Source organism: Xenopus tropicalis, chromosome 1 (assembly GCF_000004195.4).
Source record: "Xenopus tropicalis strain Nigerian chromosome 1, UCB_Xtro_10.0, whole genome shotgun sequence".
NCBI lineage: Eukaryota > Metazoa > Chordata > Amphibia > Anura > Pipidae > Xenopus > Xenopus tropicalis.
Genome location: NC_030677.2, coordinates 103,250,806 through 103,378,381, shown reverse-complemented (window position 1 = coordinate 103,378,381; position 127,576 = coordinate 103,250,806). Strand labels below are relative to the sequence as shown.

General features: G+C 40.0%; 4 protein-coding genes across 10 annotated transcripts in view; 2 read left to right on the top strand and 2 right to left on the bottom strand.

The window, feature by feature from the left end:
* The window catches only part of lsm4 (LSM4 homolog, U6 small nuclear RNA and mRNA degradation associated), a 15,474-nt gene extending 3,334 nt beyond the window's left edge, over window positions 1-12,140 (bottom strand). Inside the window, 3 exon segments of one of the 2 annotated variants that reach the window (NM_204040.1) lie at window positions 7,619-7,717; window positions 8,773-8,814; window positions 12,112-12,140. In NM_204040.1, the coding sequence (NP_989371.1) occupies window positions 7,619-7,717; window positions 8,773-8,814; window positions 12,112-12,114 (144 nt within the window). In that variant the 5' untranslated portion in view covers window positions 12,115-12,140. 2 annotated transcript variants of the gene reach the window in all.
* A 17,745-nt stretch (window positions 12,141-29,885) lies between these two features.
* Window positions 29,886-109,057, bottom strand: b4galt1l (beta-1,4-galactosyltransferase 1-like). 4 transcript variants are annotated; one of them, XM_031905129.1, is made up of 8 exons: window positions 108,868-109,056; window positions 56,238-56,276; window positions 48,266-48,382; window positions 44,932-45,164; window positions 38,225-38,412; window positions 36,768-36,890; window positions 30,818-30,922; window positions 29,886-30,066 (listed from the first exon to the last, which is right to left on the bottom strand). In XM_031905129.1, the coding sequence occupies exons 1-8, from the start codon at window positions 108,869-108,871 to the stop codon at window positions 29,892-29,894; spliced, it is 984 nt and encodes a 327-aa protein (XP_031760989.1). In that variant the 5' UTR covers window positions 108,872-109,056; the 3' UTR covers window positions 29,886-29,891. The 4 variants fall into 4 exon arrangements, with proteins under 4 accessions (XP_031760989.1, XP_002937991.3, XP_031760994.1 ...); XM_002937945.4 differs by lacking the exon at window positions 108,868-109,056 and adding an exon at window positions 66,158-66,361; XM_031905134.1 differs by lacking the exon at window positions 48,266-48,382 and having other exon boundaries at window positions 108,868-109,057.
* Window positions 86,736-90,724, top strand: pex11g (peroxisomal biogenesis factor 11 gamma). Its single transcript, NM_001079302.1, is given in 4 exon segments — window positions 86,736-86,953; window positions 87,200-87,388; window positions 87,860-88,516; window positions 89,175-90,724. Coding segments are annotated over 3 exon segments (450 nt in total). The 5' UTR covers window positions 86,736-86,884; the 3' UTR covers window positions 88,052-88,516; window positions 89,175-90,724.
* An 8,386-nt stretch (window positions 109,058-117,443) lies between the features above and the next one.
* Window positions 117,444-124,208, top strand: enc1.2 (ectodermal-neural cortex (with BTB-like domain), gene 2). Of its 3 annotated transcripts, none has more exons than XM_012960352.3 (4): window positions 117,444-117,541; window positions 118,224-118,305; window positions 120,549-122,346; window positions 123,492-124,208. In XM_012960352.3, the coding sequence occupies exon 3, from the start codon at window positions 120,562-120,564 to the stop codon at window positions 122,326-122,328; it is 1,767 nt and encodes a 588-aa protein (XP_012815806.1). In that variant the 5' UTR covers window positions 117,444-117,541; window positions 118,224-118,305; window positions 120,549-120,561; the 3' UTR covers window positions 122,329-122,346; window positions 123,492-124,208. The 3 variants fall into 3 exon arrangements, with proteins under 3 accessions (XP_012815806.1, XP_012815807.1, NP_001008029.1); XM_012960353.3 differs by lacking the exon at window positions 117,444-117,541 and adding an exon at window positions 117,564-117,649; NM_001008028.2 differs by lacking the exon at window positions 117,444-117,541 and having other exon boundaries at window positions 118,222-118,305; window positions 123,492-124,205.
* The last annotated feature ends 3,368 nt before the right edge of the window (window positions 124,209-127,576 follow it).

Here is a 127,576-nt window from a genome sequence, read left to right as displayed (position 1 = left end):
ATTAAAACTATTATTTAAAGGAACAGTAACACCAAAAAATCAAAGTGTATAAAAGGAACTACAGTATAATGTACGGTTGCCCTGCACTGGTGCAACTGGTGTATTTGCTTTAGAAACATTACTATAGTTTAGTAAATGAAGCTGCTGTGTAGCCATGGGGGCAGCCATTTAAAAGAGAAAAGGCACAGGTTGCATAGCCGATAACAGATAAGATCTGTACAATACAATGGTGTTTTATCTGTTATCTGCTATGTAACCTGTGCCTTTTCTCCTTTTTCCAGCTTGAATGGCTGCCCCCATGGCTACACAGCAGCTTTTTATATAAACTTTAGAAGTGTTTCTGAAGCAAATGTGCAAATTTTACCAGTGCAGGGCAACAGTGCATTGTATTATGATTACTTAAAAACATTTTTATTTATTTTTTGGTGTTACTGTTCCTTTAATACTGGGTGCTAGACCCTATGGTACCACTTGTATTTCTCAGCAGACCCATGAGCTGTCTTATATCATCTCTCTTTTAGTATTAAAACATATCTGCTCCGAGGTCTCTCTTTGTTCATGTTACCTTTGTGTCTGGCTTTGTCACATACTAGGCCAGCACTATCACCTTTTCAATGCACTGGTCATTTTACTATTGAAATGATGTCATGCAAAGAAGTCAAGACAACTCCCGACCACATATCGCTTAGACCTCCAGTCAAACAGCCCTCTACTAGGCTATTCTGAGAGCTATGGAGGTATAAGTACAAACCTGAATCATCACAGAAATCTGATATATATGGTATAAGCATACAGATATATTTTGTTAAAGGAGAAGGGAAGGCTAATAAAGAGTTAACCTCGAGCTGCAGGCATACCTTCAAACAGGAAGAAAACACACTGAGCTGTGTAAAGAAAGTTCCCATAATGCCTCGTTCCTGCACAGACACCCAGACCAAATGTACATGCTCAGTTAGTTAGACTATGGGGTTGAATCACTAAAGGTCGATAAGCTTTATTGCATGCTTTTTTTTGCGTTCAAATTGATGCTATAAATAGTAATTTTGCATGCATTAAATCGCGGGCTACTGCAATGCGTTAATTCGCACGTAGAAATAATACTAACGCATGATTCACAAACACATAGGAAGAGTTAAACGCGCTAAATATCACATTAGTCTGGGCAAAGATTAACATCTACTTGGGGCAGTATTTAAAGAAAATTGTGGTTGGTGAGCTTTTGGCAACACAACATGGACTTTGCAGTGGGATTTTTTGAAGTATGTGTTGGCTCTAGAGTGATGCAGCCTCCAGTTTTCAGGGAAATGGTCATTTTCAGAAAAGTAGTTTTACGAATGTAATGGTTACGTGCGTTAAATTGTGCGCTAATATAGCAAGCGCCAAAATATATTGCGCACATCAGGAATAAATGCACGCACGGAAAATAACGCAAGAAAACCGCTCATCGCGACTTAAATAATGCAAACAGCGTCGCGTCTAAATTAACGCAAGTATCCTTTTAGTGAATCGTGCATTACGTCACAAAAAATAATAAGTGCTATAAGCGCACTTTAGTGAATCAACTCCTATGAGTAGGACTTTCTTATTAACACTTTTAGCACCAGAGAACATAGTCAATAGTGCCTGCATATAAAGATCATAGTGGTGATTCTGTTAACTCTTGGAACCTCTATTTGCAAACTACATAAAATGACAGAAAATTGTGGATACATTACTGATACACAGGTGCTTGCAACTGTATGCGTTCCTTACAAATTGTGGCACGCATTAAAGAGATACTGATACAGGTATAGGACCTGTTATCCAGAATGCTGGGGACCTAGGCTATTCCGGATAAGGGGTCTTTCCGTAATTTGGATCGTCATACCTTAAGTCTACTAAAAAATCAATAAAACATTAAACCCAATAGGATTTTTTTGCATCCAGTAAGGGTTTTTTTTATATCTTGGGATCAGTTACAAGGTACTGTGTTTATTATTACAGAGAAAAAGAAAATCCGTTTTAAAATTCTGAATTATTTCATTAAAATAGAGGCTATGGGGGCAGGCTTTCCATAATTTGGAGCTTTCTGGATAACTGGTTTCTGGATAAGGGATCCCATACCTGTACCAGAAATTTAACTTATTACATCTGTAATAAATTGTCTTTACATGAGTCAGCTTCCAGCTGATTGGCTCAGATCCACATTCCTAAGGGGGGGAGTGAGTTCTTAGCATTCTTGAGGGAGGGGGGGAGCAGCAGAGAGCAGGAAGCAGAAAGCTGCGTGTCTCTGGCAGAGGAAAACAGACACAACAAATCTTTTCACAGAGAACTCAGTGCAGCTTTTCTGTGAGTGCTTATGGCTGTATTTACATAGACCTTTCTGATAAAGCTTACTTAGTTTTTACCTTTCCTTCTCCTTTAAGGCAAATATTCCAGAACTGTTGGGCTGCGGATGGCAAGCAAGGCAGGCAGTTCCGTAGCAGGGACCTGCCTGGGTCAGTGTTATGTGTTGACCCGCGACGATGGGGAGCAGACTTAAGGCCACTTTGACTCAGATACAGGGAAAAAAATGTGTTTACTGTACATTCGTAAACCAGCATTGATTTCTTTCTAACCTTGTTATGCTATTGGAGGGCCTAAGTAGACGTTGGACCTTGGAATCCAAGAACAGCATTTATTTTGCGAACCCACTAAAAACACAAAGAAACTCAACTCTATATTTTTCTATATATGTACAAGACGAGAGTCCAAGAAGAGAGTCTTTCTCTCCGTGACATTAGCAGTATTACAGAAACAGCTGGGGTGCAAACGGTTGCCATTCTAAGACCTTGGGGCAGGTTTACTAAAACTCAAATTTATCTCGTTTTATTTATTTTGAAACAACAAATAACCTCATTGCGGGTTTGTAAATGCGAGGGCATTTACAAACCCCATAGTGTTGCCTAAAATATGGTTATTTTCCATGATAGCATATCGCTTCAGTGGCCACATTTATACATTTGGATAAGTCACACTATTAATAATATCCATTACAACAAGAGGGCCATTTACTAACAGTCAGATTTTTTTTTTTTTTTAATTATATTTTTTAGTGCTAAAAGTCATGGAGTTTTTTGTTTTTTTTTCGAGATTTACTATGTGTCCAAACAGGTGTAAATAAGAATCTGGCATTTTACCACCTAAAAGTTGCAGAGATTGTGTAGAAGTCAATGGCAGATGTCCCTTCCCTCACCTTGAAAGATCGTCCTTTTGCCTCGAAACTTTTAAAGATTCTTGATGCTGGTTTTTGTGACAATTCAAAAAAATTTGAGTTTTCAGGGCGTCAATTTGAAAACTTTTTCCTGCACTGACCTTTTTAGTTAAGTTTTTTTTTGTAAATGTCAGACATTCATGGAAGTGAGTTTAGTCAAACTTTTTGAAATAAAAAAAGTGACATTTTTAGCGTGACCATGAATATACATGAAAATATTCCTAAGAACCACAAATAGTCAATTTTTATTAAAGAAAGAAATGTTGCCAGAAAACACTTGGCAAGTAAAAGTCAATGGGAATTTATTGTTTTTATGTATTTTTCCAGTTTATTAAAAAGTTTTTGAGCCTCATTAAAAGTATTTGTGTGTGGGAATATTCTGTTGTGTTTTTTTTTTCAAAGTTGCAGAGGTGTCAGAGTTATTTTTTTCCTGTCCACTTTTTTTCCCCCACAAACTTGAATTTTGATAAATCTGCCCTTAAAAGTTTTTAGCTCAAAAGACGGATACTGAGTACAGGTATGGGATCCCTTATCTGGAAACCCGTTATCCAGAAAGTTCCGAATTACAGGAAAGCCATCTCCCATAGACTCCATTATAAGCAAATAATTCTAATTTTTAAAAATGATTTCCTTTTTCTCTATAATAATAAAACAGCACTTAGTATTTGATCCCAACTAAGATATTTATTGGAGGTAAAACAATCATATTGGGTTTATTCAATTCTTAAATGATTTTCAGCAGACTTAAGGTATGGAGATCCAACTTACAAAAAAAACAAAAATAAAAGATCCCTTATCCGGAAAACCCCAGGTCCCGAGCATTCTGGATAACAGGTCTCTGCATACATTTTATCTTACAGATAAACTTACTCTGCCACCTAGTGGCCAACTGTAAATGGAACATGCTTTTGAATAATACACATACACATGAGAAAACAACATTCAAGAAACAAGAAAGTGTATTTAATAAAATACTCACAGTAGGCAGAACTAAGCAAACTAATGTTGCACACATAACTACATCCAACAAAGCACAAAAATACCCGTCTTACAGTATCAATAACATTCCACTCATACTATTATGCTTGCCCTCCCTGTGGGTTTTCTCTGCATTGTAAAATTGTACTGCATATTCATGTAGTGCTTTATAAAAAAAAAAAAAGTTATACTTAGATACTAACCTTTTCAAAATAGGATAAAAAGCTTATTCAAAATGTGTCAGTACCATTGCCTGAGAGCTTCTGTCTATCCCACATCGCCAACACTATCTTAGCCTGCATCTACTTCATTCTGGACCCCTTTAGCACAATGTTAGCAGCGGTGTCCAGGTCAGCAAATAAACAACTTACTGACCTTCATGTAGCTCCTAACATCCACTGCTCTAGCTCACCAAACTTGAGAACCTTTTTCTGCAGAACTGTGCTTAATAGAGAGGGTAATGTATGTTGGCATATTTCTACTGTATCCTTCTATACAGGCAGCCAATCCTACTGCAGACATACCTACACAAATCAAATCACTTTTCGGATGAATGCACCTTCAGAATTCCTGACAGCCAGACAACATCTTAAGTAAGCCATACATCAACATAAGAGATTAACACTATGATGAAACCTAGAGAAAGCAGCAAAGTATTTTCTCTATTAGTGGAACTAGAGGTATGAATCTATTATCTGGAATGCTTGAGACCTGAGGTTATCCCGGTGTTTTTTTTTGCATAATTTGGATCACCATAAAAATCTATTAAAACACATTTAAACAGTAATAAATCTAACAGGATTGTTTTACCAACAACACAGCAATGACAGTATGACAGCAATTCCTCTATACCAAGTTAATGCTTTGTTCTTTATTCTTTACAATCAAGTGTACAGAGCACTCCCAAAGGAAACAGAAACAAACATGCTGAACAATACAAAATAATAGAAAAGAAAGAGTGCACAGTAGCAGGATTAGGGGCTGCAATATGTAATAAAATAATGGGGACAGTGTGTCACAAAATGATGGTGCACCTTGTGCTTGTTTACTCCTGAAGTTGCCATTCCAACCATGTAAAAAGAATTGTGCTTATTGAACATTTGGCTCCGAAGTGGTTGTGGACATTGTTTTTCCCGGTACATTATGTCCCTCTATTTTTTTAAAAAATGTTAGCTGCCTGATCTGAGATCATCAGTTTAGTAAATCCTTTAGTCTGCAAAGTAAATTTATTGTAGCATTTATAATATGAAATACTGTAGGGAATTCCCATGTGGAGATGTATCTACTGCATGTCACATGATTGAAAATATGAATTATGGGATATGAAATATTGGGAGTAGAGTTGCACAGATAGGTTTTCCACAGGCTGCTTCCCCTAGCCTTGCTCAGTCCAAGGTTTAAAATCACTCTTATACACAGAGAATGGCCATCTTGAACTGCAAGAGTACCTATTTTAGGCTGCTAAAACATGTTTTTCAGCCAGCAGGGAAGTACCAAAACATGCCTGTGCAGCGAGTCATTTAGGTAAATTAGTTCAGCTAATAGGAGAATATTCACCGTGTGCCACAGGTATAATGTTTAGGCGAAACAATTCCAAGTAACACCGAGACTCAAAAATTAAAAAGTGACTATGCGACAACAGGCCCACTTAACAGATCACTCAATATAACTAAACATCGGGTACACTAGTTAAAACAATGGGTCAAAATATGTCCCAAAAATATGCAGAGCTGGAACCCACCTGAAAAAGGCTTAAGCTGCAAGAGAGAAATCTCACAAAGACTTACATTTCCAAAACAAAATGTCAATGCTGGCTTTGTTATCCAGTTAATAAAAATTGGACAAGGGTCTCAATACTTTTGCAAGGCACTGTGCTGACCTTATTCAGAGACAAATTTACATTTGGTTAGTATAATGTATCCAAGAACAGATTGTAGCAATTTGCTTGTGATTGTGTTTTAACATGTGCCAAAAGTATTTGTTTCATCTTCTCTGAGAGTATTTCGCCAGCTGTCTGTGCTGCACTTTTACATTTCAAATTTACAGATCAGTTCAGTTAAAGGAATGGGACTATCACAAGCTTGCAGATATCATTCCAACTTTTCCGTAACAAAATATCCTTCAAAACAACACATGCATTTCTACTAAATTCTTTCAGTGTTTCAGTTTTTGGGAAAGGGAAAGTAAACCCTCAGAATTTTTACTTTGCCCATCTGTTTCACAGTTCCTTCACTGAATCACCAATTCAAGACAAAATGAAGATCAATGCCACAGGCTATGGAAAAGAACAAATAACAGAACCTAGTACAATATTGTTAACACCTGGGTGTTGCAAAACAATTCTGTGTGCGTCCAGAACCATGGAAATATACATACACAGATTTACCTGTGTGTTAAGTGCTATATTCCTTTCTCCAAGCATAACATGATACAAAACAAGATGCTGTAATGCTTTCTTCAAAAAAAACACATTCAGCATGCGGCTTCTCCACTCTCATGTGGGATTAGCAATGTATAAGATTCCTGATTTCAAAACAGCATGTGGTTTACAAGTGCAAGTATTAGGTGATTTTATGTATTATAGAATATTAATGCTCCCTTTAAATAAAAATTAATAATTACTACAGATTAGTTATGCAGGCATAGGATCTATTATATTAAATGCTTGTCGAACTTGGGGTTTTCAGGAAAAGGTTTGCACTATTAAAAATGTGACTTATTTTGAAGAAAGCACAACATTTTTTTTTTTTTTTTAAATACCTGAAGTTTCTTTTATTTGGGCTTCTGGGGATAGTAAAGGCATGTATAAAGTAGGGACTGGTAGCATTTTATTTACAAAACATATAAAAGATGGCTGAAAACATTGCAATCAATTAATATTTCAGCTGGCAGAGGAATGCCCATTGGCCACCACATGCTTCACCCCTGACACTTTCTTGCACATTTTTCAGAGGATTGCACTGCATCTAACTAAGCCAAGAACTGCACTTGGGACATGGAAGTCAGACACAGGAGTGATCAGGAGAGAGCAATTTTGAAGAACAGGAAAAGACAATTGCTAATTACACAAATGGTGCACTGCACTAAGGGGAATAAGTAATAGTGGCACTTTGCTATTTTACTTGCATATATTGATATAAAAGTAGGTACTGCAACTAAATGACAGGCAAATTTAGGAAACCAAACCCTGTAAGTAGTACTGAATCTTGTAAGCCAAACAAGCAATCTAAGCTGTACTAAGAGGATGGTGATTGGAAGTGCAACATATACCACTGTTGAAAAAAAATAGAAAAGTAGTCTCAATCAGTGGTGCTGATTAACCCAGTGTAAGTTGTAGTTTTTATTTATTATTATTATAGTGGACACCTTGCTATCAAAGAAAGTTCTCCCAAGTTAAATAAAACATACCCGTGAAGTACAAATAACTTCTCTTAGATTGATGTTCATCCAGTTGTCACAGCTCACTAAATGACCGTTGTATGTTTCACCATTCTTTAATTCCACCAACTGAAAATCGAAAAAGCAGTGTCAAATGAGTAATTAATCACACAATCACATTAAGTATAAAATTGAACCAGGATGTAATTGGTTTCACTTTAACAACAATCGTGGTACACCAAAAGCATGATACATATTAGCCTATCATATTTCTTATAACGGTGTAAAGTGTGTTTGTGTATGTGCATGTATACACACATACACATCTGAATAATACTCAAACTGATAGGTGATTCAACAGATTTATTTTATAGTTTTATAGTATTTAAGGTGTAATACTCTTTCTGTAAGCCCTAAAAGAAGATAAACTGAGGCATATGTATCCCTGCTTTATTTTATATATATATATATATATATATATATATATATATATATATATATATATATATATATATATATACACACACACACACACCTCACGAAAATTGTAAAACTCAAATCTATTTAGTCAAATCCGCTCAGTTAAGTGAAAATCAAATAAGACTGTCTGGATGAGAGGTGTCTCCTCAACTGAAAGCATGTGCATGTCCCAAGCAATTATTAAATTAAAAGACACCAACATTTGCAAACTTCAAATTGGCTGACTCCATCAGATGACTGTGATTGTTAGATTTTCTTGTTTCGTGTTGGCTGTATCTATGGTTGGTTGGGATTTAATCCCAATAATCCCAAATCTAATTGGTACATTCTTTAGCAAGATAAAAGCACATATTTTTTTCACCGATTCCTGTCAAAGTCATTTACGTTTTACACTGCAGTGTACCTGCATTTGGGACCCACTGCCATATAAAATAAAACAGCCGCTTAGTGAAAAAACATCTCTGTTGTACTTAGTAACGATGTTTCATATGGTGTGGCAGATATAACAATTTTTGTTCCTTCACGTGGTGACTGTTTAGTTAAGGATCTGTGCTCTTTCCTGCAATAACTAGAAATGTACTATGAAAAGAAGAATGCAAAGTGTTTTAAATTAAAGTATGTCTCTTACATGCAAAGAAAATGTACATAATATAGTTCCATAATAAAGGTACTTGGCAAAATTCAGTTACAACCCATTAACTTACCATTGGGTGATTCTGAGCAGTTTTTAACAATGATAACGGCAACTGAAAAACAAAGAGTATTCAGTAAACATTGTAGCCCACATATAAAAGTGCATTGTATCTTTTTTGTTGCTTTTGTTTTTAGAAACATATTTACATATTTTAGTAACACAGCATTTTCTGGTGTTTGTCAGATGACGTACAGTGGCAGAAATGATTCTCCACATATCATATCTTTTTCAGAAGCAGTCTCCTTAGACTTCAATGGAAATACATAATCATTTGTAACAGCGCAGATAAAATTAAGACTCTGGAATATCCAAAGTAATAAACAATGGCAGCTACCAGAGTACTGTGTTTTAGATGGTCAATGCAACCATCTATTGTCTGTTCAGCATTAAGAGGCTTTCCGGCTCCATCCAGACACAGCAGAAAATAAAACTCCTGCCTTTGGAGTACACTACTGCGTTGCTTTTCTCTGTATTTTCTTTTTTAGACAATATATATCCATTTTTTTGCCATTTGAATAACAGCCTCATTAAATAAATAAGGAAAAATAAAACACTTCATTCCCACTGATTGTTTAGAGCAAGGCTGTCAGACTGAAAGCCAAAAGAACAAATGTGGAGCTTTTTTTAGGGCCCTCCACAAGGACAATATCTCCTTCAATTTGTTTCATTGTTTCATCTTTTTTTTTACCCTGCTGTTGCAGAGGGGCCTACGAGTGTAGGCAGTCCAGCGGAGCCATAACTAATGAGCAATTTCAATATATCTTGATAGAATAGGTCAATTTACCAGTGTTTTGGACCCAAGTGTGTGAGGCCTGTAGAAAATAACCCATTTACATAGGTTTCAAAACTCTGTACTTACTAAAGTCATTAAAGTGAGACCTTAGGATTAACTTTAACTCAGGCATATACAACTGGATTCTAATACAAGCTACACCTTGCCACAGATTGTTTCTTTTTTTAATTTTTTTTATGCAAAAAATGATATTCTAATGCTTGAAACAAAAACATATGTGGATGCTAAGAATCAAAAAGCTTTTTTGAAATCAAACTGCAAGGTAAAAATAAGGGGGGGATGAAAGGAATAATAATAATAATACGACCTGTAATAATAAAATAAAGCTTTACATTAAATCTGTTGTAGTTGCCAGGGTCAAGGATCCCAACAACTTGACAGTATTTGTATCTTCAGACTGAAAAAAGCCAAAAAGGAAGAGCCCCTGGCCAGGTCCAGCTATAACATGCCTAATGCCAATGCAACAGTTAACTTCCCCTTTGAAACAAGCCCACCAATAAGGAGCATTTAATTATTTATGATGCTACTCCAATTTCTGCCTATCTTGTTTATTACACACTTGCAATATAAGAGGTTTTAAGCAACATATTTATACTGTCAATTTTGCTATCTGTGGTGTGCTGGATGGCACATTATTAAAGATGCAGAACTTATTTTATTTCAATAATGATGTGTCCTTTTAAATAATATAATATATAATAAATAATACTATAATAATAATAATAATAAGCATCCTTGTTGACCTTAATTACATAAAAGCTATTACCATACAGTAGAATTTATGCCAAAATTTCACACTTCAATAGTAAGCATATGAAACAAAATTAAAACCAGTGTAGTGCTTATCTTATTATTATACTAACTACTGAACTTTCTAACCAAGTTTAATACAGATGCATGACTTTTTGCACAATTTTTTAATTTGGGACTTTGCATTCACTTATTATGTTTAAAATGTAATCTGTTTTTACCCAATAATGAACAATGCCCCATGATGTAAGTTAAAAAAGTAAGATTGCTAAGACCTTTCAAAAAGAAAATCTAAATGATATGCTGTGTCACTAACTCTTTATAAATGCATACTTTCAGAGCACATGATGGACATTGCCAAGGGAAAACTATACCCCCAAACAATGCAGGTCTCTAAAATAATATTTTACAAAAAGCAGATCATAGTTAAAGCACTGCTTCATCAAAATACACAATTTTCATAAAAATATACTTTTGTAGCAGTATGTGACCATGGATAATTCTAAGTTAAAAAAAAAGTCATTTTAATTACTAAGGGCCACCCCCTGTTATGAAATGATTCACAGTGCACACAAACACACATATATGTTAGGGTACATGAGCCAATTAATGGGGACAGTTCTGACTTTTACTCCCACATTTCTTCCTGTTACAGGTAGAGCTGCATTATTAAATAACAATTAGTAAGATTGAGAAAGAAAACCTAAGATGTATCTCACTGAAAGGTCCTGAAATACCATACAATAATTAAACACATTATTCAGTGAAAAACACAACCATTTATTGGCTCAGAATTTAAATACAAAATTCAAAAAACATAACATAAAACATACTATACCAAATGGAAGGTACATCCCATGCTACCTGGCACCCTTTCTCCTTCCTAACGCGTTTCGCACACTAAGTGCTTCATCAGAGGAATGCCCATGTCACTTCCCTTTTTATACCCAAAACTTTTAATTTGCACATTTTTCAGGGTTACCATTAAGGCCCTGTAACAAGCATATATCATACATTACTATATCAAAAGCTTTTTCGGGGTTACCATTAAAGCCCTGTAATAAGCACATACTATATCAAAGCTTCAAATATACATCTTACAGGGCCTCCCAAAGAAAAACCGCCCGCCCTGTACTAAGCACAAATTATACAAGTTAATCAAAAAAGTGAAATCTAAAACTTATAATTAAATGTGAAAAGATATGAATAATATCTTAATACACACTAGAGCTGCATTATTCCCTGACGTGATCTCTGAGGGAGCACACAGCCCATCACTAAATGGTGGCTCAATGTGGAAAAGGCCAATATTAACCAATATATATTCCAATTTGGTAACATTCTTTAATAGGTTCCTTTTTAGTAAATAATGTATCTGTTGGTTAAGTACTCAGTCAGGGGGTATAGTTTGCCTATAATATATGTAAAATATTTAATTCTCAGACCAGTATCCAAAAATCCCCCTTCACTGATTATATGAGCCAATCAATTATCTAAAGAAAACATGTTGCACAAGAGGTCCTTCCACCAGCTTCTCCCTAACCCAGACAAATAAAGCTGCAGAGCTCGCCCGCAACGGGACCCTGATAGAACTAAAAAAAACCCGAGACGATTCTGTGTAACAATGAGTTAACAGGACAGGCGGGAACATACATGCCGGCTAGGAGTGACAGAGAAACTAGTAAGACTAAATGGTTATAACATGCCCAAATTGTAAGCACACAAATCAAGTATATCGCCATTTCTAGCTATAAGAACAACGCAGGCGAATGTAGTCAAACCCCGTGTCCCACCCAGGTAACTCGCCATGTTTCGCTCTGTACCGCGCTCCCTCACGGTCACTTCCGCCCGTTGCTCAGACAACAAGCGCAGAGACTGTTGGGCAAAGGAAGCCTTTGGTGACACCTTCCTGTACCAATAGTATCGGGCTAGTCCTATCCACCAATGGTGGTGTCGAATAAACAGGCCATGTGATCATAAGGCGCTGCCATCGTGGTTAAGGGAAAGAGGAGTTCTGTAGTTTCTGCTTATAGGGAACTGACGTAGAAAAACAAACATTTATTTGGTGCAGAGGGGATTATATAGTATTCTAAAATTAGTATGACTAAGCGAACAAAGGGAAGTGTGGTTTCTGGTAGTTGTGGAAGGGTAGTCTGCTATTCATTATATCTAGTCACAGCGCGCTAAAGGACATGTCAACCCCCCAAAAATGTTTTGCCTAATAAAAGAAAACAATTCTAAGCAACTTTCCAATATCAATTTATTAAAGATTATTAGTGCTTTAAAAGTTATTTGTAAATGTAATGTAATGCTATAGAAAGCAGCATTTGCTGAACTCCTGGTTGTTACATTTTAAACAATGTTGCAAGTGCCAGGCTCCTCCAGCAAGTCAGGTCTGTAAAATCTGCTGGTGTTTGTTACATTGTTTCAAACACCAGACCCCTCAGGGTAGAGAATAAAAAGGACAAGCAGACACTGCTTTTAATAGCTGGTATATATATACAAATAACTCAAAAACCATTACAAATATGTAATGAATGTATATTGCAAAGTTGCTTAGAATTAAGTTTTCTTTTATTAGGAAAAAGATTATTTTTGGGTTTGACATATATTTGAAAAATATTAATCCTGTTTATTAAAATCACTTACTTGATGCCCTGGGAAAGTGCTCCTATTAGCTGAAAACTGCACTGGACCAGGGTATTTCTGAAGAAGCTCTTTTGGTGCAATCTTCTCTTCTGCCTTCATTTCTTTGGGCGCGTTAGGGCGAAAAAGCTCAGTTTTTCACTTTACTGCTTATATGCCTGCCTGGACTGGAACAAAGAAGTCAAACAATATGGTGAAGAGCAGCTTCTTTAGAAATACCCTAAGCCAGTGCAATTTTGTAGGGAACAGGAGGACCAGCCTGGGGTATCAGGCAAGCAATTAGATTTAATGTGGGTTGCTAATAATCTATGGAAAAAGAAATTCACATTCCAACTAGGGATGTCATCTTTTCATTTAGCTAAATCCGGAAGGTAGGCAGGGCGGGTGACATCAGGGGGGTTGTAGGTGATGTCGTAGAGTCGTTAGTGCTTTAAGGGGGTGTAGCTATGACCTGGAGATCACTAATTGGCCGATCATTTGGGGCTTAGAATTTAGGCTAGTGCCACATGGGGATAATTCTCGGCCTTTGGAAAAATGCAGTCTGAGAATCAGCCCCTATGCTGGCACCAGCCTACTACCTTGCCTGCACCAAGAAGCATTATCTTCATCTTGGTGCAGGCAGACATGGCAGTTATCGGCTGTGAAATGCCGATATCTGCCACTTTTGCCTGCACCAGGTGCAGGCAAGGTAGCATGCTGGTGCCAACATGGGAGTGTATTCCTGTACTGATAAAGGGGTAGATCAGTTTATGATGTAGACTATCATTGTGGCTATCATTTTGTGTGTGTGTGTGTGTGGTTTTTAAGTTATTTAGCTATTTGTTAAACAACCTAAAATGTCACTTTATAGCAACCTGCCAGTGTGCAACTGGTAGTTTAACATGGAGGGCATATATAACAGCGTTTTTCAACCGCTGTTCCGCGGCACACTAGTGTGCCGCAAGATGTTGCCTGGTGTGCCGTAGGTGCGGTCCCCTCTGGGACACCTTCCACTTCCTGGCTCCCTGATGCCCGGAAATCGTCACTGCCTGTGACGTCATCTGGCATCGGATCCAGGAGGGCGGAGCAACCAGAGAGGAGAGGCAGCACTATCCTGCCCTGGCACAACCCGACCGGGGGGAGCAACTGCCCAGGTCCTGCCCCGACAGACCAGATCCACCAGGGGCCAGGCCCATGCACAGCCGCCCTACTCCCCACCGGAGGACAATCCCGGGACACCCCTGGATGCCGCACCCCAAGACAGCCTGACATGTAAGAAAACAATTAATAATAATATATATACTGTATATATAATATAACATTTTTATGTGTATAAAAAAAAAAATCAGTGGGGGGGTGGGTTTGTGGAGAAAATTTTTCACTATTTTGTTTACTTAATATTTCATAATAAAGTAATTATAAAATACTTTCTTTGTGTTTATTTGATTCCTATTCAAGAGAATTACTTTATATATAGTCAATATAGGCACAGAGTTAAATTTTTTAACATTTTCTAATGGTGGTGTGCCTCGTGATTTTTTTCATGAAACAAGTGTGCCTTTGCCCAAAAAAGGTTGAAAAACACTGGTATATAGAACCATGCATTATACCACTGAAGGTGGTTTTCCCCTTCAGCTGCAAGTTCCACGGGTGGAACTTTCAACTTAAGTGGGAAACCGCTGCTGGAATATAGCTGGCAAAGGGGAGGACGCCCGGTGGAATTGCAGCTGGCAGAGGGGGGAAACTGCTAATGAACTGTGGCTGGCAGAAGGAGGGAGCCACTGGTGGAACTGCAGTCTGCACAAGAGGGTAGTTGCTGGTGGAACTGCGGCTGGCAGAAAGGAGCCGCTGGTGGAATCGTGGCTGGCAAAAGGAGGGAGCCGCTGGTGGAACTGCAGCTGGCAGAAGGGAGCCGCTGGTGGAACTGCGGCTGGCACAAGGGGGAGCCACTGGTGGAACTGCGGCTGGCACAAGGGGGGAGCCACTGGTGGAACTGCGGCTGGCATAGGGGGGAGCCGCTGGTGGAACTGCATCTAGCAGAAAGAGGGAGCTGCATCTAGCAGAAGGGGGGAGCCATGGGTGTAACTATAGCAGAAGGGAGCCGTTGGTAAAACTACGGCTGGCAGAAGGGAGCCGCTGGTGGAACTGCAGTAGGCAGAAGGAGGTATCCACTGGTGGAACTGCAGCTGACAGAAGAAGGGAGCAGCTGGTGGAACTGCAGCAGGCAGAATCACATAGCCGCTGGCGGAACTGAGGCTGGCAGAGGGAGGTAACCGGTGGTGGAACTGCAGCTGGCAGAGGGAGGCAGCCACTGGTGGAAATGCGGCAGAAGGAGGGAGCTGCTGGTGGAACTGTGGCTGGCAGAGGGAGGTAGCCATTGGTGGAAATGCGGCTGGCAGAGGGAGGTAGCTGCTGGTGGAGCTGCAGCAGAAGTAGGGAGCTGCTGGTGGAACTGTGGCTGACAAAGGGAGGTAGCCATTGGTGGAACTGCGGCTGGTAGAGGGAGGTAGCCAGTGGTGGAACTGTGGCTGGCAGAGTGAGGTAGCCTTGTTTAAAAAACAAATTTGGCTTTTACTTTGGGCAAGGGAGCTCTACTAAGAGCTACAGTAGTAGCCTTTCCTTGCTCTTTAAAGGAACAGTAACACCAAAAAATTCAAGTGTATAAAAGAAATTACAATATAAGGTACTGCTGCCCTGCATTGGTACAACTGGTGTGTTTGCCTCAGAAACACTACTATAGTTTATATAAAGAATGCAGCTGTGTAGCCATGGGAGCAGCCATTCAAAGGAGAAAAGGCACAGTCAGGCACTTAGCAGATAACAGATAAAACACTATTGTATTCTACACAGAGCTTATCCGTTATCTGTGCCTTTTCTCCTTTTTTCCAGCTTGAATGGCTGCCCCCGGGGCTACACCAGCTTATTATATATAAACTATAGTAGAGTTACTGTAGCAAGCACACAACTTTTACCAGTGCAGGGCAACAGTACATTATATTTCATTTACTTTAAAACTCCTTAATTTTTTGGTGTTACTGTTCCTTTAAGGCAGTGCTGTCCAACTTCTGTTGTACCGAGGGCCGGAATTTTTTCGACCTGCGTGGTGGAGGGCCGATAATGGAAGCCAGTTTTGACCACTCCCCTTTTTGAAACTGCACCCACTTGAAACCACACCCATGTTATCACATGACCATACCCATATTAATGGTTGTAGTACAGCAAAAACCTGCCATACTCTGCCTGCCTGTGTGCCATACTTGGCCTGTGTGTGCCATACTTGGCCTGTGTGTGCCATACTCTGCCTGCCCTACCCTGCCTGTGTGTTCCATACTCTGCCTTCCCTACCCTGCCTGCGTGTGCCATACTTTCACTGTGTTTGCCATTCTTGGCTGGTTTGTGCCATACTCTGCCTGTGTGTGCCATACTCTGCCTGTGTGTGCCATTCTCTGCCTTCCCTACCCTGCCTGTGTGTGCCATGCTCTGCCTGTTTGTGCCATACTCTGCCTTCCCTACCCTGCCTGTGTGTGCCATACTCTGCCTTCCCTACCCTGCCTGAGTGTGCCATACTTTCACTGTGTTTGCCATTCTTGGCTGGTTTGTGCCATACTTGGCCTGTGTGTGCTATACTCTGCCTGTGTGTGCCATACTCTGCCTTCCCTACCCTGCCTGTGAATGGCAGTGGGTTTGGGGTGAATGGCAGTGAGTTTGGGGTGAATGGCAGTGGGAATGGGGTGAGTGGCAGTGGGAATGGGGTGAATGGCAGTGGGAATGGGGTGAGTGGCAGTGGGAATGGGGTAAATGAGAGGGGGGAGAGGGGGGTACATGGGGGGGCTGGTGGAACAGGGGGCAATGTATCTTACAGTGATGCTGTTACTAATAGTGATACCAGGGATGGGGCAGCAGACAGGATTGTGCGGGGGGCAGAGAGGGCTTTGTTGCCCCAGACTGAGGTGGCAGAGCCGGGCAAGAGGAGGAACGTAGTGAAGATTAAGTGGGTGCAGGGGAGAGAGGGGTTCCCGGGCAGGAGATACGTAGCCAGGAGGCTGATCAAGGAGTCCCTGGGTTTCACCCCAGATGATGTTTATGCCCTAGTCACTGTCACTGATACGGAGTTTGACTTGAGCTTTAAGTTGCCCCAGGGGCTGGATGAATTTTGGAAGGGGTATGAGAGAGAGAGGGGCTCGGACGTGTGGAACGGTTTTGAGGTTATTCCGGTTTCAAAGCCGGAGGTTAAAAATGTGACAATTATTTTTAAAAGCGAGTCCATAAATGAGGAGGATGTGATGTTTTGGCTAAAGCGGCAGTGCCAGGTACTCTCCCCTTTACAGAGAATCTATGATGAAGAGGATTTTTGGATAGGGGGGTGGAAGGTCCAGGTGAGACTGCACTCTCATCTCCATGTGCAGAAACATCTCCCCAACTCTCTGTTTCTAGGGAAGGACAGGGGGGTGTGTTTCTATGTGGGCCAGCCCCGGGTCTGCTTTAAATGCGGCTCCAATAGGCATCTGGCCGGCAAATGTACCGTACAGAAATGTGCCTTTTGTGGGGAGGTGGGACACCCAAGCAAGGACTGTGTCACCATTAGGTGCAATCTCTGCCTGAAACTGGGCCACGCACACCGGGATTGCCCCGACGCCTGGCATAACGTCCAGAAACAGTGCCCAAACCTGCTGGCGGAACTGAGGGAGGGTATGGGGGCGAGGAGGGACCGGAGACTCAGGCAGCAGCGCAAAGGGAGACTGAGGGAGGAACAGATTTGGGGAACGGAGGAAGTACTTCTGGGGAAGGGGTGGAGCTCACTGAGAGGGAGGAGCAAGGGGCGGAGAAACAGGATTGGCGGGTGGTTGGTGGAAACTCAAAGAAAGTAAATAAGAGAAAGGCTGTGCCCAAAGAGATGGCGGTAGAAACAGAAAACAGATTTGATTTGTTAGGGAAATCCTGGGCTGCAGTTATGGAGGAGGAAGAGGAGGTTTCGGTGAGACTGGGAAAGGAAAGGGAGGAGGAAGAGGAGGTTTCGGTGAGACTGGGAAAGGAAAGGGAGGAGGAAGAGGAGGTTTCGGTGAGACTGGGAAAGGAAAGGGAGGAGGAAGAGGAGGTTTCGGTGAGACTGGGAAAGGAAAGGGAGGAGGAAGAGGAGGTTTCGGTGAGACTGGGAAAGGAAAGGGAGGAGGAAGAGGAGGTTTCGGTGAGACTGGGAAAGGAAAGGGAGGAGGAAGAGGAGGTTTCGGTGAGACTGGGAAAGGAAAGGGAGGAGGAAGAGGAGGTTTCGGTGAGACTGGGAAAGGAAAGGGAGGAGGAGGAGGTTTCGGTGAGACTGGGAAAGGAAAGAGAGGAGGAAGAGGAGGTTTCGGTGAGACTAGGAAAGGAAAGGGAGGAGGAAGAGGAGGTTTCGGTGAGACTGGGAAAGGAAAGGGAGGAGGAAGAGGAGGTTTCGGTGAGACTGGGAAAGGAAAGGGAGGAGGAAGAGGAGGTTTCGGTGAGACTGGGAAAGGAAAGGGAGGAGGAAAGGAAGGAAAAAAGGAAAAGTGTTTTCAGTGAAGAGGTTTCAAGAGGGAGGAAAAATAAAAAGAAAGGCCAAAACCAAGAGGATGAGTGGGGGTCTCTGGGGGAGGATGGAATTGTGGAGGGACCAGAGGAAGTAGCAGGAGCCCCAAGTTTCCAGGTCAAAAGAACCGGTGAGGAGCAAGTAAATGGCAAATGTAAAAATCAAAAGACTTGAGATGGATTTTAAGAGAACAAGTGAAATGAGTAACTAAATGTAAATGGAACTCTGTGCTAAATGTAACCGTTTCTTTCTGATTTTAAAGCTTTTTGTGTTTGTTTAATGTTATTGTAATGTGAAGTTATTTTGCCTTTTGTAATGTTTTTATCCAATAAAATCCCTACCCTGCCTGTGTGTGCCATACTCTGCCTTCCCTACCCTGCCTGTGTGTGCCATACTCTGCCTTCCCTACCCTGCCTGTGTGTGCCATACTCTGTCTGTGTGTGCCATACTCTGCCTTCCCTACCCTGCCTGTGTGTGCCATACTCTGCTTGCCCTATGATGCCTGTGTGTATGACACACACAGGCAGCCTACAGTGACACAATGCTGGCACTGCTCCTACAGTCTGCACAATAACTATATATTAAAAAAAACTTTTTAATTGCAGTACCACCTCAGTATATGTTCTTTTTGTAGTGTGCAGGGATTATTTGTGGGTTTCTACTGCTCCTGAGGTGTGAACAGGGGAACAATGTGGGTGATTACAGCCTGAGCCTGAGGTGTGAACACTGCAGGGGGTGAACAATGCAGAAACTAAAAGGTGTGAAAAACACAGGGGATTACATATTTAAACAATACAGCCTGATTACAGCCTGAATCTGAGGTGAGAACCATGCAGGGGGGAAGTTAATCACAGTACTGATACCATTTAAAGCTTACACAAGAGTAAGCCATTAAAGCAGCCAGACAGGTGGGGGGCCACACAGAGGGGGCCCGCGGGCCGCCAGTTGGACAGCACTGCTTTAAGGCTTTCTTCAGATGAAGTCTGTCTTTTATCTCCTTCTTCTCCTGTTTCAACTTAGAAGCACTCTTCCTGGACAAGTCTAATGAGAGCACAGTTTTAGTCAATCACAGCTTTGTCTATGCTCTGTGGACTTCATATTTAATCTTTTTCCTGATGGCACACAGGTAGGGGTCAGCCACTTGGTCACGTGATGGGCACAATGAGCCCTAGAAAAATGCAGCAAATAGTTGACGCCATTAAGGTTGTAAGTGGTTTTTATTAAACCACAGTCATTATAATGAAAGTGACAGTTTACTATCATAGAGAGAAATAGCAAAGCTGCAGGTATTTATTACTACTTTTTGGAAAGTAGTAGTCAGCACCAAGCCTTGTGATTAGTTAGAAGTAGTGCAGGTTCCCCAATGGCCACTTTCCATCGGCATATCCTGGTACAGAAGAACAGGAACAGTACCTCTTGTCTTTGTAGATTAAAATGCCTTTATTGCAACATTTTTTGGGGCAAACAATAGCAGCAACGTTTCAGGTCACATAAGACCTTTTATCAAGCTGATAAAAGGTCTTATGTGACCTGAAACGTTGCTGCTATTGTTGTTTGCCCCAAAAAATGTTGCAATAAAGGCATTTTAATCTACAAAGACAAGAGGTGCTGTTCCTGTTCTTCTGTACCAGGTATTTATTACTACTAAAGGTGCTGTTCTATTGATCACTATAGTATAGACAATTATTTTATACAGATTGTGTGTGCACATAATCAGTCCCAAGTTTCATGTCATAATTACATGGCTACACCTATTATTTACTAATCGGACTGTAGATAAGCACATCATTAAGAGCCAATATCAGCTAACTGTTGCAGTATTACATCTAGGAGGAGACTGAATATTGGAACATAATTTTATTATATTATTATTATATATATCTGATATTACTTTTATATATGTGTTTATTTTCTCCCTCACCCATGAGCAATTGCAGGCCCGGATTTGAAGGTGGGGCCCCTCTAGGCCTGTACTTGCTCACAAGCCCCTGCTACTCTCTACTTATTGTTGCCATCCGCATGCACCCCACACTTCATACCCTTCCAGCATTACCAGGGACTAGGGTTGCAACTTGGTTGGTATTTCACCACCCTAGTTGGTAAAATACCAGCCAAGGCCTGACCAGTATTACAAGTTTACCAGCAATAGGGGCTTTCTTAGTGTTCTAATTCATTTAATTTTATTTACTGTCTGCAATTCAATTTTTTTAATTGTTCATCGAACTAGGAAGGGGTCTACAAGATTTTCTACCTACAACGGACTTTCTTTAACTTCACTTGAAAAGGGACACAGCCAAGATCCTTTGGGCGTATAGTATATATAGTATATACACTGCACAATAAAATAGCAGTTCACTTAATACTTTAGGTTACTGACTGATCCCGTAAATATGAATATGAATATGGTGCTGATCTGAGTTTGAAAAAGATAAAGAGTTGTGAAGTTTTTTTTACTAAACATTAGCTCTGCTGATTTTTTTTAAAATGATTTAAATGCTCAATTGTGCTGTATAACAATATAACAATACTTTCTATTTCTTGTACAGTAGCTAAGTAACTGAATGGAATTGCACAGACTAATATAGGTATGGTATCCCGCAAACCTGTTATCCAGAAAGTTCCAAATTACATGAAGGTCATCTCCAACAGACTCCATTTTAATCAAATAATTTAAAAATGTTTACAATTATTTCCTTTTTATCTGTAATAAAACAGTACTTGTGCCTCCGATGGAAAATCAAGCCTGCCCAATCGAGATCTGGCCAATTTTTTACCTTTTTGTAACTAAGAGCTTGTATAGCGGGTCCTGTTGGTAGCATTGTGAAAGATAACCACAAGATGGGGTAATATACACTATACTACAAGTTCATTGTGTAATTCAGCTTGTTACATAAAGAGGTGGTTCACCTTAAGGTTAACTTTTAGTATGTTATAGAATGGCCTTTTCAATTGGTCTTCATTTTTTATTTTTAATAGTTTTTGAATTATTAGCCTTCCTTTTCTGATTCTGCCCAGGTTTCAAATGGGGTCACTGACCCCAGCAGACAAAAGACTTGCTCTGTAAGGCTACAATGTTATTATCATAGTTACTTTTTATTAATCGTCTTTCTATTTAGACCCTCCTCTATTCATTTTCCTGTCTCTCTTTCAAACCACTGCCTGGTTGCTAGGTTAAATTGGACCATAGCAACCAGATAGCTCCTGAAATGCCAAACTGGACAGCTGCTGAACAAAAATCTAAATAACTCAAAAACCACGAATAATAAAAAATTTAAACCAGTTGCAAATTGTCTTAGAATAACTCTCTCTAAATTACAGGCAATGAAGGAAATCGCTGGTGGAATGGCCTACATATTGGTTTGTTTCTTCAAAGTCACGTGAAGTTGCCTGTTTGGAAAAACAAAGCAATGCTTTGACCTTTCCACCGACAATTTTTTTGCAGGTGGAATTGCTTTTTTCGCCCGCAGAACCATAAGTTTATCATGGGAGGCTAATTTCCCTGTGGGGTATCAGCCTAACTGTTGCTGTTAATCTTAAAGTAGAAGGAAATTAATTTTGCCATTTTACAGCCACAATAATGCTAGAACACTATATTTATTGTACCAAATGTTTTACCTACCTGTAACTAGTATTAATAAATCTAAAGCAACTGGACTTGTAAAGTAATCATTGAAGACGTTTCACTACTCATCCGAGCAGCTTCTTCATTTCAACTGACTGGTATGGGAAGTCCTCAGCATATATACTCTTCAACTTATCCAATCACAATGGCACTTTGTAACTCTTCAGAATGGTGACATCTGAAACTCACAGAGGTGTGAATGCTGTGGAGTTACTTTGAAAGGATTACCAAAGTATCATGCAACTCATCGAAACAGGTGTTAGAGTTGTTAGAGTTGCATGAATGGATGTGTGAAGAGTTCTGAAACTGCTGGTGTACAGATGTTAGAACAGTATTGTATGTAGCAGACAGATGGTGTCGAAGGTCCTCACCAACAAGTCTAGTTGCTTTAGATTTATTTATACTAGATATACCATGACCTGGATGAAAGAAAATATTCATAGTCACTTTACCTACCTGAGTAAACAGCCCTAGAAGCTCCCGCTGTTTGTTTAAAACAGCAGCTGCCATTTTAGCTTGGTCTTAGTAGCTTCCATGCTGCAGCTCTAGTTGCTGGTAGCTCAGATTACACAGCACAATTGGGAGGGGGAGCGAGTTGAGATGGGATGGGGAGCAGGAGAAGGGAGGGGGAGAGAGCTTTGCAGACTTGTGCCCATGCCCTGAAGGATTGACATCCTGTGGTTTTTTTTGACAGAGGACTCAGCGCAGCTTTTCTTTGAGTGTTATGGCTGTATTTACATAGACCTTTCTGATAAAGCTTATTTATTTTTTTAGTTTTTACCTTTCCTTCTCCTTAATAAAGATGTTATGGTGGAACATCAGTAAGGGTAAGATTTGATATATCAATATTTTCATACATCTTTAACCTTTTTAAAAGCAAAGTGGACCTTAACTGATGTTGGACAAGGGGTATTAAAGGAAATAACTGAGAATAACAAAAAGTAAATATATCACCTTTTCTCTGTCAGTCTTTCTCATTCAGCTGTGTTTTAAAACATTACATAAAGAAGTCTGCAAACTCTCCGTAGACCAAATCATTAGTTCTGGGACAAGTGTTCTGTGATGTATCTAAAACTAAATCAGTAGTGTCTGTGCTCAGTATAAATAAGGTCCTGTTAAAATGTGTATGACATACGTCCAACCTTTGCTATGCAATGGGGTGACATTATGCCAAACTGAACTAATTGCGTTGGAATAACAGTGTTTCTGACAATTTAGCTTTTTTCTGAATATGAAGCTAATAATTTAAACTTCTAAAATAGTAAACCAGTAAACCAGTTTGTTCTCATTTTAAAGGAATAACTTTGGTGTGTCTGTTTCCCTTTCTTGCTATTGTTTATACAAAAGCCAGCTCTATGTTATAGCTCCCATCATTTACAGCTACAGTGAGGTGATCCCAATGGTAACCAATCAAAATAGCAACCATTTGGAAGTTTTAGGCTAATATCAGACCAGGCGTATGGCGTATATTTTCGGCAAGCTGAAAAACGATTGCCGTAAATACCACCATATGCCTCCTACCTACGTTGAATGAAAAGTGTATGTAGAACTAGCCAGACCAGGAATGACTTGACGTAGTTGGCCAGCTTGAAGTATATTGCAATATATGGACAAACAATCCCTGTTTTGTTTAAAGATGAGGGTATTTTTGGTATTTGTATGCACAAAATAGATTAATGCCCTAAATATATTGATATGGGTGCAGAGGCTTTAATGTCTTGAATTTTACAGTCACACCCTTGTTGCACCCCTGCCTAATATGCTGTAAGTAAAGTACAGCTTTCCTTTTGAGGTATATATGTAAATATACAAAAGATTGTTGCCAGGCAACCACACATGGATAGAATAGAAAGTGCAGGTAAAGTGGACAAAAGAGAAATTGTATTTAGAGAGAGAGACGGAGTATAACAAATGTATCAGCTTAGTGTATGTCATATACGCACACACTAAGCTGGTATATTTGTTATACTTTGTCTCTCTCTAAATACAGTTTCTCTTTTGTCCACTTTATCTGCACTTTCTATTCTATGCATATGTTCTATGCTATGTTTTGTTGCCTGGAAACTATCTTTTGGCACCGCTTTAGGGTTAAAAGCATTTGTTTGTACACGGTGTTGGTATCCCTGACGAAAGTTTCACTAAGGGACTAAAACGTTGGATTAAATAAACCTAAGAAATGTCTTTTCCAACTCTTTGCGTATGAAAACTCCTGTAAGTGCCATCATTTGCCTAACTATACTATGAACTCTGCATTAGCACCCAGGTATTGGATTTGCTTATGGAGTGCTGCTTACTCGCTGCTTGTAAATATATATATATATATATTTTGTCACACTGTATTAGCATCACTTGTTAGGGAAGACAAAGACAGTAGTTATGAATTGTTTTCATACCTTTTCTTGGCTTTCACCAGTGGCATCTAATGCAATCCTTGTTTCCTATGTGGATAACGTACAAGACAAATAAGTAACTTAAAGGAACAGTAACACCAAAAAAATGAAAGAGCTTTAAAGTAATAAAAATATAATGTACTGTTGCCTTGCACTGGTAAAACTGCTGCATTTGCTACAGTAACACTAGTATAATTTATATAATAAGCTGCTGTGTAGCCATGGGGGCAGCCATTCAAGCTGGAAAAAAGGAGAAAAGGCACAGGTTACATTGCAGATAACAGATAAGTTCTGTAGAATATAATAGTGTTTTATCAGTTATCTGCTATGTGCCTGTGCCTTTTCTCCTTTGAATGGCTGCCTCCATGGCTACATAGCAGCTTATTTATATAAATTATAGTAGACTTTCTAAAGTAAAAACACAACTTTTACCAGTGCAGGGCAGCAGCACATTATATTTTAGTTACTTTTATACATTTTCATTTTTTGGTGTTACTGTTCCTCTAATCAAGTTTGTTCAATTCAATGTTAAGCGGAATGTGATAAAGTGATTAAGTGATGAAATATCTACTACAGATGGACTCGCCCCATCCCCATGATGAACAAGTAATTACTTCTTAAGAGAATAATAGATTCTTTTATTTACAGTTTACATAAGACAAAACAAATGAAAAACAGTAAATAATACACAAAAGAAAAGAAACAAATCAGAAAGATTCATATATCTTATAAAAGTAGCACTCAGTCCCAACTCTTGGCTCATTTATATGCCTCCATTGCTATTGCAGCAACAGGGAGACTGTAGATATACATATACAGAGAGAGAGAGGGAGAGCTCTTGTCTATCATAAAATATAAATCAAAAATACACTAGGACACCCAGCAAACTCTGATCATATATTGAAAAGGCCTAGCTAATGAAGTTAGTCTTCCCATAGTCTCCCTATTAATTCTAGGCTGGAAGAAGTAGAGAAACAACTAGATCACGGCAAGCAGAGTATGGCACACACAGGCATCCTAGGGCAGGCAGAGTATGGCACACACAGACAGCACAGGGCATGTAGAGTATGGCACACACAGGCAGGGCAGGGCAGAGCATGGCACACACAGGCAGCATACAGCATGCAGAGTATGACACACACAGCAGCATAGGGCAGACAGAATATGGCACACACAGCAGCATAGGGCAGGCAGAGTATGGCTGAGTATGAGATTTTGAATATAGCCAGCACAAACCGGACTGGGACAAACAAATATCAGAAATAGAAACTTGCCAAAACAGTAACAAGTTGAGTCATGAATCTGACTCCATTGCTGGAGTAAACCAGGTAGTATAAATTCCCAACAATTTATTTTAATGTGCTTGTTCTATTTGGCACTGGGTAGGGTATTGAGAAAAGCTGTTGCACATGGGAAGGGAAGACAGAGAGACAAGCAATGTGAGGTGAACCGGGGGTTTAAATTAACTTTCTACCCTGCAATCTGGCTTCTGCTGTATCTGGTACCAAGACATCACTTCATAAACCACAAGCCTTTTTGTCAATTATAGTTTTTTTTAACCCTGCATAACATCACTCTAAGATATATAACTATATATCCCATATGTTATATTAATATAAAGGACAGGAAACTTGTCATTTGAGAACACATACATTTAAATGGAATAGTATTAGACTTTGTTGGTATGTTGGAGCCCATGTAGTTACTGGGGCTTTTTCTAGCACCCATTTACATTTTAACAATGCAGAGGTCTTCTTAGTTGATGTTTGCAGACATATCCATGTCCACTCACAAGCTTCTGTTCTCCAATGAAAACAAACTTACCTTTTCCTTATCTAAAAGTTCATTAGCTTTAACCACACTGACTTCTGCTGCCTAATGTTGCATTATCTTCTATCCACAATAACTCCTAAATCATTCTTGATTTATCAGTTCCCAGCACAATTGTCTTTGGTGTATAAATTGCATACATGTTGTATTTTTTCCAAAATACATACTTTGCATTTATCAGTGCTGAACCTCATTTGCTATTTGGTGGTCTGGGCTATTTAAGCTATTTTTTTGCAAACTGTAGTATAATTAGCAAACACACTGACAATAATTACAATGCCAACATAAAGGTCATTTATGAATGAACTAACCCTGAGGAAATCCACTAATAACACTAGTCGAAGTTTCATAACATTGCATGTATCACCAATTTTTAATAAAGTAATCAGTAGCCTTTTGTGCGGTACTGTATCAAATGCTTTATCACTGCCACCCCAGTGTCAAAGTATCTTCTTGGCTGAGAATCAGTTCTTTAAATAATAGCACTACATAAACAATTCACTAATCTCTTGGCTCAATGCCAAATATCATATAACCATGGAAGATTAGTAGTGGTCTAGCAGTCACAGAACTAAGCTACATTAGTATCCTGGTGACCTGTGTTTGCTTTTAAATTATCTAATTTCGTCATGTGCCAACTTGTACCTATATTGAAACTGTATTTGGTCTATTGAAAACAAAAGCCTTCCTTGATTGGCACTCTTAGTTGATTTGGGTTGAAAAAGGAAAAAAACTCATCAGGGTCAGTCCCTCCAAATTACCCCCAGTGTATATTTATACCTTTACAGACCTATCGATACACTATTGATACAGATAAAAATATATATACATATAGATATATATAATAGATCCCAATAGCCTTGAATATAGTTTGCCCAATAAGTAATTCAAGCCACTCTTAAAGGCATTAAGGGAATCTGCAATCACAATATAACCTGGCAAGACATTCCACATCCTCACTGCCCTCACCGTGTATAAGAACCATTAAATGTAAGTTCAGTTTCTCAAGTATAAAGGGGTGACCTCTGGTTCTGTGTAAAAAAAGATCCTCCGCTACCTGTACCCTCTAATGTACTTGTAGAAGAATAATCATATCACCTCACAGAGAAGATAACTTCAACCATGACCATCTTTTCTCATGGTTTAATTGTTTCATTCATTAAAAAGTAAAAAAACTAAATTATTTTCACTTCTCAATGTTCACTTTTGTAGATGCTGGGACTTATTTATAAACACTGGGCAAATTTGCACATGGGCAGTAACCCATAGAAATTGCAAAACACAAAAGTACGACGGCCATAACTAAATCAAATGACTCACCAGTGGCTGGAGAGGCTCAGGTGCACCGCCCTAAGGGAAGGGAGCCGATCGAACCTTATATATGTAGGGCAAGCATTCAATAAGCAATCTTACAAAACAGGCATGTAAAAACCAAGTAGACTTTATAGATTTTAGATTTTTATGTGCAGACAAAGGTAGGCTTACATATTTCATGTTATACAATGGGCTTAGTAGCCCATAGCAACCAATAAGGGCTGTGGCACACGGAGAGATAAGTCGGCCGCTACAAATCTCCCTTGTCGCGGGCGACAATCGCCGCCACAATTTCCCGAAATCGCATACGTTTCCTATCAAGGCAACTTCCGTGATTTCGGGAAATTGCTGTGCCGCGTATGCCATCCCACAGGCGATTTTAGTTTTCGCCAGTGGGATGGCATTTCGGGGAGATTAGTTGCCCGCGAAAATGGAGATTTGTTCGGGCGACTAATCTTCCCGTGTGCCGCAGCCCTTAGTGTGTAACCTTTTTTGGTCTGCTGCAGGCAGAACAATGAAAGTAAACATGTGATTGGTTGCCATGTCTTGTGTCTAGAGTTTCACAGCTTTTTATCCATAGAAAAAAATGACCCTTCTTGTAAAACACTTTTATTTAAAAAACATAGTTAAACAGTTCATGAGGTGGAAAAAAAGATAAAATGTATTTTTACAAATAGAAAAACCAAGTAGTTTCAAAAGGTAAAGAAAAGCTTTAAAGTATCAGATATAATAATTAGGAGCCTGGAAAAGTTTGCTGGATTACTGTAAAATAAAACCATTTGGGTAATAGAGGCTGTCAGGACTAGAGGTTCTGTTAGCCCCATGGAAAAAAAAATTGGCATCAGAATAACTAACAGAAAAGTGGATGATAGGAAGTAGTCTAGGCAACTTCAGAATTTAGCCTTTTATGGTACAATGGTTTGCTAGCACCAATGACACTCTACAATGAAATGATGGTGCTCCACTTGTAGTCACATAAACAGTCTGGTATTATTGTTAACACATATTTATAAAGTGCAATTGGGTATTTATACTAAATACATTTTAATTTTAAAATTTCTATGCATTTAAATTGAGTGGGTAAGTAAGGATTTGGGTAAAAATTGCTGACAGCATCTAAAAGGCCTGTTATTGCAAGTGAGTTGACATGTTTGTATGAAGAAAATACCTCCAAAGATCCCCCATTTTTCTGGTAATTACCCATTTCTGGTAATGCCTACAACATGCATGCTCTAAGCAATTTGAGTTGATACAAGTGTGTTTTGTATTATTAATAATCTATGTATGTACTGTAGACTATCATACTATAGTAGTATACTAGTTATAAAATCATGCTTTTTTATCTAATAGTGCTTTAGCAGATACAAAGTTCACATTCTTACAGGAATTTCTCAGATCATCGCTGCCAAAATAATGCCTTCTAGTATTCAGATAAGGAACAATGGCACTACTACAGACTGACTCTGATTGGTTGTTAAGTCTCTAATGTTAACAATTACAGCTGGCACTGTAGTTTGTGAGCTTATATGCAAAAGCCACATTGTGTTGCCTGGATCGTGTAAATGAGGCATCTATGTTGATGAGGAGATCCAGTTAACTGCCTTCATATTGGAACTCGGGCCGGATTTGTTAAACCGTCGACCCAAGGCCTCCCCCACTTACATACAGAGCAGTGTGGAGAGGGCGCACTGAAGTTTTCTGCGCGTCTGGTCCCCATTGCTCCTTATGTGAAGAAAGTTTCAGTGCGAAGTTTGTGTTGCCTTAGGCCCGAGCCTTTGTGGCCTTGCCACATTAACTTGCAGATGATCCTTGACTGTCCGCTGATATAATGATTAAGATCATTAAGTTCTATCCATACAATCCAGTCACTGGAGATACAATGATGCTAATGAACAACATTTTCTAAGAATGCAGTTTTAATTTGCATTAATAATGTTAATAAATAGATAATTAAATTATTTACCCCTAATATTCTGTAGAGCAGTGATCTCCAATCAGTGGTTCGTGAGCAACATATTGCTCCCCAAACCCTTGGATGTTGCTCCCAGTGGCCTCAAAGCAGGTGCTTATTTTTGAATTCCTGGATTGGAGGCAAGTTTTGGTTGCATAAAAAACAGTTGTACCTCCCAACATAGCCTTATTTAGGCTGCCAGTCCACATAGGAGCTACCAAATAGGCAATAACATCCCTTATTTGGCACCCCAGGAACATTTTTCATGCTTGTGTTGCTCTCCATCTTTTTTTTACATTTGAGTGTGGCTCACAGGTTAAAAAGGTTGAGGATCCCTTCTGTAGAGGAAGCATCTTCTCCGTTCCCAATATCAACTGTGATTTTGGTATAAAGTTTATGACTGGTTATACTGATGATGGTGTAAATCAGGGAATTCAGTCCATCCTTATGTAGACGTTCATGGGCTTTTTTTATGAGATGAAAGCTGGGCAAAAAAAAGAACAGAATTAAAAAATGACAAAAGGTTCCAGAAATGGACTAGGTTTTAAAAAGGTGTGCAAAATACAGTGAGCCATGCTGCAGTGAGATGCAGCTTGGTTTACAAAAACATTTCAGTGCAGCAGCAGTATCAGGGGCGGGCCAACCGGGCGCCCTAGGCAACCTGGTTGGCCACCTTGCCCCTGCACCACCCCCGCCGCGCAGTTCGGTCAAGCGCATGGGGGGGCCATTGTCCCCACCACATAATGACAAGCAGTGGGGGCAATGAGAAGGAGCACGGGCTAGGGGTAGGCAGGAGAGGTTCCTGCCTGGCACCCCCCAATTGTGCCCGAGGCAGGTGCCTCTTTTGCCTACCCCTACCCTTAGTTCCAGCCCTGAGCAGTAAGATTAACAGAGCCATGCATGCAAATATTGTAAATTCCTGCCAAATAAACATGATCATAATCATGTTCTTCCTAAAGAGCAGGCTTTTTTCTTAACCCTGTTTACTGATTGATAGTCACCTAGTGATGCCAGTCTGTTCAGGAGTGACTGCTATCTCCACCATACTTTGGAATTTTTTTGCATTGCCAGAAACATAACTCTCAATGTTTATTTCCAATTTTTTTTTAAAAAAAAGCAAAATATTACGAAACTGATACTAACTGATTGTTGCTAATTACTTACATATCATTAAAAATTCTCTAACCTATTTTCTCAACCGTCAAGGAAATCAATATAAAATGAGTTAACGGTACCTCTTTCCTGTACTTTCATTACCAGGATCTCTTTTATGAGAAATCATTTTGGATCTGGCAATTGTTTGGTCCGGTCGTTCAACCTTCATTCCCATAGCCACCACTCTGGCAGGAAGAGAGAAAACAGTTCAGTGACTAAACACCCTTGATTGTTGATATTGTGCTACACTGTAGCAGCTACAGCAACAAAAATTTTGGAATCACCATGTTACACAAAGAGCATAAATGTAAAAACCAGACACCAGGACATAGTGTTAATGGTTAACAATCATTTATTGCATAATTATTTGGAAGGGTGTTAGTATAGGGCTGTCATGCCCATGGGTCACAGACACCCATCAGGTTTATTTTATGGCCTCCCAGTCAGTCCATGGGCTCCAACCTATCCACATTTTTGAAAAGCAATAATATTTCAATATGTTTTCCAACAGATAACTGAACCAAGATTTTTTTAAAAAAAAAAAATGTTATTAACTACTTTCTTAGCCAACAATATAACATTGTTTGGTCACATCTGCCAGAAAAAAAAGATGGAGAAAATACTTAACCATGCATTCCCAGGTACAAGTAAAGGAATGCTGATCAAGTGTTCTCTTTATGTATTTTAAAGGGTAAATGCAAATTGGTTTTCTCTTTTTATTCCCCATAGATCTGCAATCAGTCCTGGGCTGACTTACATTCATCCTGTTACAGTTTGCCAGCAGCATTGTGCACTTGATTTGTGTTTTATGTCAGTCAGCGTAAAAAAAAAATATATTTTTAATAATAATAAGCAAACTATGTAATTTTGGCTGCACGTAAATGTTTGCAAAACTGCAAAAAAATGTAATGAAACTGATGACACTGGGGTTAAGGGGTTTTTAACAAACACATTACATTGTCCTTCCTTGTTAGAGCTAAGCTTCATGGGAGACTTTGATCAGATTTTGTGGGTTAGAGTATATCTACACTTTACACTTCAGAGTATCATATCTCCTACATGATCTTGGGGAAAAGGAAAAAATATGAATGCCAGGAAACTTCTTAGTTTGATTCCCAATATGCATACATTTTAAATTTACTAATGTAAAATACCTGGGGCTGGTGCAATAGGGCCTCTAAAGATAATGTGTAAGGTCCAATATGAATGTTTGTTTAAAGTTATATTGAGCTCTTTTCCTGAACAGAGCCATTTATTTTGGATTTCAGCATTCAGTAGTGATGAGCAAAACTTTTCACCACGCATGAATTCGCTGCTAAATTCTGCATTTTGCCGTTGCTGATTTTTTCGCAAAACAGCCGCAAAAATTCGCCAAGTAAAAACTTTGCAGAGTGCGGAAAAAGTCATGGTCACACCAAAGAAGTTGTGCGGTAGCAGTGTTTCGCGGGAAAGATTCGCTCACCACTAGCATTCAGCTCTGGCCTCATCTGTTCAAAACACTTTTAGGATCACATACAAACCACTGGTGTTATACATTAAAATGGTGTACATAGCTTATAAAAATACTCTACGCAACCATACAGTGTTGCTCCATCTCCCCTCATCTTTGGACAGCAACAGAACATTTAGCCCTACTAATTGGAAATAACTAAGATATGTTAGGCTCCTTTAAAGAATATAAAAGCCGTAATAAAATGAAAGTAAAATGGTAACTTCAATGGTATTAAGCTATTATAAACCACTAATATAATACATTTTTGTAAGCACCACCTGCTGGCAAGTGTTTGCATTGTACAGTCCAGGAAAACAGAGAAGTGTTCTAATGTCCGGAAAGTCATGAGAAATGTCATCTAAGGTTTCTGATTTATTATATGAGTTGTTTAGAAACAGCTAAAAGCTTTGGAATGAAAATATGAATGTAAATTTCCAAGGTTTACATATCTTTAAACCAGATTTTCAATTCAGATTATACACTCAAAACAAGCCCAACCAGCTGTCCTAATCTATTTTTCTAAGTTTTAGAGCACTTCTTCCAGATTTCTGAACTGTACAAGTAACAATTAAGTAGGATTTTTTCTGTGATTTTAACTTATAGGGTTATAAGGTTTAAGATGAAGCTTCAATAGGAGATGATTAGTGACTGGAATGGATGGGTTAGTGTATTTAAATTACACTTTTTCCATATGCAAGGGGTGTTACCCTCTGGCAGGAAAAGACAAAATACACGTACACACACGTGTGTTCACAATTTATTTTGGGTGTAACGTCTTTGGAATTATGCCTAGAAAAAATTAACCTATGTGTCACTTTAGAAATCATCTATTATTTGTATATTATTGGCTCTGACTTTTGCAAGAGGCATTACATACACAATAGTCAATATAACCACAGTTGCTAGTCATTTTTTACATTGTTGAATGCAATCATGTACCAGGCAGCAACACTAGCAAGTGTAAATTAAAGACCTGTGAGGATAATGGACCCTGCAGATGCTATTGTTCACCAGCAGCCTTTTGGGGCCCAAACACATATAGGAGGGAATGAATTAGCATAATGGCAAGCCACCTCCTGACCAAGCGGTAGCTTCAGGGTTCCCTTTGCACCCTGTGTCAATCACCGCATCTTAGTTGCACTAAAAGAATAGGGAGAATATGTCACTTGCATGCAGAATGGATAAGATTATTATTAATTTGGTGCAATTGTGCCTGCTTAGCAACGAAACACGTGCACAGTTGTGTCTATTTTGCCAAATCAGGCACTAATATGGTAGAAGCAGGGCAATTGCACCAACCATTTGCGTCCACGAAGATGCAAGAATTCTTGGGAAAATGGTGCATTGTTGAAAAAAACATGGTAATTCCGCTTGCACTTTGCTCACTGCATTTTGAACGTAAATGAGCACATATGTCTACAAAAGAATTAATAAAAGAGGAGAGTTCTCTAAATACAGAATTACAGCTGCACAATGCTTTATTGCTGACTATCAAACACACAGCATGTTTCAGGCATTACATGCACTTTCTCAAGTGTCATACAAAACACTTGAAGGGGTATATTTATCATGCTGTGTAAAACATTACCAATTATGTTACTCAGAGAAGCCAATAAGATGCTTTGCTCTTGTTTTCTAACTGTTGAAATCTAATTGCTAATTGGTTGCCCTGGGCAACATCACCGGTAATACTTCACTCCACTTTTTACACAGCATGATAAATATACTTTGGTGTTTGGTAACCAGTAATAAAGAATTTTGCAGCAGTAATTCTGCATTTAGAGCAGTGCTGTCCAACTGGCGGCCCGCGGGCCGCATGACCCCCCTCTGTGTGGCCCCCCACCTGTCTGGCTGCTTTGATGGCTTACCTTTGAGTAAGCATTAAATGGTATCAGTAATGAGATTAACTGGCCCCCTGCATGGTTCTCACCTCAGATTCAGGCTGTAATCCCACTGTATTGTTTAAATATGTAATCCCCTGTGTTTTTCACACCTTTTAATACCTGCATGGTTCACCCCCTGCAGTGTTCACACCTTAGGCTCAGGCTGTAATCACTCCCATTGTTCACTTCTTCACACCTCAGACATAGGTACTGTAGGCAGAGTATGGCACATACAGCCAGCATAGGGCAGGTAGAGTATGGCACACACAGGCAGCATAGGTCAGGGAGGGTATGGCACACACAGGAAGGGTAGGGCAGGCAGAGTATGGCACACACAGTCAGGGTAGGGCAGGCAGAGTATGGTACACAGAGGCAGCATAGAGAAGGCAGAGTATGGCACACATAGGCAGGGTAGGACAGGCAGAGTATGGCACACACAGACAGCATAGGACAGGCAGAGTGCTGCCTGTGTGTGCCATACTCTGCTTGCCCTATGCTGCTTGTGGGAGGTGAACCTGGCAGGGGTTTGTTGTGGGAGTTTGTTAGCAGTTGGAAATAGCCATTAAATGGTCCCTAAGGTGTGTAATTATGTACTGGGGGTTGCTCTGCTATCCACAGGGGAGGAGGAGGCATATGGAATGATGGTTGATATCCCCACAGTAAGGACCAAGCATTTGGGATTTTGCTGTGTTACCACCATTGTGATAAAATAGGTGTGGTTTGAAGTGGGTGTGGCTTCAAAAAGGGGAGTGGAAAACTGGCTTCCATTAGCGGCCCTCCACCATGTATGCTAGAGAAATTCCGGCCCTCGGCACCATAGAAGTTGGACAGCACTGATTTAGAGGGTTCTCCTCTTTTAATGATTTTTTTTCTGGTTACATTGTCAGACCTATAGGAAGTCTGTGAAAATTGATGCACTTTTTATATCTTTTTTTGCCTGAGCAGAGTGCTGGAATCTCTACAACCAGAGCCCTTATGTCACCCTATAATCTAATATGCCTCTTTCTCTATTTCATTGCATTTTTTTATTGTAAATACTTGAACCTTTATTGCACACTTTTATTATATTTAATATTTGTATTTTTTTTTTGTCTATGTAAAGTTGGGAGGAACACGGGTCAAAAAAAAATTTCATTACAGTAATGATGCTTCATTGTTATTTGTATATGACAATAAACTTGAAACTTGAGGGTATTTACTAAGCAAAGCATAGTCTTGTCTTCAAAAAATGTTCACTTTTCATTTTATATATGCATAGGCGGATTTTCCATAAGGCTAGGGGAGGCTAAGCCTCCCCAAACCTGCTTGGCACATTAAAAAAAAAACAAAACAAAAAAATAAACCTTACTCTGTTTCTGCACTGTCCTGGAAATCTGTTTCTGCAAGCCCGTTTTGCTGTGCTCCGATTGGATCTTTCTTCTTGTGGATTCTCCAATCAGAGCACAGCTTTCTTGACAGACAGTAAAATTGACCAATCAGAGCACAGATGCACACAGGGATCAGAGATTTTGCAAACTGGAAGCAGTACAGAAATGAAGACTGAAAAGAAGAATCTGCAGCTGTAACTTTACCTAAGAACCAACTCTCAACTTTTGCTGCAGTTTTCATCCCACAGGTTCTATACAGTTCTAAAGAATCACTAGCTGACATTAAATTGTTTTTTTGCGTGACCTGACATCTATAATAATTTATAATCTATCACCTACCCTAACAGATGGAGGGCAAGATAACTCTTTCCCTCTGAAAAAGCTCATTGTGTGTTTATATATTTGTTGTTGTTTTTTGCACTTACTATTTTTTTTTTATTTTTGTCATTGTAAGTTACAGTGGAGCCAATGTTGTGTATCTGTGCCAGTGTTATAGTGCCAGGGCCTGAATATCTGCCGTCCGTACCCACTGTGTTTCACTTTATATAATGTGCTGGTTTTGTAAGTATGGACTGCGTCTCACTGCATATAATGTGCCTGGGGAGTCAGTACCCACTGCCTTTCTTGCTATAAAACTAACATAAACACATCTAAAGGTGCGGTTCAGTTTTAAGTTAACCTTTAGTATGTTATAAAATGGCCTAATCCTAGCAACTTTGCAATTGGTCTTCCTAATTAATTTTTTTGAATAATTTGCCTTTCTCTTCTGCCTCTCTCAAAATGGGGGCCAAAAAATATTGCTCTGTGAGGCTACAATTGTATTATTATTATAATTTTGTATTACTTATTTTTCCAAGTAGGCCCCTTAACTATTCATATTCCCATCTCTTGTTTAAACCACTACCTGGTTGCTAGGGTAAATAAGACCCTAGCAACCAGATAGCTGCTGAAATACCAAATGGAGAGCTGCTGCTGAACAAAAAGCTAAATAACTGAAAAACCATTACAAATAAACGTGAATTCAAATGTTTGCAGATCCCCTAACAGAAGTGCACGTATGAATACTTTTACATCCTAAACATTTTAGGGTAAAAAAAAGCACCCCCACTCGCACTTTTGTACAGTATCCCTGGGAGTCAGTGGGAACGGCAAGAGGTAGTTGGGAGGTTAATTTTTTACGCCAGCAGCGAATCCACTAAGTCTCACATTAGCAGTAGTTCAATCTGTGTATGGGCCATCTTTAGCCTCCCCAAACAAAAAAGTCACCCTCCTATGTATATATGCATACCTTTGAAACAGTTCATCATCTTCTCCTCCCCAACCCCAGAACACATTTGAGAATCCATTTACTTTGATAAATTGTTCCTTTGTAAATGCCACAATTCCTCCAAAGATGTCATTATAGGGTAATCTAAAAGACAAGATGCACATTAAATTTACTAAGGTGCTGGTACTCAGTTTCTTACAAGTTCAGCATTTAAAATAACAGTTCAGTGTAAAAATGAAACGGGTAAATGAATAGACTGCGCAAAATGAAAAATATTTCTAATATAGTTAGTTAGGCAAAAATGTAATCTATTAAGGCTGCAGTGAGCAGATGTCTAACATACTAACCAGAACTCTGCTTCCTGCTTTCAGGTCTCTAACCTCTTAGTTGGGGGGGCACATGGGACATAACTGTTCAGTTAGTTTGCCAGCACGCAGGTCAGATTCAAATGTAAACTGACTGAACAATTATGGCCCATATGGCCCCCCTTAAGTCACTGAGTGGCTACTGACTGCTAACAGCTTAGGCTGAAAGCAGGAAGTAGAGTTCTGGCCATTATATTAGACATCTGCCCACTGCAGCCCTTATAGATGACATTTTTGTCTAACTAACTATATTGAAAACATTTTTTATTTGGCACAGTCTATCTATTTTGCCCATTTTCATACTGAACTATTCCTTTAAGTAAATTGCAACTTAGCCTTTGAGTGTGAACCCTGAATATTACCTGCTTTTAGATTGTAAGCTCTTGTGAGTAGGGCCCTATGACGGCATTATTGTTCGGTAACCCTTGTTTGTTCAATTAATATTTTAAATGAATATAAAGCCTTGCATAACTTGTTGGCAGTATATAAAATATGATAATGATGGTCTTTATGCCAACATTTTTCCACATACCATACCAAACGTACAGTATTAATACAGGTATGGGACCTGTTATCCAGAATGCTCAGGACCTGGGGTTTCCTGGATAAGTGATCTTTCCGAAGTAAAAAACGAAATAAATACAGTAACCCTCCAGTAAGGATTAATGATGTCTTAGTTGGGGTTAAGTACAAGGTACTGTTTTGTTATTACAAAGAAAAAGGAAATCATTTTCCATAATTTGGGAGCTTTCTGGTTAACAGGTTTCTGGAAAACTGAACCTATACCTGTATCATATAAATATACAGTATATTTTCATCAGTATCCAGGGTAGCAAATAGGGCCATAACTAGGGGTTGACATAAGAGGCTAGGGCACACACATGGTGGTGGGGAGGGTGCCCAGATGGCTTGGCCCGCCTCTGGTAGCAAACAGACCCAAATTAAACTACTGTTCAGTCTGGTCTCCTTTTAAATAGCTTACAGTTTGGGAAGCTCTGCCTTTAAATAAAATGCAGTTTATTATGTAGAGGCTAAATACACATTTTCATTCCATACCACCATGAGCCACAGGGCTTCCCATATATTGATGTAGTTAATTGATGTAGCACATACTTAAAGTTGAACTTGTCCACAGAATTTGCCATATGCCTGGGATTGTCAGAGCACCTGAAGAGATTTCTCCCATCCATGGGGATAATGTCCACATCAGTGAAGATAAAACAGGTATAATTATAGTCTTTTATTGCTACTGAGTAACCCACATTCATCAGCTTGGCTCGGTTGAACAATGTATCTTCTGTCTGCAGGGAAAAATATAAGAAAAGTAGAAGTTAGGATTCTCAAACAGAAAAACATTATACGATATATACACGACCACTAAACACAAACTGGACACATTCTACTTTTTTATTGAGTTCTATTAGAACTAGAAATTACCATAATACCAGAGACTTTACTCGATCATAATGGAGTGCCTAAATAAAGTTGTGTTTGTTTCCTTTTCTTCAACAGAACTTGAATTAGGCAAAATGGCGTATGAATTTTAACATTGGGAGGTGGTATTTTCCCCCAGAAAAAAGTAGAGGAAAGCTTTCTGACAGTATTGAGGATGCTGAAAAATACATGAAATGACAACATTTCACCAAATTTTTGCCAAATGCATTGCAGTCAATGGGTGTATGGTTCTCACACCAAATCAAGTCAATGGGCTTTACTTCTTGTGTTTTTTCCCACAAGAAGCAAAATGCCTTTTTTTGACCCAGCGAAACAAAATGCATACGAAATTCTAGTGCAGGTTTACGAAAACGTTGGCACACATAAAAATGAAAATTTTGTCACAAATCGGTATTCGTTTCGCAAATAAATCCGCCAATGGCAAAATGCAGAAATTTGCTGCTTATCCATGCCTGGCCAATTATTTGGCCCATCACTTATTTAAAATTTAAAAATGACTTCAGTTTATTCTATTCAAGAAAAGCTGTAGATAATATCAGAAACATTTCCTGAATATTTTTCAAAGAGACAAAATCAGATTAAAGCCTACAACAGCAGCTAATGTTCCACAGACATGCCTTGGCTTTCACTGGAAATTCTGAGGTTCTGAAATGATGACATATGTTGCGTAAGACTGCGGCTAAAAGTGCATGCCATTAGCACAGAGATTTTGAATAATGTTACTAAATAGATTTGGACACACCTCATAATACCAAATGATTCATTATATATACACCCACACCTACATAGGCACTCCCCACAAAACAGCAGCACTGACTTCAAATTCTGGACATAATAAGGACACAATTATGATACTAGAAGTGACTGACCTTGTAGGCCAGCAATTCATGTGACATCTATATATTCAGGGCAAACTATTCAGGGCATAGTAAGTATGTGCCAGTTTTCCTAGGTGACAGTTTTATTGCTCTAAAAAATTTCCTAATTTTGTATTTATTCATCGCCATCTATTTGTATAGCGTCAGCAATTTTTTCAGCACTTAACATTAATTTAAAGTGGCGTAACTAGATGTTACAAGCCCAACAGCAAATTTATTTTGGGGCACCTATAGTTGACCTATTTTATCAAGATATATTGAAATTGCTCTATAATTAGGGCCTTATTTGGCCCCCTATACTCCTGGGCCCCCCTGCAACCACAGGGTCTGTTACGCCCCTGTAAGGAACAGAGTAGGTCTTACAATAATTTAACAAAAAAAGGGTTACAGAGTAAGAATAGGATCAGAGGGCTTCACTTGCAAGAGCTTACAATCTAAATGGTTCGGGTACATATGAAAAATAAGAAATATACTGCATAAAGAAAGTTGATATCTGATTAGTCAAGATGCAATGAATAGGTTTCCCTAAATTAGGAGAGTGGTAACTTTTAATATATTATTTTTTTATAGTTTTTGAATTATTTGACTTTAACTTATACATCTGTCCAGCTATAATATGGGGGTCACTGACCCCGACAGCCAAAAACAATTACAATTTTATTATTATTGTTACTTATTATTTGTTACTCTCCTATTCAAATTCCAGTCATTTAAACCGCTGCCTGGTTGCTAAGGCAAACAATACCCTAGCGACTAGATAGCTGCTGAAATTCCAAACTGGAGAGCTTTTAAACAAAATCTAAATTACTGAAAAACCACAAAAAAAATAAAAAGTGAAGACTAATTGCAAATCGTTTCAAATTATCACTGTCTACATCTTTCGCTGTCTACATCCCACTAAAAATTGATTTAAAGGAGAACTACCCTAGGTCCTGAGCATTCTGGATAAAAGGTCCTATATCTGTACATATTTATAAAAACAAAAAAGGCTCTTGCACAAAAAAGGATTTTATTCAGACATTGACATTTCAGCCCTCACAGGGCTCTTTATTTATTATCTTGATTAAAAAGGCACACTACTGCCATTTGTTGGTATTGAGGTTTAAGGTGGCTTGTAACCAACACTGGTAAAATGATGAGGTTTCAGGCAAATAGACAGCATAACCAAGCTTCCCACTCTGAAAACCCCATGTCAATAGTTTCTCCTTTGCCACTATGTGGAACTATGGAATGGCACAATCTGATAAGACAGGGTGGGGGCATACAATTTTGGCATAAACAAATGGTAGATGTAAGCTTGGCACCTATAAACGTCTCTAGGAGTATGTTTTGTCCTTTGCCATAATATTCTTAAGAGAAGTTCTCCATTGCTATGGAATGGTGGTGGTTTTGTCCTTCAGTTGAACTGAAGAAGCTGCTCGGATGAGTAGTGAAACGTCTTCAATGATTACTAAACAAGTCCAGTTGCTTCAAATTTATTTATACTAGATATACCATGACCTGGATGAATGAAAATCTTCATAGACTTACTATTTAGTAGTGATGAGCGAATTTTCTTCGCCAGGCATGGATTCGCTGTGAAAAAATTACTGCAATAAAAATTTGCTGAGTGAGGAAAAAGTTGCATTAAAAAAAGTAGCGGCCGCAACAAAAAAAAAGTTGCAGTCACAGCAAAAAAGTCAAGCGCTAGCTAAATTTTTTGCAGTTTTGCCAATTTTTCTGCAGTTTTGCTCATTTTACGGCAAAGCCAAACAGGACACATTCACTCATCACTACTATTGAGAACCTTCCCATTGTTCTGCTGATCGGCTGCTGGGGGGGGAAGGGAGTGGGGTGATATCACTCCAACTTGCAGCAGTAAAGTGTGACTGAAGTTTATCAGAGCACAAGTCACATGGTTGTGGCACCCTGGGAAATGAAGAATATGACTAGCCCCATGTTTAATGCATTTTCTGGGGCCAGAAGCTTCTCTTTTAACTTGTTTATATGACCCTGCTTGTCTGTGTAGCGCTGGGTGGGCAGCAATGACAGCAGGGGTTGTGACGCAGCAGAATTATGTGTTTAATGGACCCCAGGGGTGAGATTTTCTGATGGGCCCTGATCCCAGTCCAACACTGTGTGTACTTTATGCGTTGGGATGTGGTCAAATGCAACAAAACTTCTCAGGGATCATTCTCTCATCCAAGGCCATAAACAGGTACTTTTAGTTAAAAAGCAAATGTGGAGCCCCTGTATAGTATCACCCTGCATAACCCAGGGCACCATCTAATATGTTATTTCATGTTACCACAAATAATGAATTTAGACATGGAATGCAACAAAATGTTACATGCTGAGTTTAATTCTCTACGATCCATTTACGGGCAAAAATTACATGTCTGCCCATTTGTCCAATCAGATTACTCCATTCCATTGTATAGCAAAACTATTGAGCAGTTTAAGCACAAAACATGTTCCTTTTATGGGTGCTGAGTTTGACTATGCAATTTGTGTACCCCCAAATCACACACCTGCCATTTGACCAATTACTTCCAATCACTACATACTGTAACCTGGAGAACTAGTTAGCAGTGCATTGTGAAAAAGGACAAAACCACCACCATTCCATAGCAATGGAGAACTTCTCTTAAGAATATTATGGCAAAGGACAAAACATACTCCTAGAGACGTTTATAGGTGCCAAGCTTACATCTACCATTTGTTTATGCCAAAATTGTATGCCCCCACCCTGTCTTATCAGATTGTGCCATTCCATAGTTCCACATAGTGGCAAAGGAGAAACTATTGACATGGGGTTTTCAGAGTGGGAAGCTTGGTTATGCTGTCTATTTGCCTGAAACCTCATCATTTTACCAGTGTTGGTTACAAGCCACCTTAAACCTCAATACCAACAAATGGCAGTAGTGTGCCTTTTTAATCAAGATAATAAATACATAGTTACATAGTTACATAGTTACATAGGGTTGAAAAAAGACCAGTGTCCATCAAGTTCAACCCATCCAAGTAAACCCAGCACACCTAACCCACACCTACCAATCTATACACTCACATACATAAACTATAAATACAACCACTAGTACTAACTGTAGATATTAGTATCACAATAGCCTTGGATATTCTGATTGATCAAGAACTCATCCAGGCCCCTCTTAAAGGCATTAACAGAATCTGCCATTACCACATCACTAGGAAGGGCATTCCATAACCTCACTGCCCTCACCGTGAAAAACCACCTACGCTGCTTCAAATGGAAGCTCCGTTCCTCTAATCTAAAGGGGTGACCTCTGGTGCGTTGATTGTTTTTATGGGAAAAAAGAACATCCCCCAACTGCTTATAATCCCCTCTAATGTACTTGTACAGAGTAATCATGTCCCCTCGCAAGCGCCTCTTTTCCAGAGAAAACAACCCCAACCTCGACAGTCTAACCTCATAGTTTAAATCTTCCATCCCCTTAACCAGTTTAGTTGCACGTCTCTGCACTCTCTCCAGCTCATTAATATCCTTCTTAAGGACTGGAGCCCAAAACTGCACTGCATACTCAAGGTGAGGCCTTACCAGGGACCTATAAAGGGGCAAAATTATGTTCTCATCCCTTGAGTCAATGCCCTTTTTTATACAAGACAGCACTTTATTTGCTTTAGTAGCCACAGAATGACACTGCCTGGAATTAGACAACTTGTTATCAACAAAAACCCCTAGATCCTTCTCCATTAAGGAAACCCCCAACACACTACCATTCAGTAGATAGTTTGCGTTTATATTATTTCTACCAAAGTGCATAACTTTGCACTTATCAACATTGAACCTCATTTTCCAGTTTGCTGCCCAGTTATCTAATTTTGTCAAATCGCTCTGCAAAGCGGCAGCATCCTGCATGGAACTTATAGTTTTGCACAATTTAGTGTCATCAGCAAAAATAGAAACAATACTGTCTATGCCCACCTCCAGGTCATTAATAAACAAGTTAAACAGCAAAGGCCCAAGGACTGACCCCTGCGGTACTCCACTAACCACACTGGTCCAATTAGAAAATGTTCCATTTACAACCACTCTTTGTACTCTATCCTTCAGCCAGTTCTCTATCCAATTACAAATATTATGTTCTAGGCCAATATTCCTTAATTTGATCATTAACCTTCTGTGAGGTACTGTATCAAACGCTTTAGCAAAGTCCAAGTAGATGACATCAACTGCCATTCCAGCATCAAGGTTCCTACTCACCTCCTCATAAAAGGCAACTAAATTAGTCTGGCAAGATCTGTTACGCATAAAACCATGCTGGCACAAACTAATAGTATTGTGAACTGCAATGTATTCAAGTACCCTATCCCTTATTACCCCTTCCAAAAGTTTTCCTACTACTGATGTCAGACTAACAGGCCTATAGTTTTCAGGCTGAGAACGGGATCCCTTTTTAAATAACGGCACCACATTAGCAATTAGCCCTGTGAGGGCTGAAATGTCAATGTCTGAATAAAACCCTTTTTTGTGCAACAGCCTTTTTTGTTTTTATAAATATGTACAGATATAGGACCTTTTATCCAGAATGCTCAGGACCTAGGGTGTTTCAAATAATAATTATAATAATAATTATCTTTCTATAATTTGGATCTCTACTGAAAAATCATTTAAACATGAAATCAACCCAATGGGATTGGTTTGCCTCCAATAAGGATTAATTATATCTTATTTTGGATCAAGTACAAAGTACAGCTATGGGACCTGTTATCCAGAATGCTTGGGACCTGGGGTTTTCTGGATAAGGGATCTTTTTGTAATTTGTATCTCCATAACTTAAGTCTGCTAAAAATCATTTAAATGTTGAATAAACCCAATGGGCTTGTCTTGCCCCCAATAAGGATTAATTATATCTTACTTGGGATCAAGTACAAAGTACTGTTTTATAATTACAGAGAAAAAGGAAATCATTTTTAAAAACTAGAATTATCTACTTATAATGGAGTCTATGAGAGATGGCCTTTCTGTAATTTGGAACTTTCTGGATAATGGGTTTCTGGATAAGGGATCCCATACCTGTACTTTTTTTCATATTTACAGAGAAATAGAAAATCATTTTTAAAAATATGAATTATTTGCTTATAATGGAGTCTATGGGAGATGGCCTTTCTATAATTCCCGAACTTCCTGGATAATGTAATGGGTTTCTGTATAACGAATCTCATGCTTGTATATACATTTAGTGAGAATTTTGTTTTGCAAGTGACTCTCCTATTTGGTACTATACAAATATTAGACCTTAATAGAGATGTGACCTTTCTCTTGTGTTGCTGGTGTGGAACTACTACATCTTGCCTGGTCCTCTTTTTCAGCCCCACATTTATATTTAAATAGTGATTACTTTTATAGAACTGTTAAACTAGCCAGATGATCACAGGGTATAGATATTATTGCCTTGTGCATTCAAAATTTAACAAAATTTAATGCTAGGCGCCTTATCATATGATTTATATATTTTAGCTTGTTACCTGTTCAACCACATATACACCATAATCTGCCTGCTGCTGCTGTAGGAATGGGTGCATGTAGTACAGCCAGGTCCTGAGATGAGATTCTCGATTACGGAATGGGATTATAATGGCAATCTTCTGCAGAGCTGTACAGTACTTGGGCCTGCTGTGTCCTCCGGGTTGTAAATTTGGATTTTGGGAAATGATCTTCAGGAGGGACATATTATACGCAAACTTAATATCCAATGGACCTGTTAAAGTACAAAATACAGTATACAAAATACAGTAAAGCAACGCTCATTCATTTTTGGGGCATATGCTTTGGAAGGGCACAGTGCTTCTGCTGAGCTTTAACACCTCATGGGCAAATAATTGTTTAAAGACGTTAAACATTATGATGAATTCCTCACTATAGCTAATTGCTCCCCCCTCTGCACATATCTTAGGCCACACAGACAGGTATCTAAAAATATAAGATATTAGATTGATGGTTTGCCTTAAAATGGATAGCAAACTTCCTAGTCCCTGTAATTGTTTTAGGGTAGATGTAAATGCTGTGTGTCCTGTGGCAGACACCAGTGATTTTTATGGAATACCCCAAAATCCAGTGGCCGAGTTTCCAATTTTGGAACCCAAATTGGGTTTTCTTCCCTGCATTACATAAAACTATTGAAAAAGTTCAATTAAAAAATTGCCAAGGATAGGACATACTGTAACATAGTAAAATTTGACTTGTGGTTAGATTGTTTTGTATAAACGTATGACATTTTATAATTGATGTAATTTGCAATCCAACAGGGGTTAAAGGTATAATCATAATTACGAAACACAGATACCTCAGCTTGCTTGTTGTCAGATTAAAGAGTGACTGTATCATGTTTCATTTTTAATAAGCCCTTAACTAGGTTCTTACCTAACTGAGCCCTTAGCAAACTGACAAGGATTAGCTGCATCTAAATTTGAAGCACTGTATATAATGTAAAAGGTCTAGTACACATATATTAGTGCACTGCAGAAATTGCCAAAAGTGTCTGAATGGGCACCTGTAACTGTGTTCTGCTGGGACAGGGGCATTACACAAGAGTCACCTCCTATCTTTATAATGAGTGTAAAGCTCTGTGTAACTTGCTGGCTCTTTATAAATAGATTAAGATGATTCTCTGTCAACCTCCTCAGGTTACATTATAAAAAGGTTTATTGTTCTAGTTTTAAAGAGACAGTGAAAATATAGGAAAGTAATTTATTGGCAAGTAACGGATAGTGTACGCCAATATTACAGGTGATGTTGCCCATAGCATCCAACCAGATGTTTGCTTTTGTTTTCTAACTTATAGGTGACCATTCAAATCTAATTACTATGGGCAACATCACCAGCGTAAGCTACAGAAACAGAATGAAGAATGACAGAATTTCAAAAAGGAGACTGTAGAAGAGGAACTTTGATCTACAAAAATAAAGCCCATATTTCTGTAACTGTAGGACCACTTAAAACACAAGAAATTAGCAAAATTTAGCCTGTACACTTTGCACATTGGGACTGAACCAGCCGAGACAGCATATGAACAGTAAAAACCATGGCATCTATAAATAAAAATCCCTTATGTATGTTATATTTTGTCTCTCTGATCTAAAGTTACCCGATTCATGCTAGAAAGACAGAATTGATTGTACTTTATTTAAATACAATCAGTTTGCAATCAGGGTAGCCCAGAAATTTGTACTTATTAGAACTATACCCGATTTTCCACATAAACCATTCAAAAGTGATCTGAAAAAGTTTATCATGGAGTAATAAGCTGTCATTTTGTCATTTCGTTCCTTCTGTTTTGATCATGGACAGTTGAAAGCTACCTGTTTGAAGCTCTTTGTAATCTGTCCTGGTTACACCATTAAACACTGTACTGTAAATATTTTCAGTTAAAAAACCCCCAATAAACAGTTAATTAGAATCAGGGGTCAGAATGACCCTTTATGTTGCCTAAGCCACTTTTCATGTGACACCACTCCAAACTGTTGTAATGACTCATGAAAATCATTTTTCACTGATAGGGATGCTTTTGTAAGAAATTGTTACTTGATGTTTCAAAACCTGACCAACCTGACCTGACTGTACCTTCTCAGCCTGTCAGTTATAGTGTCTAATGCTAATTACATAGTTACACAGGGTTGAAAAAAAACCAGAGTCCATCAAGTTCAACCCTTCCAAGTAAACCCAGCACACACCAATCTATACACTTACATACATAAACTATATATACAACCAGTAATACTAACTGTAGATTTTAGTATCACAATAGCCTTGGATGCTATGCTTGTTCAAGAACTCATCCAGACTAGAGATGTAGCGAACTGTTCGCCGGCGAACTAATTCGTGCGAACATCGGGTGTTCGCAAGTCCGCAAATTCGCGAACTTTTGGCGATGTTCGCCATTTTGGGTTCGCCGCGGTTTTTTTTGCGCCTCGTTTTTTCCGCCGCGTTTTTTCGCTTCGGTTTTTCGCCTTTGCGTATACATAGGAATAGCTTGCGGGTTTTTTTTGGCGGGTTTTTTTGGCGTTATTTTTTGGCGTTTTTTTTGGCGTTTTTTTTACAAAGTATTTTTCAGATAAATTTTTGCCCTTGATCCCCCTCCTGCATGCCACTGTCCAGGTCGTGGCACCCTTTAAACAACTTTAAAATCAGTTTTCTGGCCAGAAATGGCTTTTCTAGGTTTTAAAGTTCGCCTTCCCATTGAAGTCTATGGGGTTCGCAAAGTTCGCGAATATTCGCGAGTTTTGCCGAAAGTCCGCGAACGGGTCCGCGAACATGTTTGGAGATGTTCGCTACATCCCTAATCCAGACACCTCTTAAAAGCATTAACAGAATCTGTCATTACAACATTACTAGGAAGTAACAACCTCACTGTCCTCACTGTGAAAAACCACCTACACTGCTTCCTCTAATCTAAAGGGGTGGCCTCTGGTGCGTTGATCGTTTTTATGGGAAAAAAGAACATCCCCCAACTGCCTATAATCCCCTCTAATGTACTTGTACAGAGTAATCATGTCCCCTCACAAGCGCCTCTTTTCCAGAGAAAACAACCCCAACCTCGACAGTCTCACCTCATAGCTTAAATCTTCCATCCCCTTTACCAGTTTAGTTGGCTAATGGACTGCTGCTGTACAAATATGGCATCCCCGTCATAGAGGAACATTGGTTGAGAGGTAATGTAAAAGCATTGGGCTAATACTTTTAGGGCAAAATTATAAAGAGAATGAAAATATATATGTGCCATTATGCATGATAAACATACAGAAACCAGTTTTTAATTTATAATCTGCATTTTACTGCATTGAAGCTATTTCTTTCACTTACCTAAATCAGGTGGAATCTCTGGACATTTTGGTAAGTTTTCATCCTGATCTAAGGAAACCCTCTTTCTTAATTTATTCATGAGACGAAATAATTCATTTTTGCATTTGATTGCCTCAGCTGAAAAGGAAGAACTTTTAATCAGTATCAAAAAGGTTTGTTATACAGGGTATAGGAACTAATAGCTGGAATGTTTGCCTGGGGATTTCTGGGGAGTTTTTTTTTCTGTAATTCGGATCGCCATACGTAAAGTCTACTAGTAACATTTAAAGGAGAAGGAAAGTCATTTTGGCACATTAGTGCCACCTAAAACGCTATATTTATTCTGCAGAAAACATTATCATACCTGAGTAAAGAGCCCTATAAGCTTTCTCTGTTTGTTTAAGATTGCATCTGACATTTTAGCTTGGTCTTCATAGCTTCCTGCTTGCAGCTTAGCAGCTATAGCTCAGATTACACATTCCTAAGGGAGGGGGGAGTGAGTTTTATGAATTCTAATGGAGGGAGCAAGAGAGATGAGAGAGCTGTGCAGACTCTGGCCCCCGAAATAAAGGAGGAAGCCTAACACAGAAGAACATGTTTACAAAAAAGGAGACTCAGTGCAGCATTACTGTAAGTGCTTATGGCTGTATTTACATAAACCTTTCTGATAAAGCTTACTTAGTTTTTACCTTTCTTTCTCCTTTAAAAGTAAATAAACCCAAAAGGATTGTTTTGTCACCAATATGGTTTTATGCAACTTAGTTAGGATCAAGTACAAGGTTCTGTTTTTTTATTACAAAGAAAAAAAATGAAAAAAATGTAATTATTTGCTTAAAATAGATTCTATGAAAAAGGACATTCCTGTATTTCTGAGCTTTCTTTAGAAGAGATCCATACCTCTATTTGATTTAAATTATGGTCCATTGTTAGTCTTTCAGCACTAGCAACATTGCCCCATAATAACCTTTTTTTCTCATATGAGAAAAACCTCCTTACCAGCACATAAATCATCATGTTTGTAAATGATTTAAGTTCCAGTCAAACAGCAGCCACATACAGGTGAACAAAAAAATCAAGAAAATCATGAGACCAATGCAATAAAAAGTCCAGTGTTTGCACTAGTAACACACTGCTCCCAGATGTCTATTTTTATATGGAAGTTGATTGGTACCTTCAGGTTATGAGAACAAGTGCAAACTTTGAGACTTTTATTACATTAACCCTTCAGATAGTATACACTTCTAGGGACAGACCTAACAAGAAAGACATTTGTGTGGCATGAAAGTCTATTTAACTACCCAGTGTACCTATGTCCAGCGCTATACATCAATTAGAGGATGATTCCAAACCTCTTACCAAGGCCAACAATAATGCTGCAAGTGATTGTCTTCCTTGATTTCTCATTAAATATGGCTACACTGGGTAACCTAGGGGCCTGTGTGGTCCCTGCAAAAAGAGCTGCATAACATGTTGACTCTATATTAAACAAGTGAAAGACGTGAAGGATGGGGAATTCTTAGGCAGGGCAGAAATCTTGGCTTATTTGTATGAGATTGCACAACAATGTACTTAATAAAGTAATGCACTAAACAGTGCATAAAGCAAATATGTTTGCATAAAGCTGATGATATTTGAGTCTCTGTACACATTTTATACTGTAACTTTGCAATACACTGTAGTGTAACAATACATTTTATGGCATAAAGTAATGTTAGAAAAGAACATTAATCCAGTAACTATATAAAAAACATTTCTTCTAATCCAATTTGTTTTTTAAAGGGGTTGTTCACCTTTGAGTTAACTTTTAGTATGACGTAGAGAGTGCTATTCTGAGACAATTTGCGATTGGTATTCATTTTTTATTATTGGTAGTTTTCTAATTATCTTGCTTTTTTGTTCCGCAGCTTTCCAGTTTGGAATTTCAGCAGTTATTTGGTTACTTGGGTCCAATTTACCTTAGTAACCAGGGAGTGGTTTGAGAGAGTGACTGATATATGAATAGTAGAGGGACAGAATAGAAAGATAAGTAATAAAAAATAACAATAAGATTGTAGCCTCACAGAGCAATAGTTTTTGGCTACTGGGGTCAGTGACCCCCATTTGAAAGCTGGAAAGGGGTAGAAAAAGAAGGCAAATAATTTGAAAATTTTAAAAATAATGAAGACCAATTGAAAAGTTGCTTAGAAATGGCCATTCTATGACATGTTAAAAGTTAACTTAAAGGTGAACCACCCCTTTAAAATGGTGAATGCATATAGAAGGTAGTGTGAAATCTAGAATTTATTTTACAACTAATTGCATCACTTTTTTATTCATACATGGTCCCAGGCTTAAATGAAGGTAGTTTGTTGCTGCACGGCTTCATATTTAGAACGCACCGAATCCACTATTTTGGGATTTGGTCGAACCCCGAATCCTTCATGAAAGATCCTGGCGAATACTGAACCAAATCCTAATTTGCATATGCAAATCAAGCTATTGAGGGGTTAAAAAGATCCACATTCGTGTTTATGTGACAAAAAGTCACATGATTTTAAGGATTTGGATTCAGTTTAGCCAGGACCATGGATTTACCCAAATCCAGCTGAATAAGGCTGAATCTTGGCAGAATCCCGAACGGCATCCCTATTTCATATTTCGCCATGTTTCAAAGTACTAGTGTGCCCTCATCTACAGTCCCAGCTGCCACTCACTCCATCCCTCAATGGTTTGTCTGGTGGTCTCCAACTTCCCTCCAACTTCTGCCTACCCCTACCTAACTAGGGGTAGGCAGAAGAGGCAGCTGCCTAGGGCGGGTGGGGGGTGCCAGGCAGGAGCCTCTCCTGTCTACCTCTAGTCTGCGATCTGTTTCGCGTCGCTTCTTATCGCTGCCCCCCCATCTGCGCATACGTGCCAAAATACACAGAAGGGTGCGCGATACAGGTGCAGGGGCGAGGTGGCCGACCGGGTTGCCTAGGGTGCCTAGTCGGCTCGGCCCGCCACTGCCCCCAGCATCTGTATCCTGTGCCCTCCCTCTGAGGTTTCCATATAAAGGATTTGGATCTTTGTACCATAAGTCTACTAAAAAATAAACATTAAATATCTTAGTTGGGATCAAGTCCAAGGATCAAGTTCAAGGTACATTTTTATTTCAAAATTTGCGGACTTTGGCAGCAAATCCATGCCTGCCCTCATATGGGATGATTTGGTCATAACATTTCCAACAAAAGTACATTGCAACAGCTTTGTGTTTCTCAACAACTCTATTATCTTTTAAAAAAAATTCCGAACCATTACTATGTCTGCACCTAGTCATCATGTATAAAACCAGACTCAAGATAGACCGCACTTCTCGCTGTTTTTTGGAAAAACAGGCACTCACTGAGCAAATCTTCAGGCAGAATTCTTGGTTAAAAAGTAGCTTTATTAGAGTACCACAGAGAGTAAGGCTGTACTCTAATAAAGCTACTTTTTAACCAAGGATTCTGCCTGAAGATTTTCTTAGTGAGTACCTGCTCTTCCAAAAATGGTGATATTAGTTCCCCTAGCTGAAAGCTCAGGGCCGTGCACCTGAGCCTCCTCCTCCCTGTGGTAAGTTGTTGGACATATTTTATCTTGCATAGATCGCACTTCTGTAGAAATCCAATCAACTTAGTCAGCATACAAGTTTCTGTATGTGCCAGGGGAACAAGGCCATTAATACAAAGAACTAGGAGAAAGCTGGCACTGGTGAACAGGCAGAACAGGTATAAGCCCAATAATGTGGAATCAGAAAGCTTTAACAAATATGCAGTTACAGTTCAGGCACAGGTCAGATCAGGAATTGATCATATAGTTAGGAACAGATCCGCAGTCATAGAATGGTCAGTTCTAAGCAACTTTTCAATTGGGCTTTATTATTTATTTTTTAAAGTTTTTGAATTATTTGCAGCCTTCTTTTGACTCTTTCAGCAATCAAATAGGGGTCGCTGACCCCAGCAGCCAAAAAACGAATGCTCTGTTAGGCTACAATTTTATTGTTACTGTTAGTCAGGAGCAAGGAACCAGCCAGGGGCTCAGGTACAAGGACCCCGGCAGGGACTCAGGTACAAGTAATGAGGCAGGGCCGCCAGTTGGACAGCACTGCCATACACTATAAGATCCGCTCGCTTGGCGATGTCGCCAAGCGAGCGGATCTTCACCCGATATCCCCACCTACGGGTGGGCGATATCGGGTAGAAAGTAACTTAAAAAAAAAATAATCCAATCGTTTGGCCCTGGGGCCAAACGATCGGATTACATTTGTGGCTATGGGGCAGTCGGTTCGGGGACCGTATCAACGAGCCGATGCGGTCCCCGATCCGACCAGATTTTCTAACCTGGCCGATCGAGATCTGGCCAATTTCAGGCCAGATATCGGTCGGCCAGGCCGCTCTGTTCTGCCCATACACAGGCCGATTAGCTGCCGAACTTCTTTCAGGTAACCTATTGTTTCTCCTACTTTCATGTAACTGGAGGAGTGCTAAGCCAGACTTGAATTTCTTACTATTGAGTGCTATTCTGATATCAACTGGGAGCTGCTATCTTGCTACCTTTACACTGTTCTGCTGATTGTCTGCTGGGAGGGGGTTGATATCACTCCAACTTGCTGCTCAGCAGTAAAGTGTGACTGAAGTTTATCAGAACACAAGTCACATGGCTGCGGCACCCTGGGAAATAAAGAATATGGCTAGCCCCATGTGAAATTTCAAAATTAATCTGTGCTTTTGAAAAACAGATTCAATGCAGCATTCTGCTGGAGAAGCTCTATTAACTAATGTGTTTTTTTAAACCATACCAATATTTCCACAAATGTAGAAGGTACTATATACTGGCCCCAGCATGGCAAAAACAAATCAAGCACAGCAACAACTTTCTTAATGTTGTTTCACTTCAGAGAACTTTGTTAGTATGTAACAGAAATTCATTAAAACCATTTTTTATATAGAATTTGTCAGTGGTTAAATTATTCAACCTTTATTTAGGGTAGCTTGTTACCTTGAGACACTAGTGATGGAAGACTCTCCTGTAAACCAATTCAACTTTATTTGCGTGACTTCAATACAGCACACAGTTTTGGCACTCTTCTCCTTCATAAGCTTTCCCTCAACTTCTCACTACCAAAATGGCTGCTCTATTTCCTGTTCCTCTTTCCTTTATTCACTTCTATCTCACACAACTTTATTATTTCACCTTAGAACATACTGCCACCTAGTGGCTAAAATAATTTGTATTAACTATTAACATTTCACATCCTTACAAGCTTTACACCCTCTTTCCCCTGAACCATTTCCATTTAAAGAAATTGGTGACTAGTAATTTGCTTGTGTTATTTTGAATCCAATTGCACAATATGTGCTGCAGTAAATTAATGAATAAATATTATTGTGTGTTAATTGAACACTGCCACGACTAGACTTTCAGCAACTTATTAAGCTGATAAACTCATAATGGAAAAATAATTAGTCATGCTATCCAGTGCCATAAAACCAATAAATACAGTTTTAAATACACTATTAATTACTAATAGCTTACTAAAAATGTCAATACTATTTTATAAGAACTAATTCCCTATGATTTTTTACTATTCACCAATACAGCTAAAAATCTGAATCTGACAATTCACCAGCTAAAACTTGACGAGACCATGTAGAAGTAAATGGCAGAGGTCCCTTCCCTGGAGGATACTTCTATTGCTTTGAAACTTTAAAGGAGAAGGAAAGTAATTTTTTCATTTTACACCAATAGATTTGCCACATTAGTGCCAACTAGAAGAGTATATTTATACTGCAGAAAACTTTATCATACCTGAGTAACAGCTTTCTCTGATTACAGCTGCCATTTTAGCTTGCTGTTCATAGCTTTCTGTTTGCAGTCTAGCCATTATAGCTCAGATGACACATTGCTAAGGGTGGGGGGAGTGAGTTTTATGAATTTTTATGGGAGTAGGGAACAGAAGAGGGGAGAGAGGAGAGAGCTGCACAGACTCTGGCCCCAGGAATGAAGGATTTTTCTGAGAGAGCAAGTCAGATACCCTAAGAACATGTTTACAAAAAAGGAGACAGGAAATCCTGTGTTTCTTTTGATAGAGAACTATTAGCGTTTTTGTGAGTGCTTATGGCTGTATTTATATTGACCTTCCTGATAAAGCTTACTTGGTTTTTACCTTTGCTTTTCCTTTAAAGGTTTCGAAAAAATCTGAATTTTCATGACTTTTCTGCTACTTTTCCCACACAGGTTTTTTTCAGTTTAGACTGTTTAGTAAATGTAAGACATTTGTGGAAAAGAGTTTATTTAAATTTTAAAATTAAAAAAAAAATTAGAATTGGTAAAGGCTTAGTAAATCTGCCTGTTACAGGCAGGTTTACTAAAGCTCTAACATTTCTAACAATTTTTTTCATTGTAAAATTCGAATAAATTCGTTTCCACGAATGTCTTACATTTGCTAAAAAATCTGAAATTTACTAAAAAATCTGAAATGAAAAAGTCCTCGCAGGTCGCAAAAAAAGTCACAAAAAATCAGAATTTTTTGACTTGTTGCATGAACACTTTGACTCATTGACTTGATCTCAGGAAGTTTTAGCTGGCAAATTGTCAGATTCGGAATTTTAGTTGTTTGGATACATACACGTAGTAAATCTCAGAAAAGTTGCAACTTTTTTCCTGCGACTTTTAATGCTAAAAATCCGAATCGGCAAAAAAAAATAAAAATCTGACAGTTAGTAAATGGCCCCGTAAATAAATGAACGTTTTAGTGTTATGAAATATTTGCCAGTACACCTAATTCTGAATATAGTCAGTTATCTGCTAAAAACTAATATGTCAGCACCATGATTGCACAAACCCCTAGATTGTTGGCATTTCATATTACACATATAACTGTGTATAAAAATGATTTTGATGCCGAAACTTCTATAATATTTTGATTTACAGATCTCCTCAAGTGAATGTTTACTTAACTTTGGAGCCAAAACCAGCATAAAAAACTGGGTGTTCCTGATTTGTTCCTTTCTTTTTATAAGGCCTCGGATTAGTCACCTAGTAAAATAGCAACTCTCACCAACTTTAATATATGGGTGTAGATGAAAGCCTCTAATTAGCAGTAACCCTTTCCTACTACAAACCATACCTGGTAAACTTCTAATACCCTCAGGTTTACAGCCCCAGCCACTGGCAACATGAAAAGAGAACCGTTTATGTACCATTTGGTTGTTAATAGACCTACATACTATTATGTTAGATGTTGAAATTTACAATACATGCAAATTAAACAGTTTGTTTTGTTATTTACTAGACGTCAGCAAATGTCAGAGACTCAGCCACACATTATGAAGTATAGAACCAACTTTGAATAAGATTTGGCAATACAATTACCCCCAGGAAGATGGAATGAAACATACAAAGCAAGAAGGAGCTCCACTTTGAAAGTAGCCATAAAAGAACTTTCCCTCCACACATTAACCTGCTCGTATATAACACATTAAAGGGCAAATGTAACGTTACTGGGACCATAATACAAATCTGGTGGGACAGTCCCACTACCCAAATTTACTAGAAACGAGTACATGCTCTCATACAGGAATTATTCCCCATTTGCACCTTTAGAAACCTTCCCAAAATAGACATTGAGTATAAATCTGCAAACGCGGAGGCAGATTTGATCAAAATTAAAATTTTCAAAGTTTAAAAAAAAACACAGCAAAATCACCTACTGCCAAACCTTAAATCTCAAAAACCTGAATTGAAAAAAAGCTGGAATTTTGAAATTACAGCTGGCCTTGACTTCTACATGAACTGGCCAGCTTTGAGATGCTGAATTTTTTCAGTCAAACTTTTAAATTTTTTCACTTAATTAGTCTGATATTTAAAGTATATTTGATTTGATATTTGGTGTCAGACTATTATGAGCAATTAAGTGAATTATACCTATAGCTCACACTATATACCTACTGCCAGTATACATACTCTGAATAAGATAAAATAACTTTATGCTTACCCGGATGACAATCTGGATTAGTTCGATAGAATATGGACTCTGTGGATAAATCACATATAAACAGCTTTAGCTAACATGTAATGATAATATAAAAATACTTAATTCTATATCTAAATTGTTTCGGTGTATTGAACTGGTAGGTGGGTTTTTTCCTTTTACCCCTTAGTCTTTTTCCTGTACTAACATACCTAGTAGGCACACTGGTAATTTGAAACCAAATAATGAATTCAACATTTGAGCATAGAACATAATACATATGGTGGTGTATAGAATATATAGCATTGATCATTATTTGTGTGAACATTCTCTGGTCTTTGTCAAACCTGGACTTATGACAAAAAACATGTACCTGTATAACCCTTGGGATAACAATATTTTGCTAATGTGCAATTTAAAAGAGTCTATTTGGGAAGCTAAATGAATTCAGAATACTATCTCAACTGGCAAAGGAATGAAAGCTTGGCAGAGTTGTTGTTAGCTTACCATTGGAATGTTTTCCTTTGTCACCTTTTGTACATATAGTTTTATTGCAGTTTAATATTGGATAATATTTAATATTTCCTGGACAAAGAAAGTTAATTCAACCCATCAGCTGCCAGAGGATTTTAATAGGAATATTATTTTAAAAAATCTGTGCTGAATGAAAGTGTAGCCTTAAATGGTCACTAGCATTAAAACAAAGCTGCAAAGTGTAAAAAAGCAGTATGCTGTAAATCAGGTTTATTGTACATATAAGCACTATGCAAGTACAACAGAATATACTGAGAGAAATGCCCATATAACCATTAGCTTTAGTTTGGTTTTGTTTGTTTTACTTAAGGATAGACAACGCAGCCTTTTAGTGTTATGGTAACAATGTTATGCACATACAGTGCAAAATGTCAATATGTATAACTGCACTTCTATTCATGTGTTTACGAAATGATGTTACAGAGAAAAAGTATAAATCTATCACTCGGTTCTCCCAGCATTATTATATTGTACATTGGGATAAAATCTGTCTTTATAAATCTATACTGAATTTCCCTTTACTTATTTTAATCATTGTAAAGAACTACTAACACCATACATATTTGTAAGTAACAGTCAATAATTTTTGGGAGCAGCAGTCATATTTTACATAACCACTGTTTATTTGCACTTACCAGCACCAGTGCAAATGTATGTCTTGTAGTGCTGTTGGCTTTTGACCTGTATCCCCTCCCCCCCAAGGCTAAACAGTAGTTTATTTAGACAAATTACTAGACCTTTAAATTGCACTGAACTACAGTATGCCTTGTAGAACTTTTAGAAGCCTATTTATCATAATTCAAATTTGCGAAGTTTTGAAACTCGTATTGAGGTAAACATTAAATTTCTAACATTGATAAATCAGCCACTTAAACTTCATTTACTTTTTTCCTTAGGCTAAAAAACTAAGAAGTAGCAAAACATAGCATGCGCCTTGTTGTACATGCTACGAGAAAAGGCAACTACTTACAAACAATATGAAATGGTTATTATTCATACCGTAATGCTAATCAAGCATAATTTCTCACAGCGACACAATATTTTGATTTTTTTTTGTTTACATTATAATATCCATTGACTTTTTGATCAGACTTCCCGTATTTGTGGCGATTACATGTTGCACCAGCACTTTTTTGGGCAATAATTATAAGTCATTGTCCACTACAACTTATGTCACACTTCTTTGAGGTCATTTGTATGAGACCTGTGGCAAATCACACAAGGTACCAGAAATCTGCTCAAAGTTTCTGCACTATCTAAAGAAATCAAAGTAATAGCTGTATTCCCCACAATTAACAGTTGGTTCTATTTCTCTTTTGAACTGGTTGATGATATTTTATTTCTAAGGGGGTTGTTCACCTTTTTGTTACTTTTAGTATGTTATAGAATGTCCTGTTCCTAGCAACTCTGCAATTAGTCTTCATTTTATATTTTTATGAATTATTTAACTTCCTATTCTGGCCTTCTTTTATTCATATTCCTGTCTCTTATTCAAACCACTTCCTGGTTGCTAGGGTAAATAACAACCAGATAGCCAAAAGTGGAGAGCTGCTGAACAAAAACATAAATAACTGAATATTAGAATATTAAAAGAGAACTACACCCCCCCCCAGCTATAAAAGCTCCCTTAACTGGCCTGCCTTGACCCGCCCGCTCACCTCTCCCTAACTGAATAATAATAAATAACTGAATATTAGAATATTAAAGGAGAACTACACCCCCCCAGCTATAAAAGCTCCCTTAACTGGCCTGCCTTGACCCGCCCCCTCACCTCTCCCTTATGGGGTCTGCGAGGTCCCTTTCACTTCCTTGAAGATCCAAAAAATGTCTGTTTTTGTGTGACAACTGGAAAATTTTGAGTTTTCACAGCAACGGTTTGAAAAAGTTGCAGATTTTCTCGCACAGACTTTTAATATCTGATTTTTTTTAGTAAATGTCAGGCATTTGAGGAAATGAGTTTAGTCAAATTTTAAGATTAAAAAAAAATTAGAAATGATTGAGTTTTAGTAAATCTGCCCCTAATTGTAGATAATCCAAATGCCAACAATTTAATTTTGTAATATTGTAAGGTTTAAATGGGAGCAAACAATCACTCCCTGCTCTAAGTAATTCTTGCAGTAACAATATCTGTTTACAAGTTCGGACTGGGGCGTGCAGGGCCTACCATGGCTGCCACCCCAGGGGCCCTCGCACACTCCAGGTGCCCATGACATGGACCCCCGAGGACCCACGCCACCTGCCCAACACCCCTCCCCCCCAGCACATGTACATTATACTTATACTCAGGAGGGATTGGGTCTAGGTCCTGTTTACATACCAACAGCTGATAGAACTACAGTTGGACAAAAGATGGTAAAAACTTAAGCCGTAGATAGTCTACTCCATGACTGTGGATTCATTTTAATCTGTTTCAGTGTTCCCAGACTAAAAAAGCTGATGAAAAAACAGTTTTCTAACATTATTATCATTTATTTATAATAAACATGAACGTAGCACATTACAGAGGTTATTTAACATTCACTTCATTCCTTGTTGCTTTTTTCCAGTGTGTTATTTTTCTTGTTGTTATAACAGATAATGTTTATGATAACTGCATGGCCTTAACATAATTTTACAGAGTTAGTAAACCTGTTCTAGACTTATGACCAACATTTATTTCTTCTTATTTATATGGCGCCGACACATTTATGCGCCACTTTACAGAGATTATTCATCATTCTCTGCCCCAGTGCAGCCAATATTATAAGGTCCCTGTCACATTTACACACCAAAGGGCCAAGTTTAGGTTTAGGTTGGACCCAGCCAAACCTGTGTTGGTTTGGAGAAAGGCAGGATTAGCAAGGGACCCCCTGTAGTTAATGATTGCAATAGAAAGGTGTTATGTAGATGGATTCTTGCAACTGAGTGAGCTGAACTCTACAGATTGTGCCAGATTTTTATTCTGGTGCAAAGCAACACTTGCTATGAGTACAGGTATAGGTAATAAGTAAGTCGTCTCTAGGGGGCCCTAGTTCTCCAGCAGCTACACCTATGGTAAATGAGCTTATGTAGCTTATATTTAATATTACCGAAACTATGTTGTAGAAATTGTGGTGAAAAGGATAAAGAAGTGCTGTTGTATATGCACACCATGAAAAGCAAGCTGGTATGCAAAAGACAAGTTGCTTCAGAATCTTCTAGTTCCTGCATGTCAGCCCATCCTTTGTAATGACAGAGCAGTAACACAATGTTAAAATAATAACTTTAAGAACAAACACACAACAGTTGTGTGCAGGTTTACCTTACGCCATATAAAGAAAGGGTATCATATAAAGACCCATACTCATGAGTTGTCTTTTTCCTGCGGTGCGTTCCTCTGCGTTCCACCACAGGGAAGCACAGAAAGGAGCACATCCTGTTCTTCCTCACACACAGGTGCATGTAAGCATCAAACTCAGGCACAACATTCTGTGTTCCACCTGCGTTCGGTGCTTACACACACCTGTGTGAGTATGAACGCATTAGGAAAAATAGGGCGCGTTTGTTTCTGCGCTTCCCCTTGTTGGAACGCACTACAGGTAAGCACTCATGAGTATGAGCCTCTAAAGCATCTTAATGGGATGGTTTGTGTAGCAGATCAGTGGCCAAAGTCCACTGATCTGATTGACTGGATATGGGACTGATGAAATGATTTCTTAAATGGGGCCCCATTCTGTCAAAGGCTAGTGATCTTACATTATTGTTTCCACATAAACAAGCTGAGGCTTATTTACTCATTCTCAAGGTTGAGAAAAAAACTGCCATAAAACACATGCAATTTTTTCCCACAGTCTCAAACATTACCTTATTTCAGAAGAAAAGTTGCATGCCAGCAAAAATCACATTGTTCCATTCATTGTCTATGAGGCTGAAAATCTTAAATAATTTAATTTATGGGGAAAATAAATAAAGTTGCTTGAAATCTTTGGAAACAATTTCCATTGACTTCTATGAACCTCACCAGCTTTTACTTGCTATGTTTTGTCAAGTAATTTTTCCTGATTATTCAAGGTTTCACAAAATGCTTGCGTAAATATTGTCTTTTGCGTTTTTAACTCAAAATGAGAAAATTATTTATTAAATATGCCCCTTCATGTCTTCCCATTTTTAGCACTATAATGGCTTCTGTTTCTGGTTATGACAATTTCTGGCACCCCCCAGTGACTTCCTTGTACCTTGTACCCTTGGCTGGTGCCCCTGTTAGGAGAAAACTGCACCAGCCCGGGGAACCTGTAGCGAGTGCTTCCTTCTTCCGTGTTTCTGCCGGCAAAATCCCTGGGCCAGCGCATGTGCATTAGAGTGAAAAGCCGACTTCTTTGTTAAAGTTTGGCTTCTCACTCTACTGCGCATGCGCAAATGGGAAGCAGGAAGAGGTTGCTGCAGGTACCCTGGGCTGGTGCGGTTTTCTCCGTACAGGGGCGATTAAATTCACTTGGGGGTGCCTAACATTTTGGCACCCCCAAGTGACTTAGCCTTTCCTTCTCCTCATAGGAAAAACAAACGCTGAGCTCTGTAAAGAAAGTTCCCATAATGCCTTGCTCCTGCACAGAGACCAAGACCCGTGTGCATGCTCAATTAGTAACACTATGAGGAAGCTTCCTGCTGATTCGCTCCCCCCTCCCTCAGGGGGAGGGGGAAGTGAGTTCTTAGCATTCTTGAGGAAGGGGGTGCAGGAGAGGGGAGAGAGGAGAGAGCTGCATTTCTCTAGTACAGGAAAACAAGGACAACAAATCTTTTGACAGAGAGTGCAGCATTTCTGTGAGTGCTTATGGCTGTATTTACATTTACCTTTCTGATAAAGCTTACTTAGTTTTTACCTTTCCTTCTCCTTTAATGTTAATATTCCAAATCACTAAGGACTGGGTGTTGACTACATTCTGTTTGTAAGATACTTAGATATGTTGTTGTAGCCAGTGCCATTGGCATTTGCAATTAGTGCTTATTATATGCATTTCTAGAAGTTTGTTAATCCTGGGCATTGCATCAAACTGTATCTTAGCAAAATGTAATCTGATAAGCCTTTTATTAGTGGCATACCTGCAAGATAAATTTGTCTTATGTATTAGTCTTAAGGGTGGGGAGTGGTTTTGTAATTTAATGTGTCCTCAACCTCAACTTGCATCATACTTTATTTCCTGCTATTTTATACAGTGTGCCCCAAGTTTTAATTTTTTGGCTCTTAAAATTTTATACTGACAATGTGATTTAGAAGTATCTGTATGTAAATAAATCTATCATTTAGCAGCCTGAATTTTGAATGAAAGATTGTAGAAATGAATCCAAACAAAGCTATGCTGTGAGCTATAGAACCAGGCTGGGGTTGGAGGAATTGAAAAGTTTGACTTAGTTACAGTCATGAAATTGTCTCACATTGGTTCAAATAATTCATATGTTTGTATTATCATAAGCTAATTTTGGTTTGTTGGAGCTAAATACAAATTACATCTTTGTGCTTTGAACATCACAGTTAGTAGTTATACTAAAATTGATTTGACATCACAAGTATGATACATTTGTCGGCTTTGGTGGATATATTTTTTAGAAGGGTTTTTTATGGAAAGCTGCACCCTTCAAAATAACACTCTAAACTTTGTTCCTGTTGCTGTATCTCAGCTTAGCACAAGCGCACTGACTTCTTTCCTTTTCCCCACAGGCGATTATTCCCAACAGCAGTTCTGGTTTTTCAAGCTCCTTTCTCACTTCCTTGAGATTCAGCACCTCATGAATCACCAAAAACACCAGTACATGCTTTTCCAGTGTCCGTAATCACAGACACTGTTGTTCTTCAAATTTTCTATTTCATAGATCACTTATTCTCGTATAAATATATATATCCACATGAAAGAATGGAGCACTCATGGGTGAAAAAGTTCATTAGTTCATTAGTTTGTCAACATGTTGGTTCTGCTAAGAGGACCTTTCTCAAGACATGTTAGCAAGACCGAAACATTAACAAACAAATAAAAATGTCCCATGATGAGTGCTCCACATTTTTATGTGGATATTCATTTCTCTTGGATGCACCTGGGCCATTTTCCCCTATACTGAGGGTGCCTTACAACAATTTGTTTTATATATATATATATATATATATATATATAAGTATATAAGTATAAGTATATATATACTTAGGGGCACATTTACTAACCCACGAACGGGCCGAATGCGTCCGATTGCGTTTTTTCGTAATGATCGGTAATTTTGCGATTTTTTTCGGCGTCTTTACGATTTTTGCGTAAAAACGTGAGTTTTTCGGCGTCCTTACGATTTTTGCGTAAAAACGCGAGTTTTTCGTAGCCATTACGAAAGTTGCGCAAAGTCGCGATTTTTTCGTAGCGTTAAAACTTGCGCGAAACGTCGCGCCTTTTAGGTTTTAACGCTATGAAAAAGGCGCGACTTTGCACGCAAGTGTTAACGCTACGAAAAAAAATCGTGACTTTGCGCACCTTTCGTAAAGACGCCGAAAAACTCGCGTTTTTACGCAAAAATCGTAAAGACGCCGAAAAAATCGCGTTTTTACTCAAAAATCGCAAAAAATACGAAAAAGTCGCAAAATGTTCGTTTCCAAACGGAATTTTTCCAATTCGGATTCGAAATCGTGTCTTAGTAAATCAGCCCCTTAGAGTTAGTGACTGGCGTGTGAATGCACTTTCTTGCTTTAGATATCTTACAGTTATGGACATTTATTATATAAACATCTCCTTATAAAATATAAATGCATCAACTGTTTAAAAGACTTCATAGAATATCTGAATGATCATTTGTTAATTTCACTTTCTAAAATTGCTACATATAACATATGCATAATAAGCAAATAAGCACAAAATATATTACTGCTTATTGTGTCACACTTGTTACACATTCCTAGACATCTCTTTTATTTTATATCCTCAGCCTTTTCACACCATCCATCACAACTGAGATCTCCTGACTTAAAGGAATACTGTCATTGGAAACATGTTTTTTTCAAAACACATCAGGGCAAACAGATTGTTTTAGATTTAATTTTGAAATTTTACATGTATTTTTTTAGTTGTAATATTGGTGTGTAGGCAGCCATCTCAGTGCATTGTGCATTGTTCCTGAGTCAGAGCTGTCAGAAGGAGCCAGCGCTACACATTAGAAGGTATCCTATTCAGGTATCCTATTGTTTCTCCTACCCCCATGTAACTGGAGGAGTCCCAAGCTGAATTTATTACTATTGAGTGCTATTCTGATACCTACTGGGAGCTGCTATCTTGCTCCCTTCCCATTGTTCTGCTGATCGGCTGCTGGGGGAGAAAGGGAGGGGGTGATATCACTCCAACTTGCAGCTCAGCAGTAAAGTGTGACTGAAGTTTATTAGAGCACAAGTCACATGGCTGTAGCACCCTGGGAAAAAGAAATATAGCTAGCCACATGTGGAATTTTAAAAATGGATTTATATGCTGGATTCTGCTAGAGAAGTTCTATTAACTGATGCGTTTTTAAAAAAAACATGTTTCCCATGACAGTATTCCTTTAAGTCAGGAGACCTCAGTTTTGATGGATGATGTTAAAAGGCAGAGGATCTGAAATAAAGGATATGTCTAGGAATGTGTAACATTGTACACATGGCAAAAGTGTGACACAATAAACAGTAATATATTTTTCCCATGACAGATATATATTGGACTGGATTGAACTGTTTTGCAGTAACAAAAATGTAGGTATTTTAATGGATCAGTATCTGATAATATCAATGCTAGTGAGCATATCTTGTGTGCCATACACAGACATTGTCCATAATAGGCAGATTATCATAAATACATGACAGACATGCATACTTACTGGAGAAGCTCTATAAATAAGCTTTCATACAGTAAATCAGGGGTCCCCAGCCTTTCTTACTTGTGAGCCACGCGCAAATATAAAAAGTGTTGGTGAGCAACACAAGAATAAAGAAAGTTTTTGGGAATGCCAAATAGGGAGTGTGGTTGGTGATTTGTTAGCCCCATGTGAACTGCTAGCCTAAAGAAGGCTGTGCTTGAAGTGAAACTGTGTCTCCGTGCTTCCAAAACTTGCCTCCAAGCCGGAGATTTAAAAAATAAGCACCTACTTTAAGGCCACTGGGAGCAACATCAGAGGGTGGTGAGCATTATGTTACTCACAAGCCACTGGTTGGGGATCACTGCAGTACATGAATTAAAAATGTACATTTTTGTAATTGCAACTAAAAGCACTATTTGAATATCTGTTTCTGTTCTTGCCCTTGAAACAGTGTTGCAAAAGTCCCCTCTATGTTTGTTTGAGCTGGCTTCTATGACATTGTTTTGGGAGTAAGAATCAGGTATGCAGAGAATATAAATAGGCAGGGTGAGACTGCTTTCAATAACAATTACATTTACAAATGCATTTAGAAGGATTAAAGACAGAAAAGCTGTTTGTGAAACATTTTCTTTAGTTATTCAAAAACTGTTTCAGGACAAGTTTGTAAAAGCTATGTGTGTAAATTTATATATACACCCACCAATGTTTCAGTTGAAACCCTCAGAAGTTAAGGATGTTAAGATGTTGATAAATGTAAAATTATATCACGTTTAAATGTGTATATGTATATATGGGATATACTGTACATATATACTGGATCTCTGATTTTTTTTTAGCAAAAAAATCTAACTTTTTACACATTATTTCTTTTTTCTCTATAGTAATAAAACAGTATTTGAGGCTAAATTAGCTTTATAAATACAAATGTATTGTAAATTGGGTTTGGTCATCCAAATTAAGGATTAAAAAACAGGTCCCAAGAATTCTGGTTAAATGATCATTACTAATAGGGGCACGGCTGTATTAAATAAAGAGATGAGTGAAACATAACATGTCATGGAGTCAGGAAGGATTTGTTCCCCCTCTGAGGCAAACTGGAGAGGTTTCAGAAAGGATTTTGTACCTTCCACTGGGTCAACTAGCAGTTAGGCACGTTTTATATAGACATAAGAGTTGGAACTTGATGGATGAGCACCTTTTTTAACCTATGTTACAATTTTACTACATAACATGGCATAGTATAGGGATGATATAGTATTGTTTGTATAAACCAGTGGATACTAAAATGCCAGTCTCTCTTACAGACAAACATTCAAATGAAGAGAATTCTGACAGGTTATTTCATCTGTATACAGTCATCTGTGAATTTTATGTTCATTAATAGAATAACCATGAACACCAAAACAATAGACTGACGCTATTTTCATACTCATTTTGTAAGGCTATGATTTTTTTTCATACTGATTCATATACAAAACTCTATTCAACTCTCCCGAACAAAAGTGTAGGTAACAAAGATTATACATGTTAACATTTCTATGCCAGAACAAATATTAAGCATTTTTTAATGGTATTTTAGACTATGAAAAATTGAGCTTACTTACGTCTATGTTGAAGCTTGGAATTGAATTTAGCTAAATAGAGTTCTTGAAAAATATCTGATTTCAGGCAAAAATAGGTAAAACCAAACGTAAATGTGGCAGCCAAAATTAAAAACATTGTCTTTATGGAGGAAAGCATCTTTAAATAGCAGCGTCCCAAGATCTTCCACTGAAGAGTGCTCCTAATAAGTCCTGAAAGGTGCACTTGTGAGGCAGCCTTAGGTGTATTTTCAGAGAAAACCACACCCTTCTCTGTCTTCCTATTGCACATTACCTGTGCTGCCAGTTTTCCAAAACAGGTATTTAACTGAGCACATTCTCTGATACACCAAATCATCAGTCTTTTAGGAACTCAAAAAGTTCTATGTTTTGCATTGCATTTAGAATAAATACTGTATACTACACATACTTGTATACACATACATACATTTTATATTCTTTCTTGGGGCAAAAAGCAACCATATGTACTCTGTGCTGTTTGGACCCCAAATGTTTCTTTTTTGCAAGGTGAGTGAGTAACCTTATGTCACTGGTGCTCAATACTCATGTTCAGCAGTGAATGTACTGGTACATTAAGGAGCAGATTTATCAAAATGTGAGATTAGAGGTCACCACATAAAAACTCACCTACTTTCTACTCATTTTTAGAGACGTATTTATAAATAGGTAATAAATGCACTTCTAAAAATCCCATAGGAGTGAATGGAAAGTAGGTGAATTTTTCTGTGGTGACCTTTAATCTCACATTTTGATAAATCTGCCCCTAAGGGTTAATCCAGTGCACTTTTTGCCATGTCTGGGGTTAATGTAGGGGAGAAGATGAAACTTCTTGCAGATAGTGCCCTGACTGCAAGGCAGCAGTGCTGCAAACTGAGCCACCATGCTGCCCACATTTGCCCCATATGTTGTTAAGATGGCACTGCTGGACTATGTCAGTTACCCAACAAGTCAGCAAAGCTGTTCAGAAACCTATCCCAGACCAGTGAACTAAGAGTATGTAGTCATAGGGTTCTATTGTCAGGCTCAGACATGTTTGCGCGGCAGGGGGGGGGGGGGGGGGATAGGGGGCGCCCCATGTAGAAATCCAGCGCTGTCTATTGTGGGAACTAGAAACACCACCTCTGCCATACAATTTGGGTGGTAAGTCAAAGGATATGTGGAACCATCATTAAAGTCTCGTGTTCTCTCCTTTGCAGGTCTGAAATCCCTCAGGCAGTGGTGTAACTAGGATTTGTGGGCCCCCCCTGCAGAGGAACTTTCAGAGGCCCCCACCATTTATATTAACATGGTGCATGATGTGAGGCATGCAGCAGTGACCTGGAAGCAGGAGCGGCAGCACAGCAGCAGGAGCTTGTAGATCCCGCTGGCAGTGGGGCCCTTCCGAACTTGGGACCCCCCTGCATTGTGGGGTCTGTGGGGGCCTTATTTACGCCACTGCCCTCAGGTGGAACAACAAAGAGCAAAATAAATTTGACAAAGGTTGAAAAGGAACTATTTTTGGCCACATGTATAACCCAGAGCACTGCTTGGTTTTGACACAGTTTTGTGGTATTCCAAAAAGTGGGAAAGGCAGGGGATCAGGATTAAAGATATCCCTCAGCTCCATCTATTTATGGTGTCAACTATCTTATCTATTATCTTATCTATTTTATTCTATTTTATATTATTATTTGGCATATATGGAGCAGGCTGACTCTCAGAGCATTCTGGGGGGCAGCATCTGTAATACAGGTGGGGTGAGGAGTGCTTGAAAAGAAAGGCGGTTATAGGGGATTTAATTATTAGAAAGGTGGAAAGGGTAATCTATCACAAGGACCCTACATGCCGAACTGTCTGCTGCTTCCCTGCTACTAGGGTTCGGCATGTGGTGGAACGAGTGGACAGATTATTGGGAGGGGCTGGGGAAGACCCAGTGGTCATGGTACCCATCAGGTACACATCAGGCCAAGCCGACCGGGCGCCCTAGGCAACCCAATCGGCCAACTCCGCCCACCTCCCCGCCCCCCCGAATGGCGCATGCGCGCCAAAGCACAGGAGGAGGTGCAATTCGACCGGTCATTGCCTCCACCGCTAATGATAAGCGGTGGAGGCAATGACAAAGTAGAACTAGGGGTAGGCAGGAGAGGCTAGAGAGAATGTCTAGAGGGTTGAAGGAGATTATAAACTAGGCATGAGGGGAAGACAGGTTAGATAAAGTAGTGGGCATTATAAGGGGAAATGGGGGAGGAGACTTGCTTGGGGCTCCTGATAATGACAGGGAGTATTAAACCAGTATTAAATGTATGTTTACAAACGCAAGACTGGTAAAAAGGGAAAGCTGGAGGTGCTGGAGAAGAAATATGAAAGAAAGATGTGATTGGTGTTGCTGAAAAATGTAGGGGTATGCTATAGACCCCCTAATTTAAGTGAAGAGGTTCAGCTCCTGTTGCCAAAAGAAAAGGCTGTTAGTTTGGGGAAAGTAATAATAATGGGGGATTTGAATTACCCTAATATTGACTGGAGCAACTTGTTGCATGACAACTTTTTATCACAGGTTATTGAGGAGCTAAACAAAAACCATGCTTTACTGGAAAAGGCTGTGTTCTCTAATGACCCAGAACGTATAGCAAATGTGTAAGTGGTTGAACCCCTGTGATATAGTGACCATAATGTTATCTCATCTGGTGCAAAAAACATATATACACTGGGGAAATAAAGACTCTAAATTTCAGAAAAGCAAATTTTTCTTCTTCAGAGCAAAGATGGAATTAAGTTTTCTGCTAAAAAAAACATAACTAAATGGTTGTAATTTAAAATAATATTAAATTATTACTGCTCTGAATGTATTCCCTTAAGAATTAAATGTAAAAGTATTAAGAACCACCCTATGTGGCTTTTATGGAAAAAAAGAAAAGCATTTAAGAAATAAAAGTCACAGGGGACAGTAGCTGCGTTTAATGAATATAAACACTATAACAAGTGTTGTAAAACAGCAATCCAGAAGGCAAAGATAGAAAATGAGAAGCGCATTGTGACAGAGGCTAAGGGGCACATTTACTAACCCACGAACGGGCCGAATGCGTCCGATTGCGTTTTTTTCGTAATGATCGGTATTTTGTGATTTTTTCGGAAAATTTACGCGACTTTTTCGTTACTAATACGATTTGTGCGAAAAAACGCGAGTTTTTCGTAGCCATTCCGAAAGTTGCGCAAAATCTGGCGATTTTTCGTAGCGTTAAAACTTGCGCAAAAAATTGCGATTTTTCGTAGCGTTAAAACTTGCGTGAAACGGCGCACCTTTTGGGCCTGGTTCACTAAAGGGTGATAAAACGTGCGCTATTTTTATTGTGCGCTAAAATTTTTACCGCGTCTTAATTTTGGCGATTTTTCGCACGATTCACTATAAGCATACTCGCGCTTTTTTACGCGCGGTAAATAGCGCGGTATTTTCCGCATGCAGGCTATTTATCACATACGCTAATTGTAACAATCGGCAGCATAAAAATGGCGACATTTTTCCCTGGGAGAGCACAGAGTGCTAGAGAGGTGCTGTATAAAAGTTTATTTGCAAAAAACCCCCCCAAAAATTATAAAAATCTAAGTAAGAAAAAAAAAGAAGTGCTAGAGATAATAAAATGGGGGGGGGGTGGCATTTAAGAATATTTAGCCAAATACTTAGGGGTCTGTTTGCTAAAGTGGCTTAAATTAAGTGGGAGATTTTACACACAGAATAAATGGCAAATATGTTAAGGGCACTTTATTAAATTGCAATTATTCTGGCAACAAAAAATTGGATTGGCAGTTATCCCACTCGCCAGAAAATACGCTACATACTAATTAGCGCAAGTTTTACTATTCAGCAAAATGGGCTAAAGGCAAAATTGATGCCAGAATATTTGCAAACATTTAACCCATATAGCATATTGATGCTGTTACTGATAAATGTAAGAGTGTAGGAGAAACTACATGAAAGTATAGAATACCATATCAAGGAAGGCAAAATAATTAGACATTACCCAGTTCAAAAGTAGAAAAATAAAAACTTTAATTACAACAATAAACTTTTTTAAAAGACTATAAAAAAAAAACAAAAAAAACTTAGGGCTTGCTGCCCTTGAGTTCCCTCATGTCCTGCTGCAGCTCGGCCACCTGGGCCTTCAGAGTTTTTAGGTCCTCCTGCATTGACCGAAGTGTGGGGTCAGTCCTCCCAGGTGTTGTTTGGGTCCCCACATCTTCGGTCTGGCGTGATGGACCCTCGTCAGCAGGAGGACCTGGTGCCCAGCGCTTGGCCTGGGGAGAGTGTTGGGCCTGGGGGGAGAACTCAAGGGCCGGGGGGGAAACTGGGGGAGAAATCAAGGGGGGGAGTGTCTGGGGCCTCGGGGGACCCTGGGGCCTCGGGGGCCTCTTCAGCCTCGGGGGCCTGGCAGTCTGCTGGGTCCTCGGGGGCCTGGATGGCTGCTGGGGCCTGTGGGGCCTGGATGGGTCTTGGGGCCTCTGCTCGGGCCTCGGGGGCCATTTGTTGGGCCTCGGGGGCCTCTGCTCGGGCCTCGGGGGCCGCAGGTCGGGCCTCGGGGGCCATTTGTTGGGCCTCGGGGGCCTCTGCTCGGGCCTCGGGGGCCGCAGGTCGGGCCGCTGGGGCCATTTGTTGGGCCTCGGGGGCCGCAGGTCGGGCCGCTGGGGCCGGTAGAGGCTGGAGGGCCTGGGGTTGGGCCTGGGGAGGAGGCGCCAGCTGAAGTTCTGTAAAATAATATTGCAAGATGTTATTTTGTGTAATATATTATATATATATATACATTCATACACCATCATAAATAACGGGGCCCCTCACAACAACATTTTTTGGGCCCCCCCTTCTCCCACGCCCCCAATGGCCCCTCCCCCTGTGAACCCTCACATCAATACAAAGGACACAGAGACATTGTTAGCCAGGGCCCCCTAAAACATTTGTGGTCCTTCCCCAAATGACTCATACTATGGGCCGCTCCCTGCTGCTTCCCCCCTGCTTTAAACTTATTTATGCATATGTATTTGAAAATAGATGTGTATATATATATATTTATATATATATATAGAATAGGAAGTGCTGGGAAGCTGCACACCATAATGAACAATAACACCTGGGTGCCTGTGGCAAAACAAAATCTAGAAAGGCATGGGGTGACAGCACACACAGGATTTTGACAAGGAGTCACAAAGATGTGAAATAATATTTAGAGGTTTATTGTGAGCAACGTTTCAGTTCCTCACTGGCATTATGGTTGGACGTGATGGACGTATGTCTTTTTTCAACCCAACTTACTATGTTACTATGTTACTTTCATCATCCCTGACATTTCTTATATTTGTACCTTTAGTTCAAATTACTTGCTAAATCTTTTACTGAACGTATACTGTAAAAGCATAATAAAGTACAATAATTACCTTCTCTAATTTCAGCGACCAGTTCTGGGCTCCTGCGCTTAAGGTCGGACCACAGCCGCCGGAGCTGGTGGGGGCCCACATCAAGGGCAAACCCGGCGAGCAAACCCTCTCTTAGCTCGGCCAGGATTGCCCTCTTCCTCTCGTGGACCCCTAAGTCCCCCGGCGGTGGGTGGTCATATCCTGCACGCAGGAGCATGCTGATAATATAGCGCCTCTCCCCTGGTAGCAAGTCAGAAACCCCAGGCATCTCCTCTCAGTTTGGCTCAATGACACAAAATGGCCCCAAGTCGCACATGTCACAAGATTACAAAATCGCCACAAAATGTCTGCAATTCGCGAGATTACAAAATCGCGGAAAAAAAATATCGCCAAAATATACATAGTAATGTATTTTGCGCGAAAAAAATATTCGCCGCTACAGTACAGTATATTTTGGCGACAACATATTCACCGCTATAGTACTGTATATTAGTAGCGAAATTCCATACATGCCAAGACTTTAGTAAAATTGAGTAAAAAGACACATACTTGAATAAATAACACTGTAAGCCCATATTTTATTGCAAAAAACTCATTTACTGTACTTTTGTATAATTTTTCGCCTGCCTGTAGTAGGTGTTAATTTTTGCATAGCCGAATGCGATATTTAGTGCGCAAAAGATATAGTGAATCATGCGATAGTATTCTTTTCAGTGCGGAAATTAACGCATGCGCTAAAACTTGTGCGAGAAATAACCATGCGAAAATGGCGATTTTTCGCACGCGATAATTGCGCTACTTTCGGAATGGCTACGAAAAACTTGCGTTTTTTCGTGCAAATCGTATTGGTAACGAAAAAGCCGCGACAATTTCCGAAAAGTCGTAAAGACGCCGAAAAAATCGCAAAAAATACGAAAAAGTCGCAAAATGTTCGTTTTCCAATCGGAAGTTTTCCAATTCGGATTCGAATTCGTGTCTTAGTAAATCAGCCCCTAAGACTAACCCCAAAAAGTTTTTTAAGTAAATTAATGAATAGAGGGTAGTTAATGGTATATTCTCTACTTGGAGTAAGGAACTTAGTGGGGTCCCTCAGGGTTCTGAATTGGGTCCACTTTTATTTGTCTTGTTCATTAATGACTTTGGGGAGGGTATTATTAGTTATGTATAAAAATGCTGCAGCCAAATGTATTCCCTCCAGCATGTGGTATCCTTGCAGCAGGATCTTGACAAACTGCCAATCTGGGCAATTAAGTGGCAGATGAGATTTAATGTGGATAAATATAAGGTCATGCACCTGGAATGTAAAATTATGCAAGCCCCGTATACCCTGAATCGGACTGTACTAGGCAAATCCATAATGAAAAAGGATCTTGGAATCCTCAAAGATAATAAACTTGTCTGTAGCAAGCAATGCCAGTCAGCAACTGCAAGGGAAAACAAGGTTTTGTTTTGTATTAAAGGAGACATTGGATAAATGGAAAAAAACTAATTTTGTAGGCAATTGTGAATAATATATGGTACTGGTTTTACATTGGTCTAAAATTGAATACAGTCTGTAAAAATGGCCCCTTTATTGGAGCTCCCTATAGGTCCAATCAGGTCTCTGTCCATGTTTCAAATGAAGGGTGGGCGTGTCCTAACAGTTCCTGCCAGAATCACAGCAGGAGGGGATAGCCAATCACAGCCTTGCACTCACACAAGCAAAGATAGGCTTCAGTTCCCTATCAGGTCAGCCTAGTTGCTGATTGGTTCCTATCCTACAGTGCAGTGTACTGAGTGCCTTTGGCTCCCCTGCACATCCAGAGAATTCAGCCAGTGGGAAGTGAAATGGATGGGCGGGACTAGTGGGGTTTTTGTGGAATTTCTCAATAAATCAGTCCGAAACAAAACTTTTTTAAGCACAATCCTTCTATATTTAGAGGAGTATAATTCACTAGAACATTCTTAATTTTTATATGATATGTTGACAATGTACCTAAAGCTGAGGTGGACTGATCTACAATTTTTATTTGCATGTTTCTTTCATAAACAGTTATGGATCATATTGCAATGCTGGTTTATGAATAGTGAGCAAAGTTGTCTCAGTGCTGACTTATCAGAGGGCAAATTTACCCAGAGTTAATAAATGAGCCGTACTGTATTTGATACCTCGTACAAAAGGCACCAACAAAGGCAATAAAGTAGTGAGGCTTATTTATAAACACTGGGCAAAGTTGCACCCCTGGCAGTAACACCTAGCATACAATCAGTGATTAGCTTTTTTCCGTCAGCTGCAAATTAAACAAGGCAGCCATCTTTAAAAAGGTATTCTCCCTTCCTTTCCCTCCTTGCTTCATACTGCACATGTGTTTCATTCCCCCCCTTTGACAGATCCGCTTCTGATTGGCTGGTGGGCCTGTGTAGCTCAGAACAGGAGACAGGATCAAGTTACACACATGTGCATTGCTACTGAAGGCAGCCTACAGGAAGAGGAGAGAGATTCAGTGATGTCACTGGAGTCTTCACACTGCTGTAGGCTGCCAGCACCATATCTCAGAGAAGCAAGCAGGGATCTGGGAATTTAGATATGCAGTAAGTACTTAAAAAGAATGCCTTTAGACTTACTTTTAATTTATATTAACCTTTCATTGTCCTTTAAAGAGAGTGAGTGAGTTTTCCCTACGGAGGGATTCAGGGATAGAGTTCCAGAGGTAAGGAGCAGCGAGATAGAAAGGTTTAAGAACGAGAGAGCGCAGTGGGTGTGGATGGTGTAAAAAGACGGAGGCTCTGAGAGGAGCGGAGGAGATGACCAGGAACATGCAGGGAGACCAGTGAAGAAATGTAGTGAGGAGCAGAGGAGTAAAGGGCTTTGAATGTTAGCAGAAGGATTTTGTATGCTATACTTTGCTTATCAGGCAGCCATGCTAGAGAGCTTAAGTGAGGCGGAACAGGTTCCCTTTTAGGAGAGAGCAGGAGGATCCTGGCAGCAGAGTTTAAGATTAATTGCAGGGGGTATGGTAAATCATTAGCATAAAGTGTCTGCTATATAGGTAAGGACTATAATTTTTTCAGAAGCCATACTATAGCAACACAAACATTTTCTATTGTAGCACAGTTTGTTTTTTTTCTGGGTTAGCAACATTCTGTTCCTCCCTATTGTCGTAACACAGCTTTTAGTCAGCATTCATTTGGACTGTGTGATGTTTTGTAAACTCAAGGGTAGCAAGGATGGGGATGAAAGGACATATTTTATCAGCCATTTACCTTATTCTGCCTTATTTATTTCAGAGACTGTGCATTTCTTTTTGGATCATTCCTAGCTACAGTTGGCATTGGCTTCATGAATTTTTTCTGTGGATGGAAAGTTAAATTCAGATCTGAGACCCTATTGAACAAGAGTGCTTCTGCAATGTCACATATGCTCACTACAGAAATACTATGGCCCTGAGCAGTTTGATAGCCTGGAGTAGAAAGATGATATTCTGGGGGCAACTTAGGTGTTATCACACATAATACAGCAGGTGTGAATAACATTCACTTTTTCAATTAAAGCATACCTCCCAACATTGCAAAAATGCAAAGAGGCACAAAGAGAAATGCTGCGCGTAGCAGAAAAATTATTGACCATGCCCATTTTTGCGATCATATCCCTCAATACCACTCCCATTTTACAAAATTTGCAGGTTATTTAAAGTTTGAACACAGTTCTGGGAGATTTGGGATACAATTTTATGTGTTATTACAGTTTTGCTAAAAAGGTAAAATTGCCTTTTAAAGGAGAAGGAAAGGTAAGTAAGCTTTATCAGAAAGGTCTATGTAAATACAGCCATAAGCACTGACAGAAACGCTGCACTGAGTTCTCTATCAAAAGAAACACAGGATTTCTTGTCTCCTTTTTTGTAAAAATTATGTTTAGGTGAGGTAAAATGGCAGCTGTTGTCTTAAGCAAACGGAGAAAGCTTCTAGAGCCGTTTACTCAGGTATGGTAATGCATTCTGCATTCTAGGTGGCACTAATATGGCAAATCTATTGGCAGTAAAATTGAAAAATTACTTTCCTTCTGTCACGGTCGGCACCCTAAACCAGAACAGATGCCAAGTTCCCTGGTCTCGGCTCGGCTTCACCAGTAGTGTGACTGCCTTTGGCTTCGGGAGGAGCCCTCAGCTACTCAGATGCCACCTGGACTTAACGAGAGGAACAAGGCGAGGAGTTCTGGCAAGCAAAGGGGCACGACTGTTGTAAAAGTCAGTTAGGACGAAGATCACGGTACAATAGGATTAGGCAAGTTCGTAGTCAGGCAACCAAGGCCAGAACAGCTAATGTGCCCCCCAGGAACCTGAGAAAGTTAGGTTCCACAAATCCCTAATGAGGCATCATAAAAATTTGATGAAAAAGTTGTACACACTGTATGTCGACTTGTGTGTGGCCACTAACGCCTACAATGCCAGTCAGGCACGCCAAGCTGCACATGAGTCAGCCATGTTAAGCCTCAAACAGGCCAGTCAGGCACGCTAAGCTGCACACGAGGCTGCCATGTTAAGCCTCCAACAGGCGTGTCAGGCACGCCAAGCTGCACATGAGGCTGCCATGTTAAGCCTCCAACAGGCGTGTCAGGCACGCCAAGCTGCACATGAGGCTGCCATGTTAAGCCTCCAACAGGCGTGTCAGGCACGCCAAACTGCACACGAGGCTGCCATGTTAAGCCTGCAAGAGGAGCGGTTAGAACTACAACGACAAAAAGTAGCATTGTTGGCTAGGCAAAATACGCTCCTAGAGCAACAAATTGCCTTGCAAGAAAAGGCACTAAAGGCAATTGAGCCAACATGCTCTACCAGTAGAGCTAGTGGGGAGAGCACAGCTACCCACTAGGCAGCTTCGTAAAAGAAAATAAATGTGCCACATTAGGGATCTGTGGAACCTATCTTTTCTTAGGCCTATGTTGTTTGAAAATATTTCTTTCTGTTCTTTATATTTGTGTTGCGGGTGGGGGAATCACCTGCTCAAACCATTAATTTAGGAAGTGGGTTCCCTGTAAATAAAACCTTTTTTTTTTGGAGAAGTTGTTTGGTATTTCTTGTTTATGGCATTAAAGATTGTAGGTACTTACAGGAAAAGTAATTGGTAATGATTTGTCCCCGGACTTCATTCCCTCTGGCATCCACACCTTGGACAGGATCTTGGGGATGTATGGGGTCACCCAGGTCCTCAGCCACATCGCCTGGTAAGCCATGCCGGTTCACCAGATTGTGCAGTACAGCACACGCAGCCACAGTTTGGCCAACTTTAGAGGGGCTGTACATGAGGCTGCCTCCTGATTTATCCAGGCAGCGGAACTGGCTTTTAAGGACCCCAAATGTCCTCTCAATCACAGGCCACGCTCTCACATGTGCTTCATTAAAAGCACACCTAGAGCACGGGTAGCCAGCATCTCCTCAAATAAAATAAGATGTAATAAGATGCTGCAAACAAATAAGCTGATTCCAGTCTCCCTCTGTCAAAACATGGCCCTTTTGCAACAGATGTGACAGTGTGAGACTGATAGGTGACACTACAAGTAGCTGCTTTGACTCTCCCAGTGGCACTTTTCAAATTGCAAAACAAGCTTATGGCAGGCAGGGACTGGTTTGACAGTGGGAGACAGAAAGCAAATGTGGGCAAGTTGTGCTAGACATGACACAAATACTTACCTAACAGCCACCCGTGAGGCATTTGTCCTGTCTCGAAAGAATGGTAAAGTGCGGACTGCCTTAGGATGTAAGCATCGTGAGAGGAGCCAGGGAACCCAGACACAATGCTCAGGATGTTCATCTGTGCATCACACACCACTTGCACATTGAGTGGTAGCTCTTACGGTTTCTAAATATGTGCTCCCTGTCTTGGGGGGGTTTAACACCACATGGGTGCAATCAATTGCAAAAAAGCGAGGCTGCATGACTCTGGAAGGCTCAGGGACTTGATGTTCCTCCTCCAAATCAAGCAAAGACCCCATTGCAAACTCCATTTTAGCTCAAAAATGAAAAATGTGCTCTGCCCAACGCCTCCACCAATTAGGCGCTAAAATACGCACACATTCGCGCGCTAATTAACGCATTTAACGCTTTAGGTGCTTTTGTGAATCATGCATTAGTAGTCTTTTCATTCGCTAATTACCGCATTGCGGTAAAAATAACGCATGCGGTTGCGCGCTAATTAACGCATGCGATATGCGACTTAACGCATGCTATAATACTTTAGCGAATCGCGCGTTTTTTCACGTCAATTTTAACGCAAAAAAGCATGCGCTAAGCGTTATCGCACTTTAGTGAGTCAACCCTTATATATATTAGGTAGTTCAGGAACCTACTAAAAAAGATGCTGTATTGATTCTCGTAGTCACTAATACAGAATTTTTTCTAGTATTGGTAAGCATTAGGGAACAGTGATTATGACACGGCCTCCCCTTGACAGACATCTCTGCAAGGAGTAACTAAGATACTGCATTTTAGATGTGCAAACTTTGTCAGTATAAGGACATCTCTGCAATATATTAACTGGGAAAGGCCTTTACAAGATGAAACATAAAAGGAAGATAGAATGTCTTTAAAATGCTACTCAATAGAGAAATTATCATGGTTAGGATGAGAAGAGCTGTAAGGAGCCGAAGAGCCAGTACTATACAAATTGTGGTGCACTGTTCATAGTACAAAATAAAATATTTATTCTGACATGTATGCCTTGTCAGGATTACCACTGCACTGAAGATTATATTTGTTAGTATTTTGGTATATGGCTTCCATAAAGATTAGCCATATGCTGCTTGCATTTTAGTATCTCTGCCTACTTTACTTACTGGTTACTCTTCTGTGACAGAGTGCATGAATGGATGCCCTCACATCCTCTGGAAGGATGCAAATCTTTCTCCCAATATGCCCACCCAATTTGATCATTTGGTCCTTAGGGTATAAGGACCACATCAATGACCTTATGCAGTCTACAATCCAATGGAAAAATCAAATGTGCCTCATTCACACCTGATTCACACCTTTTTTGTTCAGATATCGGTCAGAAGGGCCATTGGGGGGTCCCCTTATACAGTGTCGGACTGGCCCACCAGGATACAAGGAAAACTCCTGGTGGGCCCAGGTGTAAGTGGGCCCTCCTGCTCCTGACCATTTGGCTTGTTTCATGGTCATTCCCTCTTTGTGAATGGGAAGAAAGAGGAGAAATAGATGGAAGAATAGATGCTAGCATGTAAATAAAAGAGACTGGGAGAATAAAGAATATGGGTGATGAAAGGAGGAAAAATAGTTTGGAAAGTGGGCCTAGGTTCTAAGGTTCTCTAATTATATACCCCCAAAGCACATCTTCTTCAGTGTAAACATTACCAACTTTGCCAGTCTTTTTTATATGACTGAGAGGATCCTACATTACATCCTATATTCTACATTACTGAAAGTATCCATTTTTGATGATAGATAGACCGGTTCAACATATATAATTTTATATATATATATGCACACACTGTAATAAAAAAAACTTCTATCCCCTCAGAATGGGTTGCCACTTACTATTTTGTTTAATATTTTGAGACAGTTTGCAATTGGTTGTCATTTTTTATAATTTTTAGTTTTTTTAATGATTTAACTTTTTGTTCAGCAGCTCTCTAGTTTAGAGTTTAAGCAGCTATCTGGTTGCTAAGGTCCAAATTACCTTAGTAACCAAGATTTGGTTTGAATGAGAGACTGGTTTATGAATAGGAGAGGGACCGAATAGAAAAATAATTTATAAAAAGTAACAATAACAATAAGTTTCACAGAGCAACAGTTTTGACTGCTAGGGTCAGTGACCCCCATTTGAAAGCTGGTAAGAGTCAGAAGAAGACATCAAATAATTTAAAAGCAATTAAAAATAAGTAATGAAGAACAATTGAAACATTGCTTAGAATTGACTATTGTATAACATACTAAAATTTAACTTGAATCACCCCTTTAAGCAAAAAATTACAGTACAATACCAATTTAGTATTGATATCATACAATTAATAATCATTAAAGTGATATTCTCTGTACATGCTGAGCATATAAGTGTTAAAGCAAGTTTAGTCCTGTAAAGAACAAATATTGCCTACACTGCTCTAAATCAACTTACCAACTAGAATGGAACCGGTTTTCCAGCACTTATTTTTCAGATGAATTTATTGGAAAGTTGGTTTACCACAATACATTGGACAGAAAAGACTCAGTAAATACATAACTTAATGTATTATGGAAGCAGTACATTCTTCAAGAGGAGTGTGCACATTCTTTTAACAGTTTGTAGACTTAGCACATCATGTAAAATGTAACTGCAATGAACCAAATGTAAATGATTAGTTAAAGCAGTCTGTAAGTCATGAGGCAAGTGTGGTAAGCTTCATCTGCCAAACCAGCTGCTAGTAAACAGGTTAACATAACATTTTGGCAGTTTCCTGTGTACATTTAAATGGTAACAACTATATAGTTTGTAGGTGTCATAGTCAGTGTAGTGCTGAATATTGGAGGTATTTGTAATAATTAGAAACAAATGATGCCTGGAATACTAGGCTCCAGCTCACATGATTCTGTTTAATAACTATGTAGGACAAAGCTCATTTCTTTAGCTTTCTAGCTGGGTACAAATAATTCAGCCATAATAGAGGCAAGTCAGTACATCTGCATGTGACTTCAATCTGCAGCCCTGCTAGAGCAGTTAGTGGGCACCATTAGCCTTCTGATTCTACTTTGATGTATGTTTTGCTTAAAGTTCCAAAGGTTACATTTGGTTTCTCTCTATCTATAATATTATAATTTGCAAACCAATTAACAACATGAATGTAATGGCAAATATAAATATAGTAGCTGTAATTAACTGGCAACAGGGTTAAAAGCACACAGCTCATGCTTGCTACTTGCCGTTACAGGTTAGAGGAGCTGGTAGCCAACAGCGACACCAACAGGAAGAGGGCTGCAGGTTATTATTAGTGGCAGCCTTAGAACAATAGTTTTGCATATCATATACCTACTGTAGTGTCATAATTCCCGTGATAAGTATCCAGGAGATAGTGTAGACTACAAGGCAAAAGGCTTTTGCAATTTAATCTCTACTGCTTTCTTGGATAAAGTATCTGTGATCAAAAAGCCCTGCGTTCCACACCCCTGTGGCACATACAGCAATTTCTCTGATGGTGTATTATCCCTAGAGGAGAAAAGGCCAATCTGCTCCTGTCTGCCCCATGCACTTTGGGGGACTGTGGTAATCTCTGTTTTATATTTTGATAAATATACCCAATAGAGATTAAGGAACCACACTCTATGCTCACCTCTTTACAAGTTGGCTTGCTTCCCCATCAGATGCATAGCGCATTATGTAAATGTGTACAGCGTAGCACACAACTTCCATTAGCACAATTTGAGTTATTCATTTATCACGAACGTCAAATTTTGGAGAAAGAGTTATTTTTCTAACATACACCTCCTTGACAGCTCAGGTAAATACAGATATGCCACTCAGGATTCAGTCTAATTTGCCCCCCCTCTTCCCAGCCACCTGCAGTAACAGCCAAGGCACCTGATGTCAGAATTTGCAGCATAGTTTTACTTAGCATTAAACACACCAGAAATCATCAGAGCAGAGAGAATAGTCAGGGACATGGAATAGATGCAGATGCCTTGTCTGTGTGTGGAATGGACATGGATTGGGTGAAACAGGGCACGTCTCTGATGCACACAGCTTATAATACAACTGAGTTGGAATTGTGTACGTATGCAATGTTGGAAGCGACCGTACATCCGTACACAATTTTGAGACCCAATCAAGGGGGTTGTCTAAGAGGTGCAGTATTGTAAAGACCACATCAGGGTGGTCAGGGGTGTAAATAAACCCTGCATACACTGATCAATTACCTGCCGACTCTGTCCAGAAGGACTAAGTTGGGAACTTGTATTGGCCCATGTATGGCCACCTTTAGCCTTCACCCCCCTTCCTGAGCTTTCCATGTTAAAATATAATGTGTAAGGCTTGGTCCTCCCAACTGCATTCCCTCCCTGAGCCTTCCACATTACTTATTTTAACTCTGAATTAGAAAGTTTAGGGATAGGGTTTTTTTTTGCTATTAATAACATTGGCATCAAACAACATTTTTACCAGCTAGGTGGCACATGAACACGAATGTTACAAACCTAGTCTTTGCATATGTACGTTTGTGTTTGCGTGTGCAAATTAGGATTTGTTTTCCCTACTGGCAAGATTTGGATTCTGCCAAATAACTGTTTAGGGTTGTCACCTATCCAGTTTTAACCCTTTTACTGCCAGCCATTTTGGTCAAAGCGGAACTTGTATTGCCAGTTTTCGACAATTATTTTATGCACGAATATACAACTGATTTGGAAAGTCCCATGTCTCCTGAACGTGCCAATACCAAATATATATAGTTTTATGGAGATTTCTCACTTGTATAGGTCAAAAACTCCCAGCAGTACACTACCAAATTTCCAAAGCACTGCTCCAGAAAGCTGCATACTTTAGATTTCAAGGCCAAAAATTCCACTAACAGAAGGTTTATCCCAGAAAATTGTACATTTTTGGAAAGAACAGATTCTGGGGAATACAGAATAGGCACAAATGTCTGTCTACTCCAAACTATCAAGTCGCAATGCTTTCCTAAAGTTATTGGTTTTTATCAAAATTTGTGATTTTTTTTAAAAATCGCTTCAAAGCTTCCAGTCTATAGTATCTTATCTCCTACAGGTCATAAAGTAACCAAATAAAACACCCTAAATATAAATGCCAGGGGTCCACTGAACAGTTTGATGCCCAATATGTATAGGTTTACTTAAGTATGTGGCATGTAGCGGCCCCAATGTGAACATACCCGATATGTACTGTCATTTCTGTCATTTCAGCTCCTGCAAAATCAACACATTTACATCATTATATGTGGGATAAAGCTAGTAAAAAGTACGCTCACCCCAGAAAGTCATATATTTTTGGAAAGTACACATTCCCCCGAATCTAAAATGGGTACCCATGTCTTTCTACTCCAAAGTACCAAGCCACACAGCTTTTCTAAAGTTAGCAATTTTAATGACATTTCCAAAAATCCCCTCAAAGCTTCCACTTTGCAGCATCTTATCTCCCACATAGCATTAGGTACCAAGATAAAACACCCTAAATATGAACGCCAGGGGTCCACTGAACAGTTTGATGCCCAATATGTATAGGTTTACCTAAGTATGTGGCATGTAGGGGCCCCAATGGGAACATACCCCCATATGATCTATCATTTCAGCTCCTGCAAAATCAACACATTTACATCATTATATGTGGGATAATGCTACAAAAAAAGTACACTCACCCCAGAAAGCCATATATTTTTGGAAAATACACATCCCCCCGAATCTATAATGGGTAAACATTTCTTCTTGGTTCAAAGTACCAAGCTGTAAAGCTTTCCTAAGTTTGCAGATTTTTATGACATTTCGAAAATCGCATAAAAATGTTGCAATTTGCCGCATTTATCTCTCACAATTTCTTGATAAAGATCAAATAAAGACAAATCACCCCAAATAGGAACACCAGAGGTCTACTGAACAGTTTGATGCCCAATATGCATAGATATACCAAAGTCTGCGGTATGTACTAAACCCAAAATTAAAATAGCGCATAAGGATTTCTCGCCTGCCAGCTCAGCTTTTGCACACAGAGCCCCCTGTCAGTGTATTATGTGCCGAAACTTCCCCTAACTATACAGAGACCCGCACAAAACCATATATTTTTGGAAAGTACACATTCTGACAAATCCAACAAGGGTAAAGAGTCCTTTCTACACCAAAGTACCAATCTGCAGAGCTTTCCTAAATTTATTGGTTTTTATGACATTTCAGAAAATCGCCTAAAAATGTTGCAATTTGCCGCATTTATCTCACACAATTTCTTGCGTACAAAGGCAAGTCACCCCAAATAGGAACACCAGAGGTCTACTGAACAGTTTGATGCCCAATATGCATAGATATACCAAAGTCTGCGGTATGTACTGAACCCAAAATGAAAATAGCGCATATGGATTTCTCGCCTGCAAACCCAGCTTTTGCACAGAGCCCCCTGTCAGTGTATTATGTGCCAAAACTTCCCCTAACTATACAGTGACCCCCACAAAACCATATATTTTTGGTGGTCAGAATATCTGATCCAATAGTCACGCTGTCAAAATAAACAGTTTTTAGGTAAAAGAAACTAAAAACAAAGTGGTAAAATTAAAAAAAAAACAAAAAAAACCCAAAGTGTTTGTGTATACATGTGTGTACATGTGTAAAAGTTGTGTGATAGTGTGTAAGTGTGTATATGAGTGTAAATAAGTGTATAAAAGTGTGAAAAATGAAAAAAAAATGCTAAAATGTGTGCTGTAAGTGTGTGTAAATGTATGTAAGTGTGTATAAATGTATGTAAATGTGTGTCAAAAGTGTGTAAATGCAAGAATAAAAAAAAAGTCCTTACCTGTCCTGAAGACCCGATCGCCTCCTCTTCAGTTGGGCCGGCGCTGGGGGGGAAGAAGGAAGCAGGAAGCAGCAGACGCAATGTGATCGCGTCTGCTGCTTCCTGGAGGGTCCTGCGACCCGATCGATCGCAGGACCCTCATGACAGCCCCCCTGGCACATTGCCCAGGGGGGCTGTCATTGTTAGAAGCTGCAGAGAGCAGCGCTTAAATGCCAACAACGTATGGGACACGTCGTTGGCATTTAAGCCCTTTTACTGCCACAACGTATCCCATACGTCGTTGGCAGTAAAAGAGTTAAACCTGTCAGCCTGGTTCTTCAAGGGGCTGTCCGGGTCAAAGCTTTCTGACTGGTTTTCAACATTCAGAAAACATAGCAGAAACCATTTAAATAGTATTTGGCGGACGTAACAACCCCGTCTCCAAGGTAATCACGTCATCACATGACGCCGGAGATGGTTTGCGTGATGACATCGGCACCGCATACCACAGACATCATCACATGCCCCCTTTGTCAAAGTTTATAACTGAACAAAGGTGCCACCCTAGGGCTGCTGTAAGATACCATGGACAGTCACTGTTTAGTGGGCCTGCGGGTCTGTTTGGGCCTTTGTGTTTTGGAAATACCAGGGCAAATTTGGAATCCCAGTTCACACATTAAGGTCTCTAGCATGTAATTGGTCTCTTATCACTAAAGCAAAACCCCCAACAACCAACTTCTATCATAAGACAGTAATCATAATAACCACTCAGACAACATAATTAGTTTTTGGAAAAAAGGGGGAGGTCATGTTTATTAAAAATTTTGACTATAAATTCACTGAATAAAATGCGGGCCCCAAATCATTCCCATTTAAGGGAGAACACAATTTGCACCATTGCAAATGGCAGGCCCACCACCAGTTGTCATAATAGACATATATGGGCTTCACCTGTAGGGATTCCTGCCTGGAAGCAAAACCAGTGCCAGTGAGCCCCTCAGTGGTTGCCCCTCCAAAAACACATTTGGGCTTCTCCTGTAGGGATACGCGTTGACCTGGAAGCAGAACCAGTGCCAGTGAGCCCCTCAGTGGTTGCCCCTCTGTTAAAATGGGCTTTGCTTGGTTTATCCCCAAGGCCAGAAAGCAGAATCCGTGCCAGGTGGATTCCCAGCGGTTGCCCCCGCACAGTTCCAGGCCCTGCCAACCACCATATGGGGCCCGCATTGCCGCCTCTCTCCTGCTGCTAAGCAGTATTTCATGCTTATATTAACCTAGAAAAACTTAGGGAGGGAGGGTGGAAGAAAAAACACAAGTTACGTACCCTTGATACACCAAATCCCTCCCCCAGATTTTTCCCCACCTCCTAAACAGCCTATTGTTAAAATACCTCCCAAATTGTTTCAGTGCTCCCCCAGGGGCCTATTGTTTTATAATCAATAAAATTAACCCCCAGACTAGTTTCCCTATTTCAGTGCCTTACCAGCACCCTATTCTTTTCTAATCAACAAAAAGCCCCCACAGAGCCTGGTTTCTTCCGGCAGCTTACAGCCCTTATGGGGTTTCTTTTGTAGCCACTGCAGTCAGCCTCTTATTTCCCATCACCCATTGCATACCTCCCAACATTTGAAAAATGAAAAGAGGGACAAAAAGATTTGGCGTGCGCCCCCTTTTGTGGCCACGCCCCACTTACCACACCCCATTTTAAAAAAATACCCCTTTTACATAGATCAAATGGCGGGCGCAGACGAAAATGTGCTATACCCTCATACTGAACGACCTAAGGAAAACAATATAGCAACTCCTACATTAAAATACAAGTATAGAGAGAAGACAGTCAGTTATAAGTGAGTTATAACTAAGTACCAGTTTTGCCCCCCATACACAGTACCCCCATACACAGTAGCCCCCCCATACACAGTAGCCCCCTTTACACAGTAGCCCCCCATACACAGTACCCCCAATACACAGTACCCCCCAATACACAGTAGTCTCCCATACACAGTGCCCCCATACACAGTGCCCCCTATACACAGTAGCCCCCTATACACAGTAGCCCCCTATACAAAGTAGCCCCCTATACACAGTAGCCCCCAATACACAGTAGCCCCCAATACACAGTGCCCCTATAAACAGTAGCCCCTAATACACAGTACCCCCCAATACACAGTGTCCCCCATTCACAGTACCTCCCATAGGCGCAGCCTTCGTCTGCGGCTTCGTTATGCCTCTCCTTGTGCAGCGCGACAGGCCCTTTTATAAGGTTGCGTAATGACGTCACACCCACAGGCGCAACCTTATAAAAAGGCCTGTCGCGCTGCACAAGGAGAGGCATAACGAAGCCGCAGAAGAAGCAAGAACATCCGGCTACAGCAAGCGCAATGCGGGACATTCATGGAACTATCCGGGACAGCGGGATGCGCCATAAAAAGCGGGACTGTCCCGCGAAAAGCGGGACAGTTGGGGGGTATGCCATTGTGTATCAATTAATAAACCCCCCCAGACTGATTTCATCCGGCCTATTACCCACACAGCCCTTATGGGGCTTCTTTTGTATTCACCGCACTCAGCCTATTCTGTACGTGATAAGTGTTAACAGTAGGAAAGTGACAGGTTCCCTTTAAGAATTGGCAGCATGGAGGGGGTGGAGTTTAGAGAACCAGAGTGAGGTTTGGAACACAGAAGTTAAGAAGCTGACGAGGCTGCAGTGTGATGGTGTTAACTCGCAGAAATAGTGTTGATATGTAGGAGGCAGATCCTTGAATGCAAAGGGATAAGTAGGAGTGGCTGACGTATTCCTGGTTGTTGCAACATATCACTTATTTATCTGTGGCTATCACTGTAGCTCTTTGATCTTTGCTTGTGACCCTGTTACCTCTGCCCTGCTCTCTACAGAAAGCTGTTGCAATGGCTGCTGCTGCTGCAGTGTCTGGTCTTGTAAATGTCTTGGAATCTTACAGAGGGAGAGACAGAGTGGTGAGTTTATAACTTCTCCAGGGCAACAGGCATGATTGAGCTAAAATGCATCTATTGCAGTTATACTCAGGAACTACTGCCAAGAGGCTGCAGGAAACTTTCAAAGACACATGCAGCCAGGCAGGATAAGAGTTGGTGCACTTTAAACGAGCCTCACTAGTTGCATCAAGTCACCAGCTGATTAATAGTTAATGATATTGCAGAAAATGGCTGCTCTTCAGGTCTCATTGTACATTTATATTTCAGGTCAGAACGCTATGTTACAGCTGTCAGCTCCTGGGTGGGGTGATGTCAAACAAGAGTGAGGTGGATCACAACTGGGGAAAGAGCCTTCTGGTTGTGGCATCACAGCTCAGCCACTGCCGGACAGTTCTACGGCTGTTTGATGATCTTGCCATGCTCGCGTACTCTGTAAATTATGGCTTGGGAAAAAAGGTGAGATGACCGTTTACACACTACTGTCCAGTGGGTACATCTGACCAATATGTAGCCAAAGAAGACTTACATGATTGGCTCCATTTGATACTTATGTTGTTTAAAGGGACAGATTTTAAATTTTTTCACAATGTTAAACTACATCTAGCAAACAGGATATACCTTTACTTCTGCAGCCCCCTTTTTTCTACCCTCCTGGTTTGTCAACTGTGCTAAATACTGAAAAAAGATGATTGCAAATCGCCTCTGGATATTGGTGTTTTATTCAGGCTGAAGGTTATTTATTCCCCTGTCATGGTTATGCATAGCATGATTTTTTTGTATATATCTGTGCTTTATATAAAATAAATATTAAGCACAAATTTACCATTTAATATCTGTGAAGTTAAAAATAAAGGAATTAAGTCATTTGTTTTATTATTACATGGTGATGATGGTGATAAAAATCTAAATTATCCCTCATTCATGCAGGAGAAAGACCCAATCATCAGGTGGATCTCGATCTTCAGTAACATATCTGATCAACTCTATTACCCTTGTGAGCACATAGCATGGGCCGCAGACTCTGGAGTTATTAGTGCAAAGTCTGAAATATGGTGGACTGCGAGCACAGCATTTTGGGGGCTTTCTCTCATACTAGGAATTGTGAAGTATGTCTCATGATTTGTAAAATAACTGCTGAACTCACAATATTTAGCTGTTGCGCTGGTGAGATTTTGATAAGCTTTCAAGCTAAAAAAAATCTATACTGCAGAAGCAGATTCTCCATATTATTTTATAGTTTATTAAAAAATGCTTTTTGTGGTAATGTGCATTGCTGTGGCTTCATAGTGATAGTGGATTTTTAAAAAAAAAAATAAATGGTGGGACATGTGCATTATTCATACTGAGTGCACCAATAAAGCCTGCTCCATCAGGGCTATGGACCATAGACAAAATGCATGACATATACCTGTGGTACTAATGTCTAGGGGGAAGAAGCCCAGTATTCCAGAAGCAGGTAAATTATTTCACCATTAGTGTCTTATGGTTATACATAGGTAAAGGTGCATTCATTTTACAATATTCTGTTTCCACTATCAGGTCACTAAGAAGTTTAATAATGCTAAGAAGATACAAAGGAAAAAAGTGAGTAATACCTACTTATGTTTGACAAGCTCTGCTACTGCAACACTGAGAGTCTATGTGCAATATATATATATATATATATATATATATATATATATATATATATTCAGAAAAGCGATCCGCACTCACGATTACTGTAGAATAGTGCCCGGGTGCCGCTTGGGAAATATCAAATATACTTAACTGCTAATGAGCGCACTCCAGGGTCTTTAGCTTAAAAAATTCGATCTTTATTTCAAAGTTGCCATCATATCATGGCAAGATATGATGGCAACTTTGAAATAAAGATCGAATTTTTTAAGCTAAAGACCCTGGAGTGCGCTCATTAGCAGTTAAGTATATATATATATATATATATATATATATTGCCAGTAGGAAAACATGTGTGTCACTTCTGCTTTCTGAAGTTGCCTTGGTAGTGTCCCTTTAAACCTGTGGGGATGTTGCCAAAGTTTGGTAATGCATACTGAACAATTTCCAAGAAAGGATAGCTACATCCAGAAAGCCAAGATAACTACCTTTACCCAACATTTTCCAAAGTTCCACTATACCCCCAGTAATTGGCCTAATTCTATTACAAATAATTGTAAATCCATTGCTTCATATATAGCTAACTATTTATGACATATTAAGTCACAACAACAATCTTGTCTTGCAGGGAGGAGCCTCCCAAAAGCCGTGGGGAAATAAAATCTCAGATAAGATCAGAGGTTTTATGTATTATCAGTTGCCTTTCTGATTTGGTCAACGCCGTTCATTGGATGCCTCACGGATTCCTCTGGGGTGGGTCCTCTCCTATATGGTTGGTGGGTTTGATGGGGACGATATCATCACTGATAGGCATCTACCAGACCGCTGTAGGAGGAAGCGCAGGAGGTGTCTGAAACTTTTAAAAAGAGAAACCATGTCTAGATACTTGAAGAGAATCTATTGCTATGTGGTACACTAGCCATGAATGCAGGACAGCTACGTCTCTCGGTATTTGTTATTTTTTTATTTTCTAGACAAGGCAAAATGTGTGAGTTTCCAAGTAACTGCACACAGCCCTTGGTATATTCAGTATCATCAGTACAACTCTTATGTCACAAGATGTTTTGTCATACAGGGAAGTACCACTGAAAACAGGCAAAAGTTGCTTTCAATACAATTGGAGGTAAACATCTACAAATCAAGAAAAGTCATAGTAATAAATCTTATTGTGCATGTACTATGTAATAAACAGCAAATCTAACCTTTAGTGTATCTCAGGTTAGAACTATTTGACTTGTTTCAAAGTCAGGAAAATGGATTGAAACGCAATAACCAAATGCCTTTGATTCTGTTGGCTGAACTACACAAGTTGTTCACTCATGCTGCTTTCTTATCTAACTGGATAAACTTTTCTCAATAAAATGCATTGACTGTCAGATGTACATAAAAACAAGTACATGTCTGACACATGTAGATTCAGATATTACATCTTCTAAACTTTTTGACCAAAGCTCAGCATGTACTTTAGCCCTGAAATTTTTCACACTCATTATGTTTTTAATAGATAATACTAAAGCAATGTGTCCTAGCACTAAGGTAAAGAGGCTCAGTGCCAGGCTGTAATATAAATTTTTATTACCATGCATGGATTCCATTTATAAGAAAATGTGATAGGATTAATCCAGAACTATTTGCACTATTAATTTAACTGTAATACTTGAAACCTCTTTATATAGCTTGATCTGTACATATGAGGACTCATGTTCAAATGTAAATCGCTTAATTTGGCGCAAAACTTTGCACTTTTGATGCAAGTGAAAAAATAATTTCACCTATAGACTATCCTTAAGTGCTTCTTGGTGTGAGCACAAATGTGCCCCTTCAGCCTGCTGATGAATTGCACATAATTGAACCGTGGAATGTACACTAGCAGTTCCAGGGCGCCTTTCACAAACAATTCACAAACAATAAAAATGTGTGCAGCACGCACTTCAAGATAGAAACTGATTTGCATTCATATCGATCATACCCAAATTATGGCAGAAGCTACTGAGCCTGTACCTATTATTACAATAAAATTCTGGGGGCAATGTGGGTAGTGATGCATTGTGGGTAAAAAAATAGCAATTCGGAAACCCATTATCCAGAAAGCTCTGCAACACATGAAAGGTATGTAATTTTTAATTTTTGTCTGATTTGCTTCTACTCTGTGATAATAAAACTTGTACAGTACACAAACTGCAAATGTTGCATTGTTGGTGGCACAACAGTCCTACAGGGCACAGTACTTTGTCGTATGGGTGTCAAAATACCCAGTTTTTCCTTCTGCATTTTTGCAGTGAAGTGATTTGACCACCTAGGATAAAATGAGGTTGATTGTTTACAATACAAAGGTGTTATTGGGCATTTTGTTGTGTGCGCTAGAGCTGACTTTGTAAAGGGCTAAAAAGCGCCCCATATGCTGTTACCCTTTACCAGAAAATACCAGGTCCAGAGCATTCCAGATAATAGATCCCATACCTGTATTATGATAAACACATTAAGAACAGTGCATAAAATCTGTACTCAAAGCTTTCCCTTTTATGATTAATCATATCAGCAACCACAATGAATTTAAAGAATGTGGCAATAAAGCTGTAAAAATTAGCTGAGCCTTTAATAATGGTTTGCTACTAGAAATATTGACAATTGTTACTAATTTATGGATACCGTGACTAGATCTTTTAACGGTTTCTGGAATAACCTTAGCTCTAAGTAGACTCCTAAAAGTGTATGAATCTGTTCCGAGAATTCTTCTACAGTTGTATAAAAGACATTTGTGACTGTGTAGTTCCTGAGTACATTGTTATAAAGTTACTTTTTTTAGAGTGACTCTGAAGCAGTATCTTTTCTAGAAGTAGATCCCACATTGGTCCAAGGCTAAGATAGGCTGGATAAGTCTAAGAGCTAATAGCATTTGAATATGGTAATTTTTAGGGCAGTGGCAGACGGGGAGATGAGTTGCCCCGCGACAAATCTTTGTTGCCCTGTGCGACTAATCTCCCCGCAATGTCATCCCACCGGCAAGAATGTAAATCGCCGGTGGGGATGGCATACGCGTTGCTACGATTTCCCAAAGTTGCCTTGAGAGGAATCTTCGGGCTACTTAGGGAAATCGTAGCGGCACGTATGCCATCCCACCGGTGATTTACACTTTGCCGAAAGGATGGCATTTCAGTGAGATTAGTCGCCCCTGGCAATGAAGATATGTCTCAGGGTGACTAATCTCCCTGTCTGCCACTGCCCTTACAGGTAAAATTACCCACTGCTACCTTAAAATTAGAAATTTGGGTCTCGACAGCCTTAGAGTACAATGCAATATATTACATTTGTAGGCAAAGGAATCCTAGGATGTAGTCCAACCCACATATGCAATAACATGCACAAACCAATAAGATGTTGGATTTTTAACAGGTGACCTTTAAATGCTACTTACTGATTTGTGCAAGTAGACCTGTAGCAAACCTTGGACCTTTTGCTATATTACCAACGGAACTGAAAGAGTTCTCCAGTAATATCTAGTTTTTCTTGATTTTGGAAGGGGTATGATTTTTTTTTTTCAGATAATAAGCTCAGAAGCAGGTTACATTGCATTTAAATGGTAATGCAAACTAAACATTATACCTGAAAATATAAAGTGTCTGTTTGTTATTTTATTTAAACTGGGTAATATTGTTTGTTTACGTCTCTATGCTAAGGTTTCTGCTCTCAGTGCAAATATAGTATTATTTATACAAAAGCTCTAATTATTTGCATTTATCTGTCATCCATGGCATCTGCCTTGAGGCTGGAATTTGGGAAAACTGAAATTTCAACTCCTAAAGTTACCAAGAGCGGCTTCTTGTCTCCCACGGAAAATTGTGGGGCGCTACTAACTGAGGCAAGTTTCTTGTCTCACCTCATAGCAGCAGGGCCCCTGTGTTTAATTCTAAATTTAAAATGAATTCTACTGGAACTCTACACTCTCACCACTAGAGGGCACTGGAACATTTGGTGTAAGATCTGAGTTGTTTATTCCTTAGCAGATATTTTAAAGGCACAGTTCTTGAAATAAATATACTAGAAGTTAAAGGAATCCACAGTTGCATGCAAATGTGACCTAACTCCTTAGTAAAACCAATTACCAGATTGACAGTGTAAATGTTAACCAATCAACAAAGCAGTGCAGATGTTCATTATTACAGTAAAAAAGAGGTATAATCATTTATTTCCTGTTACTTATATAATGCCACACATATCCGTAGCACTTTGACAGAGATTCTACATCATTTACATTAGTCCCTGCCCCAGAGGAGCTTACAGTCTAAGGTATCTACCACATTCATACACGCTATGGTCAATTTAATCAGAAGCCAATTAACCTGCCTGTATGTTTTTTTTTGTGTGTGGGAGGAAAACAGAGTACCAGGAGGAAACCCACACATACGTGTACAGCTAATAAGAGAGCTACATTGAGGAATGGACAGCTGTTTGAATCCCCCACACACTCTTCCATGTGACTTTTGGACTATCACGGAGTATTCTGCCCTTTTCAACCCTAAAGCCTATGTGGCCTGTACACAGATCTGGGCTTGATTACAGAACACACATTAGTACACAATTATATTCAACTATATAGCATATTTATATAATAATTAAATTAATTTGCATGGTGTGACCTCTATCAAATTGCATTTTCTAAGGGTGTTTCATTGTTTTGTTAAAGTTTTCAAACATAATTATACTGTCTGTTTCTTGGCTTTGTCTTGTTCCAAAATAGCACACTCCCCAGACATCCCTTTTGCGTAATTATGAGTTTCTATACCTCCCGGTTGGAACTAGATCATTTGCTGACTTAGAATTCTTTCTTTACAGTTAAACTCTGCTATTTTTACTTTTCTCCAACTGAAGGGCCTACAGCCACAGTGTAAACATGCAAGATTTACAGTAAAAGGCACACCCATTCATAAACCTACAAACCTCCATTAATGAAATGATGTATCCTACTACTGTACATTAAAGGGGTCGGTTACCTTTAAATTAACAGTACTGTGTAGAGATATTCTGAGACAATTTGCACTTGGTCTTCATTTGTTATCATTGTGGTTTTTTAGTTAAGCTTTTTGTTCAGCAGCACTCCAGTTTGGCATTTCAGCAGCTATCTGGTTGCTAGGGTCTTATTTTAGTGGTTTAAAGGAACAGTAACACTAAAAAATGAAAGAGCTTTAAAGTAATAAAAATATAATGCACTGTTGCCCTGCACTGGTAAAACTGGTGTGTTTGCTACAGTAACACTACTATAATTTATATAATAAGCTGCTGTGTAGCCACGGGGGCAGCCATTCAAGCTGGAATAAAGGAGAAAAGGCACAGGTTACATAGCAGATAACAGATAAGTTCTGTAGAATACAATAGTGTTTTATCTGTTATCTGCTATGTGCCTGTGCCTTTTCTCCTTTGAATGGCTGCCTCCATGGCTACATAGCAGCTTATTTATATAAATTATAGTAGACTTTCTGAAGTAAACACACAACTTTTACCAGTGCAGGGCAGCAGCACATTATATTTTAGTTACTTTTATACACTTTCATTTTTTGGTGTTACTGTTCCTTTAAATGACAGACTGGCATATGAATAGGTTAAGGACTGAATTGGAAGATAAGCGAATAAAAGTAACAATAGCAATAAAACTGTAACCTCACATAGCACATAGTTTTGGCCAGTGGGGGTCATTGATCACCCCCAAAGTTGCTAGTTGTAGAACTTTCTATAACATATTAAAAGTTAACTTGAAGATACCACTTGGTATTACAAATGAGAAAGATAATCAAAATCGTGGATTCCAACAGAAACGTGGATATCTTTAGCATACTTTTTTTTTTTTTACTTTATCAAGTACACAGTTTCTTGGGGAGCACCCTAACCTTTTTGAGGCTCACTTACCATCATTGGGTTTGCACCTGGGCAGTAACCCAATTTAAAAATAACTTATTTTTAGAAAGCAGATTTTTTATTTAATACTTGTTTTTTTGGGGGGGGGAAGGTCATGCCTGTGTATGATATTAGGCACAGCCCACATAGCACTACAAGCCGATGTAGTCCCTGATTCTGAAATCAAACCTGCCCGATGGAGATCTGCCCAATTTTAGGTGCCCATACATGGGCAGATAAGCTGCTGAATTGGTCTGAATGACCCCAATTGGCAGCTAAAATCTGCCCCTGTATTGCCACCTTTAAGGTGGCCATACACGAGCAGATCCGCTCGCTTGGCGATGTCGCCAAGCGAGCGGATCTTCCCCCGATATCCCCACCTACGGGTGGGCGATATCGGGGAGCATTTAGGTAAAAAAAAAAATAATTATGTGGGCGGCAATGGGGCAGTTGGATCGGGGACCGCATCAACGAGCCGATGCGGTCCCCGATCCGACTGGATTTTCTAACCTGGCCGATCGAGATCTGGCCAATTTCAGGCCAGATATCGGTCGGCCAGGCCGCTCTGCCCTGCCCATACACGGGCCGATTAGCTGCCGAATCGGTCCAAGGGACCGATATCGGCAGCTATAGTCGGCCCGTGTATGGCCACCTTTAGGCTCCATGGAGCACAGTTCACCTGTCACTTTGTTCAGGCAACAGATAAAAGATGGCTGAAGATTACTTTCTCTGCAAAGAAATAATTCTTACAGTGACAGGACAGAAATAACTGAAAGTCAGTTCAAGTAGAACAAAATTTGTTCTTGTGTCCCACACAACACAGAAACCCCTAATATATCACTGCAATCTGTACTTTCAAAAAGTATAATTAAATACCATTTTTATATGCTGAAATCCAAATGCAAAACAGTTCTCTTTTTGCATCATTTGAAATGCCTGGCAGGGGTGCAGGGCCTAAAACATTGATGTTACAAATTGTATGTCATTGTCTACATAATGCTAAATGTACTTTAAAGGTTTAGCCCTTTTAGTGGCACAGAAGCTGAATCTAGTGTTGACTTTACTGCTGGTCGATCTGTGTTGTGTTAAAAGTTTACATGGCAACACTCGGCATGTCAGGAGAAAGAGCTGCTGGCACTAAAAGGATTAAAGGACAGGCAATGTAAAACACTGTGTTACAGCATTGTGTCGGCGTGATTTTGAATGCACCTGGATACACAAATGTGTTAATAATTACATAACATTTTAAAAAGGGGATTCCAGCTCTTTTAGTTCTTCCCTGTAATCCTTTGAAGTTTAGAATATCTGTCATTCTTTCTTTTAACCAATTTTCTTTCGCTTTGTTGTAATGCATTTCCCCCCCAGGTTTAACCTGTCAGTTTGGAAGTCTTTTCTGCCTTGTCTCTCTATCTCTTAAAAGCCCTGCCTTACACTAGATTTTCCATCAACATTCCTTTAAACCCCTCTTTTAAATCATCCCAACCCCCTCAACCACAACTTTGACCCTTTACAAACAAGAAATACAGGGCCCGATTCACTAAAGTCCGAAATAAGGAGTGCTATTTATAGCATGCGTTAAAAATCTTATCACTTCTTATTTTTCGCTCGATTCACTAAAAGGACACTTGTCATAATTAAGAAGCGATGTTCTTGGCGTTATTTATCTTACGATGACATATTTTAATGAAAAAAACTATGCGACAAGCGTTATAGGGGCCGATTCACTAAAGGTCAATAACGCTTATCGCATAGTTTTTTTCATTAAAAAGCATGCGATAATTAAGTACCGATTCATCAAAGTCATTTCGCATGTGTTAATCCGCATATCGCATGCACAAAAAAAATGCATTGCGTTAATTAGCGAATAGAAATAGTACTAACGCATGATTCACAAACACATATGAAGCGTTAAACGTGCAAAATATCGTGTTAATCTGTGTGAATATTAACCCTACTTGGGGCAGGCGGTACTTAAAGAAAATTGTGGTTCGTGAGCTATTGGCAACACAACATGGACTTTGCAGTCGTATTTTTTCAAGTATATGTTGGCCCTAGAGTGATGCATCCTCCAGTTTTCAGGGAAATGGTGGTTTTCAGAAAGTAATGGTTACGTGCATAATATATTGCGCTCTGCAAGTGTCCTTTTAGTGAATCGAGTGAAAAATATTAAATAGCACTCCTTATTTCGGACTTTAGTGAATCGAGCCCATGGTGTCTTAAATAATGAAGCCCTCATCATGTATTGCCTTTATCATTTAGTTTGTTTATTAAAACTATTATATGGACAGTCCAGTATTTCTCAACCATTTATTCTTGCTTGGAATTCTGGGGAGGTTTGAGCGGGCTCCTTATTTACTATATATTATGGTGATCCAGAGAGCTTTTGTAGGATAATTCTCACTAGAAAGTGAGCACAGTTTCTATTTTCCCATTTGCTCTGGTTTTACGGTATGTTTTTGAGTGGAGAAATTGTACAAATATATATATTTATTTATATATTACTGCTAATTTTATACGTTTTACTTTAAATTGGTGATAGTAGTAACAGCTTACTGTAAACTCAGGACAAAAATACACTGGGCATCAGCAAATGATTTTTTTAAATATCAAGGCAATTAACATATATCATTGCAGTTTAACCAGATTTCAACAAATCTGCTTAACAAATACAGGTTTCAACAAATACAGGTACCCAGAACCATCAAAAACCCCTCCACACTGTCTACCTCTGCTGCTCTGTGCCATACCATCCGCCCATTATTTGTTGTTGTTCTTGCATCCCAAGTTCTATTTACAGAGATGGTCAGAGGGAGTGGTGGGAAAAGTGCAGATTTTTTACACTGAATTGTGCCTCACCCATCAAGTTGCACCTGTCTACCCTAATATGCCTAACTCAGGCTTGGATTTTAATGACAGTCCAGTCAGCATCATGAATCACTACCAATACAATAGTACTCACACACTTAGCCAGTGAAACACTTCTGGGGAATCACCTCTATTCAGGAGCATTTCTGAAATGAGGCGAGGTGAGAAACCCACACAAATAAAGGTGCAGCAAAAAGCCACCAAAGGACATGCTACCTGCACTCCCATACAGCACAGGTATTTTTAAAAAGCAAATGTCTTTTCTTACTCTTCTAATATAATGGCGTGAAACCCAGCCCAGACTGGCAATATGTGGATTCTGGCAAAAGCCAGAGGGGCTGCTGTAAGATGCCATAGACACTGACTATTAAATGGACTTGTGGGGGGCTGTTTGAGCTGAAAATGCCAGGGTGTATTTTAAATACCAGTCCAGGCCTGAGTGTAACCCCTCACTTCCCTGCAGCCAGTAAAAAGGTAATCTGGGGAGTGGGGGGTGGTTCTGTCATCTAGGTAGCAGAACAGCCTCTACTCCTACCCCTATAACTTGGGTTCCATGTACTTGGTTGTGCACAAGGTGAACTAATTCCAGTTCTCCAGCAGTTAGAATATAATTTCCAGCAAAAAGGGTGCAATACTTTATTTTACTTTTGCTTACAGCTTCTGCAATATACCGCCAAGCAAAGTGTAGACAAGTAGAGAATGTACTTCTAAAAAAAAATTCAGTTACTGAATTTTCAGAACTTGCATCTGAATCATTTTGGTAAAGTGAAAAAAAGGTTTCAAACCTTTGGCAGATGGGTGTATCCATAAAAAGGAAGCATATTCATCTCTTGTATATTGCTGTTTTAGCTTGTGAAGTGGCTGTTCCTTCAACAAAAGGTGCTGGTTCTATGGACAAACAGGTGTTCTGCACACCGGAACATAAGTTAACAACAGGGCTGTTATTTTGGGCTGCAGTTGTCAAACTTTTCTCAGCATACTTATATTACAAGCAGGAAATAAACTAAAAAGTTGGCACACCTGAAAGCCAGTTGAAGATAAATACAGCTGAATGCGCAGAATACACAGCGATTCATTTTCTGAAATCTCCTTGCAATTAATGCAGATTTAGCTGCGGGCACAAATTTACTTGTGTGCCATTAGCCCAATGGTTGGTACAAAAAATATCCCAATCCCCCTTGGGCTTACAGTGCCATGCAACCCCACCCTCTTCTTCTTCCATTGTGAAATAATGTTGATTCTGGATCTTGAGGGCCCTCTGGGTGATGCACTAAGTCTCTGGAAAACAGAGGGCCTGCCCTAAAGGTACCTGCAGGGCTGCCATTGGAAACTTTAGGGCTCCATACAAGTTATTTATATGTGCCCCCCACAAATACAATCATGCAGTCCTAAATTTTTTGGCCATACCCCTTGTATGCATTATACAAGCAATCAACTAGAAGATAGGTAGGTTTTGCTAGGACAAAAGATAGAACTTGAAGTTGAATGTATTATTTTTATCCACAGCTACTATGATACAAACTTTCCAATATAATAAACAGTACAATCACATCCACTTCTTGTAGCATCTCTACAAGCCTCTTGTCAGGATCAGCGGGATTCGAACACCACTTGGGGTGTTCCTGGCGGCATGCATTTGCCTCTGTAGCCACTGGAGGCATTTCGGTCTGTCTGTTTCTGCTCTTGTCTCCTACTTTCTGTCTGCTCCCTTTCCTCCGCCCACCTCATTAACCTCATGTGTTTCCCATCTTCTAATCTTCTCCCTTTATAAGCTTTTCCCTGACCATTGCCCCTTGCTTGGTCATTAATTGTCTCTCGTGACCCTGCCTCCATGTTCCCTGTTCCTGTGTCTGTGTCCTTGTTTCTCGCTGGTTCCAAGCTCCAGTTCCGTGTCCTGATCCTGCCTTCTGCCTTGTTCCTGAGCCCTTCCTTGTTCTACCTTGATTTCCCGGTTTTGACCTTGGCCTGTCCTTTACTTCGTTTGACTGCCGCTTGCCCTGACCTTTTGCCTGTTTTTGGATTCTGCCTCTGCCTGCCGTGATATATATTCTGTGTATATCCATTGTGTGTTCTGTTACATCACTAGTTTATTAAAGTTCTTCACTTCCAACATGGCCTCAGACACCAGTTCTGTGATCTATGGCTACACTCCGGGTTACCCCGTCTTCAGGCTCCCACCTTCCTGGTACTCCACGGCGTCTCCTCAGGGAGATCGTGACAGAATGACCAAGCCATACAAAATGGAGCCTGCCGGTAACTCCTCCATGTTCTGTGATGTTGAACTACAACTCTCTACTGCTCCTTGGCTCTCTACCCTCAAGAAATACAAAGGTGAGGAAGATTCTTTTTCTGCCTTTCTGCTATCATGTAAAGCCTTAAGTTCTGCTCCATTTTTTGTACAAGCCACTAATCCTTTAAGGAGTAGACTTATAGCTCGTTATCTCCTAGAGGGAGATGCTCGTGTATGGGCGGAATGGTGCATTGCTGAAAAGGCCAGTTTTTTGGAGGATCCCTGTGCTTTTTTGTCTTATCTGAAAGCTACTTTTACTGGGGATTTATTCCCAGTTACCTCTGACTCATTCTCTTCAAGTGCCACTGTGACTGCCGGTTCTGTAAAACCTTTCCCGTTTACCCCTTCAGTCCCAAGATATTCACAGCTTGTTGAGTTAAATATATTGAATATCCACCAGCCTACTGTTCCTTCCTATTATGATTTTTATGATGAGGAACTAGACTGTGAAGATGACTATACTGATTTTTCTGATTATGAAGATTGGGAAGATGTGGATACTGATGAGGATGAGATTCAAACTGCCATTAAACCCATGTCTGTTCATTTACCTTCAGTTCAGTCTGTAACTGCTCCCCTGTCAGCTTTGGCTGTTCCGCAGTCTGACATCAAACCTGTGACCATTTTCAAGTCTCTCAGACCTGAACCCCAGTTTGTGAGTCTGTCTATTAAAAACCAGTCTCTTACTCAAGTTCCTGCAGCCAAGCTTCCAGTGTCTGCTCCAGGGCCGGCTGCCCAGCCTTCAGTTCCTGCTCATCTGCCTATTTTTCTGGTACCTGCGCTCAGGCGGCTTGGTCCTTTGCCAGCTTTCCCACGGATTGGGTCCCTACCAGTCCTCGGGCAGCCCAGCTCTGAACCTTCATCGGCTCCTATGCCAGTGCTTCAGTCTCCCGCTCCAGCCTCTGTGCCAGTGCCCCAGCAACAGCGGCCTTGTCCTGCTTCAGCTTCTGTGCCTGAACTGCAACCCTCAGCTTCTGTGCCTGAACTGCAACCCTCAGCTCCTGTGCCGGCTCCCCGAAAGCTGTCTGCTCCTGTGCCGGCTCCCCGAAAGCTGACTGCTCCTGTGCCAGTCTCCGCTCCTGTGCCAGTCTCCGCTCCTGTGCCAGTCTCCGCTCCTGTGCCGGCTCCCCGAAAGCTGTCTGCTCCTGTGCCGGCTCCCCGAAAACTGTCTGCTCCTGTGACGGCTCCCCGAAAGCTGCTGCTGTCTGCTCTAGCACCTGCTGTTAACCTGCCGGTTCCTGCATCCGCAGTCCAGTCTCCGGTTCCTGCATCCGCAGTCCAGTCTCCGGTTCCTGCATCCGCAGTCCAGTCTCCGGTTCCTGCATCCGCAGTCCAGTCTCCGGTTCCTGCATCCGCAGTCCAGTCTCCGGTTCCTGCATCCGCAGTCCAGTCTCCGGTTCCTGCATCCGCAGTCCAGTCTCCGGTTCCTGCATCCGCAGTCCAGTCTCCGGTTCCTGCCATCCAGCCAGTGCCTGCTCCGGTGTCTGCCATCCAGCCAGTGCCTGCTCCGGTGTCTGCCATCCAGCCAGTGCCTGTTCCGGTGTCTGCCATCCAGCCAGTGCCTGCTCCGGTGTCTGCCATCCAGCCAGTGCCTGCTCCGGTGTCTGCCATCCAGCCAGTGCCTGCTCCGGTGTCTGCCATCCAGCCAGTGCCTGTTCCGGTGTCTGCCATCCAGCCAGTGCCTGTTCCGGTGTCTGCCATCCAGCCAGTGCCTGTTCCGGTGTCTGCCATCCAGCCAGTGCCTGTTCCGGTGTCTGCTACTCAGCCTGTGCCTGCACCCCGACGGCTGCCTCCTCCTGTGCCAGCAGTAAGGTCTGTACCAGCTCCTTCCCTTGTGTCAGTTCTCCAGCCATCAGCTCCAGCCTCCGTGCCGGTTCTCCAGCCATCAGCTCCTGAGCCGGTTCTCCAGCCATCAGTTCCAGCTCCTGTGCCAGTGGTCCTGCCTGTGATAGCTCCTGTGCCAGTGGTCCTGCCAGCTCCCATGTCAGCAGTTGTGGCTGCTCCAGCCTCTGTGCCAGCGGTCGTGCCTGTTCTCGCTTCAGTGCCAATGCTTCTGCCAGCAGCCTCTGAGGACAAAATTGCTTCCGGACCTACCTTCCCTGCTACTAGATCTGGTGGTTCTGTTGTCACAGACACTGCCAGTTCCGTTGCAGGGAGTGGTGGTCTTGTTGCTTCCCTGGGCATCTCTCTTCCACCTGTAGTGGGTGTGTATGATGGTGCTTCACCTGTAATGGGTGTCTATGATGGTCCTCCACCTGTAATGGGTGTGTTTGATGGTGCTTCACCTGTAATGGGTGTTTTGTGTGGCGTCTCATCCGCTGTGGCTCCTGACCCTGGCGTCTCATCCGCTGTGGCTCCTGACCCTGGCGTCTCATCCGCTGTGGCTCCTGACCCTGGCGTCTCATCCGCTGTGGCTCCTGACCCTGGCGTCTCATCCGCTGTGGCTCCTGACCCTGGCGTCTCATCCGCTGTGGCTCTCGATTCTGGCAACTTCTCAGTTCTAAATCCTGACCTTGGTGGCCTACCTTGTGTTAATGATCCTCTGGCTTCGGCTCCTGACTCTGGCGACACTCCTGTTCTGGCTCCTGGCTTTGGCGACCCTTTGGCTTCGGCTTCTGATGACCCTCTGATTCCGGCTTCCGTTCCTGACGACCCTCTGGCTTCGGCTCCTGACTCTGGCGACACTCCTGTTCTGGCTCCTGGCTTTGGCGACCCTCTGATTCCGGCTTCCGTTCCTGACGACCCCCTGGCTTCGGCTTCTGTTCCTGACGACCCCCTGGCTTCGGCTTCTGTTCCTGACGACCCCCTGGCTTCGGCTTCTGTTCCTGATGACCCCCTGGCTTCGGCTTCTGTTCCTGATGACCCCTTGGCTTCGGCTTCTGTTCCTGACGACCCCTTGGCTTCGGCTTCTGTTCCTGACGACCCTCTGGCTTCGACTTCTGATGACCCTCTGATTCCGGCTTCTGTTCCTGACGACCCTCTGGCTTTGGCTTCTGATCCTGGTTATTTTCAATTTTTTGCAGTTCTTTTGTTTTTGGTCTCTCTGGACTTGAAACTTTTGGACATTTTTTGGACTGCAAACCTTAAGGACATTTTTGGTAGGAAAATGTTTAAAATATGTCCACCTGATCCTGGGATCGCCCAGTGGTCGATCCTCAAGGGGGGGGTAATGTCAGGATCAGCGGGATTCGAACACCACTTGGGGTGTTCCTGGCGGCATGCATTTGCCTCTGTAGCCACTGGAGGCATTTCGGTCTGTCTGTTTCTGCTCTTGTCTCCTACTTTCTGTCTGCTCCCTTTCCTCCGCCCACCTCATTAACCTCATGTGTTTCCCATCTTCTAATCTTCTCCCTTTATAAGCTTTTCCCTGACCATTGCCCCTTGCTTGGTCATTAATTGTCTCTCGTGACCCTGCCTCCATGTTCCCTGTTCCTGTGTCTGTGTCCTTGTTTCTCGCTGGTTCCAAGCTCCAGTTCCGTGTCATGATCCTGCCTTCTGCCTTGTTCCTGAGCCCTTCCTTGTTCTACCTTGATTTCCCGGTTTTGACCTTGGCCTGTCCTTTACTTCGTTTGACTGCCGCTTGCCCTGACCTTTTGCCTGTTTTTGGATTCTGCCTCTGCCTGCCGTGATATATATTCTGTGTATATCCATTGTGTGTTCTGTTACATCACTAGTTTATTAAAGTTCTTCACTTCCAACATGGCCTCAGACACCAGTTCTGTGATCTATGGCTACACTCCGGGTTACCCCGTCTTCAGGCTCCCACCTTCCTGGTACTCCACGGCATCTCCTCAGGGAGATCGTGACACCTCTCTGGACCTCTCCCCACTGCTCCGTATGTAAGTTTAAATGAATGAGTGCATGAGCATGCTCACAAGTTGGGGTGTGGGTTCGCGAATGCGCATGTGCGGGGGGGGATGCAAATGGGGGTGGCCTCAGGGCGCCCCCCCATTAAAAATCTGGCGCTGCTCCTCAGGACATAGTGGGTAACAATGGTTACTAAAAAAAAAAATCCTTGCTGATGTGTATCAGTGTATCAGAGTCTTTTGGACTCAACATGGGGAAAAATGGGATATTGACACCAAATAATGCCACTAAGGGGCTGTGTGCACACACTATTACCTATATCGCACAGCTCGTGGTGTGCTGTAAATAATAGGCTATAAAGAAAATATTGCAGAATTCTGAAACCATTATTTTATGAATGCAAAATAAGTTCATGCTATAGTGAATAGATTACATAATAGTGTGACCAAGCATTATAAAATGTTCCTTTCTCAGAGACAAGAAGAGAAGAAATTGCTTTGTCCATGATACACTTCAGAGGACAAAAGAGGCAATCCAGAGACAGTAGTTATATAGTTAATCATTTTGGTCTTGGACATCAGGTGGTAGATGAACATGAAAGGAGCAGCAAGTACAGAAATAAAATACAGCACATAATATCCAAACATAAATTTTATAATCATTGGATAGCTCCAAGGCAAAAGGGGCTTTCAAATCATTAATGTTAGTACTCATTTATCGGCACTATAATTTATTTAAATTCCCTGCAATTTACACAGTTGCACATATTAATGCACTATGCTTTCACAATGTAATGGTTGATATACAAACTGATTGCCTCAGGAAAGAATTCGTAATGTTATAATGTGTTCACAAAGGGGCAATTTAAACCAATTTTTACATAACTGGCTGCAGTTTGCCTAAAATGTATTAAAACAACAATTTAAAATGAAACTAAATGTTCTGCAATCAACATGAATTTAAGCTGAATCTATCATTAACACTGTCTTGGTATTATAGAAGAGTGAAGAATTCGGAACAAAAGAAATTTTGTTTATTTGAGCAATAGGTTTGAGGTGACATAGCAGGTTTTGCTGTCTTTTGTATTAATATTTATGTGTAATATATTAATAATTGAAGGCCACATACATAAATTCAAAGAAAATGTTCACCCTCCCCCACTCGCTGATGCTGTTAATGTTAGCTCTATTGTTTAAAATCGAAAACATACATTGAAAACCTGTGTATGCAGGAAAGTTAATGGGTCAGAACAGGTCCGAACTGAGACTCATAATAGGAACTGGTATTTTAAGTACACAGAGAGCCAAACAGCCCCCACCAGCCCACAAATATTGAATGTTTATGTTATCTTACAGCAGCCCCTCTGGCATTTACCAGAACTAGATCAAAATAACTAAAAAATAATTTATTTTCATAAAAAGTGTTTGTATGCACACTTGTGTGCCCAAGCACATGAGCTTAAAGGGGAACATCGACCTGACAAAGAAACATCAATCTAAAGGTTTGTGATCCATAGTCCTACGCTTTGTAACTAAGAGATTTAACATTCCAGACTTTGTAGCTAATAACTTTGGAACTCCTACACTGAAATTTATTTTAAAGTTGTACTAATTATAAGGGGAATAAAATATTCTAAAATATTATTAGAAGTGCCAGAGGAATTCCGTTGCACAAGGTCCCAGGGCAAGCATTAATATTGAAAATATGGGCCTACCCAACCAATATGTGGCTCAAGTTTGGCAAGATGATGATCAGGTAGGTTTGATTTTGCCTTCAGATTGGGGACCGCATCAGCTCATTGACTTGTTCCTCACTCCAACAGGTCCTATGACAGTGATCGTCAAATGTTATTGTTTGAAGCCCCCATAGTGGTTGAATTTTTGATGTGGCCCCTCTGAAGGGCACCAAGGCCAACTCCCCACATTCTAAGCCACTTCCCAGCCCCCCCCCCTCCGATTGTCAACTTCCACAAGACAACTTTACTTCCTGTGCATTGCTTTCCTGCTCAATGATCCTGATCCACAGGGCAGAGTTAGAGGAGATAGCAGTTCTATGTGCGTAAGATGCTAGCGCCCCCCTAATGTTGCACCTTAGACACATAGACTTCTGCCTACCCCTAGCTTTGGCCCTAATTACAGGGTGTGCCAATACCCATTTTATAAAAGTGTATGCATGGAAACCCTTAGTGGCATTATTTTGTCAATAATCCACTTTTCCCCATGGTGAGATCAAGACTCCAATACATTGATACACATCAGCAAGGTTGTAGGAGTTACAGCATGGATTGCAGATTAATTATAAGGGTGGTTTATAAAAATAATATCTTAAAAACAACAAAACAAAATAGATTTTTATCCCCTATGTTATTTCTGCTGTGCATATAAAGGCAAACTAGAGTAAAACATTGTCAATGTAAACAGATCACCTTCCCTCTATTGTTACTACTAACAATTATTATGAATTTCCCAAATAAATACTTGAATTAGGATACACCTTGAAGACATGACATATTTAAATATATATATATAGTAAACACAAACAAACCACACTCACGGGACTTGTATAAAGCAAAAAAAATGGTGTTTCATTTAACGTTTCGGCTTAGACTCAAGCCGTCCTGAAGACAGCTTGAGTCTAAGCTGAAACATTAAATTCAACAACAATTTTTTTTGCTTCATACAAGTCCTGTGAGTGCAGTTTGTTTGTGCTTATTAATTATGTTATGTTAATGTTACAGTCTGTATGCTTAGGACCCAGAAACTGCTTGGAATAACCCCTTAGGTAGGGACCAGCTTGGGCAAGGAAAACAAGCAAAGTAGCACTTTTAAAGGTTTGAATTTGGCGCCAAAGTGACGTCAGAGGAGACCGGGGACCTGTGCGCCTAAAGGTAGGGACGCGCGCCGGTCTCCCTGTGCTCCTTACAGTTAAACCATGCACCCAGGCAGTACCTGGAGTTCTCTGTGTGCACCATTCCTGGACTTATAAATAAATAAATATATATATAGCCTTGATAAAGGCTGTGGATACAGCCGAAACGTCAGTTGTATGCTGTGAACAATAAATCTTCATTATCTTCTACTAAGTCCTGTGAGTGCGGTATTCTACTTTTGACATGTTTCCTGAATTTTCAACACTGCACCCGGGCATCCTGTAACTGCTAAACGTGAGTGCCGGCTTTCTAGAGACTATATATATATATATAGCCATCAACTCTCTGCCATGGTACCAAAGAATTTGAAAGATAAAAAACAGCTCATGCAAAAGCATGTTACACACCTTTTTCTTTCATGGGAATACTGGTAAAATAAAGGTCAAAAGCATTTTTCACATTTCTCAGTGGGTAGGTTTGTAATGACGTCAAACAGAAATAGACAGTTTCTAATACAAGGTGTTCCCCATATCTGGGTGTCCTTTGCTTACATGTATTTAGTTGCAAGATATGGTACTTGAAAATATAGAATAAGCTGTAAAGCTGGGTTTGTACAGCAATTACCAAATAGGCAGATCTAGTGTTTCTAAGCAGAATGCCCAGAATTCATGTTGTTTCATTCACAGATTTATGGCAGTTTGGTTCAGTACTGGTGAACATTCTCTGACTGTGTATACTCAGCTGTAAAGCTAAAGATTCTAGAATAAAAGTACCAACCTGCCGACACTTATGATTCTATGGTTTTGTGCTCCATTTTTATCTATGCAATAACATGTGTTTATTGGCAACATAAGGCATTAGAAGATCTAAGAGTAACCTGGCACATGGGGGTGAAGAAATGAAGGGCAAAAGAAATAATTGATTGTAATAGTAACACACCTAAACATTATTACTGAAGCTCACACAATTACCCCTATTTGTACAGGGCTCCATTTAGAAAAAGTGGGATACTGAGGCATAAAAGCTTGTGGTGAGATAATGAGACTTGTAGATTAACATCAGCTGGAAGGCCCACATTTATATGATACCCTCCCAGCCATCCTACATTTCACCTAATCTCTAAAAGGCAGATTTTTTTTAACAATTATAGATTTTGCTGTAATTTTGTACTGCAAGTAGTCAAGATTTTTCACCACCTTAAACATGTCAAAATGCTATAGAAGTTATTGGGAATTGGATTTACATTCAAGCAATTTGGTGTTCAAATTTTATCAATTTTCATAATTTTCAAGCCAATTGGAATTTTTCAACCTCAATGAAACTAACTGAAAAAATTGCAATCAAGTTTCCTCCTGGACTTTACCCTATTGCCACTGTGGCAAAAACATAATTGTGTCTTACTGTAATTTTATTCTCCAGTTGTGCAAATTTTGATAACTATGCTGGTACCTTTACAAAAGAATGCAGCATTAATCCACAAAACATCTTTGCTCCAGATTTCTTAGTATTTTAATGGGGAATATTGGATAATGATATTTTGGTACCTGATTTCCTAGGGCACAGGTTTGATACATATTTATTACTGCTTTAAGGCGTAGCTCGTATGGGCTAGGCCCCATCACAAAAAAAATCATTGGGGTGGTTCGGCTCACACTTGTGGCAGCATTGTTAAAGCGTAGAAAGTGCTGTGTAGGCAGCCCCCTGGCAATCCAGTACACCTCATGTGCAAATATTTGTAGGAAAACTAGTTATAGAGATAGATGATGAGATAGATAAATAGACAGGCTAAGAAAGTGTATTTGCTCCCATCCACGGCCCTGTATAGCACCACAGACAGACACTGGGTTGGCCTGTGTGTAGCTACACTGAACGGATTTTGTCATAAAAAGGAATGCTTTTGCAGTTTTCAGGCCGAAGTCTGTTCAGTGTAGCTGCACACAAGCTGATCCAGTCTGTCTGTGGAGCTGCAGATACGAGCGAATCTGTTTTTCTTAGTCTGCATACAAAAAGCAAGCTTAGAAAAGTGGATCATCCACCAAATGTGCCCTTACCCTTACAAGCAGTTCTTACACACAGGTGTTTTTTTATGTGTTTGCAAACACACATGACTGCGTATAAAACATATATTGTGTTTATATGCGTTAATGCACCTAAATGTATTTTTGGGAGATTCAAAAGCAACTCTCTGTTCTATTGGCTATTGAATGCATGTCAAATGCAACAAAACACAGAGTGAAAGGCAATTGCAATAAAATACAACTCTGAACACTCAGGCAAAATATAATAAAAGCAATTAGATTATGACTGATCTCAAACCTGCACTTCAAACACGCATCAAATACGCAAAAAAACAATGTGTAAGAGCACGTTGATTGTGTGACATTCATAGTTTCTATTGTTTATTTTTATTTTTTATTTTGTTCAAGCTCTCGTCTATTTATCTGACATTCTGACTTTTCTGCTGCTGCTGCTGCTGCTGCTGCTGCTGCTTGGTAGGATAAATAAATACATTCCAAGCTGGAGAGTTGCAACACAAAAAAGAGAACAATTCCAAAAATATAAAATATTATAAGTTAAAAACTAATTGCCTGATAAACTTACCCATTAAGCATCAAATGCTATGTCAGTGATCTGGAAGGTTGGCAGGAAAAGGCAGTGTTGTTTTTATAACCTTATTTCTTAGTCAAATTCTATTTAGAGGACTCCAAGACAACAAACTGTTTGCTCTTCGTTATTATTTATGCATGCCAGGTTTTAATATCATGTTATTAACGCATTCCAGGTTTTTAGATGAGAGCCTGTGATAAGCAAAAGGAGTCAGGAGAGTTGGTACAAAAGCAAAGGCTGACCTGAGTAGAGAGAACACAGCTGCTGTATAAAGAAACAGATGAAGTGTGAAGTCTTCCCTCACTGTGATCAATTTCATATTAATGTCATCAACCCCCTCAGGCTATATAATAAATGAGCCATCAGCTACAGAGCTGGTCATTACCCCTTCCCTACTCGATTGTACTCCCCCCTTACCCCACACTGCTTGCATTGGAATAGCCATCTGCCTTCTTAACCCTTTCACTGCAACCCTTTTGTTCAGGGTGGTAACCAAGGAATTTCTTATTCATGGACATTAATAATGGAATCTTAAAAATATGTTAAGGGTCACTGCATTTCTGCCAACTTCCAGGGGAAGGTTTACAAATAACCTCTTGGTTTGTGTGTTCTGAGCAGAGCTTTTCTGTATTCTTGATTTTATATTTGTAAGAAACAGATTTTCACTGTGGATATAGACATGGATTCCTCAGTATATGTATATCTTGTATCAATATCATTCTATAGTGCTGGGGAATTAAAGTCTACAATATGCAAGAATATGTCCAAAGCACTTGGAAATAGGTCACCATACCAGTACTTGGGAATGTGTAGCTCCTGAGTGGTGAGTAATATGCGACTCTCAGAACAAAGGGATGTCTGACTTTGAGAGTGCAAATGAGTCTGTATATTTATTTATACATTTTATTGTTTGTAAATTTTAAATGAATCACTCCTTCTTGATTTTAGTCCAGTCTGGGGCAGTGGTCACTGAGTGCCGCTATTTTCTTTCTGCCTAACAGGTGCCACCGCAGGCTGGTATATATAAACTGTTCTATTGCTTGCTCTCATGTACAGGGTAAAATACCTAGTAACTGTACCCTTTCAAGAGGCAATATATCTCCCACAATACATAGGGCACAACTTATAGACTAACCCCCATATGTAATAAACATATGGGGGGTCCTTCAGACCAACTCAGTAGCTTAGCTGCCCGTGTATGTGCACCCCTGATAGGCCTAAAATTGGCCAGATCTTGATCGGGCAGATTTTAGTGCCCTCCGTTTTAATTTTACCGTTTGGCACTAGGGCAAAAGCAACATGTATGGCCACCATAACTTTGCCCAGTAGCAGTAATCATTTAATTATTAAATACCCACCTAAGGGAGGTTATACACCAATTGGCCAACGGGCCTAATAAACAGATACTGTACTAGGGTACCTTGTTCAATAAGGACAATTGTGTAAACGAATAGTTCAGCAGGGGAGGAATTTACAAAAGTGGAGTTTGAATGAGTTTGGATGAATTTGAAGTTAAATTATAGTAATATGTTTATGTACACCAAAAAATAATTAAATCTCACTAGTCTGAAAGCCAGTTTTTTATTTACTCCACTCTACTCTAGAATGTTTTTTCTTACATCAAAATCAGTAATTTTGCTTTAACTCCAGCTTTCGGAATTTGACATTATTAGCTACACACGAAAATCATACAAAACTGTGTTTCATACTATTATATCGGTGTGTGTATGGCCAGCTTAAGGCTTTCGATGAATCTTACTCCAATTTCAGTTTACCTCACTTTGTGAATTCCCCACAGGAAATAAAGGGGATGGACCACTATTAGAGGGGTAGAGGGGATTCTGCAGCCAAGTGATGTAAAAGTGTGATTTATTGGTCACTGTAATTTCTGATAACAGCCCTGGCCATACATGTCCAGATGGTCAGGCAGTAGGGTTTATACTTACCTGCGTAAGTATATCTGGACATGTATAGCCAGCTAAAAACTTTATAAATTAAAAAATGTATTAATAAAAAATATTAATTTTTGTAACTATGTATATTTATATTTATTTATTGCAATATTTGCAAGAGTGAGTATTTTTACTTTACTCTAAGGGGCACATTTACTAACCCACGAACGGGCCGAATGCGTCCGATTGCGTTTTTTTCGCAATGATCGGTAATTTTGCGATTTTTTTCGGCGTCTTTACGATTTTTGCGTAAAAACGCGAGTTTTTCGGCGTCTTTACGATTTTTGCGTAAAAACACGAGTTTTTCGTAGCCATTACGAAAGTTGCGGAAAGTCGCGATTTTTTCGTAGCGTTAAAACTTGCGCGAAACGTCGCGCCTTTTAAGTTTTAACGCTACGAAAAAGGCGTGACTTTGCGCGCAAGTGTTAACGCTACGAAAAAATCGCGACTTTGCGCAACTTTCGTAATGGCTACGAAAAACTTGCGTTTTTACGCAAAAATTGTAAAGACGCCGAAAAACTCGCAAAAAATACGAAAAAGTCGCAAAATGTTCGTTTCCAATCGGAATTTTTCCAATTCGGATTCGAAATCGTGTCTTAGTAAATCAGCCCCTAAGAATATATACAGAACTGCATATACCAGTAACATCTTGTATAGTGAATAATGTACCCCTTAATATGGGTGACTACACTGAAAGCTTTATGTAGTTTGATGTGTATTATTTATGAATCGCAGTAAAGCTAGCTGAGGATGATGGGAGTTCATTAGCTATGACATACAAGCAAGTCCCTAGGCTGCTGCTTTACTCATGTTTTGCTGTAAAAGTAAAACCTGCTTTTAAGTTTTTCAGCAAGAACAAGGTGAGAGGGAGTGGCAGGTTTCAGGAAGATTATACCCCTGTGCTGTTCCCATACACACCCTTTCCCATGAGGTACATGTTGTAACTTTCTTGACAAGTCATGCACCTGTATACTCTGCTCTTTGTTCTTGATTGGACCAAGTAAATAGCTAAAGTTGAAACCGGGTTAGCTATATCTGCTTTTCTTGTATCTATGTCTGCAACAGATAGAGAATCAAAACTGTCATATCAAATGTTCTCATCTCAGTCCAGCACTGGAGTAGTGCCACATCTTATGGTGAATTATTTAAAGGCCAAAGCTGGAAAAAAACTACTTTCAAATCAATATGACAGTCAATTTTATTCTGAATAAAAGAACTGATTTCTGCTCTGTTTTCTTTTTGCATGCAATGTAGAAAAAAAGTGCCACTCAAAGCACTTGCCTCAACTAGGCATATGGAAATGGTCCTGCTGCGACCTTAAACAATACATCATTATAACAGAAAACAGAATGCACTAATGAGATATTTTTAAAGAGATTAGTAATGTGACATTTTTGAAAAGTGCAGACTAAAGGTGGCCATACATGGTCAGATTTAAGCTGGTGATTTGGGCAATTCAGACAATTCAGCAGCTTATCTGTCTGTGTACCTGGCCCTGCGACGGGTCTATCTGACCAATATCTAGCCTAAAATCAGCTATATGTTGATTGGGCAGGCTTGCTTTTCCAGTCAGATAGAGAACTGCATTGTCTCTTTGATGCAGTCCTCACCCAATGGCCTGTATGCCCATCATTGTGAAAGTTGGCATATCAGAGAAAGATCAGCTTGTTTGGCTACTTCTTCAAGTACTCAAAGGATATAGGAACAGGAGTCATTTTTTGTTTGAAATACATTGTTTAGTATGTGAATGACAAAGGTAAAGCAGTGCGGCATTAATGTTACACTAAGGGGGGCATTTGCAAGACCTCTCTGACAGTCACATGTATAATCAAAGCAATAAGAGATTTGTGCATGACTGTATGAGGTGCAGACTGATTGGAACTGACGATTTACAGACAGAACCATGGCAAAGTAATACATCTGGTTAGTATTTTAAACCTCTTTATTTCACTAATAATAACATTCATCTGTACTACCTACTGTATGGCACAGTTTCTGTTCTGTATTATGCATAGACTGTGTTGTCCCGCACTATTTAGTATGGAGCTCTATATATTACAAGAATGGGAGTGTAAAGCTGGCCAGGGTAGGACTAGGCTGGCGGTACACCACGAAAAAAACCCAGTGGGCCCCACTGAGTCCACCCCAGGCCAGCTTCTTACCAGGCCAGTGCAAGTTTTTAGAAGCAGGGAGAAGTCCAAGATACAGGCAGTGCATTGGCTTGGTAGGCAGTTATGTGGGAAGGGAGTTAGCAATGGGGGTAGGAAAAGTAAGCCTTTAAGGATGGGATTCAGTGGACCACGGACTCCAAGAAACCAACCAGGTTTGCCAGATAAACTCAACTCCCACGGATAAGCATTTTGACTAATTTTGCACCTGAGTAAATTGTCAACACATAATTTTTACCCGCGTATAATAGAAACACAATATAAACTAGTCATGCAATCCTCTCGTAACCTAACTTCAGTACTAGCAGACAAACAAGATGGCTGAAAGGGTTAACTTGCTATGTGGTTACTCAACAGCTGAGCAAACACTGTACACCCAGGGAAGGAGATTGTCTATCAGCAGATGAGACTTCCTGAGCAAACATCAATAACTTGTACAGCAAGGACACTGAGTAACTCATTCCCTGCTGCCAGGATTAACCCCTCAGGCTGATGTCCCATGCTGAGCTTAGTCACCCACGATAGCTCTCTGCTACTGCAGCCGACTAATATCTCCTAAATGCCTTCCCACTGGCAACAAAGGGAATCGCTGGTGGAAAGACCTACGTATCACTTTGGTTTTCCGAAGTCACGCAAAATTTCCTGCTGCAGGCAACTTTGTGCAACTTCAGAAAACCAAAGCAATGTGTAGGCCTTTTCACTGGCAACTCCCTTTGTTGCCGGTGGAACGAGAGATTAGCCCGCGGTAGCAGAGATCTATCACAGGCGACTAATCTCAGACATTAACCTTACACTGCAAGCATTAAATAACACTCAGAAAGGGCAAAACAGTAATGGTGGCCTTACATTATAAGATCCACTCCTTTGGTGAGACCATCAAACAAGCGGATCGTTCCCTGATATGCCCACCTAAGGTGGGCAATATCCAGCTAATTCAATAGTTTGGCCATAGGGTTAAACAATCAAATTAAAACAACAGAGATAGGAGTGGCTCCTGACCTGGTCGCCAATCCAAATAAAAAATTAAACCTGCCCATGGCGGGTAGGGTCATAATGGCGGGTAGGGTCATAATGGGGTCATAATGGGTTCCCATACTGAAAACTGGGAAAAATACATTTAGGGAAGGGGAAATATAATGCACTAAATTTGGGAGTAAGTGAAGGGAAATACACAGAAAATTTGGGGTACAGAAAACACTGAGGTGAGGAATGGAATGTGTGGAAAAAAATGCTGTTTTATAATGGTCCACCTGGCTGAGTATATTCATATGATACATATAGTAATTTGGGGTACATTCTGGTATGATTTGTTGCATTACACTCTTTAATAATATTATATAGCAGTGCATCATTGCAGTAACAGCCCCCTATGGGCCCCAGTGTACTGCCCCAATTCTGCTTTCTGCCCAGCATGCATTTGTGCAGCACAGCCACCTGGTGGCAGGAGACAGGCACCCCCTGCCCCCACTCCATTTGTAATGGCAACCGCATCATGGTTGAGGCACAGGACACAAATGCATCTTGAGGAACAACATTATCATTATAAAAGGTTAATGAGGGCACAGAGAAACATGAAAATACCATATTTCAATATGTAATGAAAGGCTGTCCTGAATAAAACATACCGGTAATAACTTCCAAATATTTTATCTTCTTCCTTTACATTCACCGCACCCCATTCTCCCATTGCACAAGATGTAGTTGTATGCATTACTAATTGCCTGGATGCTATACTTATGGAAATAGTTACCAAGGCATGTAATAGGCACATTTGTAGGTTCAACCCATTTTACCATTTTTCACCATAACGAAAGACCAATTTATTTAGCTATACTACAGAATGGCAGTGTAAAAGGAGCTAGAAGCTGATGTTGTTAACAGTCTGTAATAGTTAAAACAAAAATGTTTAGTTAACTGGTATTTGCATTTCTTGATGGTAAAATGTTAGTAAAAATATTTTAGGCTAAGAAAGCAGTCAAAATTGTAAACCATGGCTGAAAATTCAGCTGAAAAGATAATTATGTCCTTAAGTAATATGCTTTTAATTGAATGATACTCAGAGGTGATGCAGAGGTATTGATTCTAGAAAGTTGCAACACGTTCCCTGATCTTCTCATACAAGTTGGGGGAACAATTGTCCAGCATTGCTCAAGGTGTCTGTGGATTAATACTGCCTGCTTGGGTCCCAAAGGAGACCTTGGTAAGGATTCACACCCTGCATCCATGCCCACTCTCATGTTTGTACCAATACTAACCATCTTTGCAGAGGGTCCCCCACATTTTTGAAGGTTGGCTGGGAAAAGTCACATTCAGTGGGTAACTGCTTGTTAGCAGCAACATGTTAGCAGCAATACTTTTTATGTCTTTTTGGCTGCATTTATACTGTGAGACATTAATATTAAAGCACAACATGATCTGGTTAGCAGAGGTGAATAGATACTGTTTGTAGCGCAAAGAAATATTATTTTTGAAATCCATTTAATGTAGTTGAACATGTAAGCCTCTTTTGTATTGGGTAAGGTGGAGGTTATACCCTCATGGAATGTACAGTGACAGGATTTGGGGTGTGTACTGGGGATTTAACTAAACTTCTAAAAATTCAGAAATGCAAGACTTGTTTTTAAATTTGCAAAGTACAACTTTGTTGTGGTATAAACCATTATATGTTTATTTTCAGTGTATATGATAAAGATCAAATTTCCCAAAATGTTCATAATCCCATCCACCCATATGTGACAGGGGGGCGGGTAAGGACCTACATACCTCCAGCACCCTCTCTACTACCTGCACTGATGCTGTCCAATCCATGAACTCTTGGGCATGGATGGGGTGGGGTCATAGTAATGCAACTTTGGAAAAAAATTTTTGCAAGGATGTCTGAAAAGGTCATTACACCACTGTCTGTATAGCATATATCAGCAGTGTTACATGTTTAGGAACAATGAAGATATGTTAAATAAGGTTTGGGTAGGGTTTGTGACCAAAATCTCTGTATCACACAGTTTTGATCTTGAGTGCCTGATTGTTCTAGTGTTAGTTGCAGCAATATTTATTGTCCACTAAATCCATGTTCTAGAGCATTTTTAATGGAGCCTGGCTTATTAGAAATAACGTACCCCCACTGATATATATTTTACCAAGGAGTTCCATGTAATGTTGCCAACTGGCTAGTATTTGCCTGCCTAGCCGGTAAAACAACAGCTGAATGAATTTGGGGCCAGCATACAACAGTCTTGGGCTAAAACTTAACTATTCAGCACTGCGGAATATATTGGCACTTTATAAATAAATGATAATAATAATAATAACTAACAGAGATGTACACTGGGTTTCCTGCTGCTATAGGGAATTTTTCTCCAGCAGTTCAGCTAATGATTCATATGTATATTACACCTGGGAATGTTCGGAGGCTTTGATATCCTTCACAGCAAGGAGCAGCTGATACCTCATATCTCTGGCATTCACTTCCCTGTCATTTGGTTTTAACAGCTTATGTTTAACCACAGCATGAACTGGTTTTCTGGCTATTTGTTCTTATAATGCCGGTGCCCTTGTGATGTTTCAATGAGTCACACAGCTTACTGTATGCACTTGGGGCTGATATCCACAAACACACGCCTTTCCGCTGCGATTCCATTTGCAAACAGTTGCACTGGGGTACTGACTGTGCTCAAAACCAAACCTCAGGATATATTATAAATGATCATATCAGTGGCATTACAAGATGCTATAAAGTACCCCAATGGTTTGGATTTGCTTAACAAGGCATGTTTGAAAAACATATATCCAACTTGCTTATCAGTCAGCCCCCCACTGGGTCCCTATATATCTGTGCATGCCTCTGGATATCATATATACAGGATTTATAATTAAATACTTATAGTATCATGCTTATAGACTTTTTGTGTCAAATTTACTTCAGGATTCCCACAGCTGTCTGTAGGGTGTGAACATGTTATTATGTTATTATTATTAATGATAGTATTAAAGCCAACATCTTTTGAAGCCCTGTGTACCAGGGGAAGGGGGGGGGGGGGGGTTGCCACAAACAGAAACAAAGATAGGGAGCTTGCAACCTATTAAGGGTGCCATTGATAAGATCTGCCTAAAATCTTTGCATAAAAGGCGACTATATCCTTCTAATCTATACCAATCTACGGCTCTAAACTCATATATAAAGGAATGTGCTATATCGGAAACGTAGCTGCTCCTAGGTTATTACTGAGCGAGCCAAAACAATTTTACCACTTACATATAGATACAAGTTTGCATAGAATAATGAAATATCGTGTAATTCCTTTTCATTAACATGCAGCGTACAAATATCATTAGTTAGTTGAACACAATGACAAAGTATAACGGGCATTAGGACCCAGATTCTCCGGAGCTCTGTAGAAATCAGAAATGCTGCTGGAAGGAATACTTGTTCGCTGATTGGCTGTGTTGCCAATGGGCGGGGCGAAGATTTGAATAGTAAATAGGCTTTGTCCCAGCTTGAGGGCTTAGTGTGAGCGAGAGAGGAGAGAGGGAGTTGTGCTGGCAGAGCAGGTAATGGAGTTCTGTGCTGGTACACACCCACGTTTCTTCAGACGTTGGGCACGGGAGGAAGGTGACATTTTTGTTCGGGGAGGCTACCAACAGAAGGCTTTGCATGGGGTAGCTTATAACTACATACTTCTACATTGCAGTTGGTCTCATTTTCCCTAAACCTACATTATTCTGTGGCTGTCACAAAGTCCCCTTGTGTCGGGCTGAGAAAGTAGTCTCATTAGCGCCACACATATAACAAATACGTACTATTTCTATTACAGATATGTTTGCCTTACACAATATCACATTCTCAACTTGAATTCCCCCCCTTTTCTCCTTCCTTGAAGTTTCCAGCCAGCGCTGGCTGGGTTGGGAGAGGCATTGTGTCTGTAGATGGAGGCTCTTTCATACTGAGATATGGAATTTGTTCCCATGGAATGTTATAGAATGTGTGTTACCAATACAGTGCAATGAAGCATCATTTGTGTGTAAGATCTTTGAGGTGGTGATATTCTATTCATGTTTATTGTTAAAGCACTGTATTTTCTGTATGCCTGTACTCCCATTCTTATATGTATAATGTCAGTACAGTATTTAGTAATAACATTTTATGCATGTCCATTTGGCAATAACTATACCTGATAACAACCCCTGTGTTCTACTTCATCCAGGCTAATTTTGATTGTAACTTACTTTCTAGCTTCTGGAACTCTTCCTTCTGCTGACAGGGGAAGACATGAAGACCTGAACCCCTGAATTTACCATCATCACGCTGAAGCAAGGTAAGTTGCCACTAACGTGTGTGATTGCCGTATATTTCTGAGCTCTGGCTCTCACTGTGCTTTAACAAAGGATAAAAGACCCTAAAATGTACATATTAGTACAAGGATGAGAGAAAACAAGGTGATGTGCTAGAATCAGCCCCTGCAACATACCATTCACTTGAATGGGAAACAGTTGACAGGACAACCTTTGGCGCTTTTTGCTGTAAAATAAGAGTAAAGCTGGCCATACACGTGGTGATCTGACGATGTTTCGTACGACCATCGGTCGCACGAAACATCGTCAGATCCGCCACACACCATTCAGGGCTGAATCGGCAGGTAAGGAGGTAGAAACAATAGGATTTCTACCTTCTTCTGCCGATTCAGCGCTGAAGGGAGATTTTGGTCAGGCGCCTTCTATGGCACCCGATCAAAATTTTCAAACTGGTCCGATCAGCGAGTCGGCCGATATCAGCAGCTTCCTGCGATATCGGTCGACTCGCCGACATACCATACACGCACCGAATATCGTACGAAACGAGGTTTCGTACGATATTATCGTTGCATGTATGGCCTCCTTTATTGTGCTGTGAGGAACACATTGAATAGCACCCAGCAAGGCACGCATTTGTGGGAAATAAAGACAGTAATTTTATCAATTTAATCAAAATTGCAATAATTAAAGGGAGCTTTAATTAAAGTGACTTTTCTTTATATTTATCCTATTTTTGGTTTCCCAGCAGAGTTGGTCGAATTACTATGCAGATAAAAAAATAAACTCTGCATATTAATAGTGTCCAGTGATCAGACAGGAGGTCAGAGACTGGGAAAAAGCACAATGAAAAGGAAAATCTAATTGATTTTAATGTCATGTTCCATGTTGCTAATAAATGAGCAGAAGTACAGATTGTGTTGTTACTAATCTGTGTGAATATGTGGAACTGTATAGCAGCATTAATGCCCTGTAGCAAATATCGCAGGGGATTTGGGCTGTTGTTAATCTAAAGTGCGTTTATAGGCCATGTATGTGCTCCACATCTGCATTCTGAAGGCTGACGGAAGTTGTCAAACAGGGTTTTAAGTCCAGACATGTATGACTGCTTTCATGACTCTAATTGGAATGTCAGAGCATTTTCCCACAAGGTTAAGCGCATTGAGACCTTACAGGGGGTCCTCGGCTTGTTCCTGAATGGAGGAGGATTACTTTACTTATTTCTGTTCCTGTAGAGAAAGGGTTAAAATGCGCCTTTGATGATATTAAATCTGAAGGCTTGTGTCTAACAGGAAGCGACAAAGGGTGTTTTGTTTGCTTAGCTGTAGAATAAAGCCGGCCGAGACTGTTTATTAACTTTGCATAGTTTAATTATTAACAATGGTATGACCTTTGTACTGCCTAAATTAACAGGCTCTCTTGTGAACCATGTGTTTGTGTGTTGACACAGTAAAGGACTGTGTGTGTGTCTGTATGTGTGTGTGTGTGTGCGTTAAATATTTAGTGCATGAACAGAGTGGCCACATTAACAATATGAAAGTCACACAGTATTACAAAAACAAACACAATTTGCACATGAAGTATACTGGGAAATAATTGACTGCTGTTAGAATCCCTTGTTAACATGCATGTTTTAAGGTGCATCTCGGGTGTTCTAATATCTAATATCTTCTTATATATATATATTTACAGTTGGTATTACATGTAATTATACATTCACAACCATGTTTGCCAATATGACTGCAAAATACATTTAGAAATAATCTTTTTTTCAAAAAGAATTTGGGAAAAATATAGTAGGGCATGTTCCTAATCTTAACCTACACAGAAAAGAAAAAGGTTTGCAAAAGGTTAAGTGTTGAGAGCATTAGTAATAAAGTTCCAGTTCAGAGCTTTAGGAGAGGAAGTTTCTTCCCCACCTTATCTGTGAACCATGTCCTAAGGTGTATGTGGAAAATACCAAAAGCAGAGGGAGGATGCTGAGTAAGCGTGCTGAATGTTAAGGCTTAGTCTCTTGCATTTCCTGCTGCCAAAGGAAAGCAAACCTACACCTCAAGAAAATATATTTAATATAGATATTTCTGTAAAAGAATTTAGAAATGTATATGTATTCTTGTTATTTTCATGTTAAATAGAAAGGGAAAGCCGTAAAGTGTAAACACTAAGCATGTGTATTTATTAAGTCTTTAGTAAGTTTTGTAATGTATTGAATATTCTTATTTGTTTTTGTTGTGAAACCTAGCATATGACTGCTTTCTGTTCTTCTCAGATTTGGCACAAAGATGTCTGTCAGCAACCATGAGAACCGCAAGTCCCGTTCCAGCACGGGCTCCATGAACATCCACCTGTTTCACAAGCCTGGTCATGCGGATAGCCTCCTCACACAGCTAAACCTGCTACGCAAGCGCAATCTCTTCACAGATGTGGTGTTATTGGCAGGAAACCGCAGCTTTCCTTGTCACAAGGCTGTTTTGGCTTCCAGCAGCCGATATTTTGAGGCCATGTTTAGTGTTGGACTAAAGGAAAGCCAAGATCGAGAAGTCAATTTTCAGGATGCTCTGCACCCTGAGGTACTTGAACTGCTTCTTGATTATGCATATTCTGCTCGTATTATTCTTAATGAGGAGAATGCCGAGTCCCTCCTAGAGGCTGGAGACATGTTACAATTTCATGACATTAGAGATGCTGCAGCCGAATTTTTGGAAAAGAATCTACATCCAGCCAATTGTCTAAACATGATGTTGATATCAGATGCTCACTGCTGTGAGAGGTTGCTGGAGCTGTCATGGAGAATGTGCCTCACCAATTTTGTAGAGTTGTCAAAAACTGAAGACTTCCTTAGACTACCCAAACTAAAATTGATGGAACTGGTTCTTAGTGAAGAACTTGAAGTAGAAGATGAAAGTTTGGTCTATGAGGCAGTGATGGGCTGGATAAAGTTTGATTTAAGCATTCGTCTTGATGACCTTCCAGACCTACTACGATATGTGCGTTTGGCGCTCCTTCCTGATCAGTACTTGCGAAGCCTGGCCACTGATGAGCTAGTAGTTCGGAACAAGCTGGCAAAAGAGATTGTTGAAGAGGCAGCACGATGCAGAACCAAGATACTGCAAAATGATGGTGTGGTGACTGGCTTTTGTGCCCGTCCCCGAAAAGTCAGTCAAGCTCTACTTTTGCTAGGTGGGCAGACATTCATGTGTGATAAGATTTATGTAATGGACCAAAAGACTACTGAGATCATTCCCAAGACTGATATTCCAAGTCCACGCAAAGAATGCAGTGCCTGTGCCATTGGCTGCAAAGTGTATGTTACCGGTGGTAAAGGTGCAGAAAATGGAGCCTCCAAGGATGTCTGGGTTTATGACACTCTTCATGATGAGTGGTCCAAAGCAGGAGCTATGATTGTGGCTAGATTTGGCCATGGTTCTGCCGAACTTGACAATTGCTTGTATGTTGTTGGAGGACATACTGCTATGGCAGGGTCTTTTCCAGCATCCCCTTCAGTGTCTCTAAAACAAGTGGAACATTACGATCCTCAGACAGACAAATGGTCCCTGGTTGCCCCTCTACGGGAAGGAGTTAGCAATGCAGCTGTAGTGGGTGCCAAACTGAAACTTTTTGTCTTTGGTGGCACAAGCGTCAACAGAGAAAAACTCCCCAAAGTTCAATGTTTTGACCCTCTTCAAAACAGATGGACAGTGGCTGCCACCTGTCCACAACCGTGGCGTTACACAGGTGCTGCTGTCCTTGGAAATGATGTGATTGTGGTAGGGGGGGACACTGAGTTTTCTGCTAGTTCAGCATACAGATTCAACAGTGAGACCTATCAGTGGTGCAGATTTGGTGATGTGTCCTCTAAGCGGATAAGTTGCAGAGCAGTGGCTTCGGGCAATAGACTGTATGTAGTGGGAGGTTACTGTGGTGCCCAGAGGTGCAAGACCTTGGACTGTTATGACCCTTCAACGGATACATGGAGCAGCGTGACCACTGTGCCCTACTCCTTGATTCCAACAGCATTTGTCAGCACATGGAAGTATCTTACAGCATAAGCAAGAAAGTTAAATAAAGTAAGTAACACTCCAAATTAAATTTATATTGAGCAAAAAAGTATTGTTTTTCTGTAGAAGACAAAAGAAAAATTAAATAAAACATTAAAATTAAGTTTTTAAGTGATTAAAATATAAGCCAATAGTGACACATAGGAACCAAAAACAGGTATTTGCAGGTCGGCTGTTTGAAAGCAAACATCTAATAGGTTATTAGCCCTGGAGCAAATGATCTTTCTTGTTTCTACATAACCCTTTCAGGAAAGAAGAAATGTACTCCTAGGCTAAATAGAATACTGTACACTTTACTACAGCGTCAGTCTTTCTTTCTAGGGTCATTTCTTGAATTTAAAATGGTCACAGCACACAGCTTTAGTAGAACAGTGAGTGCTGGGAAAGAAACATTTTTGCTTTGTGGTATCTATGCAATTAATGCAGAATGATATATGTATATTTTTATTTAGCTCTATTTATGTGTGCAGCACTGTACAGCTGTAAAATAGAACTAACGGGGTAATTACAATTATAAATATAAATAAATATAGAGTACAGTTACAATAAAGACTAGGAACTAAGTGACAAAGGAACAAGAGCCATGAGGTCCCTGCACCGTAGAGCTTACAATCTAAGTGAACAAGATACATAAAAAGAGTTTGTAATAGCATTTATACATGATAGGGAAGCCCTCCATCTGGCATATGATTCTACATTATAACTACTTGACAAAATGGAAAAAAAATATTAAACTTTATCTGTAGTGTTCTTACTGTTGATCACAAGTGGAGCAAACATTTTGGATGGCTTGACTTCCTGAAATTTGAGAATAGCAGTGAATTGTTGGCCTTGGGCACATATTTCCTTTGCTGCTAAACCTTTTAATTGCTTTGTGATCCATAAAACAGGCTTCAGTGATTGCTGGGTTATTTATTGTGAAACAAGACAGAACAATACTGGAACAAATACTCGAAATCCCTGAGCAGGACTCTTAGTCTGTCAGCATAATTATTAGTGAGAAAATGTTATTCTCCCTCACATGATTATCCGTAATGTAGAGTTTCACATATTTATATCTACTTATTTTACAAAAAATTATCTAACTGCTTATAAACTGCTTTTATTCTTGCTGTAGTTTCTGTCTAATAATAATTTTATCATTTGGTCTGCAGGTTTACCTGAAGGCATGGAAAACATGACACGGCCATGGAACTTGATTATCTGTCACATCAACCTAAATGTCTGCAGTGGATTCTGTGATATAAATTAACCCAGTTTAAAGGGTTTTATTACAATGTTACTGACATGTTATATTCGTTTTCAACATGAGAGACTTGAGTGGGCTCCCACTCAGAAAAAAAATCATCATTTTATATTAAAATGCATTTTTTTTTTACTTTTTTAATGTCCATATAACCAAATCTCACAGATTTTACAGTCTCCGCCCCTTTCCTGACAAATTCTTCTAGTTCTTTTTAAAGCAGTCACAAACAGAGGGAGAAAACTATTTATACCAATGGAATGAATATACTTTGTATGGATAAATATTTTTCTTCTCTACTTCATTGCATTTATTGTGTGTCATCCTGAATTTGCAAGAATTTGTATATGATATGAACAGTAACCAGTGCTGGGGGGAAACTTGCAGAACAGGAATTCATTATATTTTATACTTATGCAAAGTTAAGCAAATTATGTGCTCTCTCAATCTCTCTCTCTCTGGTCAATTAATCATTAACATCCTGGCTTGAAAGCTGCCCTCCAGCACTGGAACTCGACGTCTTTGTTTTATGAGAGTGGACGCTGACCAAACATGTTGTACTGTATTTTATCAGTCCTTTGTGAAATGTTATTGTTTTGTGTTATATAAAAAATTACTAACAAAACCATCTCAGCCTCCTTTTTTTTCGGAAGAGGTCTGGTTTTAGTCAGCCGAAAGCTTTGGGTTAGTTCTCTATTTTCTGAATAACAGGCAGATAAGACCAGCTGTGATTTGTACATCCATACATGTGGCTCATAATTCACTTCAGTAAGAGAAAGGGTGTGGCTTTTTAGGAATTTTGATAATGCAGTGAATATATTTCTCATATGGTCTTAAAGAGGACCATATTGTGTTTGTTAAGCAAAATAAACTTCACTTACACTATATAAGTAATGTAAATCTTGTTTCCTTCAGTCCTGGAATTAAACAGTCACATCAAATAGGAAGGTGCCATTTTGTGGACACTGTTATTAAAGGGAAACGAAAGTCAAAGTCACTTGGGGGTGCCAAAATGTTAGGCACCCCCAAGTGACTTTAACCGCTTACCTTGTACCCCGGGCTGGTGCCCCTGTTAGGAGAAAACAGCACCAGCCCGGGGCACCTGGAGCGCAGCGCTTCCGTCTTCCTCGCTTCCTTTTCCTGAGTGCCAGCGGTGGGCGCATGCGCAGTAGAGTGAAAAGCTGACTTTAACATTTAAGTTCGGCTTTTCACTCTACTGCGCATGCGCGCGCAGCGAATCAGCAGCAAGGAAGCGCCGGCAGCTACCCCGGGCTGGTGCTGTTCCTTCCTCACAGGGGCACCAGCCCGGGGTAAAAGGTAGGCGGTCAAAGTCACTTGGGGGTGCCTAACATTTTGGCACCCCCAAGTGACTTTGACTTTATTTTTCCTTTAAGGCAAGCTTTGTATCACCCCAAAATCTTGTGTATGTGCCAGAATGGGGGACAGATGCCCAGGCCCATGCACTGGCTACACAATTAGATGGTTAGGAGGGAGGGGGAAAGTGAGTGATGAATTGAAAGTTAAAGTACTAATGCATAAGAGGTGGGGCAGGCAATATATGATTGACAGCTGGGATTTTTAAATGCCTTTATAATGGGTTTGGATGTGTTAATATAAAAATGAATTTGGGTTTCTTGTTTAATTTGAAAATGACTTTTATTATACAGCTTTTTATGTCTGGGTGACAGGTCCACTTTAAATGAGCAGTATGCACCTATGAATCTCTTTGCACAACATAAGCAAAATAAGTTGCAACAATGTTAAATGAAAGTAGGAAAAAATATATTTAACAAAAAAATGATATACTTTTGATATAAACCCTTACTGCCTCCCCTTTGAAGTCAGGAGAATCTATTTAAATAGAGACAATGAGAAAAAGGACCCACTGCCACAGCAGCAGCCTGTGTGTCAAGTTTGCAGATAAGGAGGACTCAAATACCCAGAAAAGAGAAAATTGATTATCTGCAGTCTGTTCTTTCTACCATTACTATGAAGAACCAGAAAGTTGGTAAATGAAAGTACTTTCAGTTTTACTGTTTGCACTGTTAAGTGCCTTAAATAACAAAAAATTATTCTTGATTGAAAGAATAAGTAAAAGGTATAATGACCATTAACCCTAAATACTGAAAGTCACGTTGAACAAGAAGATATCTTGCTTCCTTAAACAGTCATTATTCAATAGTTCCAGAAAATCTTAAAAAAACACTTCTTATAAAATCACTTTTCATAAATATTAACCTGGTTGCCCAGTGGTAAACACATTTCAAAATGCAATTATGACCATTTTCCATGCTATGTATGTTAGGTGTAGTGCGTTATGCTTCATTTAAACACACTGTAGTCAGGAATGTGACATTCTAATGTCAGCCTCCCTTCCTACTTTAAGAATCTCTGCAATGTACTGACTGCCAAGCAGAGCTACAAAATGACCCATGCCTTGATTTATTTCTCATCTAGAATAAACAAAACATACCAGTTGAATAAGAATTTTGTATTTAATATATGTTAATATAGATCTGTTATCTAGAATGCTATCTAGAGCAAAATGTTTTTGGCTGCTGGGGTCAGTGACCCCCATTTGAAAGCTGCAAAGAGTCAGAAGAAGAACGCAATTAATGAAAATAAATAAACATACAAAATAAATAATGAAGACCAGTTGAAAAGTTGCTTAGAAGTGAACCACTGTTTAAGACAGGAATCCTCAAACTACGACCCGGGGGCTGGATCCGGCCCCCCAAGGTAATTTACCCGGCCCCTGCTGCGTCCTCACCCTTGGCTACTACCTGTCTGCCTGGGAGGACTCAGCGGGGAGAGGGGAAGCAGGAGAACGCAGCAGGGATCGGGACATAGTTTGAGGATGCAGCAGGAGCAGGCCGTAGTTTGAAGACGCAGCAGAGAGGGATGTGCAGGCAGCGGGAGTAGACCATAGTTTGACAAATATAATCCGGCCCCCCAACAGTCTGAGGGACCATGAACTGGCCCCGTTTAAAAAGTTTGAGAACCCCTGGTTTAAGAGCTAAGTGTCATAAGAGACAAGAGGAAGGAGATCCCTACCCCACAAAATGTACAATCTTAAGTATATATCTAAAGTAATGCCTATCCAAAGGTTTAAAATAAGATTGGCCCTAAAAGGTTTAGACTTAGTTGCTTAGTGCCATTTTGTGCCAAAGTAGGCATATATACGGGCATAAAAGGCTAAGGGCTCTGGCACACGGGGGAGATTAGTCGCCCGCGATTAACTCCCTGTTCGCGGGCGACTAATCTCCCCGAGTTGCCTACCCCTGCCGTCCCACCGGCGAACATGTAAGTCGCCGGCGGGATGGCAGACGCGGCGGCGCGATTTTGCACAAATCGCCGAAAAAGACTCGCGAGGCTTTTTCGGCGATTTCCGCAAATCGCCCCGCCGCGTCTGCCATCCCGCCGGCGACTTACATGTTCGCCGGTGGGATGGCAGGGGTAGGCAACTCGGGGAGATTAGTCGCCCGCGAACAGGGAGTTAATCGCGGGCGACTAATCTCCCCCGTGTGCCAGAGCCCTAAAGGTAAAAGACGTTTTCTGCTCTATTTTCCCTATAAGGGAATGTATGAAAACAGCTTTCCCTTAATGTGCTGTATACCGGGAAAAACAGAAAAATGATTTCTCTTTAAATAGCAAACAAATTTACTTTTCCATTCTCTACACAGTTTTTAGCAGCAATTTTTATAGTTTCAGTTTTTATTATGTTAAGCCAGATTGAACATTGCCAGTATATTCTGCAGCTAGCTGAATTGTGTGTATATGTAAATGTGCCCCTGTGTCCCCTAGCCACGAGAAAACTTCAGGCGATGTGCATGCCTCCCCACATTTCGGGAGATTAGTTGTCCGTAGTAGTCTCTCAGAATGACTCTAAGGGGCCCATTTACTAATGTTCAGTTTGTTTTTTTTAATGAACCGTGGTTTTTAGTGCTAAATATTGTGGAGAAATTTTTGATTCATTAAGCAAAACTAAATGCTGTT

Excerpts from the sequence above, each read along its gene's own strand:
- b4galt1l (XM_002937945.4), bottom strand. The coding sequence starts at position 66,293 with ATGCTTTCCTCCATAAAGACAATGTTTTTAATTTTGGCTGCCACATTT. Across the intron at positions 48,383-56,237 it reads TAATCCAGATTGTCATCCGG|CTGAGGCAATCAAATGCAAA; the intron begins GTAAGCATAAAG and ends CTTCCTTTTCAG. Across the intron at positions 45,165-48,265 it reads AGAGATTCCACCTGATTTAG|GTCCATTGGATATTAAGTTT; the intron begins GTAAGTGAAAGA and ends GTACTTTAACAG.
- enc1.2 (XM_012960352.3), top strand. The coding sequence starts at position 120,562 with ATGTCTGTCAGCAACCATGAGAACCGCAAGTCCCGTTCCAGCACGGGC.